We start from the raw sequence: 144179 nt of genomic DNA, 5'->3' as shown, positions 1-144179 counted from the left end.
CATGAGGATCAAAAATTATACAAGGTGTTACAAATGCAGAGTAGCTGCACCTCTGATCCCTTCTCCAGTCTCTCTGACTGTACCCCCTCAAGTATGAGGCCTCATACTTTTACCTTCCTGAAGTGAAATCACGTTTCTCCCACTCTTAGACTGGGTCCCTGGCTACAAACTTGTGGATCAATCATGTTTATCCCAGAAGATCTGATTGGGTTCAGGTACCTGTGATTTTTCCCCTTGGGAGTTTGCAACCAACTATATATACATTCACCCAAACCAGTCATCTCAAGGCTAAGTATTGTTTAATCTTAATAGCAGGAACAACACATAAGTGAAAAGAATGTTTAAAACAGTAAAGAGTCCACACTCAGCTGTATCTTACCCCTACCCCATTGCAAAGGAAGTTTAGGACATTGTAGATTCTTTATACACCCCCCTACTCCATGGGTGTGAGTTCATGTCTTTTCAATGTTTTATGGTCCTTTTGAGCAGTTGGTTTTCACCACTGGCAGAACAAGTTTTATAACTTGGCTGGAGCCAAGGAAGTGGGCGCTTTCTCTGTTTACTCATTGTCTCTTAAGCCCCCTGAAGATTTTACCTGGAGATGTTTTACTGGAAGCCATTATCTTCCCTTCCTGCTCGAATTAGAGCCCCACATAGGTTAGCAGACTGACACACTCTGAATGCTTACAACGGAACCAAATGGGCCTCCCCAACATGGCATTGTCCAAGCTACTTCGGGACTGAGGGTCCGTTGCAGGAGAATCAGGCTGTAACATGGGAGAGACAGCTGGAGCCAATGGTCTTCCAGCCATGATGGAGATGAGTCGCTCGTTCTTTCTGTTGAGCTCTGTCCTCCTCCCTTAGCCGCCTTTCCTGTTCCAGAAACTGTGTTGCAAGTGCCTGCTCCTTTGCTGAACCCATGCCCTCCAGCTGTCTGGCGAGCCGCAGCATTTCTTCCTGCCTCTTGATGTGCTGGGATTGGGCTGAGAAACCATGAGGGAATTACCAGGATGCTGCATTAGCTTACACATGGCTTACCCCATTATGGCTGCATGCAAACATGCAGAACTCCACAGCCTTCCTCCACCCCGCTCACAGCACATTTCTGGGCAAAAATAGACACCACAGTCATACCTGGGAAAAATGATTTTGTCACCTGCAGACTGCATAGACTACTTCTAACTGAAATGGACTAGATTTTAAAATAGAATAGTGTCAGACTCACACTGACTTCACTGTTTCCAGGTGGCTCCATAGACCACTGAGTGATTACAGAGTGGCAAACTTAAAGCCTTTATTACTTTAAGGAAAACAGGAATGATCCTAGCAGACATCTGTGCCTTTCCAGTAAAAATACTCTTTGAAGTTGCTGTTTACTATTTGCATTTCCCAGTCACCATTTTGAATTCCACATGATGGAGGGAAGAGACAGTGAAGGGTTGCCAATGTGCTGGGATACAGTCCGCCATTAGCGGATATGCACTGATAGCTGAGGCGTCTCATAATTTTTGCAGTGGTTCCTAGAGCAGAAATCCCTCCCATTACTGTAGTAATAAACTTTAAATTGGAGGCAGAAACTTACCAGGTTCATGGGCAGCTTCTGTCTCCTCCGGGTTTGTTGCAGGTTCAGCAGCGGGGTGTTTCCTGGGGGCACATCAAACAGCTCCTCCAAGCATGGACCCAGAATTTGCCATTGATCCTGTTCCATGGCCTGGTCTGGAACAGGTTTCAGCAACAGAGTCATTTCATGGTCCCCTTGCAGAATGTGCTACTGGCTCCCATCAGTCCCCATACTGGGTTCTGGGGCCAGCAGGCTACCATACTTGCTGACCAGATTATCATGCACCATGATGGAGTTTGACCAGGTGGGTGCAGAGCCCAATACCAGGTCAAACGCCTCATAAAATAGACATGAAGTCAATGAGTTGCCTGTGGTGCAGTTCTGGTCTATGGTCTTCCAGCACTTGCTCTTCAGCCTCTTAATCCACTCCCTGCAATAATCATCAGTCTGGAAAATGTGCTATGTTGCCAACTTTTTAGCTATTGCTGGTATGTGTGGTCATTCTTGGTACTTTTGCTAAAGTCCCCAGTTTTACTGGCCTCGCACAAGAGATTTGCCTGTGCTCCATGATCATGAAGCAGCATGCTTTGCAAAAGGCTTGTTCTGTTTGGTCTCCATTGCAAACACAGACACTCTCTAAAGGTGTGTTTGCAGCTCAGTAGTCAGAAGACACTGGAAGGGTTAATGCTGACTCACTGCAGTGCCACTGTATGCTGACGGGGGGTGGCTTTTGTTTTCAGCTGAGTCGAATGGAGATTGTTGGGATAGAGAGGACAAAGGAAGTTGGCCCATGGGATTGTGGGATACTTTTGGTGGACTCCCAGGACATGAGTCAAGTGGGGCTGCGCCTACACTGCAAAGCAATAGGGCTCGAATGTGGGTCATGGCTTGACCTGTTCTTGAACCCTCCAGCCCTCCAGTGTCCTACAACCCCAAGTCTGAGAGAGTTGTGTTTCGGGGGTTGGAGCTCGAGCCTGGGCTTACACTACAATGTAGACATACCCTAAGCCTCTAATCAGATTGATTAGCTCAGCATTAATTTCAAATAGCTTTTGGCAGTCCTCTTATTTATTCTCCTTTGTGCTCTATGACTGAGCGTTCTAGTGCAAGGAAAGGCATTTTGCATGGCTAGCAATCAACCTCCAATCTTTCTGTTCAGATTCAGATCTGAACTTTGCAACAAGAGATACAACGTCCTCTAAGGTCTGATAAGCAGGGCAGTAAACAGAATCCTAAAATAACTCCTATGTGTATGAAGAAAGTGATTTTGTTTAGATATATACAGTATGCTTCCATCCAAGGGCTAATGGCTAGTCCAAAGGTAAGTGAGCAGAAAATATTTCCAACCATATTGGTGCTTGAGAACAAGTAGATAAGGCTGATAACATGGTAAGTGAAATTCTTGTGCAAAATACTACTGTCAAAGGTTGGTCAGTTATAGCAAACATATTTGTTAATTTGTTGATTATTATTATGTGTATTACAGTAACACCAACAGGCCCCAACTAAAATCAAAGCCTCATTGTGCTAGAATAGATATTGTACAAACACCTAATAAAAAACAGCCCTTGCCCCAAAAAGCTTAGGTTCAGTTATTCAAAGGTATTTAGGCTCCTAAAGATCTGACCTTTGAGGATCTAGGCCTTATCGTTTAAATCAATGGTGGGCAACCTGCAGCCCATAGGCCAGACGCGGCCTATCAGGGTAATCCGCTGGCAGGCCGTGAGACAGTTTGTTTACATTGACCGTCCGCAGGCCCAGCTGCCCGCAGGTCCCAGTGGCTTGGTTCATCATTCCCGGCCAATGGGAGCTGCGGGAAGCAACAGTCAGTACGTCCCTACGGCCCGCACCATTTCCCACAGCTCCCATTGGCTGGGAATGGCAAACTGCAGCCACTGGGAGCTGCGGGCGGCTGGGCCTGTGGACGATCACTGTAAACAAACTGTCTCACAGCCCTCCAGCGGGTTACCCTGATGGGCTGCAGGCTGCCCACCACTGGTCTAAATGGATCAGAGAGACAAAGGGTGGGATGGAAGATTGAGAGATGCCCAAGGTCACTGAGCATAGAGGTGACACAGCTAGACTTGGAACACAGGTCTCTTGACTCCCAGTCCAGTGCACTATGATCCAGAGCCAGCCTTTGGGGTGGGCTGACCAGGCCCCCATCCAGGGTGACCCACCAAAGAGGGCGCTGTGCACAGAGTTTGGATTCTCATCTGGCCTGCTGAGAGCCAGCTGGCATGACGGAGGCATCAGGCAGGCAGATGAACTGGGAAAGAATTGAACTCCCTTGTTTCAACATTTGTAATTTTAAATAATTATCCACAAGAATTAAAAACAACAAAACAAAACAAGACTAAGGAAATGAAGTGATATAATTCCATCAATCCACAGCAATGGTTCCCAAACTGGGGTTCATGAACCTGAGGGGTTGCAAAATGTTACAGGGGGTTCTCAGGAAAAAAACTTCCTAATGGAGGACAGAACTGTCCCGAGGGCTCTTGGGCAGCACAGGGCCAGCAGCCCGGAGCTCCTGGACTTCCAAGAGCTATGCAGATCAAAGCAAGCATATCTATCACACTGAGGAGATTTAAACTTCAAGACTCCTTTTAAGAAACGGAAAGGGAGGTGGATATTTTTTGCTGTTTTTAAAATTAAATAGGCAGCTAGTATTGTTTTTAAAATTATTATGAAGAACAAGTTTAAGCTTTGTTGTACCGTGCGTTGTTTGCCTGGACTGCTCAAGAGCTGAATGCTTGTGTAGGAAGAACTCTTTGAGTTGGCTTCTTAAATACCTTCCTGCTGTTTCACATCTGATACTCCGTGACGAAACATAGGAGCCTTGTCTTATAACAGGCTTATTCAAAGTGATACAAGCTACGAAAGTGAGATCTTGGAAGAGTGTTGCCATTTTCTTAATGTAATAAAAATACTGTAATGATAAATAATAATTAATAATGAATAGAGTGTAATAAATAGTGTCTCATATAAACAAATGTTATATTCCCAAGATCACTGCTTTTATAATTTATACTCAGGTAAAGGAGAAAATTCCTGGAAATATTCATTTTTTTAGGAGGGGGTTCTTGAGACTTGACATTTTAGTGAAAGGGGTTCACAGGTTGTTAAAGTTTGGGAACCACTAATCCACAGGAATAGCCCTGATGAGCTGGCCCTGCAAGCAGAATTTCTGAAAGAGAATCTCCCTCAGCCCTTTTAGACAAAGATTCATTAATAACTGTAGAATTTAATAAGAACAACTGTAAAGGCCTTATTATTAAATTGCTCTGACTCAAGTTCCTTAATGTTCTTTCTTTATTCAATTAAATTTTTTCCCTATTAATTCCCCCCCCCCCCTTTTTTTTTTTTTTTTACACCTCTGGGACCTTAACAAATTGTCTGATTTGGATTAAATAGGACAAAATGGGAATCAAGTCCTGGTAGGGCCAAAACATTACTTTCCAATGAAACAATAGCTTAGAGTAGGGAACTACCTCATCAGCCATTCATACAGCCTTCAAAGCAGTGACTGCCCAGGGAGACTGTGGAGGGCTTAGACTGCCCCACCTTTGACATCTGAAAAAACACGGAGAAAGTATATTAAAATCAGGGACAAAGTTTGATTTTTAGTGGTGTTGACCACATTCACTAAACTTGGAATTGTGGGTAAGTCACACGTTTTAAAAATGTTTTAGAAGGGATAGAAATCCTCATGCTTCAGAGCATAAATCAGGCTCTGAGTGGTCAGGAGGAAACTTCCTCTACAGGCAGTTTATTCCATAATAATATACTACTACAGGATTTCTTGCACCTTTCCCTAATGCATCTGGTACTGGTTACTGTCAGAGACAGGATATTGAACTTCATCCAGTATGGCCATTCTTCTGTTCCTCTGCATTATAGAAGCATAATTAATTATTGAAATGGGAGTGCTAGGAGTCAGCCTCCCATTCATTTTTCCATTGTGTTCCATGCTGTCTTGCCTGTTCCTCTGTTTCTTTTGGGGATATGTCAGCTTAGCACAAACACCCAGGGAAACAGTTACAGTTCCTTCTTGATGGTTTAACATGTTTGTTCACTTACTTGTCAGATTCCTGTTTGCAGTTGGCTGTATTAGCTGCTCGGCTGTACTTTGGCCCAAGATCATTTCATCTGAATGTATGAACGTATTCCCCTATTAACCAGAGTAAATATTTTATTTTCAGCAAGGAACACACATAGCTTTGTTAAATAAGCTAATATAATGTATTGACTTTATTTGTATTCAGCCTTTTCAGCAAATTCACACTATTCAGTGAATCCTCATAGCAAACTGTATCTGTTTCATAGAACGGATGACCTACTTACTAGCCAGAAGACTTTGATGGGACCAGAGGAGAGGAGAGCTGCTGTGTGGGAACTGGGACAGCTGGTGCTTCACCTTTCCCAGCATCCAGCTCCTGCTGTCCCTGGGTGGATGGAGTTACTCTTTCATAAGGGAAGGAGATATATGTGAGTGGGGAGATAGCACATGCTGCAGGCTCCCGTCTGGTCTCCCTCCTCCCCCAGGTCTATCAGACATTTCAGGGGATGCAGAGACCTGAGTGGCTACTTGCCCTTCCTGATAGGATATGTCTATTTCCTCTAGGTCTGGGCAGCCTCCATTGGTGCCCAAACTTTCTGCCCCACCCTTTGTCCCATTAGATAAGTGCACTGAATCTTCTGGTCTGCTGGAAGCTCAGCAGATCCCCTTTTGCAGGACCTGGAAGGGCGCCACATGGCAAAATTGGCAAACCACTTTGTGGGTGTTTTTCACCTTGCCCTTGGCATCCTGGAAGTCTGGCTGTGGGCTACAGATTGTGCTTGTGACTGATGAATGTTTCCAGGGTGGATTTCAGACTAACACAGGCCAACTGTGGTTCCTTAACCCTAGCTGTGAGTCTATGAGGCATTGACTTGGCATATTGGTGATGACTGCTTTAAGCTTCCCCTTCATAATACCTTTCCTCATGTGAGCAGGGCACATGGGCACTGGTACCCCGACCCAGTCCCCTTACATGGCAGTTATCTGGGGTACGGCCCTATATCATTCTGGTTCGGTTGCACTGGCAGCTATTGGAATCTGCACTGGGACACCCTTGCCAGGCAGTGGTTATGGGGCTGTTTCCCCAACATCGAGTTATAAGATACCTGAATAATGTTGCAGCCCTCTGCCTTTAACCCATATTGCTGCATTACTTTCTCATTGCATCCTTGTCCAGTTCAAATCAGACAATGCCATTCAATTCCTATCTGAGGCTCAGCACTTGAAGCTCTCAGCTTTCAGCAACCACAAAATTATGCCATTGTGCCAGGCGCTGTACAGACACAGAACATGTGCATTTTTAATGGGTTGATCCCTCTTCAGAGCTTTTGCTTCTCTAAAGCTGAGTGTCTCCCCTTCTAGAAATATTTCTCACTGGAGCTCTTAGGAGTGGCTACCACAAAGCTTTGGTTTTGACTCCCTTTCCAGACCCCTGCTTTGGCATCTAGTTTGTCAACAGAGGTGGAGCAGGATTGCCTCATCTCTGGCCCAAAAGCAAGACCAACATTGTCCCCAACATGTAGGCTCTTTTGAAAATTCCAACCTAATGCTCTATGAGCCTGGAATTGGGATAGGTGGTTAAGATTTATAAAAATGCCCTGAAAAAAAAATTCCCATCTTGTCATGCCTCAAATCTCCCAGCAGCCCTGGGAGTTTCCTTGTACTGCACAGCTCTGCCCACTTGGCAAGCTAACCCTCTGATATAAGGCAGTTCAGTCCCCAAGGCCTGTTTAGTCTTTACTCTCTCTGCCAAGATGGCCAAGGGGGTGTAAATTTGACAAGGACCTCTGACTAATGGGAACTGGATTCAAGTCCCAACTCTTTTCACATAAGCCACTGAACAGCCATCAAATGGGTGCAATGTTCTGGCTACTGCGTGGACTCCCACTGACGACCTAAAGGTTCTGTTTCACATAACCTCCCTCCTTCCAGCCAATCCCCAACCCCGCCACAATTTTACTTGGCTCATAATAGTTTATGATGCAGGAAGTGGCATCTGCTGAGTGAATATGATCTAAATATACTTTCATTATAACAATATAATGACTATGACACTACTAATGTTTAACCTAAATGACTTAAAAAGACAACGGCCAGGTACTTAACACTTGGGGACAAGAGAAAGAGCTTGGAGTAAGCTAGAGCAAATGTCACGCTGTGTGAGAAGCAGGACTGCAGTTAGCAATTTACACACAGAAGTTAACATCTCTCTTCCCACCCTCAGATTATATGTCCACAGCACCGCAAAGCATTCTATATTCTTTGATCACTAACATACTGAGGACAGTTGACAGAGAGATCTTAGCAGCATGTTATGAAGAGATTGACCCAGGATAAAAAAAAAAAAAGTATCGTCCAATAATGAGCCAGTATTATGCATCAGGAAATTTTAAAAATTATGCACTCTAGAGTGCTGCATGTTGTACCTACCAACTCATGTCAGCTGGTCTGAAAGTGCAGCACTAGTTGACAGGCATCAGCAGTTGGTATATTAGACAACTAATTTCTATTACAAAATGGCTGCCATAACCTCTGTCCTTTGTTTCTATAGGCAGTAAAGTAATTACTGTCATTCTGAAATGTAAGGAGCCTTTACTATATATTAGCTTTAGCACCAGAATTCAGTTCTGCCAGTCATGGTGCTTACTACAATCTTCTACTTGTTTTTCACACCAAAGTGACCAGCAGATATGGAGCCAAACGTGTCTTTGAATCAATAGGACTGCTTGGGTGTGACTTGTAGCAGAATCTGGACCCACTGACTGTAAATGCCAGAGGAAATATCCAATTTTTAAATCATAGGCATTTTATTATTTATGCAGACTGCATTTCTGATAAATGCTCCAGAGAAGAGGGTTGCCCCATAGCACTTCATTTCCATCCAGAATGGTAGCAGCATCAGAAAGCCATAAGGGATTGATTGTATTGTTGTTCCTTCTTCCATCACTAGTGTTCCATTTTGACACCACTGTTGCACCTCTGCCCACTGATGTCCAAGATCTGGCAGGTTGGCCAGTGAAGGAGAAATCAGTGATGTGGAGTACAGTCTAAGTGTAATTGTTTTATTTATATGAATATGCCAGTCCTGGAACAGAGGGACTCAAACAGTTCCATCTCCTAGGAATCTCAGTGCAACACTAATGCCCAGTTCCCAGGGATTAACTCTGCCTCAAGACATGAATCTCATCAGAGCCCAAAGGCAGAGAGCAAACTCTTCTGCTGATTGCACAGCCCCTTTTCCAGAAACTGCTTCTGCACAGAACCTTGCATAATAAAAACCAATAGCAACACTGCATCTCCTCAACATTAGCTCGCACACTAAAAAAAATAAAATAAAAAGCAACTTGGAAGACTATTAACATCTCCATCTGGTCATGGCTCCCATAACAATATTTTCTTGAGACAGCTCCATTTGACACCAAAGAGATAATTGGCCTGTGGTATAAACTTCAGCAATACACATGTGGTCTGTGTGTGCCAAGTATGGAAAATTCTGTGGGTCTCCAAACTGCTTCAGCTAGAATGAAATGAAATTGGGTCATATACCCACACAAATACACCCCAGTAGTTGCCTGAATGCATTTACCTGATTTGCATACAGGTTTATTAACTTCATGTTTATTAACTTGTTTGAAAATTTGGCCCTTGATGCTCTCAATTGTTTTTTGCCATTGTCTTTCACTATTTTGTTAGGGGATGAAGGGGATTACAGTAGGACATGCAGGCAGAAGAGGCAAGTGGCAAGCATTTCAATTACCCATGCCTCTCCAAAGGCACACAAAATATTTATGCAGCAGGCATTTTCATTGGCACTAATGTGACATATGTTCTGTACCTTACTCCATACTCCGTGCAGTTAAGTAAATGAGAATCCTAATATTCAGATAATATAAGGATACAGTTAAACACACTCAGGCCCACCCATGTTGCCCTCCTAATATTCACTCAGGTAACTGCATGCATGCACCAGATTTGCATCTTTGGTCTTGTTAAACATGCACAAATTGGACCCAAAGGATCTAAACACTTTCTAATACACACTTTTCATGGAAAATCACCATGTGCTACTAGGTTAGTGCCCCTGTTGGTTTGTCAAAGCTTTTAACTGTGTAGACCCTGACTATATTAGAGCCCTCATCCTCAAGACTCAGGGTGATGGGTGTCTGCCCACACTCACCAATCCCACATTGCCTTTTAAGTCAGCGGGCAATGGTGGTTTTGCTCTGATGGAACTGTGCTTAGATACATCATCAAACATACAAGACAACAACAACTTAACACTGATAAAGATACAGCACCATCTATTGGTGGAAGGGCTGGCTACACTGACCAGTGCAGAACTCATTCTGAAATCCATCTCAGACCATCTCTTTCTACTTTGAAAAACACTAGCATTTTCTTATTCTAAATGTGGGTTGGGAGTTTTGGTTCTTTTTAGTCTGACTCCTGTTGGTCCCATATTTTTTCCCCTTCCACTTCCTTTGTTCTTCCCTATAATTAAAAACAAACAAACAAAAAAAACCAAACCCCACCAAAACTTACCGTGGAACCACAATGTGAAAGTTCAGTGATTTCACTTGCATGTAAAGAGATTACTTAGATTGCCATCTTGTGGTCTTTGAATGAATTGTTTCAAATACTTTACATTTTGGGGGATTCAGTAGATGAATCATAGGGATTTCTCTTTGCCCTTTGTTGGATCCCACACATAAACACCCTAACAAGGTGAACTTAGTGTTCTCTAAGTTTTAAGTTGAATTTTCATTTTCTTTCTAACGAATGAAAAATAAATGGGCCCCAGAGTTTGTGCAATGAACTAAAATGAAAATTGTTCTTTAAATAACAATAAAAAATAGAAAATCAGGAATTCTCCTTCCACAAAGACCTCACTTATGGTGGCGATTTTGTTGATCACAGCACCCTAAACTGAAAGAAATTAGCCTTATTTTTGTGAACATAGGCCAGGTGAAGTAGAAAGCCAGTCCTGTGGGTGGATGATGGGGTGGTATTAGGGTGACCAGACAGCAAATGTGAAAAATTGGGACAGGGCTGGGTAGGTAATAGGTGCCTATTTAAGAAAAAGACCCTAAAAATTGAGACTATCCCTATAAAATTGGGACATCTGGTCACCCTAGGTGGTATTTGTCTTCAATTTACATCAGAGCATTGTTGGATTGAAGCTTTCTAGAAGAAAATGGGCCAAATTTCCTTCTTAGTTACCCAAGTGTGTATTAACTCCAGTGAAGTCAGTAGATTTACACCAATGTAATTGAAAGAATTTGGCTTATTGCCTGCAGTTTTCCTTTGCAGATGAGTTTACATTTAGGGCTCAATTCTGCTCCATGTATTTCACTGACTTCAATGGGAGATAGAACTGGGAGATTAATATGATTAGACTGATGACGTGTTAGCCATGCAGAGATTTCATACTCTGGAATCTTGTAAAGAATTTTAAAACCCAATTAAGCTGACTGCGGGCACATTTCCTTCAATGTGTTGAAAGGGGAAGGCAGCCACTGGCCTTGGGAACATAAAGAGTTCTTGAAAATCAAACTAAAAGAAAGCCTCACATGTTACAGCATGTGGATACAAAACTCCAGGGTATGTTGTGGAAATTAACTTCCCATCCACAAGTTATGGGACCAGGTCTCCAGCTGTGGCTTTGGGCGCTCAATCCAGCCACCCAGAGGGGTGTGCAAAGGGGTTTAAAGGTCATCTGTGCTCCCACAGTCCTGGGGCCTCTATGCACTATGCTGAGCCCCCAGTGTAAGTTAGAGCAGTCTGAAGGCTGTCTTAACATACAATGATCCCAAGGCCATGCATGAGCAAGGCATAGTGGGCCCTCAGCCACATCCCCAGTGCCAGCTATAGGGAGGAAGAGGTTGGTGTCACAGAAGCTGCTATTGCATCTGTATGCTATCCATGGATCCCATTACACAGGAAGAATCCTCCAACATTGGTTTCAGGACAGCTTTGCACTGGTGGAGCAATGTACTGGACAATCTGCCACAAGCCTGTCAAAGTGAAACATCCCTTATAACTTATTCATTCAACTCTGTCAAGAGAGAATCAGATTTTGGCTCTCCTGCCTGGAGAAATGGGACTGATCCCAGAACCCCTTGCTCCTTGCTGACAGCTGGAGAGCACTTCTGTGGGAAGTCAGAGGGAGCTCATCTGGAGCGACAGTCTGGCCCCCTTTTCCTGGATAGCGTGGGCTGGGGGTCGCGTTTAATATGTTTCAGCTGAGGAGGGAAAGCCAGACTCCCCAGGACTTACCAATGCCGCACACACACTGAAGCTGCAGGAGTAGCCGAATGGTTTTCATTAGAGCTACAAAGGGAAATGAGGCTAGAGCAGAACTGATGCCTTAGAAGCTCTTTCAGGACTGGATACCAAAGCAGTACATTCTGCAGCCCGCCCCCTTGGGCAGAGTCCTGGCTGGGACTCCTGTGCAGGCACTCACCTCCCTCCAGCCTCCCTTTGTATCCTCCCCTTTGTGGAACAATCCAAATCCTCTCTAGATTCTCCCTTGTCCTTTCTTCCCCACCCCCCTCTCATTTGAGACGAACATCACAAAGGGAGCCGTCTCTTTTCCTCCGCCCTGTCTGGCAGGTTTGTGTTATTATTAAGACACTTGAGATTATAGTTGTCTGAGAATCGAAGAATGACAGCAAAGGACCAGATGCTGTAGACTGATAAATTACAAGGACATTATGCAGAGCCAGCTGTACCATATAAAAGCCTAGTTTTTATACCACACCATGATTTTCCATGTGGCGTCATATGGTTCCAGCATCTGGGCATCGCCATCAATGTCTCTCGTATATTTTGCTGAGCACTGTCATTATGATAATGAAGAAATTGCAGCAGACGATAATTGCAGTTCCCCCCAGCTATTGCAAGAACTGGGAGGCATCAAAACAGACTGGCTGGGCCTGTGTGATCTTACAATTGGTTTCTTCTCTTTTTCCTTTGTTAAAGATAAGAATGTGGGGGACAGGATGGCTCAAGGCATTGATGATGTGATACATAGCCCCTCACTTCCAGGTTGCCTGTATCCAGCCCGGTTCAGCAGTGACCAGAAGTTGTTCCCTATATGAGGGCTGTTCAGTCATCTGTCTGAGGTGAACTTGGTGGATCTCAGTCCCTCACTTCCAGGTTGCCTGTATCCAGCCCGGTTCAGCAGTGACCAGAAGTTGTTCCCTATATGAGGGCTGTTCAGTCATCTGTCTGAGGTGAACTTGGTGGATCTCAGTCTATCTCCCTATGAACAGGTGTCTGCTTCATGTAAATTCACTACCCATAATTGTCATTCTCATTGGCCATCTTAGGTGAGAGAGATCAAGGCCGGAAGCTTGGAAACAAAACTCCCTTCTGGCTCAGGGCAGAGGCATATCATTAACGCAGTTTAGTAATGCTGGGCTGTGGAATACATGGCTTTGTGAATATTCTCCAGGGTTGTCAATTCAGTACAGAATGCAGCACTGCAGGGTCTGTAGTAAGAAACAATTCCAAAGACTGGGGGAGAGATGGAAGAGATCTGTTAGGTCATTCTGTCCATATCTTACATCCCATGAATGCTAAGTCCGTGGTCTTTGCTACTGGCACAGAAAGATCATGATTCTGGCAGAACCAAAGGATCTACTCTGCACAAAGAGATGTTACGGTGGCACCACAGAAACTCTATGCCACCTCTCACTCGTAGCTACCAAAACAGGGAGCAGGGCCAGAAAGAAGAAATTCAAGCCATGGGATCTCTGAACTACACTGATATCTAGCTGCTGTCATGTTCCCTTGAGTCAATGGTGCACGTTTGAACAGCTCGGTTGTGCTAAACCGGGGAGACTGGCCTAATGCTGGGGGTCAAGGGAGTGCAAGCAGCAGCTGTGCACCTCCAAACTCTTAGCCACAGCAGAGGCCTTGGCTCCAAAGTTTCTCTCTGAAGTGTATTTACTGCATGTGGGTGTTTGCTGGCAAATACACTGGCGGGGTAAGGGGAGGAGCTGCTCTCTGCTGTGTGTCTTGGAGGCTGAGCTTTTCCTGCTGCTGGCTCCTCTCGGTTCCCTCCTGCTTCTCTGGGGCCTACAACTTAGTTTTCTGATCATTTTAAATTTGCTGGTGATGGGCTAATTGTCAACACCTGGCCCCTTATTTGTCAGGATCCAGTTCCTGACAGATGTTGGGAACCTTAACAGGAAATGGTGAAAAACAGGAGGGGTAAACTATTAACCACAGGGAGGGAGCAAGTGAAGCTGTTGCAATGAATCTATGGAATTGTAACCCCTTGTCTAGTTCTGGCATAGCCTGTGAGTGCTAGTCCAACCTACTAAACCTCCTAACAAATGTGCCTTCAGCTTGGGCACTGTGTGAGCAGGATGCACTGTACCTCTGCCACTGGCCCCAAAGAGCGTTTCTGGGTGTGATGAACCTCATGCAGTTAGCAGAGCAGATCTGGGAGGATACCTGGAGGGAGCTGGTTGGGTATTTCTGCAGAGATAGGCCCAAGCTACATCCCTGAATTTAAAAGATCCCCACACTTTTGGGGGTACTGGAAATCTGGACCCAATCCCAGATCACCCTCTCTGTGAAGAGTCAAATTAGAAACCGCAGTCTAAACAATCCTAAATTTGGGAGCATTCAAAATCTGATCCTATTTCAATCTGAAGTTTGCAGCCCACCTCTGTATTTCCATCTTTCCTAAACAACCTACAGTTCAGCAGCAGGATCCACCACAGCTGATGTAATTAAACAATATGCTTAAAGAGGTACTGAAAGAGCAGCATGAGCCAAACTTGATATTTTCCCATCCGGCCATTCTAAGTGGCACAGATGGAAACGTGAGTAGAGGGCAGAAAACATTCCTCTGGCTTATCGGGCTAGGCCCAATAGGCTTCTTAGTCCAAGATGCCCAATATTGTCAGTGTAATGCCTCTGATCTTAGTAGATTTACTCCTCTTGTACACTGGTGTAAGGGAAAGGAGAATCAGGTAACTTCCAGATCATGGATTCTAATCCTGCTCCAGATAGGAGCACTAGAATCCTTCCCATCAGATGGCTCCATGAAATGAGCTGGTTCTCAGCCCAGTTCTTAGTGGACTAGTATCCACAGCATAACTGCTTTCATGAGTGACACTAAAAGCCCCTTAACTGGCAGTCGAAGAAGAGAGACCAAGGACCTAATGGGCCATGAAGATTGAACCCCTTCCTATCCTTCCAGAAGAGGGCTGAGATGCAGGAAGGAGAAGCCTTCAGTGCTGTACCATACCTGTCTGCAGAGCTGCCAGTCAGGCCTCTTCCATCTGCACTAGATGCACAAAAACTTCAAAACCCCACCTGCCGCTGTATCATGCAGTAAAGTGACTGCAGTCAGCAGCAGTCCTGCTTCGTGAGAATCTTTTACAGGAAGATGCACATGGAGAATTTCTCAGTCTCAGGTCTCTTATCAGCTGTTTTCCCCAGCCAATGAAAACACCACGACACTTGTGATTTCTGCATCCCCTGATACCTACAGTGTGGGCACAGATCTCTTTATTCTTGCTAACAGGCTGGCGGCTACAGAAAAAAGGAACCAGATTCTCAAGCTCCCAGAACTCAGCCTCCTCCTTCACCAGCAGCCCATGGAATTAGAACATGATCCGTCTCTTTTTTCTTCTACCTGGGAACATACGTAACTCTTAGATATTAAGCTCTTCAGGGCAAGATCTTTTAGTTCTGAGTTTGTGCAGCACCAAAGCACACAGGAGCTCTGGTCCATGAGTAACAATAATACTAATATTCATTCTCCTATTAGAAATGGATTTTCAAAGCCTTTTCTCAGCAGTCAGTCTTCATAGCTGTGCCCCACAGGTCCAATGCAGGGCTGCCCAAAGCCTCCAGGAGACAATGTGGGCAAGGTAACATCTTTTTATTGGACCAACTTCTGTTGGTGAGAGAGACAAGCTTTTGAGCTCACACAGAACTGGAGAAGATATTACCTCACCCACCTTGTTTCTCTAATATCCTGGGATCAACAGGGCTACAACAACACTGCATACAAAGCCTTCAAAACAGGGTCACTGACTGGCTGAAAAGTTACAGAGAAATGAGGGTTTATGTGTTTGACCAATTATCCAACATGTCCTTTCCTCCCTTTCTATTTTACAGACTTGCTGTAATTGTATGGGCAGTTGGCGGGAGCCAGTTCAGTGAACTCATAATCAGTGCTGGAACCAGCCTCCAAGCCTGCTCCACAGATGATATACTCTAAACAGTACAGCACAGCTTGAGGCAAGTCAGGGAGTGCAGACATAGCCAGTGACTTATGTTTATTCTCACATTATCCGTCATTCACATACCCATCCCATTAATTCTCCACAAACGCACAGATCACATTGAAGAAGGATGCCAAAACAGGACACTAACAAATGGCACTTAAGCATTAACATAACCCTTCCAAGCACTTTCCCAAATTCTGCTGCTTCTACGGCAGCATTAGCCCTCACAGCATCCTGGCCAACAACAGCAATTTATGAACATAAGAACGGCCATACTGGGTCAGACCAAAGATCCATCTAGCCCAGTATCCTTTGTTCCAATAGTGGGCAGCGTCCAGGTGCTTCAGAGGGAGTGAACAGAACAGATAATCCTCGAGTCATCCATCCCATCATCCATTGCCAGCCTTTGGCAAACAGAGGCTAGGGACACCATCCGTACCCATCCTGGTTAATAGCCATTGTTGGACCTATCCTACATGAACTGATCTAATTCTTTTCTGAACCCTTTTATAGTCTTTCAGTTATGAAATTTGTCAGCTCCCACCTCCAAAGGCCTAATGATTCTGCCTTTATTATCCCCTTGGTAAATTTTGAAACAAGTACCGTCATTCTTTCTTCTACACTGCCCCACACGCTTGAGAGAAGTTCCCCGAAAACATTTGCAAGGCTCCAAAGGCCTCCTCAGAACTCTCTTTTGACAACAGGGAGGCTACTGGGGAACCGAGTCTACTGCCTACTATGCTGACCAATATGGTCTCGTCGTTTGCTTGTGCTCCCCCATCTGTCTGTATATGCCTGTCGTCTTTTGTCTTGACTAACGGTGTGACTACACTGCCATCAAAGGTTCGATTAGGTAGACATATCTGTGTAGATTTAACCTGGCTAGCACAGCTAAAAACAGAAATGAAGCTGCAGCGGCACGGGCTTCAGCATGGGCTAGTTTTGCAAATACGCACTCAGAGTTCTAGGCTGCCTTGTCCAGCCCATGCCGCAGCAGCTTCCCTGATACTTTTAGCTGTGCTAGCTAAAGTAATGGTAGTGCAGGTGTGTTTACACACATAGGCACCGACTCTGTGGGTGCTCTGAGACTGGAGCACCCACAGGGGAAAAGTGGTGGGTGCTGAGCACCCAACGGCAACCCTCCTCATCTCCCCGCTTCCCCCCATGCCCAACAATCAGTGCTTCCCCCTCTCTCCCCATGTCTCCCGCCTGACATGATCAGCTGTTTTGCAGCCTGCAGGAGGCTGTGCAGGGAAACAGGGGAGGACCAAGGGTGCTGCACACTTGGGGGAGGGGCGGAATATGGTGAGACGAGGCAGGGTGGGGATGGAGAGTGGGTGGGAAGAGGCTGGGGCTTGGGAGAAGGGGTGGGGTGGGGGCATGGCCTGGGATAGATCCAGGGGTCGAGCATCCCCCTGGCACATTGGAAAGTCGGCGCCTGTGTCTACACATGCTGCAATCACACTTTTGATTGCGGTGTAGACATACCCTTAGATTGTAAGCAGCAGGGATCTTGCACTTCAGGGCCGGAACCTTCTTTTTGTTCTGTGTTGGTATAGAGCCTAGCACAATGGGGTCCTGGTCCATAACAGGCACCTAAGCTCTATGCTCATGCAAATAAATCAGGGTTTCTCAAACTGGGGTTGCCACTTGTGTACAGAAAGCCTCTGGCAGGCCGGGCCGGTTTGTTTACCTGCCCCGTCCGCAGGTCCAGCTGATTGCAGTTCCCACTGGCTGCAGTTCACTGCTCTGGGCCAATGGAAGCTGCTGGAAGTGGCGCGGGCCGAGGGACTTACTGGCTGCCGCTTCCAGCAGCTCCCATTGGCCTGCAGCTGCGAACCGCGGCCCGTGAGAGCCATGATTGGCCAGATCTGCGGACAGTGCAGGTAAACAAACAGGCCCAGCCTGCCAGGGGCTCTCTCTACACAAGCGGTGACCCCGGTTTGAGAAACACTGAAATAAATCATAATAAGATGCCTTTGTTTTGGATGTCTGTAAGCTCTGCCTGTGTGCAGACAGACCGACCACGTCTTTGAGAGTTGCTACAACCTGTTACCGAGGAGCCATGCTCACTGGCCTTTCTCCTGGAGACTCTACTTCAGCTTTTTCTTCTTGGTTTTGCTTTGCTTTTAAATCTAAAAGAAGATCTTTGTGTTTGGAGAAATATAACACCAAGGAAGAGAGTGGATAGAAAAAGCACCAGTTGAGCTCCTCCTACGTTACAGATTCCAGTCAATAATCCAACAAAGCAAGTTCTCCAGTGAGCGTCCTTCAAAGCTTCTAGGAACCCAGGGTCAGCATAAGATGAACTCTTTGAGGTTCAGGCATTATAAGTTGGGATTTATGAATTTCACCATCTAAATCAAACAAGCTGAGGGTGTTCTTGATAAAAATAGAAACGGAGGTGAATTGTGATCTTCCCCCAAACAGTGCTTGGAATTTGTCATCTGCTTTGCTAATAGCATGCTGTGGCTCAAAGACCACTCTTCTTATGTGCTGGCCCAGACTGATTTAGAAGTGAAGTATCTGTGATACTGAATGCTAAGGGTAACTAGATGACTGTTGAATGTGCTCTGATCTGATGCCAGTGATATCATACACGAAATGTCTGGACAATGATTTCTACATTATCTTTGGGTGTAGGTCCCATTAAGGTTGGCATTCCTGGTGATGGATAAAGCTTCTGGAACTCACCCATTGGTATTTCTTCGCTTCCTTAACAGCTGCGGTGAGCATCGACAGAATTGCTGTCCTATGAGTCAGCCTTCTCAATAAGTATTTTAAAACATATAACTTTACAGTCCAGCTTTTGGCTTGCTTCTTCACCCAGTAAAGGGTGGTGCTTGTGATAAAGGTATGACTCATGGGGATGCTGGCAAGAGACTGGTCTTTTATTTCCTGGCCTAACTCACATGACATGGATTGGGGTTACAAAAAGTTACACGCCTGTCACATGACAGGCCTCAGAATCCTCAGATACCAGTAGCTACCCTTACATCTGCTCTTTTGAACGTCAAATGCCAGTAAAATATATCAACCAAAAATAGTAACCACAGCAAATCAGTGACCCAGCCCCATACAGCCCACCCCCATGCTAACAATGCATAAATCATTGGATCAGATAAGGACAGGCCCAAAAACTTTGCCTAGCACTTGTACCAAAATCCCTTTTGAGGTTCATAAAACCCACAAGTAACTCTTGTTTTCCCTTCCCTCTCCCCCAACACACCTAGTTATTTTACATCCATCTGCTTTTCTGGGTCCCAACTAGAGCTGACACACTGCTGGATAGGTTGCTATTATAATACTGATGGTCTGACCAGAAGCGAGAAAAGACCAGAAAATTCTCAAGCATTTCCATTCAGAGTTTTCTGACCCATTTTTGCAGGCCCAAGAATAAACATTTAAAAAGTGGGATTTTCCCAGGTGCTTAGTGTCAGCCCAATTCTCTGTCCATTGTAGTCAATAGGAAAATTCCCAATCACCTCAATGGAAGCAGAGTTAGGCAAACACTGAGCACTTTTGAACATCTTGCTCTAAAAATTCACAGCTTTTAAGGCTAAAAGAGGCCATCAGATCACCTAGTCTGACCTCCCAGTACACAGACCATAGAGTGTCACCTGCTTTATTTTGGTTACTTACCCAAACTGCCCTCCCAAATCTGTCAGAGGCTCCCCATCACTATTCCCACCTGTTCTTCCAGCATTTCTGCCAATCTGGAAGCCACTGTGCTTCTACCACATTGGCAGTAGAAGTTCTGTTTCATTGCACATAACTATGAGCATTAAATTGTTCAGCCAACCCAACACGCTGTTGACTGAACGGTGCGGTCGCTGTGGGTTCTGCAACCCAAGAATTAACTTGTGAAATGAATGCATTGCCTTTGTCATCATGATATAGCTGCAGATATTCAGCACCTTTTACAACATCACCTGTGCACTAAGGATACAATCTGAAGTCAGCAGGAGCTTTGCCATTGACTTAAGGAGGAAAAGTGTTATATATAAGCTAAAGCAGCAAAGAATCCTGTGGCACCTTACAGACTAACAGACGTTTTGGAGCATGAGCTTTCGTGGGTGAATACCCACTTTGTCAGATGCATGAAGTGGGTATTCACCCACGAAAGCTCATGCTCCAAAATGTCTGTTAGTCTATAAGGTGCCACAGGATTCTTTGCTGCTTTTACAGATCCAGACTAACACGGCTACCCCTCTGATATATAAGCTAGGTGTTAGCCTAAAGACTCTGCAATCAACAGATCCTTGAATGGGTATACATAGGAGGCATGCATTGTAAGAAGACTTAACTTTAAGGTAGGTGAGCTAACCACTGCTGGGTGGTTACTGAGCATTAAATCTCTCTCTCAATCCAGTCTGAAGGTGGTACCTGTAGTTGTAACGCCAATCTTTGTTCAAATAAGCAATGGAAAATATGGCATGTATTTGGTTTATAGTTTCAATGGAAAACTACTTAAGATATCTCCCTGTCTGTTAGGTGAGCTATCCCATGAACTGTAGCATGCCAGACACTAGTATAAACAAAGATCCCTGGAAACGACTCACCCAGGTTACAAACAGGAATTAATTTTTCCTTAGAAAGTGGATGCACAAGCCATTTATCAACTAGTGTCTTTGGGTGTGTCAGTGAAGCCTCAGTCACTATTTATATCCTGTTCCCTAGACCACTTTTGTCTGAGCCTGGCCAGATTTTGCCAGACAGTCTTTCCTCTCCTTTCCATGGCTGGCAGTTCAGGACGTGGGGTATGTTTTAATAGAGGGACCTGGGGAGAAGATGAATATTTTTCACTTCTTTATTGGCAATGGGATGGGACACTGTCCCACAATACTGTTGACTGAAGGACAAAAAATGTCCTGTAGAAGAAACAGTGCCTGGATCTTCACAACAGTGCAAGGGAACCAGCCAGAGACCTTCCATTCACTTTGCTGTGTGACTAAATCTCTTGCACAGCTTTGAAAAGTTCAACCCAGGTCTCCCGAGGGTTGAGCGTTAGGTGGCACAGTTATGGCTTTGCTATCCCCACTGTGTGCCTACCCTCCTACAAATCACGCCCATGCGTACTTTACCAACCTCCTAATTATTTATAAATAATTGAATCCAAATCCAAACTACAGCATCTTGGTGACTTTACCAGCTGTTTTAACCATAGGCCTCCTTCTGAATGCAAGGGATGAAATATATGCATTTGTTGGCAATTTAAAGTTTGCCACATCCAATTAATGTACCTCTTTGACTTATCTAAAATAATGAACCATTGTTTTCAACTTTAATTTTTTCCGATCACTGGGTAGCCTGGGGAGCTGTTCTGGAAAGCACAGAACTGCAGGAAGAATCAATGCATTGTAGCAAGCCTGACAGGAAAAGGACTTTGGGATTCTGTTACTTGCTAAAGTTAGAGAAAGACAGACAATAAAATGGGAGAAGAATATCCAGGACAGCTGAACTTTGTTAGCTTTAGGAGGGCACTTTTCCCATTATTTTTACAGACACACGTGCGTTTTAAATCACAGTGCAAAAAAAAGTTCAAGTAGCTTTTCATCAGGTAGCATTTTAACCACCTATTTTCAAAGGCCTTCTTGTTGCAAAACAAAACACACTTGTAAGTAGCAGTGAGCCCACTAGGAGACTATGAAGGGCAAGTCTACACTACTGCTCAACTTAATCTAACTTACATTGCTCAGGTGTGAAAGACACCCTTCCCTCCCACACACCCCCGAGAGACAAAAGTTACAGCAACCTAAACCAGGGTTTCTCAAACTGGGGTCGCCGCTTGTGTAGGGAAAGCCTCTGGCAGGCCGGGCCAGTTTGTTTACCTGCCCCATCCGCAGGTCCGGCCGATCGCGGCTTCCATTGGCCTGCAACAGCGAACCATGGCCAGTGGGAGCCGCGATTGGCCAGACCTGTGGAGGGGCAGGTAAACAAACCAGCCCGGCCCGCCAGGGGCTTTCCCTACACAAGCGGCGACCCCAGTTTGAGAAACACTGACCTAAACACTGTTCACACTGGCACTATGTGCAGCTGCGCCAATGTAGCATTTCTAGTGTAGACCTGCCTTAAGTTGGATGAACAGACAGAATAAGGTGCAGCAGTGCTCACACCAGGTCCTTCCTGGAGCAGCTCCATACTACCACCTTCTTGGACCAATACCTCTGAGGTACCACTAGCCCTTCACACAATGCTTATTTCTGTTCCAACTGTGTTTAGAGACCACATCTGAGTTTGGAGCAATGTTGTGCTAGGAGCTGTACAAACACAAGTAAGGGCCCTTCTCTGAAGAGTTTACAGTTTACAGACAAGGCAGAAAAGAGTGTGAAAGGAAATAGTCTTATCTCCATTTTACAGAGATGGCCCATTCAAAGCACCTGTTGCTGAAAAAAAGAAAGAGAAAAACAACAAAACACAGCTTGTAAATGGCAGCGAATCCCTCAGGAGACTTAACCAGGCCACAGATTTTGGCAGAGTTCCTCAAATTGAAGATGCAAGAGTCACTTAGTGAATTACTCTTTTATCAAGTGCCGGTAATTGAATTAACTCACTGGTCAGGTATCATAGATTCACACACGTTTTCCTTCAGCTGCTGTGGAGCTGCAGGAGTTATAATTAATGGCAATGCAGCAGCAAGCAAATGTCTGTTTGGTTCATGTCTTGTTGAGGTGAGAGAGAGAACTTCTCTCACGTGGAGTCTATGGCACAAGGGAGCTACAGAAGTAGCCGTTCCAGATCAGAACTCAACTTTGTGTGGGAGTTCCCTATATGCCCCATCCCAGAGACCATTGCCAAGTTTCCCAGGCAAGCAGTTGGGAGAAGCCACTATATTGATTTTAAAAGACTCATTCCATCTTACTGATATGGACTTTCAAACATTTGAGAAATTGATACTGTCCTGGAAAACATCCAGAGTTCTGCACAAAAATCAGTGCACGCTGGGGCAGGACTTTGAATGTGACTAATTACTTTCAGATAGATGTCGAGCCAGATGGGATTCAAAAGCAGACAGATACTATGATAATGGGCACAATATAAAAACCTAAGTAGATCTTTATCTGGCTATATAGTTTCACTGATACTGAATAGAACAGGGCAATTTTTTTTTAATTGTAAACATTTGCAAAATTGTTTTCATTTTGCAGGATTTACTTTTTCAAAAATTTTCCTGCTTATTATCATTGCAATCTAAATTGTATCAGAACGTTCGGTTTGCTGCATACCATATGTTAAATAAATGAAAATTTTAAATTATGGTGTCAATAAAAGTGTTGATTACAAAAGTCACAAAAACAAAACACAAAATTGAAAAAAAATCTGCAGTTTTTCATTCAATTTTCTCTTGACACACAAAAACATGTCATTGGGGAAATTTTGACAGCCCTTAATGCTGACATACTGTAATTCCAAGTTCCCACGGACCAGGGACACAGCACTCAAAGGTAATGTGCAGTCTGTATCTAAATGCTGGCTCTCAAATTCAGAGGGTGCACTGTCTAGTGGTTGACATACAGAAATGGGGTTCAGCAGTTCTGGGTTCTGCTACTGATTTGCTGATGACAAACCATAAAAAGATTGTTGGGGTTTCATTCATTAGATGTGGGTAAGTGTTAGAAGAGTGTAGCATATTATGCACTCTAGTGAGATATGCAGCATGATTCAAGTAAGGAAAGAGTTACTGAGACTAGAATAGCTTATAGGGAAGTGATGGTGTATTCAGTAAAGCAATCAACAAGCAGGAGTTGAAATATCTGCTGCTCTGCTATTCTCTCCAGGCCGAACGTGTCTAGGCATGTTGTATGACCTATTTTCTCTGCTCTGCCCATCATTCACGGTACTCACAGCTGGATGGGATATTTCTTAGGCCGGGGGGCAGGGGGGAGAGGTTTAAAATGCCCTCCTTTCTTTTGCCCTCTATGAAGGGGCAGGGCTGGGTCTGGTTGTCAGTTGAAGTTTGGCCTTTTTCGTTTCTGCAAAAGATTGCGCTATGTAGCAGATTCTCAGCTGGTGTAACTCGGCATAGATCTGTCTTCGAGGGAGCAGTGCCAATGGATAGCTCATGTATTTTGAGCTCTGTTAGAACCATTGCTGGATGCAAGGCAGACTGTGTGTTTGGTTCACTCCCATCCCAACAGCCTGCCGGCTTCCTGGTACACGTGGAGCACTGCGCTTCCTGGAACTGTCTCCACCTAATCCCATGAGTCTGCCTCTGCCATACAGTCAGACTTCAGCAGTGCACTGCGTGACACTCCCAGGAGGCTTTTCACTTTCCTCTCCTGTTCTCAGTAGATGTCAGCAGGGGAGGAGAAAGGCCCATGGAAGAGAGAAGAGGTTTTCCTGCAGAAAAAGAGGATCCTTGCAGGCTTCCCCTCTCAGTTTATTATTGCCGGGCACCTGTGTCCGGGGGCATAGGTCCAAGCAAGTTGCGAGCAGGCACAATGCCATCACAACAGATGGGCATGAGCATAGGCAGTCATGAGACTGTGATCCTGCATCAGCTCAGGGCATTGACTGTTTAGGGCAAATTTCCCAGTGGAGAATATCAAAACAGCTGCCAGTCTGGAGCTTATACACCTATAATTACGGGGCTATGTGATTTCTAATCCAGCTGGATTAATTGGCAAGCTAAATATAGCATCCAGGCCCATGTAAGGCAAGTTTTTGTGTGTGGTTTATATCAGGAAATAGGGCTAAGGCTGGCACGAGCAGGCAAAGAATAATGCCTCCAGCCCTAGTCTCAAGCTCTGCAGTCATTGCAGACCTGAGCCCACTGAGGACCCTTTGTTTCCATTCATTAGTAACGGCATCACAACAGCACACAGAGGCTTTAACCAAGAGCTAAACCCCATTGTGCTAGACAAATACATAACAAGCAATAGACCCTGCCCCAAAGCCCTTACATTGTAAATAGATAAGACTGAAGAGGGCTGGGAGGAAGGGAGCATTATCATGCTCATCAGTACTGGAAGGAAGGATTAAGGGATGAAGTCTGATATCACACAGAAAGTCTGTGGCAGAGACTGGAATGGAACTTAGATCTTCTGAGGGAGCTGGTTGGATTCATCAGGAAGGTTTCTTAGAGACACCCTCTCCCAACCCCCTAGGCCAATAGGCTGGGGAGCAAGGGTTAAGGCACTTCACTGGAATGTGGGACACCCAGAATTAAATTTCCACTTAGATCAGGAGCAGGGACTGGAACCTGGGTTTACCCACATCCCTGGTGAGTGCGCTAACCACTGGGCTATTGACTAGCCTGGCATTAGGTGTTATTTTTTCATGAAAAGTGTTGAAAGGTCTCATTGTCCTTCCACCTTAGAATGAAAACTAATGTCAAAAACTCAGGATATATCATGAAATGGAATTGTTGTCTTTCAGACAGCCCATTTCTGAGTTCCAGTCCCCCAGCTTAGCTACAAGACCATCCCTCCTCTTGAGTGGAAGCTAAGCCTTGCAGGAGCAAGTCCTCTGAAAGATAAGATAGTTCCCTGGATCTTGTAAGCCAAGGGACAAACTGTGCTCTTAGCTGACATGTGCAATCCCACTGCTGTCACACTGGGTTCATGTGCATAACTGAGCAGAATTGGGACCCAAATGTCTTTCTTTCTGGTGCAGCTTTCTGGGCCTTAAACTCGAGTGGTATTATGATAAGCACCACCCTCTTTTTGTAGTCTTTCAAGGTGTCGATAGAACTGTGCTTTGGGAGGCCTTGATGGTGGCAGGACCAGTGGGGGGAAAAGAAGAAAATTTTCTTCTCCCCAAACTTCACCTGTTCTTCAAACGATCCCAACCTTTTAGTAAAGCTTCTGAATTATGATTTTTGTGGTACTTTCTTTCTATTTGCTGCTGCCTTTAAGCTTCCAGTAACTTGCAGGTAAGGTGGGAAGTTCAGCAATAGCGTGAGAAAAGGTTCTTCTCGGGGTATTCTCAACCAGGAACAAAAACAGAAGTGATCATAGGCTCTTGTAAGATTCCTAGCCTCTAACAACCTGGTGCATTCACATATACCAGTGAAATGAAGTCTGAAAGAATCTCATTCTCACAGGGTAGCATTTTATCTCCGCACAGGTGTGATGCACAAGTTACAAGACAGTGCAGAATCAAGCTCTGTGGCTGCTCCAAGACTTATTTTACAGAGATGTAATTGCCCATGCAAATTCCAGATTGCCCTTATCTATTCCATGCAGCCACCAACCAGCCTGGGAACACAGGGCCCTACCCTGTCCTACTTCAACTCCCAATGACTTCAATGGGATTTCTCCTGTATAAAGAAAGGCAGAATTAGGCCCACAGCATTGGGCTAATTGAGCCACTCCCAGTCTTTGAATATCCATCTATCCCAAGCCAGATTAATACCACACTGTGAATATCTGCAAGGTTAAATTGCTTTTAATTTTTGTTTAATTATCTGCAATGGCACAAATAAGTAACAGCATTGATTTGAACTTGGCACCGACGGCAGGTTCCAAATGGCGAAGCATATTAAGAGATCGAACTATTAAACATCGCTAATGAGCAAAATAATTATGTAGCGCTAAGCCATAAAAGGTTAGGCTTTAAAGGTGTCACAGTTCATAAGCAAGAAAGATTTAATCATATTTTAAATCAAATATTTATATGATAATGTGTTTTAATCAAAATAGTAGCAATTAATTTGGGGGTGGGGACATAGTGTATGCTTCCTGTCTTCGCTTTCCAGAGGGTTTTGTGCAGAGTTCACACTTTCTTGCTGAATAATGTATTGGTCCCAGTCGTGAGCTCATAAAACAGTGTGTAAGCTGGATAAACTAGTGCAGCAATAAATTGCAGTACAGTACAGAGACCATGTCAGATTCTCCACTGCCAAACACTCAGTATCATCACACCTGTAAAGCAGGTATGTTACCATTCGGAATTGGTGGCATTTTATACCCAATTTGTACAGTGTAAATGATAGCACGAGGTGCAAGGCAGTGGAGAATATAGCATATGGAGCGCTCCTGCTGTGTTGCCATTCCAGGAACTACCATCACTGGAAACAGGTACCCTGTACTTCCAAGGCAAACACTGCAGTGTCCAGTAAACAGCCTTTCCAATAACCTGTCATTCCTGGAACCACACTGCCTCTGGGAAATCTATCAAAAATATCATGACAGTTTCAAAATACTTGCCCCACCTCTGGGCGCACATCTGCACATTTAGACTATCCAATATTTTTCCCTTAATCTATTTAGCTTCTTGTGCTAGATATGTATATAATTTTTGCCATCTGCCATTTTAAACACTTCATCAGCAAGTGTTATTTTTTCGCTAACTGCTAAGTTGGAGTCATGATGAAAAGCTTTCAATGAACCACCTTTGCCTGAAATGACTTCTTTTGCCTTCAATTTGGCCAGATGTTTCCTAATTACTTATCTGTCAAAGATTTCTTTCTCTCTCTCTTTTTTTTTTTTTAACATGTATAGACATTTTCTCTAAATGAAAAGTAACATAAGGTTCTTGTTGAGTATTTTTGCCTGGGTGAAATAGGCTGGGCTCAGCATAATCAAGGCTGGATTTTATGCTTGAAGATGCAACTTAACATCAAAAGCTCCATCTTTTTTATTATTTAGCATAGCCCTTTTGGATCAATTTTGACAAAAGCCAAATGGTACTTTATGGCTTGAGATTTATTTTTTAAAGCTAGAACTGAGTCATGCAGTTTTCTCCTGAGCCTAAGATCATTTCATGTAATGACTTAGCCTAGAGTCTGCCTCCATTACTCACATCAGATAGGACTTATTTACATGACGAATCTCCCATTGAAACAGTGCCACACGGCATCACTAAGGGTTTCAAACTCAGGCCCATATTAAGCTTGATATTTGTCCCATGGAAGTCAATGGCAAAAAAATTCTCATTGACTTAAATAGGCCAATTACTGGGTTTTCTGAAGGATCTTCTGCCCTTTACTCATATGGCAATTCCTTAAAGCCACAGAATGAATAATTTAAGCCTTTAATTATGGGAATTGACCATTGTGGAGTTAGGTATAAACTTGTAGAGCTACTAGTCAGGGTGGCCATTGGGGGGCATATAGCGAGGAGATAAGGCTCTGTGTAAACAGGAGATAACCCTGACCATGGTGTCCTGGATCTCTAATCTCTACAACCACTGCTGAAGTGGAATACCAGACATCACGGGACAATGGTCTGACTTTGGTATAGTGAGGCATATGCTTACACTTCGATCACTTCTGACATTCAGCATTGATTTGCTATTTAGCTATGATCAGAGAGCTCTCTTTTCTTTTTTGGTCTGTTTTTTCCAGTGTCCCTAATTTTAGAGCTACCTCCACACAGGAAAACAAAACAATCACATTGCAGTCAAAATAAGCTTAACATGCATCTCTGCTGCTTTGACTGGGGGTGGGGGTGGGATCTGTCAGGTGCTTGTCATCCACTGACTATAAATACAGTATGCTCTTAGCTTTACACACACAAATCCTGACACCAATCCTCTTGAGTTTGTTGCTATGTTTTGAAAGGAACTCAGAGGTAGTTCTGATGCCATCTTGAGTCACTTTGGCTGGATAGATATTACAATTGCACATGCAGATTGATGTCCCTGGTTCTATTCACCCCTGAGTTAAGCAATTTGAAATAGTCATTATTAGGTGGAATGGTATACCTCTTGGTCTTTACAGGCATGGAGTTAAAAGGATATTTTCAACACTGTGACTCCACTGATTTGCAGGGAGTATCTATCAATATTGTTACTAATTCCTTAACATTTTTATGCTCTACTGAAGTAGTTTTGATTTCGTTTACTACTTAGTTACGGAGGTAAATTAACTCTGGGGTCATAATTTTTTCACTAACTAGTCCTACTTTGCCTTGAAAAATCAAGGTGCCAACGGATCAATGTCTGACTCAACAGGAAATGCAGCAGTGACATGAAAAAGTGGTGGAGAAATCCCACTGGCTCAATGCTCCATCGGGCCCCTTCATGCCAGTCTGACAGCACAAAGGGGCTATGAGGCTGGTAGTTTTGGCATAGGGGAATTACACCATCTCCTTTCACAGTGCCTGGGTGTGCTGGAGACATGGCCAAGAGAAGCAGAATGCCACTGCTGGAATGGCCCCAGGGGTACCGTACATTGGGGCTGGGTCCAGAATACAGGGGAAGGAAACCCATTTATCTCCCTCTCCACTTTCTCCCTCAGCTTCTGGGGAGCTCAAACAGAAAGGAGACTTGAGCTGCATATTTGTAAATAGAAGCGATCCCCTTTCCAGGATTCAAACCAGCTACTTTAGCTCACCTTGTGTGCTGGTTTGTAGGGATTTGCATGAACCTTGTTTTTGGTTTCTGGTATTTGAGCTTCAGAGCTGAGCCGGTATGTCAGCCCATAGTGTAGCTATAAAAGGCTACTATGCTGTAGATGGGTCCATACCTTCCTGACCCGGAGAGTGATCAGCTTAAAGTCTGCAGCAGGGAATCCATTTACCTTCAATTTGTCTCTGTGACTACAAATAAAATCATTCAGCCCTTTCAAAAACCCAGCTGCAGCATTAATTTAATTTGTCATATTTATACAATGTGCCCATCACTTGCTTTCTTGTCACATAAACAATCAAAACATTGACAAAAACATTGACAATAATTATCTAAATTAGCATAATGTTGAGAGAGAGAAAAAAACTAAAATAATCCCTCTAGGAAAGACCTGTGATGAAGACGCAGGCCTTGGAAAGTACCTGGGAAGCCAACACAGTGTGGAACTGTTGAGCTGAGGGGAAAGCAAATTCCAGAGTCCCTCATTCTCCTCTAACGATTCCTTGTGTCTGGAGCCCAGCTGTACAATACCCGGTCCATACCACAATGTTAGAAGAGTTTGTAACCAGTTACTGGCATGGTCGTGTCCAAGCACCACGTGATTAATATGGGCAGTATTGGCAACCCCAAGCATTCAGATATTATGAATCAGGCCCCAAAATCATGAGAGCAGTTTAAAAAATCATGAGATTTTAAATATCTACACATTTGGAGGTTCTTTTTATTTGACTTTTTGGTTTCCGAGCCTGGAGATTGTGCTTTGTTCACATTTTCAGCCTTATTTTCTTTTAAGAACAAGCAGAGAGGTTCTGAGTTGTAGGAGCTGGAGCTTTAAGAAAGTCAGTGAACATTGCAAGACTCATGACAACTTAATGAGAGGTGGAAACATTGAACACTGTTAGTAACAGACGCCTGTTAGCTTTTGGCAACCAGGCTAGCTCAGCTGTTCTTGCAATACACACTGGACCCCCTAAATGTGTCTGTGCAGCTGGTTTGAACAGGCCTCCCCTTTCCCAGCTCTGAGGTAGGACATCCCAGTATCCACTGTCCCAAGGACAATTCTCTATTAGGATGGAGAAGTCTCTGTAGGGTGGCTCAGCTTTGGCTCCACAACCTTGGTTCCCACTTTGGGCTGGGTCCCAGAAGAGGTTCAGAATCTTAAACTGACAAGAACAATACGCATTGCATTCTTCCTTCTCACCCCCGCTCCCCACCCTTAGCTCATCTCCTCCAAAAAGGCAGAATTTTAAAACTCTCTCCATCCAATTGAGTCATAGTTCATGCTGGGCCATCGCCTCCAGTTAGCAGCTTGCCTGGGAGCCTACCAGCAGAACGATGGTGCAAACTAGTGGAGAGTTTTACAGCAGCTGCCATTTGAAATTTGTGACTTGCCAGAGCACAAGATTTCCAAGTCCTGGGTGGATTCAAGGTTTATGATGGTGCAAGGGTTCTGAAAGTTCACAGTGAGCATAAAATTGATTCACTCCCTGTTACTTTTCTTTCTCTTGCAGAAGAACTCCCTAAGGAAAGATATAGGGATCCTGTTTGCTTTTCAACACTTTGAGCAGGCAGAGAACAGTGTGTCCTGTTCCATTTACTGTCTGTAAATCACAGAAAATATCTTCCTTCTCCCTGCCAAAAATAATTAGAATTAGCAAGTTTCTTTACCTCTACCTGCTCACATTTGTGAATTTCTGCACGGGCCTCAGAAGCAAGCTCTTCGCTTTCCCCATATATCTATTAAATGTCTTCATCTCCTTCACCACTCTCGGTATCTGCAGTTTCTTCTACATTCATATAGTTGTTGTTCCCAATGATTACATCTTGCAACTTTCCACAAAGGATGGAAATGTCTCTTGACTGATCCAGGCTGCTATCATCACAGGATGTCCGTTCGCTTTGCTCTGATATCAAGTTGGAATCTAGTGGAATTATTAAGCAAGAGGAGAAGTGAGAGAGCATTTAAGTGACTGGAGCAGAGCAGAGCAGAGCTGTGCATGCTATAAATGCAACTGAATTGTGCAATCCTTAAGTTTAAATTAATACATCGTGATTACTGACACTGGTAGCTACCCTTTTCCTCTATCTCTGTATATTTCATTTACAATTTAACAAACATGCATGATAAACGATTAAGATACGAAAATAAGAAATACTGATGTGAAAAAGTACAGCATGCAGCGAAAGAGGAATCAAGGTCCTTGCAAAGTAATTACAGTTTAGAATGATGGGGGAAGAACCCTAATAAATAAAATCAACCCTTGGGGTTGAATTCTCCAGTCCACTAAGGCCACTATGCACTGCATGGTGTAAATCACAGCCACTCCCATCCCTTCGCTGGCTCCCTCGAGGGGACATGTCATAGTATTCGCTACTGGTGTAAGATCACTAAGGGATATTATGCTAGTGATGTAAATTAGGGCTCCCCCTGTGCAAAGTACCAATCTACCCCAGCATTAGGAAGGATGCCAGGATCTGGCCCAAAGGGGGAGGTGGATGGACCCAGTGACAATGATGCTTCTAGAATCTGATCCAAAGCCCATTGAAGCCAATGGAAAGATTCCCATTGACCTAAAGAGGCTTTGGATTGGGCCCATAGTGCAGAATTTTCAGAACCAGCCACCTGCCCAAATTTGGCAAGTATGACCTAGGTGTCAGTCTTCAGGTGTCTGGCACACACCATGGAGCCAGCTCATACACATCAGGCACTGTTTACATGCAAGAGAAGCCTACACGTGTCAACGTGGCATTCACTATCTTCACCTGAAGCATCGTCTTTTTCATTTGTCTCCTCATCTGCGAGGCTGGCAGAACCACATTGCTCATGAACACTCATTTGGTTGTTGTTTCCGATCATGACGTTCTCCATCTCCGACTTGACAATGCTGACGCTTTGCGATGGAGCTCTCCCTTCCCCGGGGAGGGGCGTGTTAACAATTTTCAGTGATGATCCAGGGCTGGCAGAAAGAATGTCACCAAATGGATCTAGAGTTTAAAAAAAAAAAGGGTAGGGAGCATTTATCATAAAAATGAGAGCGTAAGAAATCAGAAAGACAGAATCAGTGAATGTCAAAAAGGTGACACACTCATTTCCCAAGGCTCCGGTGGGACTAAGATTTGCATAATAGTAGCAGAAATCTCAGCATTTCAGCACATTAGTTTGTTGCACAGAAATAAATGGACACAGAGAGGAGGGTACATGGTACAGATCTAAAAAGTTCTTGGCACTTGTGCAGCGTGTTCCATGGAGGAGTTCAAAGCAACATACAAAATATTGGCATCTTCATTTTCCAGATGATGTTAAGCAGTTTGCCATAGGCCACTCTGCAAGTCAGTGGCATAGTCAAGAATACCCAGCTCTCCTACTTGCAGTCCCTCACTCTAACCACTTGGGAATACTTCCCCTTTATCTAGTTGCCTCATCCTACATCCCTCTGAAGTTGGTGGGAATCAGAGGCAGATGACAGGTGCTGAGTCAATAGGACCCATTTTCTGGGATGCACTCTGTCATAAAGTTGGTCCTGCCTAGCTGGGATGCAGGCTTTCTGTGAGGGTGTCCTACCATAAATAGCGGAGCCACATGGAAAGCTTGCACGGTTAAGGAGGTTTTTGTTATAGGAGTGGGTCATAAATATGCGCTAGTCGGATGTCAGAGGAAAGTTTTCCTGCCCCAGTTGTGAAAGAGGACAGATATACATGGACAGGGCCAGAGCACAATAACCACACATTGTACCTACTCTTTTCTGGAGTGCCATATTGGTCCAGATGCTCCTCTTGACTATCAGCGAAGTCCTTCGTAATGATATTCATTTGATTATCATTACCAATGACAGTATTCTTGAGTGTGGACTGAGTGACATCAATTTCCTGACCACCCTGGAGGGTTGCTTTAGCTTCTGCCTCACAGTGCAACACATCAGCATTCTCTGATGCAGCCCTAAGACTTGGAACAGTTGGTCTAGAATCTAAAGCATAAGTGTAAAGGGAAAGAATAATAACTATATTAATAAAATAATAATAGTGAAATTATGTATGGGAGAGTGTCAAAATGAATCATTTTGGCAATCTCATTTTGATAAGGTCTATATTAGGTGTATATTGCAATAGTAATTTTAATATTATGTTATATTTATATATTATATATTTAATACATTTATATTATAGTTTCAGTTATTGACATGAAATGATTTGGTGTTTCCTAATAGAATTTTTTCAGAATTTCTGTTCTGCAGTAACTTAACTTTTAATTCCGTTTGGCACAAAAGCAAATTTCAAAATGCTGGCATATCCTGCAGGACAGAAATTCCATTCTCCAACCAGCTGTAGTAAAATATGAAATCTTTTTTCTATTATTAATTATGACAGCTGTTGTTCACGTCTGTTCTTAAAGAGGATAACCAGGATAGCACCCATAAACCTGTGCAGACAGATGATTACCATCTTTTTTATCCACTAGATTCAGCGAGTTGTAGTTTCCAATTTGAGTAGCTCTGGAATCAGCTATGGAGATGGTGTTTTGCACTCCTCCCTGATAGATAATGTTTGTTGGATTATTCTGAATAAAAACTGGCCCGGCTTCCTTATTTGCTCCAGGATTTGTTAGTTTGTAACCTGGAAAAGAACAAAACAAAAAAAGACACATTAGTCACCAGTACAAAAGACAAACATTTTCCTGGGAGAAAAGCAATTTTTGCCCTGTGACAAAACCCATCCCCTCTCTAGGCTTCAAAGTCTGCACAGCCATTGATAGCCCTGTAATGTGCATCCCATGAGCTCGAGCCTGTAAACCTAGCTCAGAGATGCTCCACAGCGTGCTGCTGGTTCACTGGGTAGATGCACTCCAGCAGAATCCTAGGACCAGGGTCCCATCTGCTTGCTGACCCAAGACAGACTGATTTGTGTGTGGATCAAAGTGGGGCTTGGGCTCAAACCTGAGTCAGAGCCCAGACTTAGCGTGCAGTATAGACATACCTAAGTCTGTGTATTTAGAGGGAGTAAGGGCTGTTTAGGTATCCTGTTTTCACAGTGACACTGACTAGTAGCAGTTATCTCTGTTGTCTCGTTATCTCAGAATGGAGGGTTGTGGCCAGGAAGACGTTAGGAGAAGCTATGGAAGTAAGGAAGCTTGAAGTTACACATCACTTCTGTGCGTGTATGTCGAATGGTGCCAGTGGTGAGGGCTGATCTCAGTCATCCAGCAGTACCCAAAAAAGATGTACAACTAACAACAATGGAAAGGGTGCATATCCCAGGGCAGGATTTGATCTTTAGAAAAGAATGATCGAAATGGGACTGATCAAGCCCAGGGCATAGAAGTAGTGAGATGACATGATTTTAGTCAGAGAATGATAGACAACATCTTTTTTCTTATATATATCAGCGTAGGCAAAACAATAACTTGTGGCTACACAATGCTAATCATTTCCGGAACTCAGAGCCCTTTACAAGGTGGACAAGTGCTCTCCTCATTTTACAGATGGGGAAATGGGAGCACAGGGAAGTTAAATGAACCCCCTTTTCCCTAGGAGGGCATACAGTGAGTAGGGCAGTGTCTGGCTGAATCAAGACTCAAGTCTCCCAGCCCCACGTTCTGAGCAGTTTACCAGAACTTCTGATTAAAGATCGATCAAACTGTGAGCATTAGTGCAGATATGCAAATAGAAGAAAAGCCCACGTTCTCGAAGCCAAAAAGAAGTGGCCTGGGGAAGGACCATTTAGTCGTCTAGCTGAAAGTGTTTACAGCCAAAAAGAAAACAAAGCCACTTTTTGTAACGCTACTCAGAATGCGGTGTTCTGAAAAGTGCAACTCAACACAATACCTGCACCCTGTCCGTAAACCGACCAAAGCTTTGTGTCTTCGTCCTGGCTGAGGACATGTTTTTTCTGCAGCGCGTATAAATCTGCATTGACTTCCTTTCGGGTCTTCTTTCCCATATGTCTGGCAATGGCCAATGCACTGCTAGGTCCATTTTCTAACAGAAACTGGTAAATCTTTTCCTCTGGGAAACAAAAGGTAGGTTTATTGCGTCACAGCCAGAAATGGAAGATAACGCAGCTAAATTTGTATCCTGCGCCCTGGGACCACTGGGCTGATAATCTATGGGCCCAAGGCCACGCATCATCTACCAAATTTCCCTTTGAATCTTACCAAGTTATCAGCTCACATGACTTCCTGGGATTGCTAGTAATGAGTTCTGTGCTATCCAGCTTAGGCCCACCATTACACCCGCTGCAAAGGGAATGGGAAGGAGGTGGAGCCATAGTTCTGTCTCTATACACCAACTACCAGAGCTGGTGGGCTGCATGGAGTAGATAGGACAGTATGCTGTGCCATTTAAAGGAGTGTAGCAGTTCATGTGCTCCCCTGTGCACTAAGGTGCCTGAGGTGGGGCTCTGCCTCCTTGAGACAGAGGGTTTCTGGAGGTGCGCCTGGGATGATGAGGCTTTACTATGGCCTGTGTGCTTTTAGCACAAGGTATTCTTAGCAGGGATATGATTTATGACTCCTAGAACCATGCAAGACTTCTACACATACAATAGTGCAATGCTAGCATTAATAGCATTCTATTGTGGCTGCCAAAAATCATTAAATGTAGATTTCTAAAGTTAGTCTGTTCAGTCTTAGGCGGGTGGCAAATATCTTACGTTTTTCTGACAGTTTGCAGTCATCTTTCACAGGAGTCACAGCATTCGCAGGCTGGCGCAGTGGGACTAGGGTGGTGTCATCTACAACAGAGATGTCATTGTCAGGCACTGTAATTTGGGGGGGGCTGAATTTGTGAAAAGTTCTGCTACTTAGCTAGGAAGAGAGACTGATTCCTCATTTTCCTTTCTTGTACCAATCTCCTAAGCCAGACTCCCAGGGGAGCAGACATTCTTGCTGCATACCCTCAGTACTGATCTTCACCCACCTCCAGAGAATGTGGGGCTTTAGAAGAGCTAGGATATTGGCAGGTGGCTGGTTTGTTTCATAGCTTTGAGTTGATCAGGGAGAGGGAAGGGCACTTCTCTGCCTTTATGTAGAGTTTGTCCTCTCTCTCTAGTTTTCTTAAAACTATCCCCAGTGCCGCCCAGAGGATTCAGGAGGCCTGAGGTCTTCGGCAGCGGGGGGTCTCTGCCGTCAAATTGCCACCAAAGACCCGGCACTTTGGTAGCAGGTCCCGGGGCGGAAGGACACCCCGCCACTGAATTGCCACTGAAGACCTGGAGCGGAGGAGGCTTCGGGGCCCCGTGCCCCGTGAGAGTTTTCTGGGGCTGCCAGAGCAAGTGAAGGGCCCCGCTCCGGGGCCCCGAAAAACTCTCGTGGGGGCCCCATCAGGGCCCGGGGCAAATTGCCCCTCTTGCCCCCACCCTCTGGGCAGCCCTGACTATCCCAGCCAAAGATCCCTGGCTAATAAAGGGCCCCATGAAGAGGAAGGGACACTGGATCAAAGCCCATGGGGGGTTCATGCAGAGATTTTCATTGTGAGGTTCAGGGAGTGATTCACCCTCCTGTGGAAGAAGTTGGGGATCCCATGAGATCCACAGGATCATTCTTCTGCAGAAGCTGTACTTACAGGGCCTATGCCTTCCAGAGGCCTCCTGGAGGGATGAAGGTCTCCAGTGCAAAGGGTGTGGAAGTGCCACGTTCCCCTGCCTGGGAACCTGGTTCCTCACCACAGTCCTGTGAAGCTGGAGACATGGAGAGGCTTTTACAGGATGGGTAGATTATTCTGTAGAGGATTAACTATCCCCTTTCCTGGGTGCAGACCCCCTGCATCTGAGCAAGGAGAGGAGCCTAACACTCAAAAGAATGGCCCTACTGGGTCAGACCAAAGGTCCATCTAGCCCTTATCCTGTCTTCTGACAGTGGCCAATGTCAGGTGCCCCAGAGGGAATAAACAGAACAGGTAATCATCAAGTATCAGAGGGGTAGCCATGTTAGTCTGGATCTGTAAAAAGCAACAAGGAGTCCTGTGGCACCTTATAGACTAACAGACGTATTGGAGTATAAGCTTTCGTGGATGAATTTCGTGGGTCAGACGAAGTGGGTATTCACCCACAAAAGCTTACGCTCCAATACGTCTGTTAGTCTATAAGGTGCCACAGGACTCTTTGTAGGAAATCATCAAGTGATCTGTCCCTTGTTGCTCATTCCCAGCTTGTGGCAAAAGATATTTAAAAAATATTTCTGAAGAGCCAACCTTTGTCTGCTTCTGGAATGCACCAAGATTGCAGGTATTACAAAAAAGTGTCCTAGGGCAGGGTACCCTCAGAGAACACTACATGGGGTTAATCTGCCTTCCCTATCTACCACCCTGGACAAGGTTCAGTGCAAAAACTGCCTAGGAATGAATGCACCTTCTGCTTTAGTCAAGTTTCAGTTCTGTACAAAAGAGAAAAACACAGCCGACTGACTTGCAACTCAGTGTACTGAGTAAAAATGGACTCAAAGTAATTGGGGTCAAAGGCTCATGAATCTCCGAAGCAGTTAGGCAGCAATGTAGTTACAGACTTGAAAACAAACTCTGCTCCCAAATGCCCTCAGCATCAGAGGTTGCAGACATAGTTTTAAAAGGGTTTTCAAAACATTTACCGATTTTCAACTCGGCGGTTTTCTGATGACATTCCACCTCTGCATCCGCATGGACAACCCATTTGTTATCGTCACTCTGCTTCTCAACCTTTCCCTCCTTACACAGCTTGTACAGCACTTTGTTGGCTTCCTGTTTTGTAACTGAACATGCACAGGCAATCTCATAGGCCTTCTTTGGAGTGGCAGCTGTCCTTAAGTGGTCAAAGATGAGTTGCTCCACTTGCGAAGCTAAATGTAAGCACAAAAAGCCATCTACAGACAATTCTAAGCAATTCAGACAATACCCCCACCTCTTTTTTTTTTTTTTGGCAACCAGACTTTACTTGCATGCCCCTGATCTTCAGTCTGAATTTTGTGTTTATAACTTTGGATATAATATTCATGCAATAATGATCACAGAAGCCAAATGGGGAAGTGTGACCAGACACAAACAGTGGAGGCATGGAATGAATTGAAATTACAGGCTGGCGTGGCTTTGCACTGCAGTTGTCCATCATATAAACAGGTGCAGTTATATATTTAGGCTTTAATGAATACATATTTACCCACCCAAAATGACATCCTCAGAGCAGTCACTGTTATTGGCTTAAGGACTTATTTTAAAAAGTAATACTCACATTATTTTCCCATACTGGACTGATGAATACAAGAGGGTAATTTCTGTCCCCCAACTTACAGGCTAATTTAGATGCCACTTCACAAGCCTAGAAGCACTGATTAAGTCTGGGAGGAATGTGAGGATCTAGCTTCTGAAGGCCACAAATAGACAATTTAAAAGAGACGCCATTTGGAAAAATGCTGCCCATATCCAGGGTTGAAGTCAGAGGCACTGGTCCTGCATTCACCTAAGCATTAACTTCCCCTCCTCACAAACCCAAAAAGAGCCCCCTGTCTCTGAGGCATAACTAAAATTCCCAGTGACTTCCCCTTCCTTCAGGTCATGTGGTTTCAGGAGTGGTAGGTTAGTACCCCATCTCTGAAGAGGCAGGGTACATCTCTGCATCTCTGGGTATTCTTGTGAGAGGCAGCAGTCCCTTCTGTAACTGCTTCATCCAGAGTAAGAACTGAAGAGATGTTAGGGTGAATGGGCTAAATTGGCCTGTGAGTTGGGGGACAGAAATTACCCTCTTGTATTCATCACCACTGAGTCTTATCCTTTCCCTGCCACAAGGGATGCTACATATTATGTGCTGCCAGCAGTCAGGCAAAAAGAATCAGCAGGGTGGTGCAAGGTCTCCTGCTTGCTAAGAGACTGATCTTGTACCACTGAAGTGAGGGGCGTTTTGTCACAGCTTTCAATGGCCTTTGGATCAAAGCCTCTCATGGGTTCAGTGTGACGTCCACTATAAGGATCTCAGTCCCAAGGATCCTGGTTGCACCCAAATGCTGCATGTTTTACTCATGGTCTTCTATCTCCACCAGTGCCTGTCATGAGATATTTTTTATTTCTTTTCATGAAGACCAGGAAAGAAGGGGAGTAAGGTGGAGCACTGAAACTAACAAAGAACAGAAAAAGCATCTCTGACTGGAAATACATTGGCACATCTAACCAAAAACCACTTTTATTTCCCCCAAAATGCTACAGCTGCGAAACATGGTTTGCCCTTGCATAGAAACTAATTTAATCAGGAAATAGGAAATCCAAGGCAAGAGGCTTAGCTGTCATTTTACAAAAACAATTAAATGCATGAAATGTATAAGACGGTTACTCACCTTTGTAACTGTTGTTCTTCGAGATGTGTTGCTCATATCCATTCCAGTTAGGTGTACGCGCCGCGCGTGCACATTCGTCGGAAAACTTTTACCCTAGCAACTCAGTGGGCCGGCAGGTCGCCCCCTAGAGTGGCGCCACCATGGCGCTCCATATATACTCCTGCCGGCCCACCCGCTCCTCAGTTCCTTCTTGCCGGCTACTCCGACAGTGGGGAAGGAGGGCGGGTGCGGAATGGATATGAGCAACACATCTCGAAGAACAACAGTTACAAAGGTGAGTAACCGTCTTTTCTTCTTCGAGTGATTGCTCATATCCATTCCAGTTAGGTGAATCCCAAGCCTTACAAAGGCGGTGGGGTCGGAGTGAAATGTGGCAGAATAAAACTGCCGAGCCAGAGGCTACAGCCTCTCTTGAACCAGGCATACTGCGAAGCAAAGGTAAGGACCGAGGACCAATGGAGCTTCGCGACAGGTCTCGTGGGTAGAAACACGAGCCAGCAAGGCGGCAGATGAAGCCTGAGCCCTGGTAGAATGCACGGTGATGTGGCTTGGGGAAACATGAGCCAAATCATAACAAGTGGGGATGTCCGCCATCACCCAAGATGAGATCCTCTGAGAGGAAAACAAGCAAGCCCTCCCTTTGGCCCGCTACCGGGGCAGAGCTGGGGCACCTTAGGAAATGATTCTGTCAGCACAACATAATGCGAGCACTCCACAGATGTCCAAGGAGTGCAACGGTTATGCCCATTGCGTTGAGCTGTGGGTAACATGAAAGGCCAAAACACCTTAGGGAGGAAAGCCGGGTGCGGTCATAACTGCACCTTGTCTTTGTGGAACCTTCGTAAGAGCTCTGATCTCAGAGACCCGTCTGGCCAAGACTAGGTTGAGGCCTCAGGGCGGGGCTGGGCGGCGCACCCGAGGGTGCAAGCGCTCCAAGCCCTTGAGGGACCTCGAACCCATAGTGGGACACTGAACGTCCATCTTAGCCTGCTGGAAGGTAGGGATGGCTGCTGAGAGTATCCTCAGCGATGATACCGCCAGATCCTGCCGCTGAAGGCCAGAGGCAGGCCAAATAGAGGGGATCGAGACCTCAGCAGGAGCAAGATCGAGCGTACTGCAGCTGTAAAGGAAACGCTTCCACCTGGCTCGGTACGTTGACCAGGCGGAAGGCTGCCTGTCACCCCGACTCAGGTACGTGAGGCGAAGAGGCTGCAGGTCCAAGTGACGAAGCCTGTCATTGCCCTGAGTGATGCGGTCTGGGCTGACAGGCCGAGCAACGTGGTATGTCAGTGCTGCCTGGACCACTCTGGAGTGATCATGATGATGATGCACGCTCCGCCCCTGCGGAATTTGAGCAGGACGTAACGAACCAGTGGGAACAGCGGGAAGGCATAATGCAGTTGGCCGTTCCACGGCATCAGGAATGCGACCAAGATCGATTCCGAGGAGAGACCTTGGAAGGAGCAGAACACCTGGCATTTCCTGCACTCGCGGTGAGCGAACAGGTCTGTGTGAGGAACCATTTCCACTTCCGGAAAGCGGGACGCCTCACATGGGGCAGAGTGATGACCCGTAAGACAGGAAAGACCTGCTGAGTCAAAGAGATAAGAAGTTCCGAACGCCCGGGAGAAAGGACGTCGCCAGCTCCATCGAGTGGGCCATGCAAAAGACCCGGAAATGGATGGCCTCCTGACAAAAAAGGGGGGAGGACTATGTCCCCCCTGAATGCTTATGAAGCACCTGGCCATTGTGTTGGCTGTAAACACCGAGATACAACGGCCTCGCAGCTGCCGATGGAACCCCTGGCATGCCAGGCGGACTACTCTCATTTTTGGGGCATTAATGAGGAATGCCAGCTCCCTAGAAGACCGAAGGCCTTAAGCTCGGAGGTGACCATGAGCACTCGAGCAGAGAGATGATGCGTCCGCCGTCAGGGGCAGTGAGGGCTGGGGCGATTGAAACCGCATCCTGTCCACACCAAGGAGGGAGTTAGCCACCACTCTAGGGAGCCTAAGGCGTTCGAGGGAACGGTGACTACCATGACCATTGGCTCCCTGTCCAAGCGGTACGCCGAGGTGGGCCGGACTTGGAGAGGACGGAGGCGGAGCTTGGCGCGTTTGGTTACAAACTTGCGGGCAACCATGGACCCAGGAGACTGAGACAAGAACGAGCTGAGGTCGTTGGGAAAGCCTTCAGACCTCAGATGATTGATGCCATCGCCTAAAACCGCAGTTGCGATAAGCAGGCTCCGGCTAGGTAGGAGACCAAGATAGCCCCTAGGAAGCCCAACCTCTGCGTGGGAACCAGAGCGGATTGCTCTATTAGTAATCATCAGGCCTTGATCTGTGAATAAGACCGTGACGATGCCCACGGGCTGAGTGGTTTGTGTGTCAGAGTCTCCTCGGATAAGCGAATCGTCCCAATACGGAAAAACGCATATCCGACATAGCTACGGTAGGCGGCGACTATGGCCGTAAACCGGGAGTATTCACCGCTGGCTATAAAGCGGAGGCATCTCCCATGCGGAGGGAAGATGGCATTGCAAAAGTACGCGTCCTTCCTATCCAGGGCGGCATAGTAGCCCCCCGGAGGCAAGGATGGAATAATGGTTCCCAGGGATACCATGCAGAACTTCAACCTTATCCCAAACCGGTTGAGTCCATGCGGGACCAGGGAGGTCTGACCTGTGGTCGAGTGGGGGACTAGGGCATAACGGGAGTAAAACCCCTAGCCCCTTTCGTCCGCTGAAGGGGGACAGGGCTGGAGCAATTTTAAGGTGGTACCTATGCTCCATCGTGCGCAGGACCCAGCGATCTAAAAGTAACTGGGGCCATGCCAGGAGAAAGCGGGATCAGAATCCCGTCCTGCGACTGGTACACCGCCCTCCGGCGAACCTCGGAAGGTCCGTCTTTGGTCCCAGTGGTAATTGCGAGGGACCTTGACTTTGGCTTTTTAGGGGGCCTGACGTTTGTCTGCGACCACCTTGGCCTTGCCGTTTTCCAGAGTTCTGCCTCTGGCTAGGCACAGAGTATGGCGGCTGGGGCCATAAAGGCCTGCGTTTGGTCGCAGGCGTATACATGCTGAGACGCATTAGGACCCTATTGTCCAGCAGGCTTCGCAGTCTGGGGCTGTCTCTGCCGCGAAGATGCCTTTACCAACAAAGGGTAAATTCTTTCCCCCGTCTTCCAAGACGGCAGCGAACTCCAGGTGGGAGGTTCGAGGGAGAAACTCCTCCACCCAGGTGCTATAATTATCGCAGCTAAGCAAGGCTTGTTGCTTTGCTACCCAGAGGTGCAGGGCCCCTGCAGAGTACACCTTGCATTCGCCAAGGCTCTTTCCGCTTCGGGGCTGGCGCCCGCTGGCCATGATATCAGGATCGTGGTCCTGAGCATAAAATCCGCGCATATGGGGTGACACGGATGCGTGTCCGGACGGCCATGGAGGTACTAAAAGAGGGCACGGGCCGAGTCCCTGACTCACTCGGACCTTGCCCAACTCGGCACCGGGGACCGGCATCGGGAGGCGTATCGGTACCTGGAACGAGATCCAGACCCGCAACCAGAACGGTGTCGGGAGGTCGACCGAGATCTCGAGGCTCGGAGAAGAGCTACAGGAGTCAAGGTACCTGCCCCGGTGCCAGATGTCGGAACGGTGCCGATAGCGGGTCGGCGAACGGGATACCGACCGGTGCAGTGAGTGTGACCAGTACCGAGGAAAACAGTACCGGGACTGCCAGTGGTGTCCGGCGTGCCGACAGGACTTGGAGCGTCTGCGGGACCGTGATCATAGACGGTGCCGCTCTGCTGTACTGACAGGGGACAGTCCCTTGAAGAGACTGTATTACCCGTACCGGCGGTGCCCGGGTCAGGCAGCACTGACTCCGTCATGGCACTGAGAGCCCTCGCCGTTGGTAACATCTCCGGCGCGCAGGGAACAGCAGGCTCAACCACAGTGCGTACTGGGGAGCTGTCAGGCACCGGATTCGACGGCCCTCGTGGGGCCGGGATCCATGGTACCGAGGTCATCAGAGCTTCGGTAGGTGCCGGTGCCGGGAGAACCGAGTTAGATAAGCCGTCTGGCTGGGGTGCCGTCAGCACTGAAGCAGCGGGAGTAATACGCTCAACCACGGCGCGTGCCGGGGAGCCGTCGGGCACCGGATTCTACGGCCCTTGCGGGACCGGGATCGACGGTGCCGACGTCATCGGTGCCGCAGCAGGTGTCGGTGCCGGGCGATCCGACTTAGACTAGCCCTCTGGCCGCGGTGCCGTGGGCACGGAAGCAGCCGGAGAATTAGCTCGACCACGGCGCGTGCCGGGGAGCCGTCAGGCACCGGATACTATGGCCCTTGCGGGACCGGGATCGACGGTGCCGACGTCATCGGTGCCGCAGCAGGTGTCGGTGCCGGGCGATCCGACGTAGACGAGCTCTCTGGCTGCGGTGCCGTTGGCACGGAAGCAGCCGGAGCAATACGCTCAACCACGGCGCGTGCCGGGGAGCCGTCAGGCACCGGATTCTACGGCCCGTGTGGGACCGGGATCGACGGTGCCGACGCCATCGGTGCCGCAGCAGGTGTCGGTGCCGGGCGATCCGACGTAGACGAGCCCTCTGGCTGCGGTGCCGTTGGCACGGAAGCAGCCGGAGCAATACGCTCAACCACGGCGCGTGCCGGGGAGCCGTCAGGCACCGGATTCTACGGCCCGTGTGGGACCGGGATCGACGGTGCCGACGCATCGGTGCCGCAGCAGGTGTCGGTGCCGGGCGATCCGACGTAGACGAGCCCTCTGGCTGCGGTGCCGCTGGCACGGAAGCAGCAGGAGCAATACGCTCAACCACGGTGCGTGCCGGGGAGCCGTCAGGCACCGGATTCTACGGCCCTTATGGGACCGGGATCGACGGTGACGACGTCATCGGTGCCGTAGTAGGTGTCAGCGCCGGGCGATCCGACTAGACGAGCTCTCTGGCTGCGGTGCCGCTGGCACGGAAGCAGCAGGAGCAATACGCTCAACCACGGCGCGTGCCGGGGAGCCGTCAGGCACCGGATTCTACGGCCCTCGTGGGACCGGGATCGACGGTGCCGACGTCGTCGGCGCCGGGCGAGCCATCTTAGACGAGCTGTCTAGCTGTGGTGCAGCTGGCACAGAAGCAGCAGGAGCAGTAAGCTCTACCACGGCGCGAGCCGGGGAGCTGCCAGGCACCGGATTCCCTGGTCCTGGGGGACTGGAATCGACGGAGCCGAAGTCATCGGTGCCTCTGCAGGCCGGATAACGCAACTGAGGAGAGCTCTCTGGCTGCGATGCAGGTGGCACGGAAGTAGCGGGAGCAGGGGGCTCAACCACGGCGCGTGCCGGGGAGCCGCCAGGCACCAGCAGGAATCGTAGACTCTCTCGACCTCGGAACGGTGCCGAGTCGACATCGGTGCCGGCGACGGTCGGTGCCGGAAGGCCTTGGTGGTACCGGCGGGGTCCGGTGCCGAGGAGGCGCTTCTGCCCGCCGCTTGAACATCGCTCCGCGCCCAAGGTGGAGGGCAAGTGAAAGTCCCGCACCTTTTTGTTCTCGGCTTAAAAGCCTTGCAAATGGGGCACTTATCTGTCAAGTGTGATTCTTCAAACAGGAGTCATGTAGATCTCTCTTCGGCCGCGGCTTCTGGCAAGCCGGGCCCCTTTTGAAAACCCGGTGAGCCATGCATGGCTCCGGCACTGGGCTCATGGAAGGGGCTACTTCCTGAACCCCGCTAACTAAACTAACCATGTTAGCAAGGAAAACACGTATAACCATACAAATATATATATAAAAGTGTTATAACTGCATAATTATATACGAGAAAACGAGTAGCTAGGGAAGTGGAGGTCAGCTAAGCCGCGCTCCACTGTTCCAACGACCGACACGGGCGGTAAGAAGGAACTGAGGAGCGGGTGGGCCGGCAGGAGTATATATGGAGCGCCATGGTGGCGCCACTCTAGGGGGCGACCTGCCGGCCCACTGAGTTGCTAGGGTAAAAGTTTTCCGACGAATGTGCACGCGCGGTGCGTACACCTAACTGGAATGGATATGAGCAATCACTCGAAGAAGAACCTAATGATATTATTAAAGAGAAATTCCAATCATCCATTAGCAGCGGCTTTAATTATTGCAAGCACATTACAGTCAATATCATTAAAATGAGGAAATCATTTGCTATGCAGACTTTAAAAAAATAAAATAAACACAGATTTGCTCCTCCAGAGAAACTCCAAGAAGCTACTTTTGAATGCAACCTTGATTACATTTGTTTATTGAAGCTGATAGTAAGAGAGACTGCAGACACTGCTCAAAAGTGACAGCATCATTGTAAAAAATTCAAAGGCTGAGTGAAGCAGTCCTGTGCCATTCTTATATATTTATGAATGTGTTTAGGAAGCTGCAGATAGTCAGCTCTGACTAATACTTAAACTAATACTTTAACACTAAACTGACAATGGGCTGTTGACATGCATATACGGACAGCAGAGTTTCAGCACTGAAATTAAATAGTCATGAATGGAAAAAACCTGAGCCGGGTATATCGATGAGCTAGCAAATGAGTAAAGGCCTTTCTGACTCCTGCTCTTTGAGGTTCTGATACAACTCCCATCAAAGTCTATGGAAGTACTTGTATGGACTTCAGTAGAGGACAATTCAAGACCTGAAGTTATGGCTTGGAAAGGCCGTCATCTTCCATTGATTTCAGCACCACTCAAGATTGGATCCTAGAGAATGGGCTTTCAGCCACAGAGAAACTATCCCAAACCGTCTTCCTAATGCAGGCCAAATCCTATGCTCTGATATTCATGCATGAAACTCACATGGATATCTGAAGACAAAATTTGACCCTCTAGTGAAGGATATGACTTGGCAAAATGTCTAGAGTGAGGAATTATACCCTTTCCACTGCATTTCACATCTCCAGCTGCTTTTATTTTTTGAATTTCAGTGTCATTCATAGCACGTTTTGTGAATTTTCCCAGCCATATTGTAAAGTTTTCACTGTATGTATAGTTAAATTCAGCTAATTTTGGTGAGAGTTGCCTCCTTAGATATGAGAAGCACTGCTTCCTAAGTTGCATTGCCAAGTGCCATTTGGTTTGCACTTCTCCCAAATCCTTTGAAGAGCCAGACCTTTCAGGAAAGATGTTCTGTACCTGGGCCTGACCTGAAACCCATTGAAATCAATAGATATCAACCCTGTATGAGCCAGTGCTGTATGCATGTTTAGGCAAATTTATGAAAACGAAGAATAGCTAACAGTGACTACAGCCAGGAGATATGCCCCACGCAGTCCTGCCCATGTATGTTGAGTGTGAGTTTCAGCAGCACTGCTGTTTCAGTCCTGGCTTCTGTTACTCAAGATGGACCAGTTGTAGAGTTGGTTTTTTTGGTCAATAAACCACAATTAGTTATGTTGAACTCCTGGGCTTTTGCACACCTCAACAGCTAAAGTAATTTACCTTCAGATATCTGAAAAAATGCACCAGTGGCCCAAGAGTACTTTGTACTTGTAATAAATAAAGCCACATAAATATGCTTAAAATGACAAAATACGGTTAGGAAATTTTACAATGGGCGTTGAAATCTGAATAAATGAGACGTAAGGTACTTACAGGGCTTTCTTTTACCCTATCAAGGCAATTGAGATCAGCTGAATATCCTGAGATCTGCTCTGAATCAGGGCAAGGCCTCATTTGTAGACCACCCTTCACGAGTGGGAAACCAGTTTATGTTTTTCAAATTCTGACTCTTACTTTTATGTGCTGCCACCTCTCAAATTGCTTTGCAGTGATGGTGCTTTATGGATTAAATAACTCAAAAAAACCCCAGAAAAAATAGTTCAGAAAGAAAGAGCAAGAACTGTGTGGAGTTTCTTTTTCAAGTCGTGTTTTGTTTAGCTTTTGCAGAAGGAAGAACCATCAATGAGCTGTTAAAAGGGTCCTTGGATGTTGCTCAAAACATCTTTACAAATTGGGATTGTCACTGGAATTACTGATTGATCTCAAGGATCTGAAGACATCATAAATACCTACTCTGTGAGAAAGTCATCAATAAAGATCTCAGTCAGGGGACATCTATTCAGAGCCCTGAGCAAACTATTATACACTATAGGCTGCTTGTAGTGGCATTTTAAATCCAAATTCAGCTGCACAGCACATTTAAAAAATACATCCCAGCTAAAAATTTAGCTCCTGCAAATGCCCATGCAGCTATTCAATGATAACTGTGTGAGAACAAGCAAATGCATTGGCTGAGTAATTGTGTGATACCTGTTGAAAGAAGAGGATTTGCAATTATCCATGGGTGATTTTCTACACATACATGTCCCTTTATATCATAAAATCAATTACAGACAGTCATTTGTTTCTGAACACATTGGCTGGAAAGAACTATTAGTTCAGAGACATTAATTTCTGGACAAATGTTTACAATTAAAATGTAATTTTGATTCCATTCAATTCCTGTATCACCACATTGCATCTCAGCCAATTCTGGAGAATAAATTAATGACTTCAGAAGATACAGTTCAGGCTGAAGCATGATGGGAAATGACTCCCAGATGATTTGCTTTATGAGGTTTCGCCATGACCAATAGGGACGACTTGTCAGATTAATCCTGCCAACCCGAACCTTTGTTCCTCTTGAGAGTCAAGCTCTAATGAAATCTTTTCCAGAGATTCAGAAATGTTTGGACTTGGGAAAAGGACCGAGAAAAGGACCAGGGAAAACATCACAGGGAAGCTACGTCATTCCCATCTCTGCAAGCAGTAAAGGTTCAGAGAACTCAAATAAACCTTTCAGAAGGATGTGAACTACTGGGAGCTCCTACAGATGGCAGGCAAATGCTAACCCTTCTCCACTCTAAGGTTTTAGAAGAAAAGTGAAAATGAAAGCATGTATGTTCCCTCTTTTATCTCCCTTCCCCACCTCACCGCCACGTTCTCCAAACAGCTATACAAAGTCAAAGCAGTTTCTCAGTTTACCCTGTAACCAAGATCAAAATGTGACCCAGTCACTGGCTTGATTGCTAAGCATTACCACGGGAAATTCTAATCTAATGGACAATGCAAAGAGGGGTGAGGAAAGACACAAAGAAAGAGAAGAGAAGAGAGTAAACACACATTCCGTGATTGGAAAGATGGTCAACCTTTCCAGTCAAGACGAAAAGAAAGGGGAAAAGAGGACTGAATTTTCCTTACCTCGCTGCAAATAAGACCCCATCTACATTGGTCTTACAACCATGTAATGTGGTTCACGTCCAGTTTGGAAGTGGGCAAAGCTGGTGTCTGATCTTGAAAGGTGCTGAGCCCTAGAGAGCACCTCTACTCCCATTCTGCTAAGTGAGAACTCAGTGTACCCAGGATTGGGCCCAGAGTAGAACAGTGCTGCATGTTTAGAAGGTTCACTATTGCTATGTTGACAAAGCATTAATAATTAGAGGCAAGCTCCCTCTCTCACCTCTTATCTAGTCAGGACAAGCCCAGTCTGGCTCTACAAGTTGATCTCTTCCACGTACGAATGCAGAGCAGTAAAACAGCCTGGGAAAGCTGGTGCTCTCGTTGTTGCCAGGTGCTAGCTGTGAGGGCTCTCATCAAACCAATTGTTTTTTGTGGCCATTTAATTGTTTTCTTTAATTATTATTTATTATTATTTGTCCATAAAGATTTAGTAGCTCAGCCACCAAAGCTAGCTCAGTGAACAAGTTTACACCTAATTAAAACTGAATGGCACAGCCACCCAGAGCCTCAGGCAGTGCACAACTGGTGGCTCTTGGACCGGGAGATCCTCTGGCTAAGGCTATGCTGCAGTACCATGGGCCACAAGTGTGGATTACATACAACTAACCATATGGGAGTGATTCTCATGGGCATACCGTTTTCCAGCTTGGGGGGGCTGAACCTGAAAACAACTAATGGACTCAGATGAAGAAATTGCCAGATCTGACTCACTCTTTTAACCCTTCAGTCCCTTCCTGTCAGATGTCTTCATGATAACTGCTTCATAGCTTGCTCCTCCCACCTGCCAGCTTTGGGGTGGGTAGGGGTCAGTAGGGAAACCCATTTCTCCCCCAGTTCTCATGGCTAGGATAGTCAAAAATGTCCCATCAAAGCTTGTTTTCCTATGGAAAACTGGGGGTTTGGCTGAAAGTCTCTGCTATCATTGGTAATATTAATTTTTCCCAAAACTTTAGCCTGTAAAACAGGAAATTTTCTGCTTTCATTTTAGGGGTGGGGGTGGAGGGTGGGACTGGACAGTTTGGGGCTGAAAATATATGGTTTTCAGAAACTGAAAACCAAAAAGGTTTTGGCTTTCAAAATTTTCTGCTGAAAATAATCTTGTTTTGGTTGAAAGTTTTCCACAGAAAGACATTCCATTTTCTGGCCAGCTCTATTCATGGCATTTGCAGGGACATTTCCGATCACTCTTCCAAGGCAGAAGATTGATGACAAGACAAGGACACAACCCATAATTTCGATTGTGAAGCCCCCTTCCCCTACCTTCCTGTTGCTGGGACACATAATGCCACTCGTATCACACCAGTTACACCTATGTGCTGAACATCAGCAGTAATAAAAAGAGCAAGGAGTATAAATGGGCCCCTAGAAAAGTCAGCCAATTGTTCACTAAAAACTTAGCATGTCTTTAAAAGGAAATCTTACCTGCACTAGGTGGTGCGTTTGCCATTTATCCGAGTCCCAAAGCAGATTGAGAGTCAATTACAGAACTTGCCAGAAAACAACTGACTCCAATGTATGAACATGTATCAGCGAGCACCAAATATCCAGTCAGAACTAAAAGAAAAGAATAACTTGGGGCTGGGTTTCTGACAAAGGACACACAACTATGTGGTGAAGCTGGAAGTGGAAAGTGAAACTTACATATCTCGTAAACTGAAATCGCAGCGGGCTGACAAGACAGAGTCCACTGTACAAATGTTTGTCTGGGGAATAAAGCGTTACACATGACTCAGACAGTTCTTGGCCATTTTAATTTGCAGCAGGTTTAATATACATCACTAAGCAAGAGCAGGGAACTTCCTGATAGAAGCAGTGAGGATATTAATAGAAAATCAGGAGGTCTGAATAGGTATTCCACTCCCCACAGCTTATCTTTACGTGTTCCCTTCTTTTACGTAAGTGTCCTTCGCTCAGTGTCATCCATTTAGGCACATCTCAGACTTGCTGATCTCAAAGATCCTTCATTGAAATCTCTCTGAACTTCAGGGAGCAGAGTCACATGGATCTGCATCCTCATACTTTCATAAAGGACAACATGCTGTGTACTCTGTTGCATTAGGATCCATTGTGTATGAGCCATTCTTTGTGTTTCTTTTTGCAGAGATCATTATTCTTTTTTAAATAAAAGTTTCTCTTCCACTTCCAAAGCTCTTGGTCATGTCAAAATTCTGAACAACAAGGCCTAACTATTTATACACTGTATGCATGCCATTGTGTGCATGCAGGAACAGCAATTGTGTGCACAGTTTCACTAGTTATTTATGCAAATAGTTGATATGAGGCTTTTGTATGCACAGTTACTGCAGCTGTGGTAACTACAATTGCAAATAATGCATGCAAAACTCTGGGTCTGGGAGAGTTACAAATAAGGAATAAGCTCTGATGACCCTAGTGTTACCAATTCTCAATTTGCAATGGGAAATCTTGCAATATTTAATGTTTCATGTTTTTTTTCTTAAAGTGCCAGCTTCCAAAGTCAAGTGATTACAGGAAAATCTCAGCTTTCATTAAAAAAAAAGGAAAAAAAAAGATTCAAGTTTCTAATTCTCATGGTAACAGAAGAAAAACTTGAAAAGCCTCCAAGACAGGAAGGCAAATAAAAATAACTCCACATTATTATTTTTAAAGAGTCCATATATTTTTTAAGCTAATCTCATGATATTGGGGGGCCTGACTCCTGATTTTTGAACATTTTGGTTTGGTTATGCAGTGAATCCTAGAGCTACACCCTCCTGTCACACACTGTGAGATGATCAGCTGTGGGTGGAGCAAAGAATGAGTAACTCCGTTCAAACCACCTTGTAAATCTGTAAATGGTAAACGAAACTTACATTTTTCTCTGAAAACAAAACCAATGAAAAACTCTGGCTGTCATGGAGACAGCAGCTCTCAAATAAGAAAAATCAGACAAGGGAAACGAGCTACATGTCCTTATTTTTAAATATTTTTGTGTATTTAAACATTTTTAAATTCATTTTCTTTGCTCCATGTTTATCATGGCTTCATGTTAACATGTAATCTTTGGGTGGGCTAGTGTTTACTTCACTGCCTTTCTCCAGTGCCTAAAAAAATCCAACACCCATAGAAAAGCAACTGGAGACCCAGAGTTACGTCACTGAGGATTTTCAGCAAGAATTACACGGAGTCAACCTGCCCGTAATCAAGATCAAAAGAATAAAAGGAATGAACTTAATTCTTAAACGCTAACTTTATAAAATCTTATGATAAAGAAAATTAAATAATAATAACAAGTTAATTTTTATAAGATAACGTGACTATTGTGGAAGCCACATACATGATCTTTACAGTTACACATGAACATAAAAAAAAATTAATCTAAACATGTCAGTCCCCACACAAACACAGTGAGAAGAAAATCCCAAAACATTAGACTGAATTCACCTGAGTCTCAGAGTCTTTGGACACCAAATCTATATAGTCTGCTGAGTCAAAAGCAACATTCTCCCTCCATTTGCATGTAGAAATTTTCAGTTGGAATCCATGCAGACTCTTCCTCTTCTGAAACGAATCAGTTAAACAATTAACCAACCACTTAGTTAAGCATATAGATTTTTAAAAAGCCCTGTTACAAGACAAATACAAAACTGAGAACAGCAAAATAAATGACTTTTTCCCCATCATCACATTTAAATAAGAGAAAAGTTGGTGACTAATACTAGCTGAGACAATTTAACTAAAACAAACAACATTCGGAGTATACAATTAGAATAAAAAATTGTCTTCCCTTTCAATTTCCCCTTTCTATAATTAACATCGCCAGAGCTTCCCTGTTGGAGGGTTAACAATATCACGAACCATAACTATTTCAGAGTTAAGGACAACAGCCTGCTTTCTGCTCCTGGGCTCAGCTTCTCCCAACCCACACGGGGCATATGGCCTTTCGTAATGCAGCCGCCTTGACTATTTGCCCTCATGGAGTCTGAGTCCAGCAACAGGGAACCTACTGAGCATACCCAAAACTACCACATCCAATTCCAGAAACTCCTGTGTGTGGAGAGGTAATTGTGCATCTACCTAGCAGCAATGACCCAGACATAATTCATTCCTACCCATCCACCCGCAATAGATTTCTTAAAGAGACATCTCCCTGTTAGGCACGTGGATTACAAACGCACACAGTGAAAATCTGTCTAAGGTGGTTGTAAGTCAGGAGGACTGATGGTGATTCATTGTTGCATCCATTGCCTAAATGCCATCACTTTGAAATATTACAGTGGTCTTTCCAATGACTCTGGACCGCCTCCCGCAGAGTGTAACACACAAGTGGATACAACTAAGAACATATTGGCATCATTCTCAGTTATCTCTCATTAGAGGGGACATGCCCCAGTTTAGCACCCAATTTACCTTTCCCGTTCTCCCCTATACAGCTTTGAAGTTCTAGCTTTTATAATTGTAGACGATCTGTAGAGGAGATGTTGGATCGTGAAGCAGATTCTAGCTATTAGTTGAGATTTTCCAAGCTGTCAAAGGGAGTTGGATGCCTAATTCCTATTTGTTTTAATGGGAAACGAGGATCAAACCCTCCAGGTAGCTTTGAAAGATCCCACTCACTGCTCTTGATGTTAAAATAATTAGCACCATGTTCCGTATAGGTCCTTATAATGTGCTCATTGTTGAAGTATTTGATCACCTCCTGGTAGCGCTTTAGCATTGTGACGAACATCTCTCACATGCTGGGTTCTCCCATCTTCCCCTAGGAGTGGGCAGTGCAGCGTTTTGGTAGGGTTTTGTTTACACACACACACACACACACACACACACACACACACACACACACACACACACACACACACACACACACACACACACACACCCCTTTATGCTTATGTTACAGAAGGCCAGGTCAAAGAAATGCATCATGCACTTGACCTGGAAGTTTAGGGCTAATTCATTTAATTTTAAGTGTCCTGAACCCTTTTTTCCCTTGTGGCCCTAATCTGGAGCCATTGGCTCCCAGATTCCTCCCATATTTGGACCTCAGGAATGCTAGCTGCCTGCACCACAGCTGTGGTTTCAATGGAGTTATAAGATCACCCCTCCTTTTCCTCTACAAACCTCTCTTTATGGCCTTCCGACACTGCCAGGGTTCTACTAGCAATGGCATGGCAGGGGGTGCTGTACCTGAACTGACCGGCAGCAGGCGAGGTGCCAAGAAACCTAGACCAAAAAGAGAGGGTGAGAGACGCTGGGGAAAGGCAGTGACCAGAGATGGAGGGAGAAAGAAGTGAACTCTTCTGAACCATGCTTTGGTATCAGTTTCAGAGTAAACTAGTGAGAGGTGTTAGCTTATCAGTGGCGTCAGCTCTCACGCTTTGCTTGCCATTCTCATGATATTTGGTGTTTTTCTTAAAGCCTCAGTTGCTGAGGTCAAGGGAATCCCAGCTCTTATTTAAAAAAGACAGGACATTTCCAGCCCTCGTGGTTGCAGAGAAAAGCTCAGGACCATGAAGCAGGTGCACTGTAAAGGTTCAGAAACCAAAAAGCAAATAAAAAGCAACCCTAAACGATTAATATAAAAAAATCATTATTTTCTGTCAATCTCATGATTTTTGTGGGGCCTAACTCATGGTGTTTGACCTCTTGGGACGGACAATACTGGTCAGCTGATGCGTTTCTTTACTCCGGGCACCCTGTAAAGCATGAAGGGACTCCTCAGTCAGTCAGTCTTTCCTGCCCAACTCCCGGCTGACCTCGCCTTTTCCTCCCTCGGAGAGGTCTGATACTCTTGGTTACATAGACCCCAAATCAGCACCTGGCCAGGAGCTCTGGGCCATATCGCACCCTCCACCCAGAGGACAAGATACTTGAAATGGGAAACTATGTCAGGATTCCTCCATGGAGACTCATTTTGCCACATCCCTCAGATTAAGTAGCAGGGCTCAGACTCAGACATTACAAATACCATCACGGGGAGTGGGGGGGAGAGAGGGAGCACAGCTCCAGGTAGGAGGGAATGAAGGGAGAATAGTGCAAAAGATTATTTACATTTGCCATCTATACCCTAACTCCACTGAGCCTGCATTGGTAAAAAGGAAGAGGGATCGGAGTGGTGCAAAGCCAGTTCTACCTGCACATTTCATTTCTTTAGAGCGGTTTGTTTTGGTACCTTGACACGTAGTTCTCCTCCTGCTTATTAGCAACACACACCACCACTAAGATTGCCCACCCCTGCCCTTCAGCACTACACTCTTAATCAAATCCCATTCAACAGAGCCAAGCTGATCTAATTGTTCAACATCCAGGTTCTCTGTATTTGCGAGGGACAAATACTCCAAGGAGGCACTTTTTGACTGGCCTTCAAAATCCACCATTAGATGCTGTGATTGTGATTTACGGCTTCTGCTAACAATCAATCTCAAGCCAACATGTGTATTCAAATGAGGAGCTTGAACTACAGAGGGAAAAAATATGAATAGCCACTGAGAGCTGACAAATAATTAATCCTGACTGATAGTCAATGCTCCCCCAGATTTCTGCTTTTCAGAATCCACTCTGACCGCTGCAGGTTGAATGTTTAAAGCTACTTCACCTTCCCACAGTCTGGTGCCATTGGTTTATTTAGTTAGGGTTGTAAATTTCATTAGTGTGTCTTTTAATCTTCTCTGACAATATGCTTTCAACAGGCTGAAAAACCCAAACCACTTGTCAGTCCATTTTCCCTGTTGTTCGTCAAGACTGAGCCAGATGAAGCCCTGAGGCAGGCACTGTGCGGTCTCTGCCTGCAGTGATCCTAACCCGTGCAGTGACCCAAACAGGTCTCACCCCCTAATTAGGACAGGAGGGAGCATCTCACTGCCAGGACATGGTGCTAGTTATTCATGGGGCGCATCCTTCTTTCTGAGCCAGTTCTGAACTAAAGCATCAGCATGACTGTACATGGAACTGACTGAGTTCTGACCATGTGGGGTCATTAAAGATCCTGAAGCACATTAGGGGGCTTTGTTCTTGTGCACCCTACAAGAACACTCAGACTGACCCTGACAAACCCCTCAAATAAGACAGGCATAGCAGGCTGCCATTCCACAGCTTCTACCTTGTTCTTCCAGAGCCCACAGCATCCCCAGATAAGTGAAAGGCACATCTGGTCCGTTCTTGAGACATTTGCAGATCAGCTGAAATAAAAGTTACTACATATCTGTGAAACTTCCTGGAGCCCCAGGGCTGTGAGACAGCTCCCTACCACCTGCCCTTAGCATCAGAAAGCCTTGGCTGTGCCTGCCAAGGGTTAAATCCCCACCTCCACCTGCCACGGGCATCACAAGTGCACCTTATCTAGGCCTTTCAGGCCCCACAGTCACTCTGTAGGCTAGCAATCAGCACACTGCAACCTTCAAGCCCTCCGAGCATCTCTCTGGGATTTCCAGCCCCTGTTCCACTGGACACTCTCCGTATTCACAGATTCACTGCTTCCAAAGAAGCAGGACAACACAGTTTACCAGTTCCACCTTGGAGCACCAGTCTGCTGAACACACAGCACTGAGATATGTTTATAGTGAAACCCATTGTATGTTTATTGAACAAAGAACAGAGATTCAAATAGTTGAAGTAGTAGTACTGGAAATAAATGGTTACCTATAAAATAAAATCATAACACACATTGTAGAAGCTAGACTTAATAACAAGAGACTCATGTCTGGTAGAATATTGCTCACTCAAAATCTTTGCTGCTTTTTACAGCCAGGCTGGCCAGGACCCTCCTTTCATGAGACAAGCACACTGTCAGTTTGCCTCCTAAGTGAAGGATTCAGTGTGTTGCTTTGCGCTGTAAGACATACCTGAACGATCCTTTGTCTTTATTCATAAATGGGACACACACACACCCCACTGCATTTCTTCCTGTAGATTTACTCTCTTATAGATTTTGCAATCTCTCAGTCCACACCTGACTCAGTATGCAAACAGGCACACATTGTGAGGCATATAACACAAAAATGGCAGGACAGAGAGATAGGTGTCTATCTCCTGCCTGAAGGAAGATTTACGAGGTACCTTACCTCCTGGTGACCTGCCTTAACTCCAAGATCTTAAGAAAATAATTTTCACTGTAGATATATAGCTCTTAAATATTATCCACACATACTGTTTGCAATGATTATGATGACCAGTGGGTGACTGGCTCTTGGTAGAGACCTCACATGCCACCCTTCAGTGAACTATTAGACAGATATCCAACCCAGGGGATCCCTATAAAATCCCATACAACTCTTGTATCTTCTGCCAGTTGGCATCAAGGTTCCATAGATCACAACATCTCATTCAACTTCAGGGGCACCCGGAGGGAAAGGGGGGACACTGCATTTGTTCTGCTTCTGTGTTACTATTTTTTGCTTACAGGGCTATGCACTTGGACCTCACATTGCTTGATGTGTATGGGTTGGGTGGCACAGAAGAAATGGAAATGAAAAGGAATTCTTTGGTAAATTGTTACCTATTCACTTTCAAAAGAATCACATCAATGTTTTTTCCATCTCTATAAAAACAACCCCAGCATTTCACTGGGACCAATTTCAAGGGGAAGCCACCAAAGGCATCTTGACCCTCTAAGAATTTTTGCCAGTTTTTTCCCCACCCCTAACCACGAGGACACAATGCAACGCACAATGGCAGTGCTCCCTGAAACCTACACTAAGCATTTCCTTCACAAAGCACCGAACCTTCCAGTTCTTCAAAAGAAATTACTGATGTCACAGTTCAGGGCAACTGCACCTGTATTCACACATGGTGGTCCAGCAAGGGTGCCCTCTCTAGGATCCAGGCTCCGCAGTTATCACCAATCTTGGGCAGACACCAGCGTGTCTCTCCTTCCTGACCGGGGTATTTCCAGGCTACATTGTTTCCAGACTATACTGTGAAATCCCCAGCAAAAAACAGTCTGCCTAAGGAGGCCTGCTTTGCTTCTTTCCTCAGAGACGGTATACAGTGAAATCATCACAGTTAGATTTCCGTACAGTTTTGTCTCAGCAAGAAAGGTAAAAGCATTACAGAGAAAACATTAACAACAATAAAAGAACCTACATGCATGCTAATGAGCTTACCAGAGATCAGCCCTCACTCCACAAGGGCTCTGGCTGTTGAACAGCATCTCCAACCCTAAGCATGGGTTTTCTGTGGCTACTAGTTCATAATCTTTTGGCTGAGAGCAAGAACTCACTCCGAGCGGGTATGTTTCTAGTGGAGGTCTTGCAGGGATTAGTTCTTTGCCCTACGCTATTGAACATTTTTATCAATGACCTGGAAGAAACCATAAAATCATCAATGATAAAGTTTCCAGGTGATACAAAAACTGGGGGAGAGTAAGTGGTGAAGAGGACAGGTCACTGATGGAGAGTGATCTGGCTCACTTGGTAAACTGAGTGCAAGCATACAATATGCATGTAAATGTACACATCTAGGAACAAAGGATGTAGGCCATACTTACAGGATGTGGGACGCTATCCTGAGAATTGATGAGTCTGAAAGAGATTTGGGGGTTGTGAGAAATAATTAGCTGACACTGTGACCAAAAGAACTAAGGCAATGCTTTGATGCATAAACAGGAATCTCAAGTAGGAGCAGAAAGACTATTTTACCCCCGGATTTGGCACTGGTGCACCAGCTGCTGGACTACTGATTCCAGTTCTGGTGCTCACAATACAAGAAGGATATTGTTACATTGGAGAGGGTTCTGAAAAGAGCCACAAGAATGATTAAAGGATTAGAAAACATGCCTTATAGTGATAAACTCTAATTGCTATATCTGTTTAGCTTAATAAAAAGAAAGTTAAGGGGTGACTTGATTACAGTCTATAAGTATCTACATAGTGAACAAATATTTAATAACAGGCTTTTCAATCTAGCAGACAAAGGTATAACAAGATACAATGGCTGGAAGCTGAAGCTAGGCAAATTCAGACTGGAAATAAGGCTTAACATTTTAACAAGGGTACTTAACTATTGGAACAATTGGATTCTCCATCTCTGACCACTTTTAAATCAAGAGGAGATGTTTTTCTAAAAGATCTTCTCTAGGAATAATTTTGGGGAAGTTCTATGACCTATGTTATACCGGAGGTCAGATTAGATCACCATGTTCCCTTCTGGATTTAGAATCTATGAGTCTTATAAGGCACCTGTAGGTCAAAATCCTGACAACCCATTCCAACCGATTGGGGCCCCTCTTGAACCAGAGGCCCTATCCATTTGATGGATCAAAGAGAAAGCTCTGAGTCAGTTTTAACTCAGGCTATTTATCCAAAAGTCCTTTCTGCATCTGCTCGTCCCTGGCGAATCCATTTTGAACCAGTAGATGTGGTGGTAGCTCTCTGGAGATGGTACAACCTGAGGCAATTTGTCTAACCATCCCCCTAACATTCTAGTTCCTGGGGATCTGTGCTCCCCCTCCCCATGGAAATATATATAATCCCTCAATAGTTCCTAAACATTTTAATGTTTAATGTTAAAATACTTAAACTTAATTCAATAAGGTCTGTCCAGGTTATGGTCATATCTGTCACTGCTGAATTCTCGGCTCTCAGGCTGGAAAAAAGAAAGCTTCAAAAACTGGTCCAACTCTGCCTGGAATGAGATTGTCTCCCCCCTCCAACCCCCAGTTTGGTTTCCATACATCTATTCATTTTCTCATACCCCAGGACTATCAGATCTCTGGACAAGTCCAGTTTGAATCTCAGCTAGCTTGGGGGACCCCTGCTTCTTAATTGGAGCCTCTACACATCACTGTGATGGAAATAATAGTGACGTTCACTTAGGCTTGATGGCGGTCACTGTGCCGCAGCACACAGCCAGTCAGACCGTCACAGTGATGTTTGAAATGGGGCCCATCCACTGCCAAAGCACAGGCTGTGCTGATTGGGGTGAAGATGGATCTCCATACTCATGGAGAAGTATAATTTAGCATTAGGGATAGTTGATATTTTTCAGTTGAAAACATTTTTTCTGAATGGAAAATGCCCCACCCCCTACCCTGGTCTCTGCCTAAGATCACTATTTTTCAGTGAAAAATTAGAATTTTTTTCAGTGATTTTCAGTTTATGAAAATGGATTTTTTTTTACTTTTTATTATTAAAAAAGGCAAAATTCTGAGGAAAAAAACCTGAAAACATGTCCAAATCTTTTTTTAATTTATTTTCCATAAAAAGTTTTGGGGGAAATACATTTTTCAGCCCGCTCTAGTAGATACATCGGAGTATTTCCAATTCTATCCAGTAGAGGGCAGATGAGCCAGTGTGTTATATACCCTTATCCACAGCCCACCACAGCGACTCTGTGGCCTTCATAGTTGCACTGTTCTATTGCCTGATTACTGAGCCACTTAGGAAACATTTCCTACCTAACCTGCAGCTTTTTCTTTTTTGAGTTCAAATCCTTTGTTGGTCTCCAAACACTCCTCCACGAAGCCAGCCCTGGAAGCAGCCATTATTGTAAGCATACATTCACCAACCATCTTGCACTAAGAGCCTCCAAGATACCACCAGTATCTCTTATAGGAGGAAAAAATTAGTGGCAAGTGTATAATTGAATCCCTATCACCAGAAAGGGTGTCTACCTGAGAGTATGTTATTAATAGAACCATAGGATCATCAAGTCTAACTCCCTGCCAAGATGCAGGATTTGTTCCATCTAAACCATCTATCCAGCCTCTTTTTGAAACCTTCAGTGAAGGACCTTCCACAACTTCCCTAGGCAGTCTGTTCCATTGTCCTACTTGTCTTACAGTTCGGAAGTTTTTCCTGAGATTTAAACTAAATCTGCTTTCCCATAGTTTGAACCCATTGCCTCGTGTCCTGCCCTCTGTGGCAAAGGAGAACATTTTTTCTTCCTCTTTTTTTTATGGCAGCCTTTCAAGTATTTACAGAGTGCTATAATGCTCCCCTCCTCCCCAAAATCTCCTCTTTCCCAAATTAAACATACCCACTTCCTTCAGCCTTTGCTCATATGGCTGGCATTCCATCCTTTTGATCATCTTCGTTGTTTGCCTCTGGATCCTTTCCAGTTTCTCTACATCCTGTCTATATAGCGGTGAACAAAATTGGACACAGTACTTCAGCTGAGGCCCAACTAGTGCCAAGTAGAGTGGTACTATCACCTCATGGGACTTACATGTGCTATTTCTATTAATTCAAGCCAAAATTGTGTCTGCTTTTTTTTTGCAACAGCATCGCATTGCTGACTCCTATTGACGTTGTGATCCACCATAGCTCCTAGATCCTTCTCAGCAGTGCTGCTGCCAAGCCAGTAATCTCCCACTCTGTATTTGCACAGTTGGTTTTTCTTCCCTAAGTATAGCACCTTACATTTGTATTTGTTGAATTTAATTTTATTGTCTATAGCTGAGTTCTCCAATTTATCAAGATCCCTTTGAATTTTAGTTCTATCTTCCAAAGTGTTTGCAAACCCTCCTAACTTTGTGTCATTTGCAAATTTGATCAATATACTCTCTATTCTGACATCCAGGTCATTAATAAAGATATTAAATAACACCTGACCCAGAACAAATTCCTGTGGAATTCCACTTGAGACCTCTGAAAACTATTGCATCTGTCCACCAAAACTGGACGGGAAATCATATGCTATGCATTTTCACTTCCTAAATAGAACAGATATTCTACTTCCTAATAGGAAGAGGCACTGCATGGAACCAACAGCTACTATTTATTCTAAGCTGCTCTACAGTAATCACTTTGATTGGAGTCAGTTTTTGGTTAGGGTTAGATGGAGTAATTTATTAGGGGATAACAAATTGAGTGATCAGGCCCAATCAAAATTACACTAAAGAGCTGCAAGTCTGGGATTACTTTTTCGGCCTGTACTCCAAAATCTTGCTACCATACAGCTTCTGAATCTAAGCACAAAAACTACAGACATGTATCTGCGCTAAATTGTAAAACAAAAATAAAAACATACCTTTTTTCAGTCGATACTTATCGCTTGCATAGTGCTCTTCAGCTGCAAGGCAGTTTTAGCTGAACTAGATTAACAAGATAGGACATCCATGGGAGACAAGAACAAACAGTATTATTTCAATTTTACAGATGGGAAAACTGAGGCAGAGAGGTTAAGTGACTCACCCAAAGGGAGAGAAGTCAAGGGCTGAGAGTAGAACTCAGTCTAGTGATCTAAATGGGCAAATGAGAGCCAGGAACTCCTAAGAGCCAGCTCCTCAGGTGGAATAAATGGGAGCAGCTCCACTGACTTCAATCAGAGCTGCAGCCAGCTGGGGAATCTGGCTGGGTGTCGTTTTTTCCAGTCAAACACCATTGCTTTAAACAAAAGTTAATTTCTGAGTATAAATTTGTATGTCACATGCAATAACCCTCCCAGGACTACAGCATCCTTTCGCTTGCAAATCAGGAGCGACTACACTGCAATCCACGTAGTTGCAGTGGTGTAAGCAAGAGGAGAAGCAGGCCCTCTTTCATGATGGCTTTACTGCTCTTCGGCAGTAAACACAAAACCATTTCAAAACCAGACTTATATTATTGGCCAAGGCTGGGTTTTCAAAAGCAGCTCAAGCTCCCACTGAATTTGGGCACCTAACTCCCTTAGTTTCCTTTGGAAAAATCTTAGCCGAAGGCCTCTGGGTGATAATTCCAGGTGGCACTTGTGTTTTGGGTTTCTGGCCCAGCCTCCATATCAAATGTCCTAGCTACTGTTTATGGCATCTGAGAATATAACAAACAGCAGATGAAATCAAGGACAAGCGAATGCTATCATCCAAGTGTCTAGGAGTCTTATCTTTGGACCTTTTCATCCCCTGCCAGAGTTTTGTTAGTTTGGCCATGATTAAAAAGAACTTTCCTTTGGATCCAAAACACTCTCCCCCACTCTCTGTGCCACACACACTGAGAAAAAGAAAAGTAAAGAAACTGGATAAAACGGGCACTCTTTCCCACTGCTCTCAGCAAAGAGTCCCTATGGATTCTCTTCAAAGAAACAATCCTCTAATGCATGTTACATTGTTAGCTGAGATCCCAATTTCAGAAGAACCCTGCAGGTGACAAAACACATTTATTATTTCTCAGTCAGATACAAGGAGAGGAAGGCAATTGCGACAGTCCACAGAATGCCAGACAAGCAAGCAGCATAGCTGCCGTGATTTTAAAAAAGCAAAACCAAAACAAAACCAAAAACCCACACATAACTGAGAGCTGTGGCCAGATATGCTGACTGAAATCCAGGGAGGGATCAACTCTAGGTTTCTCCCTTTCTTTCCCTTCTAGTCTTAAGGCTCTATCATCCCATCCCCAGGCTATTTTGCTCAGAGGAATGTATAATAACCTCCACCAATGATCATCAATATGGAGAGAACCCATGATCTTCCCCACACACAGTCATTTGGGCTGAACAAATACTTCTGTTAGCTGGTAGCAGCAGTAGGCTATTATCCTCTGTAGACCAGCTGCTGGAGGGTGACACATTTAATGTACAGGTTATACAGGCATGTGAAGTGTGTGGATACATGGGACACCCAAGCAACATCAATCTCACTTTTCTCCAGATCTAAAGAAGTCCCCACCCTTTAACTGCAAGGTGGTGAGCTCTATGGGTTTTGTGGGATGGAGGGTGAAGCAGGGCTGTGGGCATGTGGGGAAAGCAGAGTTGTTCTAACTCTCTGACTTTGCAGAAGTTAAGCCATAGTGTGTATAAGACCTCTTCAAACACATCAGGTGTTCTCCCCTCCTCTCCAAAATAATAATAAAAAATACAACCTCTTTGCATGTTGGTAGCCAGGAACCTATAACGTAGGCTATGCTACTAGAGGACTCAGAATAGCTCCTAAAGCTGGGTATGAAAACTTCCCCTTTGCATGAAATTGAGCTGCCTCCAGGAACACAAAATTATTAAATGCAGTCAGAGGCAGCAACATGGCTAGAACTGCCGACGCTACGTGAGAAGTGAATCATCTGTCAATGGGAACAAGGATTAACTCAATGCCTGAGGAAGAAGATCTCAGCTTGGAAGCTCTAACAAACAACAGTGGAGAAAAGTCTGGGTTATGATGAGAAAGAAAATGTTGAGGTTAAAAATTAATTAGGGGGGAAAAAAAAAGAAAGACGCTGTGAAGTTCTGATGCTTTCCAGTTGGTACAGACACCTTCCAGCAAGCAAAGCCAGGAGGAGACGCAGAAATGTAACAAAAATAGCCTCAGTGCTGGAAGTTCTGGGCAAGGCTGAATCGATTTTTTTAAAGGTCTTTTTACGTTTAAAACCAAGGCCCTTGCCATTTGTGGTTTCTAAGAGTCACAATTAAAAATTGTTTCCGCCACTGAGAAAATAAGTTAGAAATAATCTCTCCCCTCTCAAATATGCGGTAGCCTCCTTTGTTGTCTGAGAAGAGAAGTAGTTTAGTTACAATAATTCTCTCCCCCACACACGAGGGTTGCTAATTTTGGTGGACATATTCCTGAAGGTTTCATCACATGATATAATCTTTAATTAAAGATTGTTCTTTAATTCCTGGAGACTCCAGAACAATTCTTCCCCACACCCAGTAGTAGAGCTGGCTGGATTTTTATTTTGTATTTTGCTGGAAATTTTCAATCTTTGATTGGGAGAACTGAAATGAAAAAGATCATTGGGAGATGTTGATTCAAAACAAAAAACCCCAGTGTTGCTTAGTTTCCATTGAAAATGTAGACTTTTCTCATTTTGCCAGTTCTGATTTGAAACATTTCAGAATATTCAATTTTGCACGAATTTGTTATTTTAATTTTTCATTCTTATTGGGAACGGAAAGCAACTTTGAAATGTCAGTTTCCCACATATGGAAAATTCCTCTCAAACAGCTCTACCCAGTAGCTGTATCAGCCTTGTTCCTGGACCATTTTATATAGTAAAAAATTGCATTTAGCCTCGCATCAAGGTGTGAGTGAGTAACAAACTTTGGTACTGTGGTGAATAGAGCATTACAAATGCATCAGACAAAGATGTACCAGATCTGCACTATCTACTTAAGAAACCATCTCCATGCACTGTCCTTAATAAGCAGCTGGTTGCTCCTCTTTACATGCTTTAAATACTTTAAGACAATGACTTCAGCTGCAGAACTTGCTTCTTTCCGTTAAAATATCAGTTTGCTCCCATACTACAGTGTATTTTAATGTCCTTTTACATTAAAGAAGGAGTATGTAGTGGATAGGAATTGAACAATATCCCTAAAATACACCCCAGCACAAAGACCCTAAAACAAACAAGCCACCCCATTACCAAACTGCATATAAAACATGCCATAAATCAGCCATTCAAAATAAAATCAATGTAACGGTATAGGAAAGCTAGGCACAGCATTGGAGAAATGCATATGAAACTAGCACCCGAGAAACAGTAAAAGGTTCAGGCAAACATCCAGAATTTTAAATGCTGATTCCATCCTACAGAAGTCCCCACAAGGCCCACAGTCCTCCATTCCTTATAACCCCCTTAATCCTCTTCCCAACAGACCTCTCCTCCAACAAAATGAACCAAGAGTAAACTGAGGATGAGATGTCTACTTTAGTTTGGAGCCAACCAGATATCCCCTATGACATAGCTACTTGGTGGTTCATTCTTGGTTAAGGAAGACAGGTCTCCTATTAGCCCTGCCCAGTTTCCTTTTTGGGGCCAGGTCCACTCTTCTCTGGCAAAATTAAGGGGCCTATCCCTCCCCACACAGATCTAAAAACACAAGTCAAATTAGCATCAGCTGACCCCCTCAAACATGTTAATTATGCTCAGCCAATCAGGGATCATTAGGAAATAAAATGGGGCTTCAGCCTTCTGACTAAACCCAAGCAACTGACTTAACACTCAAAAAGGCAACCCCAGAAAAGCTGTTCTGAGATCTTTTTGGTGGCGGTGGGATAGCAAAGGAAAAATGTGACCCAACTTGGTGGGGGTGAGGAGTAGGGGAAGCTCTCAGGATGAAAATATCCCCTCCACCATTTGGTTTCATTGTAGTGCTAGTGATTTGAAAAGGGCTACATTTCAATTGTTTCCACATTTTGCCACAGCTATTTTGCATGGGCTGGTTGGCAGCGCTGCGTGGGTTTAGACTCTTTGAAGGGTATCGCAGTCCGACAGAGTTCTCAGACTTAACTGGGCAGGTTAATTGTTCGCAAGAGCCAAAAGGTTCATCATTTCTCTGATGGGGTGTGTGTTTTTTTAATTTGCAAGTTAGATGGCACTTCTAAAAGGTGGTCAAGAGTTACAAGTATCCCAATCGCTTTGGAGCAGGAATCCGTGGTCTTGAAGTAACACACCAAAGGGCAATAAAGCACTGCAGTCATGTAAACGTGGGAGGGGGAGATGCTGCCTGGCAATGGAGCACGTCAGAGTAAGGAAGCAGATAATAGCACCACCTCCTAGCACATGTTCTACCCTGTCATGCCCAATAGGCATTTTGTTGGGAGAGAACTTGTTATCCTTGCTTTGGCCTCATAACCCTGGGGCTTTGGATCTGGTCTTACATCCTACCCCCATTTTGGATGTCCACCATCACACCTGAAGGCAACAGGAAACTGCATTTTAGTTGTGGACCTCATTCACTCCTGAAACCTCTATTTTATTCCCTCATCCTTTTAAAATAATATTATTTATGTTAAAGGTGATCCTAGATGCCAAGTGAAACCCCCTCCTCAAAGGTGCCTAGTGATCTGGCTATTACCAGATTGCTAACACCTTCCTTTCCAGTTGCTTATATTAAAATTGCCTACGTCCATTTGTTATCTGCCTGTACTCTAGGCAGGCAGTACTTTACCAAGTCCCCCCAGACTCCGGTTTTTCACCTGGACTCCTTGGCAGTGGATGCTCTGTAAATAAATTACTGCTTTTGATCTGAGAAATAATTTGTAAATAACTCTTGGACAAGCATATGCAATTCCACAGTTGTGGCTAAGAAGAAACATTGCCAAGGGGATGTGCAGCATGAAACATACGCTACAGTAAGTGCATAGTTGATATCCATATACTTATATTATCGTAGTGCGTGGACCAGGACCCCATTATGCTAGGTACTGTATGAACACACAAACAAGAAATCCCTCTGCACACCACTGTAAACATTAGCAGCAGCTCAGGAATAGTGACCCCTATTTGTAGCCGTGGTTAGGTATGGTATTGGATTCTGGCTTTTGCTGCCTAGTACCTGAGTTAATTGTCAATACTCGGGCATTGTGCGACAGCTGCCATACTCCATTATTGCACCATTAGAGCTGAGCACCTAATTCATTCAGTGCTTTTTCAGCCTTGTTGGGTTGTGGTTGTTTTGGGCCTTGATCCCGCAGAGACTTACTCACAGACTTAACTTAAACACACAGTGTTTAATCCAGCTGACATTAACTGTCTGGGAGTGCACAATAGCTGAGATATGGAACGGGGTTGGTGAATTTCAAAGAAGGTGATGCGGTGATGTTTTCATTTCCTGTTTACAGATGCGTAACTCTCAGACTCACTTTTCTGCTGCACATACTCGCACTGGAGTTTTACTTTTGTTTCCTAAGATTATCCCCTAATATACACTTAAAATGTCCTGTTTCATCAATTTGCCTGCTAGTAAAATGTGTTAGACTACTTGGCATAAGCAAAGAGGAGAAAAAACCCAAGACTGCCCAGTTTCTGAAGGTAATTACTTTGTTCCAGTAACAAGCTGCCAATCTGATTTCAAAAAAAAAAAGTGTTAGATTCTGCTGAATCAAGTTTTGCAAGGAGTGCCTGACCAACAGTTGCTCTAAATATGTGATAGACGAAAGACTTTGTGACTGTTTGATGTTTGGTGTATCAATGTTCCATGATCCTCAGGAGTTTAGTATTGTTTGAATAAAGAAAGGATTTCACATTCTGGAGGACCATGCTTTCACAACTGGGTCATTTGCACATACACACCCAGCTCCGAGCTCACACTCCCCAGGATAGTGTTTTGTGCATCCAAAAACTGAAAGGACAATTTAATACAGAGACAGTACTTACAAGTGCTTTGGCTCTCACAGGTATTTAACTCTTCTAAAGCATCAATCCTTTATCTGATCTGTCTTTGATAACTTAATAAGACTGCATCAGGTGGAAATGACTGGTCAGGTCTCAACTTTCAAACACACATTTTCAGACACTTTGAGATGAGGTGGATGCACTTTCTGAAATGTAGTTTTATTCTAGAATTGGGCCAATTTATTTTGAAAGGTCTATATGAGATTCAAATAGCTCAGAAGGATAGCAGTGTAGTACACCAGATCCTACGATTAGATAGATAGATACTTGGGAGGGGTGGAGTGGAAGGAGGTTTACTAGCATAATAGCTTCCCTCCATGTTTGTATTCCCCAGCAGGAAAGACTACTGAATGCTAAAAACACTTTAAGGAGATGATAAACAAAGTAGTCTAGGGGGTTGGATTTGGGAATCTTGGGTTCTCTTCCCAAAGCCATCCAGGCTGATGTCTTCAAAAGCAGTCAGTGATTTTGTGCGCCCACCTTCGACAGTTTGATCTGAAGTGTGGAACAACCAGAACTCCAGTTGAAGTCAATGGGAGCTACAGGTTCTCAGCACCTCTGAAGAATAGAGAGTCACGTTGTCCCTAGTTGGGCACCCAAAAACCTGAGGTGCCTGTGACCAGTGGCCACTTTTGAAATGCTGCTCTTACCTTCTATGGTGCAGTTTAGCCATCTAGAACATGTCGAAAGCACCACCAACAGAGCAGGGCTGGTGGGAGGGTTAATTAATATTGGTAAAGTACCTGAGACACTCAGATGAGTGGTGTTATGGAAGTGCAGTGTTACTAGGCGCTTCATGCTTTTAAGAGGAAAAATAGACTCTATGGCACATCCTGCGAAGCTGAACCCAGCTATTAGAACCCTTAAGAAGTGAAAGAAAACCCTGCAAACTGTTAGGTTTTTAACTTGTGATCTCTGCAAACTGACCACAGCCTCCAAGTAAACGAGTCACACAAGTTATCTGTGTTAAGACTTAAGTCAATTTAGACAGTTCTCCGTTGATTGATGACTACTCAAGTTAAGAACTTCTCACCATCAACCATGCTCTTGTTGCAAAGGCAGGATTACAAGGGTGAAATATATTGGTGTCATGATGCAAAACTGGAATGCTGCTTCTGCAATTAAGCTGCACATTCCAAAAACAGTACCTAGTTGTGCACACAGACACACACATGCACATGCAAACACACAAAACAAAAACATTTAGCATGCAAACACACCAGGAGCAGACTACAGCTTCATCTGAAAACCACAGCGTCTACACATATACTGGCTTGGCATTTTAGCCCGTTAAGAACGTTAGTTAGTGATTAACTCTCCTACACACAAACACAGAGTTGAGGATATACTTTTTTCCAATGTTTTCAAAAATTGGGGAAGTGCATTTAAAAATACATTATGTTGGCAAACTCTGAATTTGGCTAAGAAAGCAAAAGGTGAAAACAAACATTCCAAAGTATTGTAAAATTTATTGTATAAGTATTGCAGCTTTTAGAATGACATATAATTGCCACTATTGGTTACTGTTACACAATAAGCGTTTACAACAGATTCTTGTAAATTGGCATCAAAGTACATACTCATACTAAAACAGCAAAATATAGATAAGTACTGCATTGCATGTGCTGTCAATAGTTTACATAAGTTTAAACTTGAACAGAATTCAGGATACAGGACTGCCTATAACAAACTTCAAAGCCAAAGCAATGCAACTGGAAATTTAAGAAAATATCAATACAATGAAATGTGACTATAAGGCAGGCAAATTAGGACTTTAATGTCGTCCTTCATGAGCTTCTATAGTACAGCAAAAATTTGAAGCACAGTTTCTGGAAAACTTTTTTTTTTTTTTGTAGCTTTGTGTTGTACATAGAAAATCTGAGCTGACAGAAAAGAATAAAAATCCGTTCTGTTCTTGACTAACATTGTTTATGCCATACATCCAGATTCAGTCGTTTTTCAACCCTTAATAAAAACGTTGGGCTTTTATTTTTTTCAGTATAGCAGTTAGTGCAATTTCATAGATTCATATGCATACAAAAGGGGTCATTTCCCAAGAAAGCAATCAGTTCTCCTTACTCCCCCACTTAAGATAGAATGAATTTTAAAGTACTTAAGGAAACAATGCACTAGATCAGTAAAGCTGATATTCCAACTGTTGAAATCAAGGGTTGTGAAGGGAACTTAGTTTTACCAGTGTTAGAATCAAATAAAACCCATTCTTCCTTGCCATCTGTATTTAAAAATCCTTGTTCACATTGCAGTTCACTAAGTTTTGGTGGCACTTTATTGAAGAATGCTGTTTGCCCTACTAGAAGATATGAAGAAAAAAAGGTAACATGACTTTAAAGCTAACGTGTCAAACTTCTAGCAAACAGGCAGATTGGGACAAGAGGTTGCTAAGCACAAGCAATGTCTTGTTTCTTCTGCTTTTGTTAAATTCAAACACAATGGAAAGGGTGCTCTTTCTTAAAGGGCTTCAAACTCTTCCCCTCCCACCCCCATTAACATCAACAGCAAATCTCCCATTATGGTCCTACACTACAGAAGTCAATCAAGTTCAAGTACAATTCTCTCATCTGCAGAAAGGCAGGGAGAAACCAAGGGCAAAGATACATCAGCTGTTGTGCGGCACAGCTGTTTTTCAGTAACGTGGTGGTAATATGGGATATCAGTATTCAGTAGAAATGGACCCTGAGCCAAAAAAAATTAGACCATGATTCCGAAAACCCTGTTAGGATCTTGGGGTTGGTTTGGGCCCTATCTTGAATATTTGGGTAACAAATACATAGATTACACAAAGCAGAAAGAGGACTTGGGGGGTAGGGGGATGACTGGGTGTAAATCCTGGCTCCAGTGAAGTCAACTGAAGTTTTGTCATTGACTTTGGAAGAACTCAGATTTCACCTCAAAGGGTTAAGTGCTGTTGGAAATCTAGATTGGTTGGAATCTATGGTTTCCCTTTCCATATATGCCCATATCTAAATCTCGGTTAGTGGATGTTAAGGACACCTTGCTGGAAGAAAAGATAGATCCTTTTTGTCTTTGTGCAATAGATGGGTTGAAAGGGGAATTCCTTTGCAATGAAAATTCCATGTTTTGAGCCTTCCTACTTATACAGACATATCTTCTGCATACAAGAAAAACAAATGAAAATACTCTTCCTGGGAATTGGTTGGGGTTGGGGAGGGAAAGGTGGACATCTTTCTTAAAAAAAGGTGAAAATTAGACTCTCCGTATGTTGACCAGCTCTATTTCACGATTCATTTCAGAATTCTCTCCTGCCAACCCCCATTAGACAGTGTGTTCAGGAGAGCCAAATATCTTTCTGATTGATTTTACAGGTTTTTTGGGCATGTTAATTTCCCCCCCTCCCAATGACAAGACAGTTCAGTTACTTAACAACCTCCAGTCCGGATAATGCTTCCATATTTACTATACAGTTTTAGATGTGATGCACACTCCACCCAAAACCTGCTGAGGTAACCATTTTTGTAGCAAACAAACTAGTTAGACTACAGAAAAAACAAAAACAAACAAACAAAAAAAGAAAACCCAACAATACTATTCACGCATTTTGGCTCAAGAGGGCAGTAGATATTATATTTCAGTTTGTCTTTTGGTTGGTATCTCATTTACAATATCCACCACAGTTTCCTACCCACTGGAGTAGGAGATGTGCATAAATGTATTCAAGTTACCTTACAAACAGTCCATGAAAACAAATGGCAGAAAGGGAGCACTTTACATGGCTAGACACATCAAACTGGGTCTAGTGGGTGAAAGGGAGCATTTAAAGAAGCAATACCCCTTTTAAATACATAATGGGAAAATTTAATGCAAGGATCTAAAGGTCAGAAGACCAGACCCTGGTAACTCACAACACTAGCAAAGATTTGTTTCTCCCTCTGTAAGGGGAGGATTACTGTTTCTTTAATAAGGCACTAAATAGACATGTTACATAAAGGAAAGATAAATTTTAAAAACTTGTATAAATTTATCAGTTTTGTACCTTTCGTGACAAACTAGATTTATTCCTTTGCATGACTTTTTTTATTTTGTTTTTGTTTTCTCGTTTTGAAGGTCAACAGAATTTAGGTGACATGACTTGTAAAGTTACGATGATTTCAAGAAGTTGTGGAAAAGCAGGCAGTGATACTGCGAAGGTACAGGACTACTACCAGGCAAAAACAAAACAAAACAAATAAACTCCAAACAAAACAAAACAAAAAACCCACAAGCAAAAACAAAGTAATGATCAAACTTCAAGTTCATCTATTCATTATCTCCTTTAAAATATATATATAAATATTGTTCAAATGGTCAAAACTTCAAAACTGTTCTCATGGTTTGTTTGTTTTCAAGTAATAGGAAAAGTTGCTTAACAACAATAGTTTATAGTTATTGCCTTTATATCTTTCATTTATGTTACTCTACTAGTTAGCATCTTGCAGAAAAAGAAGTTACATCTCCTTGTAAAATCTTCACTCTTTGTGGTTCCCCCATCTGACCCTTCCTCACATTTGTAGATATCCTCTCCCAGCAAATGGAGAGGTGTAGCTCAGCTAATAATATCTGCACACAAGGTAGCAAGAACAATTATTCCCTTATGTGTTTCTCTCTCTCTCTCTAATATTTCACTCTGTCACATACAAATTCACCACAAGGGTAAAACGTCTATCAGATATCCACACAATAGAAAAAATGTAAACAATAGCATAGTAAGACAAAATGCTTATGAAACAAAGATAAATTAAAAACACATCCAATGATTTTGAGGAGGTGCTTGGAAGGGGGGAGGGAGAAGCTGGAACCTTGACATTGGGGAACAAGGGATGGTGATTGTTTTGAATGAAGAAATATTTAGAAGAGGTAAAGGGTTTTGCTTCTAAAGCATTAAACATGGTTTCGTTAGCCTTTATTTAATACATCACAGGAGCAGATTCATTTCCATCTATTGTTTTTTACGCCTCTTTCTCTAGAGTAATAAAAGAAAAACTAATAACCAGAGGCAGTGTACAAGGATTGCAGATATTTATGCAAGACAACTGCACTCCGTTTTATTCCAAATAAAAGTTTTGCAGTTTAACATCTATGAAAATGACGTGAACAAACTACAGACTGTAAAGCTTGTTTCGGTGTCCCATTTAAAAACCTATCCAAAAAGCCAGACTTCAGTTATGTTACCGTTTACTCACATTAACCTCAATAACCACCGCTTTCTCTCAAAACAGAGCCTTTCAGTTTAATATTTAAAGAAAAGCAAAACAAAAAACAAAAAACCCATTGTTTTCCTTCAGACTAAAGCTTATCCCTCACCCCTGCCCCACCCCTCAAAAAAATTAAAAAAAAAAAAAAGGTAATTTGTTTGCTTCTGTTGTTTTTAATTCACAGAAGTATTGAGAGCTTTTTTCTTTTTAACTCCAATAATCCTAACTGGCAACATATATGCAAACACACAAACTCCTCTTGTTCTATAGGGAATGTACAAAGCAGTGACTATCATTAAACTACCCAGTAGCAGACTGTATTGTATGGGTAACATTCAGGTGACCATGAAAATTAAAGATTTGCATAAGATGCAGTCTCTCTTGCAATGTTCCTTCCAAGGCTGTCACTTAAACTTTAGGATTTTTCCACTCCCTTCCAGCTAGTTTGTTCTTCACTTTGAAATGTATCCCTTAACAGTTTTGTGGTAGACATGATAGAGGCTTTGACCAACACAAGCACTGACATATTTATATTAAAAAATAGTGCAAAATTTCAACATTTATATAAATAACTCTAAACCCCTGCTTTTGATTTTTTCTGTTTTTTTTCTGTTTTGTTTTTTGTTTTTGTTTCTTTTTTTTTTTTTACAATGTAATACATACTTTTTGAGTTGGCACTCAAAAAATTGCCATTTTTTTTCTCCTAGTTCAGAAAACAACAAAACTTTTTTTTTTTTTAACTAGGCCTCTTCTAATACAAAAATACTCCTGCTCCTCACACATACAGTTTCTCTTATTTTTTAATATATATTTATATATATTGCAGATCTTTAAACAAAACGTTTTTGTGCAAATATTTTTTTTAAAGTTAAGTGAAATAAAAAAAAGCATCCACACACACAGCTCAACTAGAAACAACAACAACAACAACAACAACAAAAAAATGAAGGACTACGGTTGATTCTTTTTTTTTTTCTCCTTTTTAAACTTCTAGATGCAGCTCAATAAATGTTTTTGCAAGCTTTCTTGGCTTGTGCATTCAGACCAGACATAACAAGTAAATATAATACACAGAGTGGTGGGAAAGGGCTTCTTATTTTTTGCTCGTCTTCCCCAACTCTCTCTATTTTTCTTTTAATGAGAAGTGCAGAGTGTTCTTACTTTCGTGTTTGATGTTTTTCGTTTTTAAAAGGGGTGCCCTTTTTGTTTCTCTTTCTCTTTGTTCCACGCGGTTGTGCTCTCAAGGCCATTGATTTGCGAATGGTGGAGTCTGCTGCCCTCCAGTATCGAGGACATGCCATTGTTGTTCTGCTGGTGCTGGAAAAACGTAGATCCTGGATAGTGACCTATCACCTCACTGTAGGTCGGCGGCGGTCCTTCCATTCTGCCATTGCTTCCATAGCAGGTTGCGCTGATGCCAGAGTTACTGCTGGGTGGGCAAGGCCCTCCGAACACTGAGTTATCTATCAAGTCACTATCGAAGATGGTTCTATTGGGAGGGGCCCGGACCGATTCTCTGTTTAGTTCCATTTGCTGCTCTGGATCTCGGAGTTGTAGTGTGCAGGGTCCCTGGTAAGGAGGCGGCTCCTCTCCATCTGACAGGGAGATAGTGGGTGGGAGGTCAATCTCATGTTGCATGTAGGGGTATGTTGGTTGGAATCTATTAAAACGGTCCCTCTGCAAAAACGATGGAACTGATAGTCTGTCTGTGGGTCTTGGAGCATAGATTTGCTGCTGAAGACAAGGGAGAGAGAGTGAGTTTGGGAACATTTCAGCCTGTATCATAGCCCGCATGTAAACAGATGAGGTTATTATGCAATACTAGCCTTGTCCTCACCTCTGTTACTCCATTTCCTGACACTGTGCTTTCTGAAGGCCACAGACTTCCTTCCTACATTGGAAAGAATAAGAGGAGAATTGAGAATCATTCCTGTCCAGCCAGAATCTAAACAGCCAAATATTTTCAAAGGAATTTTACCAAATTACATTCTGGGCCAGAACATCAGCTGGTGTAAATCGATGTAGCTCCAGTCAGTGGAGCCACATAATTTATAAAAGCGAAGTATATAGTCACAGGTCTTAAAAACAGTCAATATTCTTACCTGCATTATTAAGAGCATTAGATTATTAACACCGAAAGAATTCTCAAAATCTAATCTTCATCATTTATGCTTTCTATTTTTTTTTAATCTCACTTACAACTTGAATTGGACAGTGAAAACAACAGCAGTGTTACTCTCTCTTTCATTAGAGTTGTTTTTTAATTTTACTTTTTAGGTCAGTTTCACTTTTTGATGCTCAGGCATGAGTAGTCTTATCTGTGTTCAAACATTGCCCCCAGTCCTGCAATTAGATTTCAGTATCACCAACCTCAGGCACTCATTCAGGAGCCAAGCCCAAAATCCACCAAGATTAGCTTAAAATTATTATTATTATTATTATTATTTAAAAAGGTTCCTTATTTGCTTCTGCTATTAGAGCCTTTATAGTTCACATTTTCAAACTTTTCTCTGCAACTATAAGGGCTAGAAATGTACCTTTTCTTTTAATAGGAAATGTGTATATAGTAACAACTATACTCCAGCATCTGGGGACTTAAGAAAAAAAATCACCAAATATAGAAAGACTCATGATAAAATTGCAGTAGTGGCAACACTGAGATCCACGTGTGTGAACTCTGGTGCCAAAGTTGCTCTAATTTTGTGGGTTTTTAAATAATGAAAACATATCAGTTAATATTAGGTAGGAGGAAAATTAACTTATCCAACAGTGCATTCTGAATTAGAGGACTCCCATCCACTTGCACAACCTTTGTCTCTCTCTCTCTATATATATATATATTTCCCCCAATTTTAGAAAAATATATTTTGTGGCACTGCATGTGATGTCAGATACTTCAAGAATCCAGTCAAGTACTTGCTTCTGAAGCTCATTTTCTGCACACAAATCTCAAGGCAGTTCTGTTATCAGTGGAAGAAAAACAGGGATTTATATGGAAAAGAGATGTCCCAGATTCTTTTCACTTCTCTGTGGTTTTTAGGGAGTCTCTCCTTGAAATGCAAGAGGTTAAGTATTATGACAACCACATACTTTGGAGTTAAAGATAATGGATCTATAATTTTAGTTTCATACCATATATCTATGCAGCCGAAATGTTTGATAGTTGTGAATTTTTTATAGGGAGTTTTGAGACTTTAATATGTAACTGTCTACACAGGCACTGATTGTTTAGTCTATTTAATTGCATGTGGCTTCCTTTGCCTACATGAAGTGATGTTCTGTAAGGATATTCTATGGTAAAATTCCCTCAATATCCAAAACCACAAAGGGCACTTGCACCCATCACAGACTGAAATCCTGTCTGGAGACAAAACAAAAACACAGCCTCCCTATCCCCCCGCAAAAGAGACTCAAAATAATGAATACCAAAGAACTTTGAATCACTGGAAACATCTAGTGTAAATCAATGGAACCACTGAAATGGAAGAAGCTATGCCAATTTACACCAGTTAAGGATCTGGCTCTTTGTACCGAATGCAGACCTCTCTAAAGGAGGCGCGAGATTATGTTGTATGGCTGGGCAAGGAATGCAATGGAAGAGATACTGCGATATGAGGATACTACACAGAAGTGAATACAGAGCCAATATGAATTCACTCAGAAGTGAATGGCTTTGAGACATTCACTATGGCTGTACGCACGGATTAAAACTCTGCTGGCTTGGAGGTATCTTTGATTACTGTTTGTTACCTCGATTAAAAGGAAGCTGAACCAAAGGGCAGCAGAGGGAATCACTTTGAAACATTTAAGTGTTTACTTTGCAATGTCCTCATGGCAAACTTCCTGAGCAGCTAGTGCCTCCCTGCCTTCTGCTAGATGTTTTATATTTAACTTAGCAGTGGGCAGTGCCACGGCAATATCCCATCTGCTTCTCCATTTCCCCTGCAGTGATGACAAGGTGTTTCCACATGGGAGGCTGCTATGCAGCAGGAACGCCAGTGCTTTCCCCAGGGCAGAGGGAATAACGCCATGCCACTAGATAGGGTTCTCGCTTTTGCACTGTATAAGGCAGCTCTCAAAAGGGGAGGTGAAATATTGTCAAGTGAATTAAGTTACTTTCAAAGCTTCTCTCCCCCCGGAATCCTCACCTCCCATCCCCCTGCTGCATCGGCCAGTAAACTCTTTGGGGCAGGGACTATCTCTTAGTTCCATGTTCTGTAGCAGTCACTGTACAATGGGGTCTATGACCAGGGCTCCCAGGTGCTACCAAGATACAAAAAATAATCACAAGTGGATGGTGCCCAAGAGGAACTAGAACAGCATTAAAATGGAATTACCAGAAATAAAAGCTGTGAAGGAGTGGGAGGTTGGGAAGTTCAGATCTACATCCAAAGTCTGAAGTGGTCTGATCTAGGATTTTGGTTCTAATTCATTCTATTTAGGCTTTTTTTAGGGCCTGATCCTGCAAACAACTGACTTACCTCAATGAAATTAAGGATGTGCTAAAATGTTGCAGGACTGGGGCCTTGTACAGCACCCGTCATTATGGTGCCTGAGCAGCAGCTAATGTCTCATCTCTAAATATAGAGAGGAAAATAAAATGCAGCCCAGGAAAGCAGCAGCCAGAGGTGTGCAAAGTTTGCAGGCTGAAATATTAATCACGATTTTCTTTTCTTCCTCTTTTTTTTTTTTAAAAGGACATCAGTCTCCTGGCCATAGGAGTGCTATAATGCCAATCCTAAGCATTCCAAAATCACGAGGAAGGCCACCCCTCCACCCTCCCACCAAAATCAAAACCAAAAACACACCAACCATGAGATTGGGAGTTATTATTTGGCTTTCTAACTTTTGAGCACTTAGGGATCATGAGTTTTCAAGCCTTCCTCTGCATGTATGATGCCTAGAAACCTACTTTTTATTTCTTAAAAAACTGAGATTGTGGTGTTTATACATAACTCCACAGTCTAGGGCTTAAAGAACAAAACTGCAAGACTCTCCACGCAATTGTGAGAGCCTGTAACAATCTGAAAGTTATTTATTTAAGAATTCTATCCGTCTATTTACATGGCTGCCCATCAGTGTAGTAATATATGAGTACCTTCCTTGTAAAATCAAATAGTAATAGCAATAGTGACGCTTTTTGGGAGTAAACACCGTGCTTGCAGAGGGGGTTTCTGATTTTGATTTCCTTTTCCAGGGAGTCAAAAGGGCTTTAGTAATAGAACAGGTGTCAGTATTTTGAGTATCATTCTTATGGTGGAAAAGGCTGTTTCGAAAGGAAGGTTTTGCTGTGTTTCCTAGAGACAGTCAGACTCTGGAGAAACGAAGGTATCTGTGACAGGCAGAGAAGGCAACAGAGAAACATGGTGCCAGCAGTAGTCACATTAAAAACATTTTGGGGACAATTGTAAGGCTTTCTTCTTTTAATTGCAAATGTTAAGAAGTAAAACAGTGTGGGCTCTAATGCAGATCTTGAATATTAAAAAAAAACCTAACCCAAGCAATAGGCCGCTTGAGTACTTCAGTAGATGGAAAGTACATGTCTCAATGGGCTCCTCTGGGCATGAAAAAGTTTACCTTTAAAAAAACAACAACAACAACAACTTCTCAGTGTGTTCTGTGGATTGGCAAACCACTATCTAGTTCAATACCAAGAATGTGAGGGGATGACAGGCAGCAACTGATGTTGGAACATTGTTTTCTACAGAAAAAAAATTCATACTGTGTTGAATCTTAAATAGGCCACTTTTAAAATCTTTATTATGATTGATCCTTGTGTAATGAGCTTCCTGTTCAGCACACTAGGGGGCTTTTCTGTCCTTAAAGGAGTGCTCACAGCATGCCAGTAACTAAAGTACTGTGTGGCTGTAAGTTAATTACACTGTATGGGGTGAGGGTGAAGCTTTCCTCTGGGGGATGGGGAGGAAGGGAAACAAGGCATGATTCATAATTAAAAATAAAAGATAATGTAGCTTTTGATCTATGGAGCTAATTTGTGTTACAAAAGTATTCCTTCGGTGGTAAATTCAAACAGGCTCTGAAAGTATTGTACACAATGCAAGCGGCATTGAACTGGTATAGTGTAAACCTGCCAGATTACCTTGGTTTTGCACTGCTTCCCTCCTTCCCCAAGCCCATGAGGTTCCACTACCAAAGAGCCCTCAAAGACCACAGAGAACTGCACCAACTTTCTGTCCTGTGGCAGGTTTTAGCAGCTTGCTTTAGGCATAACACAAGAATGAATCAGAACCTTGCACACCTCGGCACGTAAGCCTCTAAATGTAGCCTGGTTTATCAACAGCAGGCGCCTTAGACCAGAGACAGAATCTGTGGGCTCACCACATCTTTGGAGGTCTAGTTTATAACACAGTGCATTGCAGGTGAGCTTTTTTTGCATAGCTCTCTTTATTCCTGACATGTGAACATCAACTAACCCCTTACTGGGAGCAGAAAGATGCCAGGGTTATTCCCCAATTGTCCATGATGGGGTGTCTTGCATGCCTGAAGCATTTTGGATGAGCCATTGTCAGAGAGCCACAATACCAGACTAGATGGAACGCTGGTCTGATTTATTAATGAAATCCCTATGTAGCTCGCGGTGGGCTAGGAATCTTGCAAGAATGGATTCTCTCTTGAACTTTCAGCTCCTGTTGGCTGTTGGCTGGATGCTGGACTGGAAGCATTATAAAAACAGCCTCTCTTCTGGTATTTTGTTACTGGCAGAAACCAGATGCGTGAGAATTTAGGAAGAATGGCAGCAAAAGTTTTTGACACTACCTACTGGCATCTGAATTCAGGTTAGAATTTCAGCTCTGATCCCCTGGCTTGTTCACTCCAAATAGGGGCAGATGCTTTTGTAATATGCCTCATCTGCAAGTCAACATAGTTAAAGAGAGTTCACATACCACCCCTTGCAGTTCATTCCTCTTGCCTGGTTTAAACAACAACTTGTTCATTCCCTCACTCCTTGGAGACACATTCCATCCACATCAGACTAAACGAAGGGTCCTTTGACTGAATGAACTGCATGATTTCACAGTTGAGGGTGTCTCTCACTTTGGCAAGAAGCCCTTGTCAAGGGGCCTCAGCTACCTCTGAGTATTTCATGTGAAAGTGAGAGGGCATCTGTGGGATGAGGATGGTTTGCATTTGTCAGGACATTAAACGGATACTGGACAGTGTTGCCAGATGCCATGTTACTACATGCTTTTGGCACTTCAATAGGTGCCATAGGGAGGACTTACTAGAACTCACTCTTTTGAATGTCAAGTTTCCTGTTTTCAAAGGGATAGCATTATTTGATTCTATGTTATAGGAAACACGGGATGCACGGGTATGGTGCACCAGACATGACAAACTAAACATCTGTCGGTGCTTTTGATTTATAGTGGAAACCTGTAAATTGGGAAAAAGTGACTTGTATTTTGGGACATTCATTTTTATTTTCTGCCTATGGAAACTCCTGAACAGTTTCAAATGGATGAAGTATTCTTCCTCACTTCCTGTCCCAAACCATTGAGCAGGGCTGCTATGTACTGCCTTCTACACCAGCAGTAGTTTGAAAGGTTCTTATTGTTAAAGAACTTTGGGATCCTTCAGGATGCAATGAAATATATGAATGCAAGTTATTGCTGCACTAAATGGTAGATCAAACAAAGAGTAGTGGAAAAAAATCACACGCTCAGCCACCAAGAAAAATAAAGATTCTATTTCTTTTTTATGTAGGTTTTTATAATGTGCTCATCACCATAGTGTTTGAACATCTTCCAGTTGTGCATTAAGCAACATGACTAATATCTTCATGATATTGGAATGGATTTTGATTGAATTCGTCTCAACACTACAATTAAAAGAATTTTGTTTCCTCTTTGTTCGAAAGAGGCAGGAAGCTTAAATTGCACCATGAACTTTTCAGGCATTATTTCAGGGAGAATTCACTTTGTTAGACTGACCAAGTTTTCTGTGTTCTACACTACAATAATGGGACAACAAAAACGCAACAACACTGCACTTCTAATGGTAATAATGCAGCTTTTGGACCACTATTACAGAACACCCTAGTAAATTCTGTATGATATTTGCACTCTCATCTCTAAACAACAGTATAGTTTAGGACTCCCTGGCCAATGAAACACCCAAAGGACCGCTGTATTTTGGGATTATGAGAGTCAATAACGTGAATCCCATCCAGGTATTTTTTATAACTGGTGTTTTCAGATTCAGGGGGATACAAGAATACCCGCCCCCCGCATGCCATGCTGTGGTTCTCCCTTTGAATAACATCAGGCCAGTTAGCTGGCATTGGCATACACATTCACAGCTGCATGTCTGGAGGTTACAGAGCATAAAAAGACTCCTGTGTTTGCCCTCATGAAAGTGCCCAACTTCCCACATGTTGTGGTTTTGTTCTCAAGGCACAGGATGCTAACCTGAAGTTTCTACACACAATCCTGCAAGACCCCAACCACTTGAAAGATTCAGCTGCTTGGAAAGTGCCTGTTTGTAGGGTTCTAAACAGCACGTGCACTTTACTAGATAGGCAAATGCAATCAAACTGGACTTCTTCCACCTTTAACATTTCACAAGCTTCTGACCATCTGGCCAGCAATCTGCACACAGAGATGGCGCAGTAACTTACTGAAGATAGATTATCATCTCTCCTTCTCCCCTGACTGTGCCGGTTGATGAAGGATCGTGCAGAGAGTTTGTAGTGGTTCAGCAGACATGTGATAACGACCACCATCACCATCATCACCACCACGATTATGATTATCTGTACAAACTCCAGCTCCGCTGCAAGAGACACAGACATGCATTTTGAGCCACCTTAGAAAGCAGCATGAAATACAGCACAAGAAATCCTAGGCTGAGTTCGGCCATACAGCTAGTGGAGTTTCATAGCTAAATTGTTTCCATGGGTGTTTCAAGCTCTCAGACACAAAAGTTCTCTGCACGCTTCCAGTCAAGCAACATAGAAAAGGGAAATGACCGGCACCAAGGAATAACAGCCCTCATCCATAATAGACAAGGGACTGTCTTTAAATGTGATCTGCAAATTCTATATCATACCTAGATGGCTTTATCGGCTTGAGTTGCAAGGCTAGAGTCCAGAGATAAGTTTCTCAAAATCTCCCAGGGGGCTGGATTCAGGCCTATCTCTACCAGAAATGCTTGCTAGATGCCTCCACTAATCAGTCTGTCAAAGTTTTATTTTTGTGCTGAATGCCCCGTCATCCTATTTAATGAAGGGATGCCTCAAATACTTCTGGTCTTAATTAAACAATATTAAAAACTGAGTTCGGTTTTGCAGTACACTTAACATTTACATAGCCATATTCAGCTGAGGATCTTGTATTAAATTAGGCCTTAACAGCTGTGTGAGCTGGGTGAGTATTACCCCCGGTTTGTAAATGGAGACCTGCTCAAGGGGTCACAGCAAGCCTGCAACATCTAGGAATTGATTCCCAGTCCCAGCCACACTACAAGTCCCCCTCTCTAGGTTTAGTTAATCTGCCAAAAAACCCATAGTGAATCAGAATTGGTGCTTTTCATGAGAGGACAAACCTTGAATCTACACTGACAGCACCTCTCCCCACTACATCTATATACCAGATCTCCAGATAACATTCAGTTCTGTGCCCAGCACAGCCAGCTGACAGTGGGGGCTTGAATGGTGTGAACTGGCATAAAGAGCTTCAGTGGGTTACCAGTTAACTTCAGTGTGTCTAGACAGCAACTGGTGTGGAATAGCTCCTAACGTCAAAGGAAATCGTTCCTCACTTGGACTGTAGCATGCATTGGCTGGAACTAGATATCGGAAATATCTGTCAGACTGTTCTGTGCTATTTCCATGCAAACCTAGTTCTGAGAAGATGTATTCAGCATCCAGGAGAGCCTGGAAGCCACCCTGAGCAACTCAGCTCCCTGACAGCTGGCCAAGAAGTTACTCTAACCGTCTGCCGCACACAGATGCTCACCTGTTCTCTGGCCTGAAGCGAGGGCACGGTGCTTTTCTATCTGTGCTATCCTGGCAAAGGGAATCTCAGGAAAGTTTCCTCCCCCTCCCGCCACCCCCCTCCCATGATATTTATAAAGATAGGGGCCATTTCAAGGGAAAGAAGGGAGGAAAAGCAAAGCCAACAGTGCTGACAACTTAGATATAACCTGTTCCTCTGCGAGAAAAGCCACAGAAACCACTTTTTCAAAAACAGTGCCCTCCACTATCACAGATACTGTAATTTGCATTAAAATGTAAGAGTGCCTAAACAGGACAGCTCACAGTAACATCTGTATCTGATGGGATGGGGTGTGCTGACTCAGGCAGATATTTTTTATGGAGCATTTTCCTTCTGGCAGCAGTGAAGTAAAAGCAAATAAAATGTCAAGCAAAACAGTCCAGTGGCAATTCTGGCCAGTTACCTTGGAATTAACTTTGCTCAGCAGCGGCCATATCTGCCACCAGACTAGTCTTCATATTACATTTCCCGTAGCATCTTTCATCCCAAAGGACCCCAAAACAGTACTGATTGTGCCCACAACCGTCAAAGACTTGGGCATATCTTCAAGTCAATGGAAATACTTGGGCGCTTAAATTTAAGCGTGAGAGCATGTCTGTCTTTTCAGGATTGGAGCCCAGCTATCTATAGCACTACTGAAAGTGCAGCTACCTCTGTGGTGGAAGGAAGCAACTGAGTGGAACAATCAGTTCACAGGACCCTGCACAAACAGTAATGGAAGGGAATTTTAGCTAAGGTCCCAGGGACAAACTCTACTCTCTTAAAAAGGAAGCCATGGAATCTTCAACAGTAAAGCAGACCAGGTGCCCATATGTCATGGTGATGGGCGCAGCATGCCAGCTACATAGAACCTCTCTCTTTTAAGGTTTAATCTGACACTCCCACAGGCAGCATGCTTTGTGGGAGAATGAAGGGCTATCTGACCCTGCTAGGATTGAGATGTGTGGTTCTAGAGAGAGAAAGATGCTTAAAGTCAGTTAATCATAGGGTGACCAGATAGCAAGTGTGAAAAATCGGGATGGGGGTGGGGGACAATAGGAGCCCATATAAAAAATAGCCCCAAATGTCAGGACTGTCCCTATAAAATTGGGACATCTGGTCACCCTAGTTAATCATCTCTTCCAGGCCCAACCCCCACATGATTAATTCCAATAGTTTTTTTTTGGGGGGGGGGGCGGGGGCGGGAATCTATTAAGAACTCTTATAAATCGCCTTACTTTTTCTAATGCAGTGGCATAGGGAAAACTTCAGGTAAGGCTTCCCTGGAGAAAAATGTGTGTATTATATTGGTAGATTCTCCCCACCCCCAACATTCCCGTCTCAAACTTTTACAAAGCTACAGCTTCCAAGTATGAGCCTCTTGGATATCATTTTTTAATGGGAGGAAAAGGGCTGGAAAGGAGATGGGGGGAGAAATTTACCCAGCAACAGCGAAGAGTTCGCTCTCCCCTCTAGAGCCTTTCAAAGTCTCTTGACTCTAGATGTAATGCTCTCCACCGAACGGGTAACATACAGGACGCATATTGTCCCCTGACACCCACATTCACAGCTGCAGCCTGTCGCTGGGGCTTGTTTTGGGGCCCGTAATAAACAGAGGTCTTTAAATCCACTCCAGAGAAAAGGCAGCTCTGCACTTTCTACCTCAATGAGATACATGTCAAAAAGCCACACAATGCCATGAAGGGAAACAGTCACACAGGCCCTCTGCCTCATTTAAATATCTGCCATTAAAATTCAAGGGCCCTTTGTAGAAAGTCTCCCTGCATGACCAAAAGGATGAGAGGCTTTAAACCATTACCCGGAGCCCCTTTGTTTCCTTCCAACCATGAGAGGTTAAAGGTAACAGGAACCCTGACAGGGAGACAATCCCCTTGTCCTTGTGTTAACTGCTATCGCCCTGGGCATGCTTGGTTGCTTCCTAGACAGCTCTAAGCAGTTGGCAGACAGGCAGGCTGCCTTGAGGGTGGAGTTAGGGCAGACTGCATTTGGCAGTTCTATCACGCACTGCACAGGCCTCAGCCTTGCCTGACAAGGAGGAGGTTCAAATAGGAGCAAGGGATTTTTTTTTTATTTTGTTTTACTAATCAGATTTATGGCTGCCTGTCTGCAGGATGGAGGGGGTTCCCACAGCTGCCATCTACCTCTTCCGGGCAGCAGGAGACCTGCATTTTTGGGCTAGTCTGCATTTCTTTAGAGAGACGAGAGTACCAGAATTGCAGAACGCCAGACTTAACTGGGAGGAGTGATTCTGTTTCCTATTGGGGCTATTATGGTCCTCGGCCCACTGGGAAACACCAAGCCCCCTTTAAAAAAAAGAAGGTTCCTTTGAGATGTTTATTCAGAGCCAAAGGCTCTGGATGGATGCCGTTGGGGGAGGGGGCAGAGAGTCCCAGTTCACTTTCCTTTGGGGGTGGCTAGACTACAAGAGTTGGCAGCATATTGCAACAACCCCTTTCAAACTCAGGTAACTTTCTAAACTCCCATATTCCATCAGTTCCAATTAGAAACTCACCATGTCCAGCTACTGTACAATATACTTTCCAGCAAATATCCTCATCACGCCCCCCTACTTTTCCAATCATGTGAAATCTGGAGAGGAACACCATTTAATTATTCAAGAAGAAAAATGGAGGTCACATAAGATGACTGGGTACTGTAGCAATATGGTGTTCAGAATGCACCTGGGATTATACATGCACTTGGATTCACAAGAGTTTGTCAGACACTCCTTTCAAAGTACAGATAGCAACTAAAACTGTAGCAGATACAAAGACTGCCTGCTACTCAGGCTGCAGTTCTGGTCTGCCACTCCGGTCTGAACTCTTTATGCTCTCTCTGAGCTATCCCAGCAAAGGTCCTATGCGTTTTCTGTAACTAAGCTTGGCACAAAGTCTAGACAGTGCGCTGCTGAAGAACATTCCACTTCTAATGACCCTGCCCTTCTCAAAATGCCCAAGTTACTCAGTGACTCCATTTCAGCATATTGCAACAATCCCTTTCAAATTCAGGTAACTTTTTAAATTCCCATATTCCATCAGTTCTAATTAGAAACTCTCCATGTCCAGCTACTGTACAAAACAGAAGGGCATAGACAATGTCACACCTTTTCAGGGCTGGCTCCAGGCACCAGCCCAGCAAGCAGGTGCCTGGGGCGGACAATGAAGAGTGGGGAGGCACGTCTGGCCGTTCAGCGGTAATTCAGCGGCGGGGCCATCACTCTCTGTCGGAGTGAAGGACCTGTCGCCGAATAGCCATTGATCACGATCGCGGCTTTTTTTTTTTTGGTGCTTGGGATGGCAAAAATGCTAGAGCCGGCCCTGCATGTTTATAGTGATGAGCCCTCTTTTCCCTCCTACATATTTGTGACAGAGACCATCAGCTGGATAAACAACCATCCCACATGATGGAATGTGTTGCTTGCTGCATTATTTACACAAAGCTGGATTTTAAGGAGGCAAGTCAACTTTGCCGGTGATAAAGTGTGACATATGTTTTGGCCACTTTAAAGAAAGAAAGAAAGAAAGAAAGAGATATCGGTGACCAAATGGCTCATAAAACCTAAAAAAGGACATGGTTCTATTCCAAAAGATTCTGAAGATTCTTAAAAAAAAAAAAATCAAGACTAGCTGGTTCTAAAGAAAAAGTTCTCACACGATGGGTGTGAGACACATCAATTAGCCAGGTCTTGCTAAACTGCTTAAGGAATTTTGTTGGTATAAGTAAAGCTAAAGCCATCTGGGAGTGTTTTTCATATCCCGCCCACCTGCAAAACTCTTAGGGTATGTCTACATCTAAAATTTTGCAGCGCTGGTTGTTACAGCTGTATTAGTACAGCTGTATACGGCCAGCGCTGCAGAGTGGCCACACTTACAGCAACCAGCGCTGCAAGTGGTGTTAGATGTGGCCATACTGCAGCACTGTTGGGCGGCTTCAAGGGGGGTTTGGGGAACGCGAGAGCAAACCGGGGAAGGAGACCAGCTTCGCCGCGGTTTGCTCTCGCGTTCCCCGAACCCCCCTGCAAACCGCAGGGAAGGAGACCTGCTTGCACTGGGGTTCGGGGAACGCGAGAGCAAACCGGGGAAGGAGACCAGCTTGATTACCAGAGGCTTCCTCAGGTATGCTGGGATACCTGCTTATTCCACGGAGGTCAAGAAAAGCGCTGGTAAGTGTCTACACTTGATTACCAGCGCTGGATCCTCTACACCCGAGACAAAACGGGAGTACGGCCAGCGCTGCAAACAGGGAGTTGCAGCGCTGGTGATGCCCTGCAGATGTGTACACTTCCTAAGTTGCAGCGCTGTAACCCCCTCACCAGCGCTGCAACTTTGTGATGTAGACAAGCCCTCAGTTACCATGAGTCCAACCTCAAATTTTATGGTCCTCTAAAAGTCGCATAAAACAGCTTTTCCATACACAAAAGTATCATGACTGGAGAGTCTGCAGTTGAACAAAGGATGTTTTCCCCATGGGGAAGGTGAAGGTTGGTGTAAGGGTTAGGGACATAGGTTAAAAGTCTGATACTCTAGCCCCGGTCCAGTACCAAACCTTGCCTACTTTGCCACTAATTTGATTGGCTGATTACAACAAAGGTGCCAAAAGCTATTATTTTAACATGATATGATTATTAGAGAAGAGGAAATATTTCTTTCTGGCAAGGTTTTTTTTACTTTTCTTTTAAAGGCAGCTGTTTCGAATATTAGAAGCGAATACTCAAATGAGGTAGATTAGTGGGCAGAGTGCAGGTGAGATGATGAAATTTATGGTTCTGCGGTGTATCACATAGCACTCACTACGTTCGATTATGAGTCAGGCTGTTTAAATTTATAATTTAGTTTAACAATATGTGCTGTGTGGGAAAATTAACATTATAAACAGGATCAGAACTTTACAAAAGTAATTTCCCCTCCAATTAAGAAATTTAATCTCAGCATCCTACAAGCATATTTTTTGCAATATCATAGGTCCACTCCTCTCATTTCAGCTATTCTCTCTTCATATCCTATAGGTCCCGACTTCGTGGGTGCTCCGGGGCTGCAGCACCCACAGGAAAAACAAAACAGTGCATGCTCAGCCTCCCCTTCCTTGCCAGCACTTCCCACCTGCTGTGGATCAACTGTTCTACGGCATGCAGGAGGCGGGGGGGGGGGGGCGTGAGGGGAAGGAAGAGGTGGGAGAAGGAAGCGGGGTGAGGGCGGGATGAAGCAGGGCGGGGGCTTGGAGGAGGGAGTTAGTGGGGGCAGGGTCTAGGGTGAAGCGGGAGGTCAAGCACCCCTAGCAACTCAGTAAGTCAGTGCCTACATCTATGCCCAGGTCCTTGATCATTTATCTTCATCTGCATGGGGAAGCAAATGGCTCCTACGCACCTAAAGATCACTATCAGAGGGACTCTACATTTTTACTGGACTAGAGATCAGAATCTGAATTTAGCACCTGGCTGAGATATACAAAGGGATGAGGGATACCCCAAGTTTTATAAATAAAGATTTCTCACCATCGTATTGCCATCAATGTGCTTCTCGTGCGGACAATGCATCAGCAACTCTCAGAGCACGTCTAGATGACAGGGTGATAGAGACACCAGCAGCTCCAGGTATCTGGACATTATTGCTCCCACCACAACTGCTACCTATGGGGATTGCATCAGTGAGATGCCTGTAAGTCTCATTCTGGCCCCAAACTCTAGCCTGCAGTGAGCAGCACAGCATGTGAGCCTGTGGCTAAGTTAGATGTTTTGAGATGTGCTGTATCCCTATAGGAAGAACATTCATGCCCCCAAATCTGGCCTTTTGAAAAAAAAATCCCCCCCCCCCAAAATAAATAAAAAATAATTCCACACAATTTGCTCATTTCAAGCTTCAAAAGGGCCAGATCTACTTGAAGGATCAAAGTTTATGCCAACTCCTCCTTCTGTTTTAACTTGTATTCATGTGCTTCATTTTCAAACCATTGAAAACTCCCTGGAAAGCTGGATCCACACAGTAAAATTTCATCCAAATGGCTAGAGTCAAACTAATTAATAAACCCTAAAGTATATTAAAACCAAGCAATTCAGCCACTGTGCAAATAAAATGGGGTGTGGGGGGGGGGAGAGGGAAGGGAGACTGCAAAGAATATAATTTATAATTCTATAGGTGTCTTAAGAAAAAAATAAGAAAGAAAAAATCCCCACTCCTTTTGTATTTGCCTTCCTAATCATCGTCATTTTTCAATTAGAAGAGACCTCATTCCATTTCTGTCTGTAATTTTCCCCCAGGGAGGTGTTATGAATGCAACAGGCTTTATGAGATGGACAAATTTGGCTTCCAAATACAAAGTAAGGTCACTCTAATTTAATTTAGCATAATTTTCACTCCTGAATACATTTCAAACTAACAGGTTCAGACACCACATTTAAGTGACAACCTGCTTCTCTATATTTTCTGTCTAGGCAGACACTGCCGCTTTTGGGATCAGTGCGTGATCTCTCTCTCTTTCTATATATATATATAGATAGATAGATATAGTTAGAGATTAACAAATTTCTGGAAATTGATATTTAGGGTCAAGTGCAATCACTTATCAAGTGCTGCATTCAAGTTTCTATCACTAGTCTGTCCTTGAATAACAGTTTCATAATGGATCATAGTGTTACATTAAATCAAACATGGAAGCCCAAAGTGCTTCCCAAAGCTTGTGGACAACGAAAAACACAGCCTATTCAGTTTACCCCAGATGACAGAAGTGCACAGAGTTATAGCTTCACACACAGCTATTTTGACTTTTTGTCTAAATTTGTGAACAAGAGCAAATGGTCATTACGTGTATTACATACAATGCAAGAGAAGGGGTGACGGTGGAGAAGGCCAAATTATTTTGAAGATGGTAATGCAACTACATTTTCTTGTTTTACCAATTGGTAAAAAATACACAGGTCATACATGCTATGGTAAACTGGGCTGAAACTAAAGAACATTTTTAGCAAGACTTAAAGTTAAGCATATTAATTCAGAGTCAAAGGAAGTCTTGGTGAAATGGATTCCTCTAATGCTTTCTTTTACTTTGGACAATCATTTCATCTAAATACTCTTGATACTGTAATTTGAATTCTTTGTTTAAATCGGTTTCTGGGGCAGTTCAGATGATACAGAGAACTGATCTAGACCACAATTTAGATCCTGAACCATACCCCACATGTGTGTTCCTGATGAATTTTGTAAACTTCTCTTCAGAAAATTTCATGCACTCTTAAGTATTTGCCAGGATTAGAGGTGACTCAATCACAGTATCAGAAGAAAGGCGGTCCATGCACCACATCCAATCCTGAAATACCAGGCACCTTGTAAGAAAACCTCACTTTTTAAAGGTTCACAGCTCACTTTCCAACCCAGAAGGTTTGGGATGTGCACCTGAACTTTTGGATGCTACCTACCTAGACTGGCATCAAAACCAGTGGCGGATCACTCATCACCACTGGTTTTAATGAAGCACACTCTGAAGAGAGCATCTGAAACTATATTTTATGATTGCTCTAGGAGCAGCGAGATCATGAGGCATCAGAGGCAGGCAAGCCCTTATGAGCATGGTATATTCCCTTAGGGCCAAGTTTTCAGCCAGGCTCAGGTCAGCCTCCAGTTTTGCAAGAACACTTTTATGTAAACAACTGTGTGTTTCATTTTGTACATACAAAAAGCTCACATGTGTGCAAAAGCTCTTGGTGAAATCCTGACCTCACTGCAGTCAATGAGAGTTTTGCTATTGACTTAAATAAGGCCATACTTTCACTCTCATAAACATTTCAAATAGATCCTTCCAAGGACAGCAGGGAGCTTTAAAACTTTAATACATAGGCCTTATTTTCCTTCTGAGGCAGATTAGTATTATTATCCTCACTTTACAGACAAGGAAAGCGGAGGTTAAAGGGCTTGGACAAGACCACGCAGTGAGTCAGAATGAAGATTCTTCTGTCCGTTGCTCTGACTTATCACAGTCATTTTCAAGACAAACTTTACACATTAGAGCAACAGTAAAGATTATATAGATTATATAGATACGAGATTACTCTTCTGAGACGTTAATTCCTTGTGTTAACAAATTAAAGTAAAAAGGGAGTAACAGTTTGATGAGTTTTGTCACTGAAAGAAAGAAAAATTTCCATTCTATTTCCTGCTAAAACCATGTGGCTAATTCTCTCTCTTGAATCTGATCACGGGTGACAGGGCAGTTTTCCATTTATAATAATTGTTCAGGCAGTATTTGCCCACATACTCCACAGGTCTGCACTTCTTTTGCTGTGAACCCTAACAAATGCCGAAATAATAGCAGATGCCTCACATCCTCTGTGCCCATGCACTATGAGTTGGCTGGACACTAGAGACCTCTGTGAAAGGAAGCATCAAAGCAGTGGCATTTTGAATTATTTTAGCAAGTCACTGTTCACACATGATAAGTGCTGAGCCAGGACTAAGAGAAGATCAGGGTGTGTACCTGTGTGTAATCCATTTCCTATCCACCTGTGCACCAGATTTACTGCAGGAGGGTCAAAGATGCTGCTTTGGGGAAGTAAATCTCCATTAGGCTCAACCCATATCATACCATTGGAAAGGTTTTCCATAGACTTTGGAAGGAGTGTCAAATATGTTTCAGCCTACTCCCAAACCCGCTCCTCAGGGATCCATGGTGGGCCCCTCTGCATCTGTACCACCTTCCCCAGCACCTCCATGTTCCCAGGGTAGCATAGGTCCAGTGGAGGTGTCCTAAATGTTGAACCTCCTGGCCTGTGGGGCGCCCAAGGAGGGGGCTATGCAGAAGAACATCATTCTATTTTCCTCAGGTAAGGTCTGTCAGGCTAGAATAGTATGAATCCCCCCAGGCTCTCCACTCCTTACTTTCCTCTAGCACAGAACTCAGAAAAGGGAAAAGCAGGACTGACCCCATGGGAGGGGACAGAGACAGCCCTAGAGGTAACTGAGCTCCTTGTCCAGGTGGAAATGGGGTGATCCACATACAGGGAGTCCCTCCAGGTACAGAGAGAGGAGCCACAAACTGGACCAGTAAAAAGTCTTGATTGTTTCTGTACAAAGTCAATTCTTTTCAACGTCTTTCTTCCACTGCCTCCTCAGTCAAGTTCCTGCGCCTCTCTGACCCTCAGACAGTTCCAGGCGACCAACATAAAAAGCGGCTGTTGAGAAATATGCAAAGTGGGTCGAAAGTCCTGGCGAATACAGGCATAAGGTATAACAAGAAAAGCCCTGTCTATACCAGGGAAAGTTTTGAAAATTTCCCAGTGTTATTAACACCAGGTTATAGAGAGGGGGCCAAAAACGGGTTTATAATGGAAACTCAGCTGCAGCTTTCATTCAGTAGCATCTCCTGCTAATCTCTATATATCAAGGCTAATTAAATTAGTAGGGAAAAAAAGAAACAGGAAGTGAGTAAGAATTCCTGGGACTGTAAAGAAGAAAACAGAAAGGAACACAGATTTTATTATATTACACGTTTTAGAGTCCACTGGAAACAACGTTTCTCTCAGAATCACAGCCGCCTTCTTGCACTGCCAATGTCACTATCAGCACTGCTCAGGAGAAGTACTAAGTAGGTTTTCTTTCACCTAGCCTGGTTCTGCTTAAGGGAAAATTTGGTTTTATCTTGACTTTGGTCGTGTTCTGCATAAGTGATAAGGGATTGTCCTGCTGAGTACTAAGGGGAAAGAAAGAGTGTACAGAGATGGAACTTGACTCAGAGTTACAGGAGGGATAAATTGGTAGGTGTTCCTGGACCTGGGCTGTTTGCAAATCAACACCTCTCAAACAGGCCAGTTTCCTGTGTAAATAGGGTATCATTTTTTTAATTAAGAAGCTCAAGAAACGTGACAAATTTTTCAGAGAAATGGGCCCCAAGAAGTTAACAGAATGGCCAAAGAACTATTTCCGGCACTGAACATTTATTTGCCTTTGATTCTGAATTTGTCTAAGATATTTCAAATAACTTGTGTAGCTAGCTACCCTGGGATATTTAACACGGTATTTTTTGTACAAAAAAGATTCCTATTGCCTGACTACCAGTGCTCAGTAAATGCTATTAACAGATTTAAAATTTGCTTCTTGAAAATGAACTGAAGTGCAACTTGAGTAACATCCTCCTGAGTATCAGAACAGTTTTCAGAAGATAGGGGACTGAGGACTTCTTTTAACAGTGGGTAGTTTGAGGATGTTCATCTTTAAAGGTGTTGATAGAATTTAATTCTAGTCAGTTTCAGCATCCTTTTCCCTTAGCCACAGCACTGCTGGAGATAACGTGGGCAGGCGGCCGTGCCTGTGGACGGTCAATGTAAACAAACTGTCTCACGGCCTGGCAGGCCAGTGGATTACCCTGATGGGCCTAATGCGGTCCACGGGCCGCAGGTTGCCCACCACTGGTCTAAGATGTATAAAAAGGGTTATGTGAATTCATGAAACAGACACTGTTGATAGTGGGAGGGGAGAGAGGAGCGAACAATCCTTTAGAGACTTAACTGACTCTAAGTTAGGTTAGCAGCTAGAGTGTAACCTGTCATGGGAGACACCGCTGTCAGCCACACTGGGATGACTCCCTGTGACTGAGGTGAGCAGCCTTTGGAGCCCTTAAAATCTCACCCAGTGGCTCAAGAAAATGGAATCCTGCTCAAAGATGCAAGCATAATGCAGAAATGCTGAATGGAGAAGTCTTACTTCTGTGCACTGAACTTTTTGCCCTTACATAGTGCATTGCATATGAGGGTCTTGTTGAACTTTAAATACCGATCTAACTTTGCAGACCCTTTTTTGCAGAACTGGGAAATGAGGCACAGAGAGGTTAAGGGACTTGCCCAAGGTCACATAAGGAGACAGTAGCAGAGTTGGGAACAGACTCTAGGGTTCCTTTGTTACTCCTCCATAAAGCATTTGCAGCTATTTGTGAAGTCTCACTTTATGAATTTGACTCAGGCCAGTGAAGAGACAGAATAGGGAAGGACTTCTAGCAGAGTTTAGACAAGTTGGTGTGAAATGTCATCTCACATCAGGAGGAGAATTCACTTAAAACAATAACATTCTGATTGGGTAATGTCTTTTCAATTCAACCAAAATACACTGTCCTCTCCTACATCTAAAATTGCTTTGAGTGAAACAATGAGGTTGAGGAGTGTGTTCTGAAGTTTATACAATCTGAAGTGAATTGCTGACTATAATAAAGCTGCAGTCTACCATTATTTTCTAAAAGCGGTGGCATTGTGATACATTTGGCCACACGCTTCAACTTCCTCTACAATCTCTGGCAACTAAACATCAACTTATATGGGTTTAAAAAGGTCCCACTGTCCCAAATGGTCTTTTAACGCGCACACTCTCTCTCTCTCTCTCTCTCTCTCTCTCTCTCTCTCCCCCTCCCTCCAAGCAAGAGAGAAGTATCTGGAGGAATTAATAAAAAGAGGTTCAGAAATCCATGATGAGTACTTTTGATCATGTGCTGTTTTCTGATTTTCCATTAACACCTCCAACAGCCAAACGGCTGCCCTAACAATGTGACTCTCAAAGCAAAATGTAACAGTTATGTGCACAACCTTAGTTTCTATTTTCATCCTGATTTTCTAATTCTTTCACGTTCTCCCCTCCCCCTCTCACCCTGGGCGTCTTTTGCTTGAGCAGATTCCTTGCAGTCCCTGATGGCAGTGCCATTTTGTAGAACCAGCTGTAAAGAAAATACAGAGACAGCGCAAGATTTTAACTTTAAGACAGGTTCAGGTGTTAACGATATAAGACAAGTAGCGGGAAGGAGAGAGAGAGAGAGAAGTTGCCTAAATCAGGCGGTGTTCACCATTGTGTTCTGCACCCCTATTTGGGATTTTGGGCCAATAGGTCTCCATGCACCCCTCCCCCCTTTCTAGCTTCCATAATTCTGTACCTGACAGGCTTGATGGGGGAAGGGAGGGAGACACAGTAGGATGCTGGACATACAGAACACTGGACTGCCATCAATTACAGGAGAGTCAACTCAAGCCTGCGTGGTGACTTGTAGGACTTTAGAACAAGATGCCCCACAGGACCTGCGGGAGAAAACAAAAAGGAGCTCTTGGAAACGAGGGAAGAGCAGGAGCCCTGTGTACCCAGTTTCGGTAGGAAAATTCTTTTCACTATTCAAGACTTTGGATTGCTTTAATAGTATCAGGGCCGCCCAGAGGCGGGGGCAAGTGAGGCAATTTGCCCCAGGCCCTGCGAGCCCTGGCCCAGCGGCGGTCCAGGTCTTTGGTAGCATTTCGATGGCGGGGCGCCCTTCAGTCGCTCCGGGTCTTTGGTGGTATTTCAGCAGCGGGGGGCCCTTCAGTGCTGCTGAAGACACGGAGCAACTGAAGGGCGTCCCGCTGCCAAAATGTCGCCGATGACCCGAACAGCCGCCGGGTGAGTACAGGTGCCACAGCTCCCCCGCTTTGCCCGAGGCCCCCTGAATCCTGTGGGTAACCCTGAATAATATTGTAACTTTCTGTACCACAGCCTCCCTTTGGGCCAGCTGCCCGGAGGACCCCACTCATCACCTGCACTTGAAGGGAGACCTGCTGCATGTGCAGCTTCCCAAAGAACAGGCCAATTAAGGTTAGGCATTGCAGTCTCAGGCCCACAATCTATTGCTGCCAGGCAAGCAGAGATGCTGCCTTTCACCAGACCTTATGGACCTGATCTTCAGCAGGGCTCAGCACCCAAACCTCAAGTGGGAGTCAGCAGGAGATATGGGTGCTCGGAAGCCATGAAAATTAAGTGCTGGTTCTTGAAAAGGAGAATGGGAGAAGGAGAAGAAGATACCCCGTCATATCTGTCAGATGTTGACGAGCATGGCCAGATACAGTCAGACAACTTCCTTCCTCTATTATCAAGTTCCAAAGCATGCCTATTATTTGTACTGCAGTAATGCCCAGAGACCCCAGTCTGGACCACAGCCCTGTTTTGCAAGGTGTTGTACAAAGATAAACAGTTCTTGTCATGAAGAGTTTACAGCCTCCCAGTACTTGGCATGCCCCGAAAATCAGGATCTGCCCAAATAGAGACTTAATCACTTCAGTAAAAAACAAACAAACAAAACAAAGCATTCCCTCCCTGTACCTCATGCTCTAAAGCCAGATACTCACACTGTGAGCGAACAGTAAGGTCTACACTGGCCAAAGTCTTGTCGCTAATATCAGACAATGCTCTATTGGCTTTTGAGAGGCAGTGCCTAAATCATGGAATGGCTAGAGCTCCTGGGAGATAACATAAGAACAGCCGTACTGGGTCAGACCAAAGGTCCATCTAGCCCAGTATCCTCTCTACCGACAGTGGCCAATGCCAGGTGCCCCAGAGGGAGTGAACCTAACATCTAATGATCAAGTGATCTCTCTCCTGCCATCCATCTCAATCCTCTGACAAACAGAGACTAGGGACACCATTCCTTACGCATCATGGCTTTGGAGCTGTGCTCCGGCTCCGCTCCAGCTCCAGGCAAAAAGCTGCAGCTCCAATGCTCCGTGCTCCAGCTCCGGGCTCTGTTCCAAAGCTCTGAATACAGCTTTGAACTGGTGTGTAACGCATGCCTTTTGGGCTACCTGCGATGCCTTGATTATCCAAAGGAGAATGTAGGGGCCAATTCCCACTCCTCCACTCACATAGGAACACAAGGAGAGGGGAGAATTCCGCTGGTCAGAGGGGCAGCATTGAGCTGACATGAACAGCCTTGTGCTCTCCCAATGTAAGAAGCCTACTGTCCTTGGAGCATCTCTAACTTATGTTGGGAGCTGTTTCAGCCCTTACAAGAGCCAGAACTCAGCAGCTGCCCAAAGGTGGCGCAGCAGAGAATCCAGCTCCTGATTTATAGCTACTGCGCCCACCAGATCCCAAATAACACATACGAGGACCAAAGCTGGAGAAGATGAGAAGGAAGGGCAAACACTAAGAAGGTGGATTTCACTAGTTTATCACTTCCACATCAGGAGGATGGTCATTGTGAGAAAATATGGACCAAACAAGGCATCTGGTTGTTACTGCACATATTTGTCTGTTTACTTTCCAAATAACATCAGCTCAGTTTAAACCAGAAATGAAAAGACCCATCAGATCAACAAGTACATCTGTCAACAATGCATGATAGAAAATACTGAAGAAAAAGAATATAGGATCCCATCCTGATCTCACATACATTGCAGGAGTTACTATCTCAAAGTCAGCGGAGTTATACAGGCGAAAAACATGGACATAAATGAGCCTGAAATCAGGCCCATAATAACCAGCACCGTAGAACTAGGTACATAACTATGGAAGAGTGAGCTTGATTCAGTTCTGCTTCATGCATCCTCAGCACACCTAATAGCTAAATTATATTTCCCAAGTCAACATGGTCAATTGTGTTGTACAAAGCAGAAATACCACCGCACGATATACATACTGATCCCAGCTTGAGAACTGTAGCAGTGGGGGTAAGGAGTAACAAATTACACCGTGATTCAGAAAGGGAGCTAGCTTGCAAGAGAAATCATTGCTCAAGAAAGATGAAACACCAAGATGTCACCCTCCATGTCAATTCTCAGACCATAACTGCACTTTAATACAGCTTAGTTTTTCATTCATCAGACTGGATAATCAAGCGTCATCAGTTATCTGAGTCACAGACTAACTATGGCCATGAGTTCTTAGGACCTAACCTTCTGGGACAAAATCACCCTCATTTCATGATTGCCAGTGACAGCAACAGTGGCATCAGCATAGATGAGGCTTGGACATTTTTGCCACAGCATCATCTAGACCTGCTCTGACGATTGCCCTAAAACACAAGTGTGTCACACTTCTGCTAGTTATAGTGCTAGGATGGGAGTTTACCTCAGCTAGCACAGACACAGCCTTAAGGAATAAGAGTCCATCAAGTTCAAAGCCAAAACTCCCAGGAATGGAAGAGAAGGATCTATCTGACAATCCTTAGCACTTACTTGAAGCTTTATGCTCATTAATGTTAAAAATCAGCAGATTTTTCAGTTGGGTCACCTTTTTGTTTTAAAGTAATTGTTAAAAAAACGAAAACAAAAAACAGAACAGCAAGTTGGCAATAAGTGAGTCCAGCACCGTGTTGGAAGAGGTTACATTTGGGGGTGGCAGGAAGGAATGAGGGACAGGGAAGGGACTAACCAGTGTTATAGGAGTTTTGGAGAGAGTTTATGAACACACTGGCTATCCCTTAGGACAGTGAGACACTTTTAAAGATTAACTCCCTTTTTTGCCCAGTTTCCCCCACAAAGTCTTTTGAACCAACATATTTTATGCATAGAGAGACAGTTCCAAAGCCCACTGGAGTTTAGGGACAGTCCACAGTTTGTATACCACTTTGGAAACTATTTCCAAGAGCACGGATGGTCACTTTACTTTTTAAATTCAGAATCTGATTTTATACTTACAGACCGACTACACTTTATAAAAACTTAAAAACCCCTCCTCTAGCCATCACTGACCAAAGAGTAAGCAAAAACAGCTACTTCACCATCCCTTGTCAACTCTACAAAGCTACCACAGCTAGATGACTGCTCAAATACCAGAAACAAAGCCCCCCAATCACTCTCTGAAGTCCCCCTTTCATTCTCCTTAGCAACAGCAATAATTAACAGCTGAAACTTTATGGCATGATCTCTCAGCACCACCCACCTCTCCTGCTGAAAGAGAGAAAAGTCAGACCCCAACTCTATCCTCGACCAAAACACAACAATAACCCCCAGACTTCCAGTTCTGCATGAGGCCTTGTACAGAGGAAAGTAAGAGAGACTGTGGACCTCAATTTCCAATCACACTGGCATCAATCAAGAGCAACTCCACAGAAATCAATGGCTTTACGGTGGTATAAATATCAGAATCAAGCCCTGTATATATGCTCTGAAAGACAAAAGATGCTTTGGTTAGCCAGGAGTGCTTTAAACTTCTATTAAAACAAGACCGAATAGCCCCATGTACACTGGAAACACTCTGGATCAATATGTGGTTTGCTGCTGGATAGGTTTTTTTCCCCAGCCATCAGAAACTCATGACAAAAGAGTATGTCTCATTTAAGAACTTGCTATAAATACTTTACTAACTGCCATTTAGGAATTTCATTTCCTGCTTGAGCAAGTCCTGTTGAAAGAGGCAATTACCAAATTTGTTTCTAGTTATAGAAATAGATGTTTGTTGCTGCCCACATCTGTTTTGATCAAATTGTCAGCTAGGGACTCTCTAAGGAGAGTGAACCTCTTCCAGGGAGAGCTTTGCCACCTCCCCAGAAAACTAACAGCAATTAGATGGAGTGGGTTTCCACTCCCATCTTCTTTTAAGCTCTGTTTGTCACCATACTGGAGAGCTGGCTGGTGTTCGTAGGACTTTTTGCATGCAGCTCCACACTTACTTGTGAAAGTCTAGATCCCCTCTGGTAGAGGCACAATAGATTGTTTTCTGTAGGTTAGTAACTGGCTCTGCTTCCTGCTGCTATTGAAATGCTACTGCAGAACATACATTTGAGCCATTGTCAGAAATATCACACCAAAGCCCATTAAATTATGTAAGTTCTGCAGTTTTGAATCTGGACAAGGAATAGTGAAATAAAGGGAAAATTACATGTGTATTCTATATACCAGTGGTCCCCAACGCGGTGCCCGCAGGTGCCATCTTAATGCGCCCGCGTCCTGGACCCCGGGAGAGCACCCACCGAAATGCCATCAAATTTCAGTGGCATTTCGGCAGGGAAGCCTCTCGATGATGACGCTTGTCGCCAACAAGTGATGTCATTGAGAGGCATCGTCCCCAAATTTCGGCGGGGATGCCTCTCGATGACGCCACTTGCTGTCGACAAGCGACGTCATCGAGAGGCATCGCTCCCGAATTTTGGCGGGGATGCCTCTCAATGATGCCGCTTGTTGATGGCAAGCATCGTCATCGAGAGGCGTTGCCACTGGAATGCCGCCAAAATGCCACTCCACCACCGCAAGTGGTCCTTCGTCTGGCACCTGTCAGACGAAAAGGTTGGTGAACACTGCTATATACCTACATACACCCCAGCCCCAAGGAATGAGTGTCTTGTGGGTCAGGCTGTGGCCTGGGCATCTGAAGAACTGGGTTCAGTTCCTGGCATCCTGTGTGACCACTGACAAATCAGTTAATCTCTTTTTGCCACTCCCTCCCTCCCTCTAGCCAGCCCTTTGTTTGACTTGTCTACTTAGGATTCGTGGACTATTCAGGATCTTACCTGCAATAGTCAGTAGTTACTGTACATGAGGCACCAGTGAGATTACTTTTGTGAGTAACTTCACCAATGTGCATAGGAGAGTCACAACCTGTCTAAGGCCTTGTCTACACATAATTTTGTCAACAAAAGTCAGCTTTTGTCAACAAAACAGCAGAGATGTACACACTGAAATGCTCCTTCGCCAGTGTAACTCCCCTGATATGCCGACATAATAAAACCACCTCAACGAGAGGAGTAGGGCTTCTGTCAGCGTAGTTAGGGCAACGCAGTGTCTGCGTAGACATTGCATTCCTTACAGCGATTGTTGGCTGTCATTCTTGTCAATTTCACGGCTTGGCTGGAGCTGTGAAATTGACAAGAAAGCTGGCTACCGAGCCAGGCAGTGCTGCCTGTTCTGCTCCAAACCGGGCTGCCACCGGGAGCATGGCAGCCAACTGCACTCTGGACGTGGATTTCCCTGCCCCCTGCTCCCAGCTGAGTATAGCTGTAAGCCCTGACTCTCAGTCCCCTCCCTGCCCCTCCACAGTCAGTGGAAGCACTCCTTGTGAAGACGTGTACCATTGACAGAAAGAGGGTAATGTGGACATCAGCCACCGTAGTACTTAATGTAGCAGCTGTAAGTTGACCTAACACTGGTCGATTTATCTTTGTAGTGTAGACATAGCCTTAGATTATAAACTCTTTGGGGCAGGGATGATCTCTCACTATGTGCAGGTACAGCACCAAGCACAATCGGACCCTAGTCTCAGCTGGGCTCTGTAATACAAATAAATAAATGATCCCTGCACAGATACACAGTTACACTGCTAGTCTGAGAAGGTAATATTTGAGAACATCTCACTCTGACTGGTGCTTTGCTTCACCACCTGACAGCTCAGAACTTGGGACCAGATGCACTACAAGGCCAGTTTTGCAACATTTTGTCTGCTGTGACCAAAGAAGAGGTTTTTCACGTGACAGTCTGCTGATCATCTCTTTCCCTATATGAATCATCAGCCCCTTCTAACTTTCATTATTTAGACAACAGTTCCATTACAGCCCAGGTTATATTATTATTTGTATTACAGAAGCACCAAGAAGCCCTGACTGAAATTGTGCCAGGAACCATGAACACACCAAAAATACAGTCCCTGCCTTGAAGATATTACAGGTGAATGTCCCAGTCTTGCAATCACTTAGGCACATGTGTAACCTTACTCAGGTGGGTCATCTTACTGACTCTAATACTTCATTGGGTTCTATGGACTCTAATGGGACTCCTTGGGAAGCAAAATGTTTGCAGGACAGGGGACTATGTAGGCAAGTTAAAGGGTGGGAGAGACCCTTTACTCCATTTTACACATAGGGAAGCGAGGCACAGAGAGACAAAAGTGACTTGCCTAGAGTCACGCATAAGGATGTGGTTGGATTTGAAGCTAGATCTTCTCCTAATCCAATGCAGTAACCAAAAGACTATCTTTACATTTTCATATTTCCTCTACTTTTGTGCCCCTTGCCTGGTTTGGTAACTTTTGTTTATATGGGAGAGACACATCACAAGGCAGTTGCTTCTGTGAAGTAAGGAAAATGTCAATTGTAGCCATAAAATTTACCAGAAGAAAAAAAAAATCCAAAATACTCACAAAAATCTCAAATTGATCTGCATTTCACCATTTCAGTATTTTAGTTCTAGTATCAAATTGGCTTGAGTGCCTGAGGCGGGGGAGTAGACGAGGAGGAATATCATGGGCCTGGTAAAATTACAGAGGGGAGGGTAATAAACTTATTTCCATTACAATTGTGGCTACAGCCCGAAGGCTAACTAACTTCTGGAGCAAGCATTGGTGTTTGCATTTTTTTTTTGAAGAAGAAGAATTCTGTTTTTAACTCATTTAAAGACCATTCCCCTGTTCCTTTTCCAGCCACAAGGATTATTTTATAAAATCAGAAATCTATTTCTGTTTACTATATGCACTGGTCACTACAGCAGAAGCGGGACTAGTCTGGAATTCCCATGAGACATCTGCTCCCCGCCCCCTTCCAGCGGAGACCTCTCCCAATCTGCACATAGGAACCAGAAGGTAGATGGATGACTAGGGGTTGCGGTGGAAAATTTACAGCTATTCAGTAAGGTCAACACCAACAATAGGTTTTCACGAGGGCAAGGGGATGGGGAAGAGACCCTCTTTCATTCTCTCCCCTCCCCTCCCTCTGCTCCCTTCCCCACTTTTCCTAGATGTGATTTCAGCTTGGCTTCTAACCAGCTTTATAGGGACCTAAATATCCTGATGTGCTTTTGGCTCTCGTGGTTTTTTAAGTCTGGTTGCAGCAGCAGATGGCTAGCTCTGCTCCCTCGCCTTCCACCTTGGGCAAGCCTGTGGTGTAGGTAAACACAGGGACCCTGAGAATTTCAGGGGAGTGCAGGGAATAGCAGTTTACATTGCAGTTTGGCTCTGGTGGGGGTGAAGAGTTTGATGGGGGTGGGCAGAGGCGAGGATTATCCATGGACACAGCTTGTCCCTTTTCCACTGTTTAACAATAAAGTAGTAGCTATAGCAACTGGTTAATTAATGCACCTAATTTGCATAACTAAAACCACAAACCCATTCAAACCGTGCTGATATTTTCATTCTTAAACCTGGCCTACCGAGCTGTATTCTTCTTACCGCAATGTGAATGCACACAAATAATATATATCAAATATAATCATGGCTTTTGTAATGTGATCTGCCTATGCAACTCCCAAGAGATACTCGTCCTACCTACCTGTATTTTCCCAGAAACTGTTAGCACTTGCAAGGTAACATATTATAAAGGCAGAAAACAAAAAGGAGACTCAAGTGCCCCTTAAAAAAGAAAAAAAGAAAGTAAAATGATTTGGGGAGTGGATGGGGGAAAAACAGTACATTCCAGGATTGGAGAGTAAAAAGATAGTGAATGTAAAGGTTTCAGACTATCATATAACCAGAGGGGGAAGTGTCTTCTCACCACAAACATGCATCTGCATGATGTCTAGACAGTTATAAAAACGGCAATTAAAGTACTGCATGCTGCAGTAAGCTAATGTCTCCTCTCCAAGTCTAAGCAGTTTAACGCACTGTACTAACTTCTCAAAAAAAATAAAAATAAAGGAAAACAAAGAAGACTGCAGGGGAAAATATTTTGAAATTCAGTTTTAAATAAATGGTAAATTTATTCAACCTTGTCAAATCTTTGCCTTATAAGTTATACATATCAAATATTCTGCCTGCATCCTGTCTAGACTGTGATAACAAAGGGCATTTAAAGTCCTGTGAGATGCGCAGACAGAGTAGCCATTTAAAGATGCAGTATTGCTTTCTGCATCTGAAACCATTTATCAGATGGAATTAAAATGAAAATGGTTCATAATCACTTGAGTTCATAACCAACATTTAAAAAGCAAAAACAAAAAAAACAAAAAAAAAACCCCAAACCAAAAAACACCCACAGCTCTTTGATCTATATTCTGTCAAAACCATTCAATAGATTTTTCCAATGGAATTTGGCTGGCATGTGTTTTTAAGTAGAGATGTGCGTATCTTTATCTGGCAAAATAATCTTTAATATGGATGTTTAGGTACTTAAAGCCCAGCTCCAAGTGTGTTAGATGATGCACAAGAACATAAGAGTGATTTAGAATGGGAAACCTTTCTATATAAAGGGTTAACTACAAAATGCATCACCATATATAAATAAAAAAGAAAACCTGACTGTTGCCTTCAAAGCTGCAGGCTTAAAAATACATAAATTACACCTCATGTAATAGCAACTGGTCTACCTTCACCGATATGCAACCTGAATGGACATCATCCTCTCCTCTTAGGGGCATACGGCAACTTAATGCAAACCGAATGGGCGTCTAAACCATTTTTACTAACAAAAGGACCATTTTCTGGGAGAAGCACAGAAAGTTAAAAGCTTAGCCAACACAAGAACCATCTTACCCCTTGACCCAGTTTTATCAGCTGTTTGAGAGCCGAAATATTTATAAAGAATATGCAAAATATCTGATTTGGTTTAACTGAATTAGATTTACAACACCTGTGAGGCAGTACAGATTAGCGAATGTTCTTGACAGAGAACGCTACAGGGCAACAATTTCAGCAAAACCCAAGTGTAAGGCTATGACTTTTAAAGATTTCATTTTATTGTAAGATAGAGTAAAATTGGCCAGCCATTACAAAGGGCATCAAAAGCATGTTCTGAAGAGGAGGCAGTTATGCACACACAGTTTCTTTTCTAGCTGCATCATGTGGCAGTTATGAGTGGAACGTGGGATTGGGTATGGGGGGGTTGTTTTTTAAATTCAAAATCGAATTATCTGTTTATTGCACCATAACATTCCCTTTACCCCATTTGCGTGTCTCCCGCCCCCCACTCATTGCTTAATTATTATTTTAATAAGACTGTTCCCAACTTCACAGCTTATTCTGCAATAGCCCAAGGGCTACAACTGTTCATTAGACAGAATTTCTGTTTTAATTGCACTGACACAGATGTGTTGGTTATCTGGAAGAAATTACTAAACTGAGCAGTAAAGAATGGAGCTGGATACTTTTCTTCCCTTATGAAAAGTTTAATATTTTCCCCTATACGAATAGCAGTGTTAAATGCATTGTAGGTTTTGCAGGCCAAAGATGCAATTAGCCCTTAATTGCTTCCTGTGCCATATTCTGTCAAGTGTTACAGAATCCTCACCAGACAAAAGTATTGCATTTATTGTAGCATATGCACCTTAGAAGCCATTTATAAGAATGTTTTAGCACTGGTCAACATGCATCTCAAAAATTATCCATCTAGATTTGTGCTAAGCATTCGCTGGTTGGAATTGAACCCACGGCCAAAAGGGTATTTTATTTTACTCAATGTGAGATGATTTCTACAAGGGTTAAAACAAGCAGTTTTAAATTTGGTGGGCTGTGGGTGCTTAGAGATCATCTCTCTATCTTGACTGGAGCTACTCTTTTAAAGTGAGAAGTCACAAAGATTTTTGGTGCCGCTCTGATGATGAGCCAATATGTATGCGCAGGGGGCCAATCAGACTCACATTACACTCAGTTACCTCTTTCCATTGATGTTAAAGGGACTAGGCCCAGAGTATGTATGCACAACATGTGTACTAGCCAGAAGGAACTGTAGAAGTATCAAGATGCCAAATCCTGCTTGCATCCCGAAGTCAATTGGTTAATTTTTAGTGCAAGGTGAGCCAGACTGGGGCATGGGCTACAGGGTTTGAGAAGGAATGCAAATCGCTTCACTAACCTAATGCAATCACTGGCAAGGGTTGCCAACTTTCTAATGGCACAAAACCCAAACAGCCTTGCCCTGCCCCACCTCTTCCTCGAGACCCTGACCCTTGTCTGAGGCCCAGTTCCTTACTCACTCCATCCCGCCTTCCTCTCCCCCACCCTCACTCACTTTCACTGGGCTGGGGCAGGGGGTCAGGGTGTGGGAGGGGGTGAGGGCTCCAACTGGGGGCTTGGGCTCTGAGATGGAGCCAGAAGAGAGGGGTTCAGGGTGCATGCGGGGGCTCTGGGCTGGAGATAAGGGGTCTGGAGTGCAGGAGTGGGCGCTGGGCTGGGGCAGCAGATTGGGGTGCAGGACAGACGGTGGGGTGCAGGCTTTGGAAGGAAGTTTGGGTGCAGGAGGGGATGCAGGTTCCAGGAGGGAGTTTGGTTGTAAGAGGGGGCTCAGGGCTGGGGGTTAGGATGTGAGAGGGAGTGCAGGCTCCAGAAGCGGGGGGAGTCAGGGCTGAGGTAGGGGATTGGGATGTCGGCTCTGGGAGGCAGTTAGGGTGAGGGAGGGAGTTCCAACCGGGGGCTGGGGGTTGAGGTGCGGGAGGGGGTTAAGGGTGGAAGCTCCAGGTGGGAGGTGCCTACCTCAGGCAGCTCCTGGTCAGCAGCACAGTGGGGCTAAGGCAGGCTCCCTGCCTGCCCTGGCTCTGCAAGGCTCCCAGAAGCGGCCGGCATGTCCAATTCCTAGGTACAGGGGCAGCCAGGTGGCACCGTGCTGCAGAGCTGCGGAGCCGGTGCTCAGGGCAGGAGCACAGCACGGAGCTTCCCTGATTGCCCCTGCGCCTAAGAGCCACAGGGACATGTCAGCCACTTCTGGGAGCCACGCGGAGCCAGGACAGGCAGGGAGCCTCCCTTAGCCCTGCTGCACCGCTGTGGACTTTTAATGCCACCGTCAGCGGTGCTGACCAGAGCTGCCAGGGTCCCTTTTCGACCGGGCGTTCCGGTGCCTGGCAACCCTACCACTGGCTCAAGATATTTGGCCTATTTATAAAAAAAAGAGTTGCTCTGGCAAAAGCTCCATTTTGAATGACCATGTGTGTTTGTGTCTTCATGGGTAATTGGTGGCACATGGCCTCACATAGGCCATGGCTACACTGGCGCTTTACAGCGCTGCAACTTTCACGCTCAGGGGTGTGAAAAAAACACACCCCTGAGCGCTGCAAGATACAGCGCTGTAAAGCCTCAGTGTAAACAGTGCTGCAGCGCTGGGAGCGCGGCTCCCAGCGTTGCAAGCTACACCCGTAGAGGATGTGGAGTACGTGCAGCACTGGGAGAGCTCTCTCCCAAAGCTGGTGCTGCAACCACACTCGAAACTTCAAAGCGCTGCCGTGCAAGTGTAGCCATACCCATAGTTGCCAAACACTGGAATGGAGAAATTCAGAGAGTCACTCTTGGGCACAACACTGAAAAACCCTCTGGTTTTTTTTAAAATGGCTCTCCCCAGTTCCAAAGCCAGCTTTGCAGAACCGAGGCTTCTACTTCCAGCCTAGTTAAAGTAGCTGGGTTTTCGGGCTGGGGTGGGGAAAATAGGTTTATTGGATTTTGTTCCCACTCCAACCTCTCCCAAGATGTAAATTACCAGACAGATTTGCTCTGTAAAAATTACATCACTTCTGCTTAACAAGCAGGCTTCAAACCTGCCACAATTCCACAGCTGTCAAATCAGCCCTGGAGTTTATATAGAATTCTTCCTTGACTCATTTTGGCAAAACCAGAGATAATAGCCTTAGCTATCTGGAGAAATAGCCATCGGTTGTATTCTTTTTAAAACCTCTCTTGGAGTTTATCGTGTCAAATAAACTGAAAAAAACCCAAACCTCCCCCCACAAAACGCTCATAATTTCATTGTCCCCAGAATCCTGATGAATATTCCTGTATATACTATCATACATATGCTCATTCTACACATCTGATACGCACATACACACATATAGATACAGAAGCGGGGCAAATCTTGAATCATTTTACTTCATGGAGAGTTTTGCCTAAATAAGCACTTCAGGATTTGACAGCCCCCTGTTACTATTAAATAGTTTTTAATTAAATGAAAAGAAGTACTAGCCTGCCAAATGTTTTATCTTCTTTCCATGGGATTGTGATAAACGTGCTTCCAACTTATTTATCTGACAGTTCCAGATATCAGGCCAATGGGCCAAACACAGACTTTAGGAGCAGGGACACAACTGAACCCAAACTGTTCAACGACAGGTAAAGCTAGATATGAGCGAAGTTTAGGGGAAGCTGGGCGGTAGGGGGCAGGGGAGGAGAGAAAGGTAGGATGTGCACTGAATAAAGCTGAAATTGCAGGTTAACAATTCTCCTTCAACCAAAACCATCTGCGATTTAAAGAAATAAAAATTAACAAATATTTCATCACAAATCTGCATAAAAGAATCAACTGCTTTGTTGCTGGGAGTTTATTTGCTTTGTATCTGCCGAAAACCTTTGCAGTTCCACTATTACATTCAATAAATCCCTACAGACTGAACCATCTTGTATGCGGTCTTCAAAAGACAGAGGCAGGTCAGCTGCCTCCTTTATATATAAAGTCCTCTACTGAGACCTGACTTTGTCTTGTATCTTGGTCCTAGATGCTTTTTGGCAGTTTGCTCTAGACTTATTGGCATAGGCTAAAAGGTTTTTATTTAGACGGTGTCAGCTGAGCATCTGTGCATGTAAGAACTGGAGTGGGAGTAATCTTGACTGTATTTCAAAAGCACATTTCTCTTTGGGAGCTGCCTTGATAATTATAAATCTGAGCATGTTTAAATAGCGGGGTTACTCCCACTGGCAGAGTCCCCGTTTCCTTTCCCAAGCACAGCTCCGTATTCTGGGATGCGTTCCCTGATCAGTTGAGAGAAGACTGGCTGGGAACACTCCCTAACCTCTGACCCCTACTAACAAAAGGTAGAGAAAGCGTCTAGACCTTCAGTCTGAATGTGAGAGAAGGCAAGTATTGTACTGCGGAGATACAGGCTTTGCCTTAGAGAACAGAGGCTGGTATAGACATTGAAGGAGCCGCATATAGAACTAGACAGGAAGGGAAGGGGAAAGCCAAAAGTAATGCAAGCTCCAGCCCTAATATTTAGTAAATAAAACTCAGAACTACATCCCATCACAGTGAAAGAACCAGACGACATTTGTCCCTTCTTAGCCAATTGATGCTTTGGGATAGGCTTCCACAGCACGGGGTCCCTCTGGTCAGTGTTGCAACACTCTAGGGAGTCTAGGCAAACAGCGTCGCATCCTGGCATCAAGTCTGCCAAACCCCTGGGAGCTGGAATTTGCTTGTCTGACTTAATATGTTCCGTTTAAATGGGCTTGGATTCCCTTAGCCTCTTTGTATTCTGCAGATCTCTGACACCTCCACTAATGCAACCAATTTGTGTTCAATTCAGCGCACAGTGTTACCAGAGAGAGAGCATACACTATGCTCTCTTTCATGGAGTCTCTACTTTTGTCTTGCTCTTAGTCTAAAATAAAACATTTTTGGGAAGTCTCTTCTGATCCTGTGGTTAGGATGCTGGCTTAAGAGTCAGGACACCTGTGTTCAAGTCCAAGCTAACCTTGAGTATAAGTCACTAAGTTTGTGTCTCCATTCCCCATCTGTAAACAAAGATAATAGTACTTTTCTACCTCACAGAGGTGTTGTGAAACACTCAGATACTACAATAATGGGAAATGTACAAGTACTGTACAAGTAGAAACAGAACTCACCAAACACCCCCAAAAGTTCTTCCCCCAGCCTTAAGGAAATTGGGTTGTTACCAAATACCTCGAGTGTATTTTAGTATAGTTTTAAAAAGTATTTGAAAACATTACAGATGAGCAAAATTTGGAATTTCCATCTTGTGGGAAATTCTGACATTTCAACAGTTTTTTTTTTAACCTGAATAAGGACGAAAAGTTGAAATTTCAAAATTTTTCATGGAATGGGAATTCCAAAACATTTTGATTCAGATATGTCAAAACATTTCATTTCACCATTTTTGATCAATACAAAAGTTTGACATTCCCAAAACTGAAATGTTTTATTTTGGTTTCTTGAAAGAACCTGAAATGCTTTGTTTCAAATCAGTTTAACATTAAAACTGCATTTTCCATCTCGGATGCGTAGTATGGAAGCCGGATGCTCCTATTCTCCCCTATGGGCCAGGCTCCCTGGTCAGACTACATTCTCCATGACATACTTTGGGTCATGTGCCTCCCATGATGCACCACAAAGAGCTTTTTCAGAAGGAAATCTGCATTGCATTATAGAAGTTCGTCCCATAGGAGAGAATGGAGGCCAAAACGTCAACTCCTCTAAGGCAATGTGCCATAGGGAAAGGCAGTTTAATGTTTCATTTCAAATCAGTCCAATAAAACTTTTTGGGTCAGTGCAACAAAATTAAATAGTCTGATTCAGCCCAAACCAGCATGAAACTAAAAATAGTTAATTTAGATTTTCCTGATGAAAAATTGCAACTTTCTGAAAACTGCACTTTCCATCTGAAAATCTTTCTGATGGAAAATTCCCAATCACCACAAATAAATAAAAAGCAATTTATGCATGGGGAGCCAATGCTGTTTTCTGTGATACCACCTGGGAATTACTGCTGTATCCAAACATAAGTGATATTTTCTGGATCACGAAAGCCAGTCAGCATGGCGCTTACAGAGCAATGGCAGTGAAAGAAGAGGACTTACACTGACTTATCCAAAAGTTTCCTTTCTTTCAGCACAGTGAAATCCACAGATCTTATAATGGGTCTTCAGAGCCCACTTGCAGCCCAGTCACTAAACTCAGAGACAGGGCTAACAAAGAACCAGACAAATAAGACAGTTTCCACAGCTGCAATAGAAATTGTGTCCTTGTAACCGAACATATTCTGATAAGTAAATCATTAACTACTGACTATGCATACGCTTACTGCAGAGTGTAAGAGCTTTGTTATTCACTTAGCTACCAAATGGTCAACCTTTATCTATAGGCCTTACTATCTGAAGAAAAGAAATGTTGGGGTAATTGCAAGTACATTTTTCTGTACTTCAACACAGAAAAATCCATAGATCCTACAAAAAGGTTTTATCAATAGGTTTTATCAATAATGTTTAGTTATGAAGAGTGTAGACTAATATAACCAAATACTGAAAGAACAGAGTAAAATAAAGAAATAAGGACATAGGCCATTTACCAACTGACTGAGGCATTACAGGATTCAATTCCAGGCTTCTGAAAACAGTGACAGATGAGGCTTGGATTTCACAGGGCTGCCTAAGGGGAGGGGGAGAGGGGCAAGTGGGGCAATTTGCCCCAGGCCCCGGGCCTTGCAGGGGCCTCCACAAGAATATAGTATTATAACCTTTTTTTATGGAAGGAGCCCCTGAAATTGCTTTGCCCCAGGCCCCCTGAATCCTCTGGGCAGCCGTGAGATTTCAAGCATTTTGATCCAAAGCCCAAAGAAGTCAATGGAAAGTACATTTTTGCCTAGATTAGCACTGTGCAAACACCAATGTGGTTTCCAGCTCTTATGAGGGACGGTAGATGCTAGGAGGAGGAAGACTGTAATTTGGTCACCTGTGATGCATGAGACACGGACTTGACTGTGGAGCAGAATGAACCACTTCATTAGAACAAGCAATGCAATTCCAGTGTCCACTTGGACACAGCTTCCAATTAAGATACTCGTCTGGTGGGTAGTTTTGTTGTAATGTTTACTAGGTCTAGTAATCACCAACTCTATAGACCATATGGAGCCACCACAATCATAACCCACTGCTGACACACCCATTAATACCAGCCAGATCACTCTTGAAATATTACCAGGAAACTGCAGGTGAAATACGCAAATGCCTAAACTGAGTAACCAAGCACCTTACGACTGTAAGGTTTGTCCCCTCACCCCATTCCTTTCCCTTCCATTTTATTGCGCATACTGACTGTACTTCATTCAAAATAGGACTACAAGCTCTTTGGGAAAGGAATCATCTCAAGTTCTCATGTTATAAAGCAACAAACGTTTTTTGAGAGGCCACCATGAAGACAATAAGAGCTGCTTAGTTTTTTGTTGCCATATATTTTGATGGAAGGAATTCCCAAGTGCCTCAGTTTAGCATTCAGCTTCCTGGTTCTCTTTTGGAAGTGGAAGTTCTTTAGCGCTCTATCCATTGTCCCTCATCCTTTAAAAGGTTAGAGTCGGAGATACTGGGTATGGCTACACTTGAAACTTCAAAGCGCTGCCGGGACAGCGCTGCAGCAGCACTGCCGTGGCAGCACTTTGAAGTGTGAGTGTGGTCGCAGCGCCAGTGCTGGGAGAGAGCTCTCCCAGCGCTGCACGTAAACCACATCCTCTACGGGTGTAGCTTGCAGCGCTGGGAGCCGCGCTGATTACACTGAGCCTTTACAGCGCTGTATCTTGCAGCGCTCAGGGGGTGTTTTTTCACACCCCTGAGCGCGAAAGTTGCAGCGCTGTAAAGCGCCAGTGTAGCCATGGCCTCAAACATCAACTGCATTTTTGAGAAAAAGCCTCACAACCAAACTAGAAATTTGCACTAGGTATTCAGGAGTCAGCAGGCAAAAGTGGGAAGGGGAAAAAAAGCAGTTAACCATAAAACTCTCTCAGATCAGTCTTACTTGAAATAGTATTCCCCGCCTGGGGCTTGTGTTTTGACCCCTTGCATGAAGAGTTTTAAGAGATTTATCTCAAATCCAAAGAGAGATGTAGTTAGGGATTATCCAGTGAACCCAGCACAGATCTTGGCTAATGCTGCCACTGGCGCTATTGTGGTTGTGCAAACTAACAAGTGTTTTAATGCCAGGTTGTCACAGCTAAAGGGCACGTCATTAAATGCAAAGAAGGTTCCATTAAAAAAATTCCCCTTTATTTGAGTGCAACATCGGGCTTGAATAGAAGAGAGAGATTCTTCTCCCTCTTACCCCTGCTCTGTCAAGCATAGTGTTTAGTGCATCCTCTCTTAGAAATGAAAACTTGTTATTCCCTAGAAATGCAGCTCCAGATGCCCAAGAATGCCAAAAGAGGCTTGTAGGCATCTCTGTGTGGATTCTCAGGGGAGGCTTTCTGTGCAAGCTACAGAATAAATCATTTTTTGGATTTGGAGGTTTTTGCAATATAGGCACAATCTGTAGCTGCAGTCAGGGTCCCAGACAAAGCCTCTGAGAATAACCATCTGACAGAGGGAGTTTTCTGTTGCAGACTACAGCTTTTAAGTGCCTTACAAGTCTTCTCTTGTTTTTTTTTTTCCTGTGTTCTGCAGTCTCCCCTTTTTGTGTAACATTTAAGTAGAAGGTTCTTGAATGGGGTTTAAAAAACAAACAAAAACCCTGGTCAGCCATTGGTCTGAATTTGAGTGAAATTAGGTTCATGGTAAGATTATTAGAATGTCTTATGTTGTATTCCAAACAACCCTTTTTAGGATAAATCAAGTGAATGTTAGGGAAAGAAGCCAAGATGTAGTGACTCCACAGAATAATTGTCATTAAAAAAAACTCACATTTAATCCTCTTCTACCCCTACTATAGAAAGACTAATTCTCAGCAGAATCTTTTTTCAAAAAAAATAATAAAAAATAAGGAGAGTGTGTGTGTGTGTGTGATGCCAATAATGAAAAACAACACAAACAAAAACAACAACCCAAACTAGAACAAGGCTTTGCTCACATGCTACAGGAGCAAGATAACTGGTGCAAGTATAACAAAATTAAAACCGTGGGTGCTTCCTACCAGTGTAACCATACTGATCAGAGCAGCCAGTTGCATACTTGGGCTTTCTGGGCTGGTCCAACATATTTACAGAAAACTTCTAAACAGCAGAAGATGTGGGAGTATTTGGTGCTGAAGCACTAAAAAAAAAATCATTCCCCCCCCCCAAAAAACAAATCCCTATCAGATTTTACTAAGTCTTTTCCTCACCAGACACATTGATTACATCTGTTCTTGACACTCCTCCAAACACCACCTATTCCCATCCTGGGGCTCCATTCTCTGAAGTCCAGCTCCTTGAGTCATTATTTCCACCAATGCAAAGTGAGTGCAAAGCCTTATTAAGAATGGTGGCATTTCACAGCCACTTGGCACTGGTGAAAGTGATTACTTTGCCCTGCACCTTGTAGAATCTGGACTTTTTTAGAATCATGCACAAAGCTTTTGGTTACAGCTTTTGACTGAGGATCCATTTATAAATGGTTTCTAAAGGACTAACAAGTGATTTATAGGGTTTAAAAGCATGTTACAAACATGCAGTAGAGTGTGTTATAGATGATTGATTATGAGCCAAGGTTATAAACAACCTACTGACTTGTCAGGCGATATGCCAATTGATTAATAGATGATTTAATAAATAAATTTCCTAACACTGTAAACTCTTTATCAATGGAACCTCAATATAAAGGATTACCTTTTCAATATACTGATTTCTGCAAGTTATGTTTTAATCAAAGAAGAAAAGGTGTTTTATATTTAGAGTGAATTAATGTAAAAATCAGTGCCCAAATTTAGGTCCATGAACCCCATAAATGTAATTATAACATATTCTTAAGAAAGCAAAGAGCATTTTGCAAGCAGCTTCAGATTGAATCAGAGAGTCTGGTCTAGTAGGCACTTAGGACCAAATTTTCCTGGGTGCTAAATACATACAGCTCCTACCAACTTCAACTGGAGTTGTGGCTTCCCAGCACTTACAAAAAATCAGGTCACTGAAGTGCACACACGTCTGCCTTCACAGAATGCACAGAAGTGTTTCCTCATTAACCAAAGTCTAAGTTTAGAACAGGAGCAACAAACAGAAAAGTGATCAAGACTTTAAGGAGAACAGAAAAATTAGTACTTTAACAGCTGTTTCCACACTAGACAACAGTGGAAGTTGCAGGCTACACATGACAGCTCCTAGGTCTGTCGAACAATGGGAGGGAAAAAAGAACAAACTATGCAGGTTTGTAGAATTAAATAGATCAGCTGGTACAGATGGTTCCTCATGATATTGCAGCCCTCTTGCCCCATACCCAATATGGCAAATATCTACTGTCATAAACATACTATTTTATTAATAGAATGACAATGGGATTTACAACCTATTTCCATTGAGTGAACTATGAAAGCTGTTTGTAGTCCAGCAACATACAGATAAGCTTCATAATCAGGACCTGCGCTACCATTTAGGCAGCCTAGGGCAATCAGAATAATTGGTGTGCGCCGTTTTGCCAGGGGGGCGGCAGACGGCTCCGGTGGAGCTGCCGCAGTCGTGCCTGCGGATGGTCGGCTCCTCACGCAGCTCCGGTGGACCGCCCGCAGGCACGACTGCGGCAGCTCCACTGGAGCCGCGGGACAGCGAAATTGCCGTCCGCATAGGGCACTCAAACCCCTAGCGCTGGTCCTGTTCATAATTAGATCTCATTGCTCTTGAAATATTTAACTTGCCCAGTTTACCTGGAAAGGTGCGAGACCAGGATTTGGGGCCTGGATACATTTGAAAAACAAACAAACAAAAACTCACAAAGAACCACAGAAATGTAGGGCTGGAATGGACCTTGAGAAGTAACTGGGTCCATCCTCCTGCACTGAGGCAGGACCAAATAAACCTAGACCATCCCTGACAGGTTTTTTTCCAGCCTGTTCTTAAACATCTCCAATGGTAGAGATTCCATAACCTCCCTTTGAAGCCTAGTTCAGCGCTTAAGAACCCTTATAGTTAGAGAGCTTTTCCTAACATCTAACCCAAATCTCCCTTGCTGCAGATCAAGCCCATTTCTTCTTATCCCACCTTCAGTGGACTCTGCATACCCAAGGGGTTAACATATTTAAAGACTGTTATTAGGGCACGCCTCAGTCATCTTCTCGCAAGATTAAACATACCCAGCTTTTTTTTAACATTTCCTCAAAGGTCAGGTTTTCTAAACCTTATATCATTTTTGTTGCTCTCCTGTGGACTCACATCTCTCCTAAAGTGTTGCACCCAGAACTGGACACAATACTCCAACTAAGGCCACACCAGTGCTGAGTAGAGCAGGACAATTACTTCCCATGTCTTATATATTATACTCCGGTATATACAACCCAGAATATTAGTCTTTTTTGCAACTGTATCACACTGTTGATTCATTCAATTTGTGATCAACTATAATGCCCAGATCCTTTTCAGCAGTTCTACCACCAACCCCATTTATTCCCCATTTTGTAGTTGTGCTTTTGCACTTTAATCTCGCCGATTTCAGACCAATTCTCCAATTTGTCAAGGTTGTTTTGAATTCTAATCTTGTCCTCCAAAGCACTTGCAAAAATACTGATGCCATCTGCAAATTTTACAAGAATATTCACCACTCTACTATCCAGGTTATTAATGAAATATTAATTAGTACCAGACATAGGACTGACCCCTGTGGGACCCCACTAGATATGCCCTCCCAGTTAGACAGTGAACCACTGATAGCTACTCTAGAAGTATGGTCTTTCAACCACTTGCACTCCCACTTTATAGTAATCCATCTGTACGCCTATCACCTTAGCAGCCTCATCAGTATTCATTGTAACTCCCATACAAGTAGCTATTTGCTACAACATTTTTGGGCCTGAGTTTCAAAAGACCTAACGACATTTGAGAACATGAAATATCTCTAACCCTTAATGCCATTACCCCCGCAATCCTCAGGGATACTCATTTTTTTTAAAAAAAAAATTAGTTTGGGCCATTTCTGTTTAAAAAAAAAAGGACTGAAAAAACCTCTTTCCAAATTAGCTGAAGTTATAGTGAATTAAAAGGGGAAGTAATTCACTGTTATACCAGTACGACTGCTTACCCAGTAGCACTTACATCCAACACTAACAGTCATGACTCATGGCTTAACCTTGGAAGGCTTAGATAAAATATACAAACTTTTCAGGCCTTATCTAACACCTTGGAGGTCACAGTCACCCTTCTCCTTCTCTTCCAACCTATCAGAGCCTTCCCTATCATCTCCGGTAACAGCAACACTCTTACCTTTTACATTTTGTTATACAATATTGGTGGCCTCAGGTGGGAGACTCTTATGGGCTGTCTGTCTATCTCGGAGTATCATGTCTTCCAGGGCCAGCTTTAAGCCAATTCCCCTGATTCCTGTGAATTGGGCCCCGCGCCTAAGAAGGCCCCACAGCATCCGGAAGAGGGGCCCTGCAAGGTAAGGCCCTGGAAGACAACTGCTACCAAGGAAGGACTCTCCGCCAAAGTGCCGCCGGAAACAGCAGCAACCGATTGAGCTGCCACTGAATTGCCGCCACTATCTTCGGCAGCAGCTCAATCGCTACCGCTGTCTTCGGCGGCAGCTCTTTCGAATCGGGCCCCGCATGTCCTAAAGCTGGCCCTGATGTCTTCTGTACAAAGGCCTCCGCTGCACCTGTTCTAACCCGGGGAGAAACCCCAGGAATCTTCACATACCAGACTTTGAGACAGCTAGCATTTCAGAAAGGACAGAGGTCTCCTAAGACTCTCACGTAGTGGTGGATACTTATCACAATCTGAAGAAGACTTTAGCTTTGGGTGGAACATAAAAATGTGCACTAATGATTTGTAATAACAATAACTGAATGCTGTCACTGAAAACATGTGACCTTCAGCTGGGCCAAGAATAATCTAGGCACTAGATCAAAGACCAAAACTTCAGCAGGTCACCCAATCCTGTCATGAATTCAACAGAAGGTAATGCTACAAATATCCATTTCTAGGCTAACCAATTGATTAAACAGCTAAATGGTCTCAGATACCTGATCTAGAGCTCAGGTAAGGTATATTATTTAGGTGATCATCCTTGGATCATGGCCATGATGCTGCATGTGGATATAATGTCGTGCCCCCTTAAATATAACGTAGCATATTACATGAGACAGAGTTGTGGGGTTCTCCTATATAGGATGCTGCAGATTCATAAATTTGTGTTTGACACAGCCCGAGAACACTACTTGGACTTCCATTAGAAATTAGCACTTTGTTAAACCCTACCTCACAAACCAAGCAGGAAGAAATCCTAGAAAAGCAATAAATACAAAAATACAAGCAAAAGTTTTATACAGAACATGCCAATGACTCAAACGGTGGTTTCCCTAGAAAGTTATTTATTAGTGATCAATACAAACCTGCTAGATCAGTGTTTCTCAAACTGGGGCAGCCACTTGCGTAGCGAAAGTCCCTGGCGGGCCGGGCTGGTTTGTTTACCTGCCCTATCTGCAGTTCCAGCCGATCGCGGCTCCCACTGGCCACGGTTCGCCACTGCAGGCCAATGGGAGCTGCTGGAAGTGGCACAGCTGAGGGACATTCTGGCCGCCAGTTTCAGCAGCTCCGATTGGCCTGCAGTTTGAGAAACACTGTGCTAGATGATAGATAACAGGCATTGAATTGCTTATTTTCTTTATGTATTTTAATGCAATATTATTTAGTCTCAACTCCTAGTTAATGGTACCATAACCAGTTTGAGCATCTGCTTCCAATTATTAGCGCAGGTAAACAATTTGCACACCACTGTGATATACACTGAGCTCTTTCACTCACGTAGCCACAATTCACAGAGAGGGGAAAGAAAAGAGGAGTAATGTCCTGCCAGTGAGTGTTATTTGGCATATACCGCTAAAGACTACCAGACTTGCATAGGAGATTTTCTGTATTAGTCTAAATTTGATGCATAAAACAGGAGGGCAACATGTGCCAGAGACATCAAACACCAAAACTAGAAAGCCAAAGGCTGCATTGCACCTCTCTCTCCTCCCAGCCTTTCCATTGTAAGATGGCAAGTGAGAAGCATAGGAAAGCAGTCTAGAAAGCAATTTAAAAGGTTATGTTAACACAGCCTTTCTCCTGAAAGACCTTTGCAATTACTTTCAGTGCTCCTGAGAGGACAGAGATAGGAAACTTTTTCACCCTAGAAAGAGATTAAGGGTCAGAGTGTCAGTGTAAATTACCGCAGTAGCTAAATAACTTGGGATTTCTAGGCTCAGAGTCTACTCATTGATTTTAAGTCACTCTGTTTTACAAGAACAAGTTTAGCTACACTGCAAATCAATTCCTTGTTCACAGAAGGAAGTAGGAAAAGTTATCTTGTAAAATGTAAACCGTACCCTCCATTTCCTTTGGGCAGATGGGATTCACTGGGCAGTGTGCAATTGTAGCACATGTGCATGCAATAAAGTTTTGATTGGAAGCAGCATCTCATACATTTATCATGAATGGAGGGAAAAAGAAAAGAAATCTACCAAGCTCAACACCCACTTGTGGTGAAAAGTTCTATCCGCCTCCTTGATCTTTCACAGCCTTTTAGGTGAAGTGAAGATACCCAACTGCTTTCAATTTCTAAACCTTACAAAAATAGCTAGATATAGGATCAGTCACACTTGGAATAGGTTACATGGGGTAAGAAAGCAGCCATTGGCTACTTTCCTCCCACACCACTTCAAATTCAGCTACAGGTGCATATGTAGCCCACTGCTGAGTGTGTTACCAGTCCCCTAGCCCCTCCCCGCCCCCATGCCAATCCACGGAGGATGAGTTGTTACAGCCGGTAGCGACAGAGGCTGGTTCTTTAGCTCAAGCTGTAGCAGCTCGTGTTTTTAGCTCTAGAGGTCTCTGGTTCAATCACTGATGTGTCAGCCAAGAGGGTGGCCATCACTCATATGCCACACAGTATACACACACGTTATCTGCCCATATGACTTACCCAAGAGGTTTTGGGACTGGCCTTGGTTGTGTGGGAGATGCTAGTCTGGAGTTTGTGTCATCATGCAGGGTTTTAGGAAGTTACGCCCTGCCTTTCTCCCCCGCCTCGTCTGGCTATCCTATGCTCATATTTGTCCATTAATCTGTATAACCCATTTTACATAGTGTTAAATATAAATGAGGCTTTCAAGGAGCAATGTTCAAAGTGAGTTCTTGCAAAGGACTTGAGCCATCACCTCTTTCCTCTCCTTTCATCACTTCTAGACTCCTCCTCATTGTTAGAGGAAAGATCTGAGATCTGGAACATTCAGTGAACTGTCGCCATGGATCAGTGCCCAACCACTTCTGTGGCTGCAATACTACTGAATGACCTTCTAAACCAGTGGCCCAATCAGCACCCAGGCCATGTGACATCCTCAGGGCCATATAGGTAGTATGTATATTGTATGGATGCAACCCACATAACAGAGAGAGAGCTGCATATGCAGCCCACAATAGTAATTAAGTTGAGAACCACTGTTCTAAATGGTGGCCCACAAAGTCCATCTACAAGCACGAACAAAGAACAGGTAGTTATATTAGTTTGGCCAACACCTGCTGCTGCAAGTGGTTTCATCTTACACAGTTTGTACAACTGAGTGGACTGCCTACAAAACAGAGGTGTGCACAGCTTAAGTGCATTTAAAAAAAATAAAAGTCTATGTAGGGGGCAACCATGTTTCAAGGTCCAAAATACATTTGGCACAAGATGCATCTGTATAATCTCTGTCTGGATAAGTTCTTTTATTTTAGTCAATAAGGGGAGTTCAAAACAAGCAAACCCTTAATATTCAAAGGCTATGAAGTGACAATCTCTGTGGCTGGCGAGGAACTCTGGATCAACCACCACCTGGGTTCTTACTCCCTGGAAGTAGCAGCCTCCTTTCTTCTAGAGTGCTGGCTCACTTCTTCCCTACGTTGTAAAGGCACAGTCACCTACTGATGTAGAGAAATTCCTTACAGGGAAGTCTGTTGGTTTAACAACGAGTATTCTCAGATCTCAAGATTAAGAGCCTTTCAGAAATCTCTCTCTTTCTCATAAGGTAGAGTGTGGACTTACTGCAAGATAGCTATTCCAGAACAACCCCCTGTGTAGACATGCCCTAAGATGGATAATGATTAGAAGAGAAAAGAATTGTCAATAGTCACACAACAGGTCCACGGCCAAGCTGGGAACCAGGGCTTCATGCTGTCTTCAAGGTGGATGGCCATCCTAAAAGGTGTATTAAGTTTCAAGAAGAGCACTTTTCAGAAATGGCCAAAATCCAGAGATTTCAGTGACAAGGTTGGGGGGAGATTATGCTCTCTAAAGATTGCTCATATGAGCATCAGTCTTCAGCTTTCATCAATGTTTGTAACCAGCATGGCCTTTGAAAAGCAAAGCCAATACGCACTGATCTACTGCAATCAATTCCCTGCCTTGTTGTATCTCCCCATGATAGCCAACAGAGGCTGGGTCAGCAAATGACTTATAATACCATTGGAAATGCAAGGACAGCTTTTAAATTGCACAAACCAATACCCCAAGTGTGCTCATTCATTTGCAGCTGGAACTTTTAATTTATTTTTAAATGAATCTTCATGGACTAAAGCAATGTCAGCCATACCTTTTGCAGCATATTCCACTGAAGCAACTGAATGCTAGGTAGAGGGTTTTCTCCAGCAATATTAGGAATCCATCCTTCCTCTCCTAAATAATCATATCCTTTCTTCATAAGAAAGGAAAAGTGATTGAAAAATATATACTGTATGTATATATATTCCTCTCCTGTTGGGAGTGGGAGAACCCTGTTTGAGAGATTAAACGGACAAGTGCAGAATAGTGATCAAGTCTCCCTTTACATCTCAACTTCCTTTTTTCCCCTTCCTAGGAGTCACTATTGCTGCATTTCTTCTATTGGTTAAAATGCTGCTCAGAAAAGAAACATGGTTTCCCCCCTTGAGAGGCCTGTACATCCTAGGAAGATGATCTGTCATAGTCTCACCCAGCTACTCCTTAGCCAAAGCTGAAGACAGGCCAAACAAACTCCCAAGACAGAGAAAAATTGTTAAACAACTGGTTGAATAAAGGGAAAGAGTGCTCATCCCACTAGTTAACAGCTGTATGGATGGAAGCTTTGCCCTGAATACCTAGTAACTAGTTTCATGGGCAATACCTGGTAAGCAAGCCCAATTTTAAAAAAAAGAAAAAAAGAAAAGAAGATGCTTTGGATGAAGGGCGAATGTTATGCCCCTCCAGAAAGGGGAGTGAAAGGCTTTATATGGCAACAGGAAAGCTTATCTAGCTCAGGGATAGGCAACCTATGGCACAGGTGCCGAAGGCAGCACGCGAACTGATTTTCAGTGGCACTCACACTGCACGGATCCTGGCTACCGGTCCAGAGAGCTCTGCATTTTAATTCAATTTTAAATGAAGTTTCTTAAACATTTTGAAACCTTATTAACTTTACATACAACAATAGTTTAGTTATATATTATAGACTTCTAGAAAGAGACCTTCTAAAAACATTAAAATGTATTATCGGCATGCAAAACCTTAAATCAGAGTGAATAAATGAAGACTCAGCACAGCACTTCTGAAAGGTTGCCGACCCCTGATCTAGCTTAATGTGAGGCTGCAAAGTCAAAGCATCATATCCACGGTTTCCTTTGTCCCGCAGTTCCAAAAGGGTTGGGTATCGGCCACAGAAAGTGTCAGCTGACAGTTGTTTGAGGCAAGGGAAACCTTGTATTCAAGTATCAGAGGGGTAGCCGTGTTAGTCTGGATCTGTAAAAGCAGCAAAGAATCCTGTGGCACCTTATAGACTAACAGACGTTTTGGAGCATGAGCTTTCGTGGGTGAATACCCACTTCTTCAGATGCATGTGGTGGAAATTTCCAGGGGCAGGTATATATATGCTAGCAAGCAAGCTAGAGATAACGAGGTCAGTTCAATCAGGGAGGATGAGGCCCTGTTCTAGCAGTTGAGGTGTGAAAACCAAGAGAGGAAAACCTGGTTCTGTAGTTGGCAAGCCATTCACAGTCTTGTATTCAAAGGGAAGTTCCCTCCTCTCCTTCCCAAGAGGAGGCAAACAAAGCAATCCAGGCTCACACTAGTCAGATAAAAGTGCCTAGAGCTACTAAATTATCCAACTTCTTAAACTAACAGCATTGATCAAGCTAGAAAACTGAGCTGCAGCTCTTGGCATCAGTACAATTAGAGACTACAGCTGCAAGAGAGTTTGCATTTTTCATCTTCCAGTAACAACAATTAACAAAAAATGTCTTTACACTCTGCCCACCACCAAATACTAAGAGAATGAACATTACAGATATCGTTTGGCTTGCAAATACAACGAAGAGTAATGTCATCTCCCAGCCTTCTTAAAAAAAAAAAAAAAAAAAAAAATATTACAGATGTGTTTAGTTTGGCAAACAGGAATTTTTTTCCCTATAACTTTATTCCTATTACCTTAGGTTTTGGGGGTTTTTTGTTTTGTTTTCCTTATGATGCCCCTCATATTTTCAGTTCAATCAGAGTGATCTGGATACAGGATTTTATTATGATGTTAACATTAGAAGCCATAAAAACCATTGTGCAACAGACCTACTGTACCTATTTTTGTAACAGCTAATTTCAAATTTTGCTTAATTTGTTGTTCTGTTTTTGTTCTTTTGGGGGGGGGGTTCCTCTTCATTTAAGTGGACCTATGTCTTACACCTGAGATCTTTTTTTGGAAAAGACTGTGTCTTGGTCTAATGCAAAACTAATATAAGGCTGCAGTAAAAAAATTCCTAGACATATAGTCAGGGAAGACGCGCACACACACACACAGAGCACATTCTGATCCTACCTATGCCAAGTGAATAAAAAAGAATATAGGATGATGCAAGATTTCGTCAAAGCCATAGGCTCTTTGAGACTGAAGCACACTTGTCATTTGGAGTACAACAGAGCTTGATGGTCAAGTGAATAAAGAAGTTCCTTAATGTTCGGGTACAACTGCTACTCTTATTCAAGAACAGCTAGTTCTTTACTCATTATTCCTACTTAAGGGCTCATTCCCCTCTGGCTCCATAACTGACTGACTAAATTAGACCTATTCACGCAGGTTTCCTTCAAATTTGAAATACCTTCTTTCAAAAAACTTAAATATCAATGAATGCAGCTTCTTTTAAAAAAACCCAACCGACTACTAATAAAAGGATATAGTGAATTTATCCAATTCAGTTTGACCATTATGTTTATTTTTCCTCACAACTCAGTCCTGTGGCAATGACCTACATATGTTTGATGAGCACACTATTTTCAGTGACACGGCCCTAGAATTCTGCATGATTAAAGTTCTCGGCAAGACATGATGGCAAAAGCTGCAGCAAGAGCAATTCATATACACTGCAAAGCGTCAGTCATTCCAGAGTTGGAGAATGAGGCTTCATCGCTTCATATGCAACCAGCTAAAATCATTAAAAATATTACACTAAACTTGGAGCATGAGAGACAAAACAAGAATATTTTAGTCTTTGAAGTTTCTATATACCAACAAGGTATAAAGTACCACATAGGAAAAGTACTTTTCCTTAAAAGTCTCCACTACAGGTCTAAGACAAGTACAAAGGAGATACCGTATCCTAAACTGGGAACAATTAAAACCTAAACTAATTTTCACTCTGGAATGAGTAAAACAGAACAATGTGACATATGGTTAAGTATTATAAAGGGGGAACTTTACTGGCAAATGTTCCCTCAGTGCTGAGCTCAGTTTTGAAGGGACCGATGTTGTATATGCTGGGGGGAAGTGGGGGAGGAGGGGCTATTGGAGCCAGCGAAGCACACAGGCCAATTGAAACCCTGAGTAGAGGCGGAGGGGAGGCTGTTTGCTCCCTCTCAGACATGGGAAGGAGGAGAGGGGGAACCACAGTATTTCCTACACCTGTACAAAAGGTTTAGGACTTGGTTTTCAGAGGAGCTAAGCCCCTGCAGCTCCCATTGACTTCCCTGGAGTTTGAGGTCATTGGTTCCTCTGATAATTGGGCCTATAATGTGCACGTTTCACATCACTGCCTTCTCAAAGCACTAGCAGGTGTAATGCGGCATCAAGCCTACCATGCACCAACAGGACAGAGTGAGCACAGAGACACCAGAAAACTTGGCCCCACTGAAGCCAATGACAAAACTCCCAGTTGCTTAGAGGGCCAGGATTTCACCCCAAATGCTTTACTGAGAACCAGAGAACATTCTCCTGCTCAGAAATCCTTCCCCCCACAATGTGCAAACTGGACAGCCAAGACCTCTGAATTCATCTCAGCTCCACAAGGCCCTAGATCCAACCTCTTCCCACTCAGCCACCCTCTTTGTGCACATGATTAACGAAAGCACAGCTACTGTATTGTGGGTGTTCCTGCACATGTGATGGCAGCAGGGGCCTTTGTATTTTAAACCACTAACTCCATCCAAGGGACCCGACTCCACCCTAAGCCACACACACCAAAGGAATGTTCAGATTAGCCAAGTCTGTGTGAGTAACTCCATTAGACATTAGTGTGTGTCTAGGATCAGCAACAGCAGCATGTGGAATGCAGAACAGGTGAGGTGTGTGGAGAGCAGGAGAGGTTTGGGATATGACTTCATTATGTTTTCCATTTGAAGGTTTTTTAAAAAATAAAATAAAATAAAAAAAAGCCCAACCCAACACATTAAAAGTTGGATTTTCAAACTCTTTCAACACAGAGTTAGGCCAATGCTGAGCACTTACAAAAAAAAATCTCATTGTAAGAGTGCAATCCTAGCCCTTGGGATTGAGAACAGTCAAGCATTTTCAGAGGTTGCAAGAACCTGCAGCTCCCATTCAAGTCAATGGAAGCCACAGGTGTCCAGCACATCTGAGAATCAGGCTATGCTTACTTAGGATCCTAATTATGGATTTAGAAGCATTAATTTAAGTACTCAGGTTTGAAAATTTTGGCCCCAATGTTCAATAGCTAGAAGTCTCATGAGACTTGATCCAAAAGGCATGGCTCCCTGCCCACACCCTGCAGGTAAGTCTAGCACGTGATTACCCAGTCTGTTAGTTTAAATAAAGTGAGAGTGGGAGAGGAATACAATTCAGACATCAGAAGAGATTCATCAGTGTTTGAGCAAAAGTCCACATCAGTTCTCTTCCTGGAGTCTACTTCCTCTTTGGGCCATTTGTGGGTGCACACACAGCAAATATACAAAAGAGCCATGATGGTCAGGGACACAACCCTATGCTCTGCGTGTCCCTAAACCTCTGACTGCCAGAAGCTGGGACCGGGTGACAGGGGATGGATCACTCGATAATTGCCCTGTTCTGTTCATTCCCTCTGAAGCATCTGGCAATGGCCACTACTGAAAAACAGGCTACTGGGCTAGATGGACCACTGGTCTGACCCAGTAAGATCGTTCTTATGTCTAGCTAGTCAAAGTGTTTAAAATTTCAATTTCAAAAATTGATGAAGTTTGTGCCAAATTATTCCCATTTCTCAGCCAGCCCTAGTGCACATGTTCAGTTCACTGAGTAATCAAGCCACTGAGCTCTGGGCTTCAATTTACTCTTCTGTAAGCTAAGTGCACCACAGATGTGACCAACTCAGCCCCTCGTGGAAAGGGGTACCCTTGAACTTGGGCATGTTGCAAATTTCATGAACTACATTTAATGTTGCCACTCACACCCATCTCCAGTATAATGCTTACCCACGTCCCCTGAGAGGTATTTATAAAGCACTTTGAGATCTGTACGCTGCAAGTGTTAAGTCTTGTATAACACCACATTTATTTCATGGGTGAAGCATTTCAGTTTTAGACCAAAGGGCTACATACGACCCTACACCTGCAGCAGAACTCATTGGCTTCATGGGTGCATGAAGATTAAAGATGATTCTGTGGTCCAAAATGGACCTCTTAGTCCTTCTCACATTGGTATGGTTGTAGTTGACAGACAGCAAGAGGACGGATGGTCCAGTGGTTAGGGCACTAGTTTAGGAGTTAGGGCTCAATTCCCTGCTCCACCCTGTGTGACCTCGGGCAAGTCCCTTAGCCTCTCTGTGCCTCAGTTTCCCAATCAGTAAAAGTGGTAATGATACCAGGACCTCACAGGGCTCTTGTGAGGATAAATACATTTAAGATTGTGAAAAGCACTTTGAGATCTATAGAGGAGACGCACTATAAGAGCTAGGTATTATTATTACTACTACAACAGCTGTCCCTTGATACTCTTGTTAGGACTTTCCCTTCTCTTCCACCCGCCGCAAACCCCCTTCTTGCTTTTGGCAGCACAGACAACAAGTGCCACGGCGGTGCCCGTGTTTGGCTTTACTACACGGCTAAGCAATGCTGGGGCAACTTTGAATCCCCCAAACAGAAGACAGACCACAGGAGTTTCTATCTGAGCAGAGCACGGTTTGAATATTTGGTGCACTTAGTACTGATGCATTCATTCACTTGAGCGCAGAGTGAAATTAATTCTCACCACTAGTCAAAGGCAAAGGAGAAAAAGTCACTCCAGAATAGAGGTCCTGACTAGAACCAGCTCTCCACTCAGACAGGATAACACCAAGGAAGCCAACGGAGCTGCATCTGAGAGGAGAATCAACCCACTTGCCCACTGTGTTTACTTTTCTAAGCTGTTCCATGGAAGTTTTGTTGGGATATGTGAAAATGGAATGCTATCTCTGCTCATGAACATGCAGGTATTGGGCCAAATTCTGAGTGCAATGGAATAATGGCATATACCAGTGCAACCCTGGATAACAGAGAGCAAGGGTTAAGCCAATATCTACAAAGACAATTAATATCAGCCTCTAGATTTTGAGGTTGGTTGAAGGGAACTATCACTGTAGTTATGTTTAAAAAAAAAATCACTATCTCAGTACACTTGGGTCACTAAGTGGAAATGACATCATTTAAATGTAATCTATTGTAATGAGCCTTAGCAACAAGTAGAAAGTGGTTTTTAAGTAATGGTTAGTGTTGTCTAACTGGTTACATTCACCAGTGTAATTGACACCTATTCCATCATCCTTAATACACCCACTTCTTTCTCTGATGCCATAAATAGATTAGAAAAGTTTCTGCAGATGGCCATGACCCCATTTGTTTGTGCACTTAGCCATGTATGAATCACTCTTGGCTTGCAGCACTACTTTGGAATTACTGAAAGATAACTAGTCGACACAGACACCAATAAATGAATCATGCTTTCCACAAGACCAAACCTTTGGGCTTTTACAGACACCAATTACAAAGTAAAATGAAAAGAACAAAGAAATTACTCAGTCAGTTTGCACAGTGTCTTGCAAAGTTGATTAATAGTTTTACAGAATTATTACTGACAATGTTTGCAGGAGCTTACAGTAACAAAGTGTCTACTTGACATTTTGGACAGCATGTGAAGAAGTGATACAAGACCAAAGAAACCCCAAAAAACAAAACAATTCCTGCATATATCCTTGCAAATGTATATAGATTTTTGTAATTAAATATTTTCACTTTTAGTAACTTTAAAACTGTTGGTTAATCATCAGCTTGCATGTGCGTATTTAATTATCAAGCTAAATTCTACTTGTTGGCTTGCACGAGTTGAGTTTGCAAATGTGGGCAATTAAGTTGCACCTGCTGAAGGGCAATTCCATATTACATGCCCAAATATTCAAGCTGCAGATGCAAACAAACAGCACTAATAGCCTGGCATCCGCAAATATGTTTGCACATGTAAATGCTTTTGTGCATGTATTTTAAGTGCTAAATTAGCCATACATAATTGAGAATCGTGGATAATTTTGTTAAATGATTTGTGCAGCATTGTACGTATATTGTGCACGCCTGCGCGCACACACAATTTGACGGCATTACAGATATACACCAATAAACACAGAATAATTTCAACAAGCATCTTGAGAAGTTAAAAATTCTGTGCTAATCTGAGCGTGAAAAATCTATAGTCCAACTCACATTAAAATGCATCTCAAAAAAGAAAACTCTTCTAAATACAGCATAAATGCACCTTTTCAAATACAAATTCTAAAGTTCAAGGGTAGTGTTCTACTGTATAAATTATACATGAGTCTCAAAATTTTTACTACACATACTGCAAAATTATTATTAGGTCATAAAACAGAAATAAGGTTTATGAGGACCCAGTGCTAAGATCAGGCATGTGAGCATGCATCACTTGTAAATTCAGCTACCATGCTTGCAGGTTTTATAAGATACATGGCCAGGAGCACTCATAAGCCCAATATCAGCATCCAATCTCAAGGACGTGCACAGCACAATAAAGAAACTGAAGGAAGACATTTTAGTTCTAGAGAAGGGTGCAGAAAGATACAGGTTAAATATACACAAGACATTGTTTTCCCTAAGGCATCCATATGGGACTAAGTATTACGTGGATCTGGAGACCTGGGTTCACATGCTAGTTTAGATTACAAATGGAATGGAGCTGGTCTCATCCGAACACCAGTTGACCAATGCCCACAAGCAGAAAGCTACCACTCTGGGGCAGTTGGACATTTCTGCACTAGAAAGTCCTGTGACCGGAGCAGAAGAAAAGCAGCAAGTCAGTACTAGAAGGCACTGGTGAAGCTATTTGCGAAAGCCTGCTTTCTAGGTCTTCAGGACATCAGCTTCCCAACCAAAATATAAATCTTGCACAGATCAGCTTCAAGAAAGAAAGATTATGTTCAAGAAGTAAATTAAATTAAACCTTTTTAAAATGTCTTCTGTGTTTCTATCCATCTTTCTTCTAGATCAGGGATTGGCAACCTTTGGCATGCGGCCCGCCAGGGTGCCAGGCTGGTTTGTTTACCTGCTGCATCTGCAGGTTCAGCCGATCACGGCTGCGGTTCGCCATTCCAGGCCAATGGGGGCGGTGGGAAGCGACGGGGGCTGAGAGATGTGCTAGCCTCCACTTCTCACCATCCCCATTGGCCTGGAGCAGTGAACCGCAGCCAGTGGGAGCAGCAATCAGCCAAACTTGCGGACACAGCAAATAAACAAACCAGGCCACCTGCCAAAGTTTGCCGATCCCTGTTCTAGATAAACCTGGATCCACGTTACATCCATCAAACACAACAGCCATCATTTTGCATGTGTGAGAGATTATGCGGATAACAAGCACCCTAGGCTTCTTCTGGGGACCAATTGTTAATTTGGTCAGGAAGGTGAGGTGGAGGTTGTAGAAAAGATTCTGAACAGCTAGAGAAAACCAAGCAAATTATTTGTATAAAGCGTCTGAAATGTTCATTTAAGTCATTATCTTCTAATATGTGAGATACAAGACTAAGCAGATTTATTTTCTAAATAATAAAAAAGTATCTTATTTAGGGAGAAAAATCTAAATCAGAGACCCTCAGCATTAGGTAGAAGGGAGACAGTCAAGGTAAGTCCTGTATAATATACAGTGTTCAAAATGCTAGTGCCAGTTTAGGTTTCTCACTGGAGGAAATTAGTGTATTCAAAAGAAACTCAAAGCTTTGATAATAAATTAACATCATTACTAATTTCCCATTTGGCATAATCCTGTCGTTAGCAGGTATACCACTGCATGTGATGAGCTAGAATTTTTAGCTGGCTCCAAGGTAGATAATAAATAATAATTCATAGCACTTCTATGGCACTTTTCATCAGGAGATCTCGAAATCCTGTATTTTATAGATGAGGAACTAATAATAAATGGCTGGTAATATATTTTTGCTATTCTTTTTAATAAAAAACAAACCTCTGATCACAGACTTCGAAAGAAAATTATGAAAAATTTTCATTACAAAGAAACATTTAAAATGCAGATCAAAGTGCTGCCTTCTATGCTATATTCCTTGGCAAACCATCAAAGCCCCTTTTACCTGGAATAGTTTGTCATCCTTATTCAGAGGATTTGGGTAACTGATATAGCTGAAATTTATCTGAAAAGAGATACTGCCTCATCAAATTATCCAATAGCCTTCAGAAAGTCCATCGAGTTTATTTTAAGTCATCTTTGGCAGTGTTAAGCAAATTACCTTTTACCAAAGAAGTAAAAATAAAATCAACCTGTAGTCCTTTGGAATTGTTGAAAACATTTCAGAATCAACAGGTATACAAATTATATCTATCCCACTCTGTCAGGGGCGGCTCTAGGCATTTTGCCACCCCAAACATGGCAGGCAGCTTGCCTGTGGGAGGTCCCCGGTCCCGCGAATTTGGCAGCAGCCTGCGGGAGCTCTGCCGAAGCCGCAGGACCAGCGGACCTTCCACAGGCATGTCGCCGAAGGCAACCTGCGTGCCGCCCTTGCGGCGACTGGCAGAGCGCCCCCTGCGGCTTGACGCCCCAAGCACACGCTTGGCGTGCTGGTGCCTGGAGCCGTCCCCGCACCCTGTAAATGACTATGCTAGCCTTTCAAATACTACCACTATTTGTACAGTATATGTGTTTGGACAATGTAATATTCTGCACTTGTACCTTGACCACTCTTCAAGGAATTCAAACAAAGACCATTAACTGTTGCAGCAATGAAGTAGGGAAGAAGCTACAGATGGAAATGTAGGCACCATGAGATGAAGGGTCAAATCCAGGTCTCACTGAAGTTCAGTGGAGTCTTGGGATGAAATCTCAGCTCCACTCAAATCAGTGAAAAAACTCCCATTGACTTCAGTTGGGCCAGGATTTCACTTTTCATTGATATCAATACGACAGGGATTTGATTCCAAGGAACAGATCTTCAGCTGGTGTAAATGATCATTCATCTCAGTGGAGCTATCACCATTTACACCAGATGAGGATCTGCCCCAAATAACTTGACCAAGATCACCCAGCAATTTGGTCACAGAGCCATTCCCCGTAGCCCCTGACTCTAATGAACGAACTGGCACATTCTCTCTCTGGATCTTGGTCTTAGTGCTTGCATACAACTCCCATTAATATTAATAGCCCCTTTGCTGCATGTTTGTTTAAGGAGTATACCCGTGTGAACAGAGAATATACATAATGCAGCCGAGGGCCCCTTATACATCTCTACTTGTCTGCCTTCCATGCCAAGAGTTGCTAGTAACAATGCAAAATAAATACTGCTGATAACAGACATATTGTAACCATCTGAACCAAAGAATTTAAAAGTACTGGATTAGAAAGCATGCCACATATGCCATTGCTTTATACAAAGCAAATGTTCTTAATTGAAAAATGGTTTTTATTTGAAGACCATTACAGGTAAATAGCCCTTTAGCTGATCAGAGTTACTAAATTATAACTGGTAATATTAAACTGAAACAAGACCAACACCTGTGACTGTACAACTATTTACCGCATGGGCAAAATCTAGATCACCACAGCTACTGTCCGTGAGAGTCACTATATATTTATGCGGCTCCCTTGGAAAGGCCTTCTTATTCCTATCCATTAATAATGTAGGTTTTCAAATTCATTTGGGGATTCCAGTGAGCCTGCCAGCTCTCTGACCAAGAGATTCAGCAAAAGAAAAACAATAATAATTTAAAAGAAGAACTTACTTCTTTTAGGCACCTACTCCTTACATTTTCAAAGAAATCAGGAAAGTCAAGCTAAATTATTTTTTTAAAATATTGAAAAATGCAGAGAAAACCTCGGTCCCTACTTAATAGTAGCTGTTTATCAAATGCATTTCTACAACATCCATGAGGCACCCCGATCATTAGTATTCAAGAACCTGATATAATTTCAGTACACCTAAAAATAATTTAAAAAAAGATTTATTCAGTGGGTAACACACACCTCTATGCTACACAGAGTAACAAAACTTATTATCTCAAAAATTCTTCTAAATCTACCACAATACCGACCGAAAAGAAGAGTTGGCTGTATCATGTCAGTGTTTTGCATTATACACGATTTCAGGTGCCCCCCTTCCAATGCATGCCACCTGACTTTGACCCACCTTGTGGTATCAGGACATGGAGTACAGCACAGAAGAAGAAAAAACTCTGACTCTCTTTCTTTTAAATGTACTTGATACTGGTTCTTCCTCCATCTCTTTTATAATCAACACTGAATGAAGGGAATAAAGCATAAAGATTGAAGTCATTGTCCTGGGGCACATAATAAATCATCATTCTAAGACCCCTGTGATATGTAGGCACAGTAAGGAGAGAAGGTAAGTTATATCTGTGTCTTCTCTGAAAAAAAAAAAGTATGTTTTTAAAAGAGATAGATAGAGATAGCTAGCTCAAGATACCTATGTAAAATCCCAGTGGAGACAAAGCATTGGTAGTGCTTTCCTTAAAGTAGCTACAACCTGTTCCTTGTCTGCTCTTGGATTTTACAGGAGATGGCTATCTTTGTAAAAACACACTTCCCCTCCCCAATAAAGACACGACCAAAGAGAGGCAGAACTCTCCTGACTGTGGTTTGTATATATCAAATTGAGATTTCAGCAACAAAGTAAAGAGAGCAGCTTTTTTAAAAGCTGGTAGCAGACCTGTGCTGTTTATGGGCCATTCTTTGACATGTACTGGTCTTGTTTATGAAAACTTTAGTCAAAAACTATATTGTGTGACAGAAAAGTCAATATTATAGTAACTCAGATTCTTTCAGTCAACAGAGGCCAACAGGTCAAGTGCTGCCATTGACACAGGATGTCAATGATGACACATATTTGAAAAGAAATAGTTTGGGAGCGGAAAGGAGACATGATACTAGGGTGAGCCATCTGTATTTGGTTATTAAACTCAAGAATGCAAAGATTTAAAAGTTCTACCTTCAGAAAGTAATCCACTCAAATGGTCAACTCAGAATGGTTTTAAACCAGCAATCTAAGCCACTTTTAAATTTGTGTATTAGCATCTGCTTTCCAGCTGTAAGGATGTAAGGAGAATGTTCTCCTTTCCTTAGTTAAAGAATATTTTAACTACTTTAATAATAATAATAAATCTGCAGAATATTTTGGTTAACATCAGTAAAAGAAAACGGACCAGCACCTTACTCATTGTGAATAATAGCACCTAACCCCTTAAACATTCCCACCGAAGTCATTAGTGTTTTGCACCTGCGCCACGCTAGCATGCCGAAGTTCTAAGAAAGCGCAGAAGCATTCTCTGTTCCTGGGTGTCCAGCCCTACCTATGGCAGCCTAACTTCCTCAGAAAAATCCTTTATGGTCTAAAATAACCCTGCTTGGCATTCACAAGGAACTCATTACCAGTGCTAATGACTCTAGTGCTGGACAAACTGGGCAGTCACAAGACTTGTCCATGGAGAACATGGAACGGAATAAAAACAGTTTTACTGTTTTTAGCAAGCAGGAAAGAGAACTATTGAATGAAGGGTGCAGCACTGATTTGTTTATTCAGCTGAATAATTAGTTATTTACAGACTCAGCCAACACTAAAATCACCCCTGACCTCCTTCACCCAGCCAGCTGATTAGGGCTTTAGAGAAGAGGTCTGTCCGGTTTAATGTGGCACAGAGTACTGGCACTACAGCAACTCAGGCTGTCTACACTGCCACTTTCAGCGCTAAAACTTTTGTCGTTCAGAGGAGTGAAAAAAGTTCACCTGAGCAACAAAAGTTTTAGTGCTGAAAAGCACCAGTATAGACAGCGCTTTATCGCCGATAAAACTACCACTGCTCATTCGGGACGGGTTTGTTTTTTTTTAAATCGCCGGGAGAGCTCTCCCTTGGCGATAAAGCGTGTCTACACTGCCCACGTCACAGTGCTGCTGCAGCCACGCTGTAACTGGGTAGTATAGACATACTCTCAGAGGACTCGCTTTAGTCTCTACAGTAGTCAAGACTTTGAACCTGGAGTTAAAAAAAAAAATGCAAAAGAAAACCAAAACATCCCTTTACAATTCTAATCCCAGAGTGCCACCAACAGATGCCACCTGCTTTAATCTGTCTAAATACTCATGCTTGTCATATGGACTAAAGACTACACCGAAATATTGTTGAATCAATTTCACAGCTTACCTACTTATACAGAGAGGGTTAAATTAAAAAGAGCTTGCAGTTATGCTACTTTCCTGCCACATTCCTACACTATATTTACAGCTGCAAAATTGACTGCTTTTAGGGCCAGTTAAAACAGTTATTTTAAAAAGATAAAATAGACAGTGAAAAACTCTGCTAATAATCAGTCCTGTGGAGGCACAACTCTGACTTTTTTATTAAATCCAGACGAGGAGCAACCTTCGTGTAGCTAGTCCCGTTTTACATGGAAAGGTAACAACTCTAGCCTCACAGAAATTAGCTATTTGCCAGCAATTTAAAGTAACCTACTACAAAATAAACTGAAGTTAGAAGAACTAATGTTATGGGCCTGATCCAAAGCCCAATGAAGTCATTGAAAAGGCTTCCATCCACTTCAGTGGGTTTTGGATCAGGATCACAGTGCTGATTGACTGACAGCATAGGGAAAGGACGCAGTATTAGAAAGACACTGTTTGGAAGAGTTGCTAAGCAGTGTAACAGCTTGACATACAAGCTTCTAGCAAAACTGGTTCCATCTTAATGAGATTGTGCAAAAAATTGTTATTTTTTCTTAATTCTTCCTGGCGTTGCACACAAGCAGTAGCAACATCAGTGATTGGCACCTGTCTGCTGTGGAGTCTTTCAGAAACTGGAGAAAAATCTGAAAATGGACAGTATCTCTAAAAAAAGATATATCTATATCTATATCTATATCAAGGAATAAGATTCAAAAGCAGCCCCAAACAGTCCCGAAAAGAAACTCATGCCATGAGTCAGACTGCAGGAGAGACTGTTTCTTCAAAAGACAGACTGTGCAGATGCTATTTCTTTTAATAATGCTACTTTTTACATCATCACTGCCTTGATCTGACCTAGTTTTAAAAAAATAAAAAGTTTGTCAGATTCATTATGCTGTGGGACACAGAAATAATTTACATTCATTCACTGGTTGGCATAAAAGACAGCCATACCTTTATTATGTATTTATATAGTACTATTGGTATGAATACCTAACATGGTCTGTTATAGTCAAAAAAGAATAATGGTTTATTCAGTATTGGTAGTATTAATAAAATCAGGCAAATCCAGTTTAGTTTTGTCTGAACACGAATGAGATTAAATCAAGAGTAAAGGTGCATTCTGTACAAAGGGCATAGTTTATTTTAAAATTCAAGATGAACTCGTTTTAGAGCCCACTGTGTCAATGCCAACAGATTTTTCAAAATTCAAACAACCTGAGTCAGCCCAGGATGAGCAGGGAAATGCAGGAATCTGACCATCCAAAATCCTAAGGGCCCAATGCTGTCCTGAACCCTCTCTGTACAATGGGCAAAATTCCCTGCTGGCATCAATGGGCACAGCTCAATTTACTTTCACCTACTTACACCAGGAACTAATTTGGCCCAATAGGGTTGCCTGAGTGTAAGTGAGGGCAGGTATGTGCCCCAAATTTCCATTTTTCACTCAATGCACCAACACACCCAGGTTCAGATTCTGCACTGACTTCAATAGTGTTGCACAGGGTGTAAATCAGATCAGAATCTGGCCTTCTAGATGCAGAAAAGCCACACGGGCTGAAACACTTTGACAAGACTGAGTTTCCAGACAATAAATTTAAAAGTAATAGCTAAAAAAGCCAATCAACTTCTCAAACAACAATAACAAAAAACTACAAAAACACCTCTATCCCCGAAACTAAAACCCCACACACCAAACCAAAGCTCACTTTCCAGCTCAGCTCCATACGGTCCATTTTCAAAAGGCAGAATGGCAACCACAAAACTGGAGATATTTGGTCCGACAACATACTCACTGCTACTCCATTTTTATGGATTTAAAAACAAAAAACTAGTTTTCCAAATATTTGCTCCATTTCTGTCTGTAGCCCTCTAACCCCCAAATAACTACACGCATACATCTAATTTAAATGTAATGGCCAATTAAGATATCTAAAAGCAATATTTATCTGTTAAAGTGTTGACAACACTAACCTTAGGGATCAAAATCTCCTGAGCATCACTTCATCAGAAGGGAGAGAAATGTTGTCTATTTAGAACAGACAACTAAATTAACCAAACTGCCTCAGTGTCAACCCAAATATCATTATGTTTATGTTTGTATCATTAGCTGGGGGAAGGACCTAAACGAAAAATGATTATAATATGTGTGTGTGTGTGTGTGTATGCTGAGTGGGGGGAAGGTGGATAATTGTCCATTGTACAAACTACTCAACATTATATATGGAGGTAGCATTAAATGCAGTTTTGTCCTAATCAAGCAAATTCCTCGCATAGCTTTATAACAAAACCAAATTAATATGGCTTTTATTAATGTGAGGATGCTGTGACATAAATATTCTAAATCCTAAACAGCAACAGATCAGAGATCAGGGCTAGCATGGAAAAGCCATTAAAAATAGCAACAATTCTTTTTAAATTAAGGAGCTATTCTATCATTTCAATGGACTTCCTTATCTTTAATTACAAGAGGTTTTTGATAGGCAGAACAGGACACAGCTCTCCCAGCAAAAACTTTATATCATTTGGGGGGAAGTTCTGTGTCTAGGAGGTTTGTATTCTGCTCACCAAAGTCAAGACACCCAAGACTGCTTGACAGCGCCCAGAATGGAGAACGACATGGTCTTTTGTTATTTTTACCTTTTGTATGTACTTGTAATGTTTAAATACCAGGCAGAGTCTTCCTGGAGAAAACACTCAGCCCAATGTGTGGCATCAGCATATGTTAAACTGGCTAATGAGTCAAGTGTGATCAGGATCATACATGGGTGTCTACACATCAATGCATTCATGTTAAATAGTTTAGGATGTGACACATATTTGGAAATGTCTGCAGACCAAAAGAAACTGGAGCAGAAACACTAAGAAAAGGACTGAATTCTATTGCCTGATGGTTTTTTACTTCAGTCTGACCCTTTAGCAATATCTCTACAAGTTGTTTAGCCCCTGCAGTTACCCCATAGGTATTCATAGACCTTTGTGAACAGACCCAAGCTTTTCTGTATTTGGTTTCACAGTCTGTCTAACAATACAGCTTATTAGCCAGGCCCTCTTCCCCTTCAGACAGGCAGGAAAACTTTTGACTTATTTAACCACTCTGCAGGCTAGACATGGTCTTAATCTACTTCTCAGACCTAGAGATTACTATTTATAGTCACAAATTCTAGATCGCTGGATGTACATGTGTATCCCTCCCCAAACGCGTGCACACACACACCACAGTCAAGTTGATGAGACCGCTTAATGCTACTACTACACCATTGTTATCGTCTTGGGTAAGGGGAGAGAAAAGAAAGGAGAAAAATACAGACGTCTTTCTGCAACTTCACTGATTCATCATCCTAAAATCAAGATATAAAATAACAGCTGACTATACACTTCAAAGCTGGAATTAGTACAGAAGGTTAGTGGGACCCGCATAATCTCCCTATCATAGCCACATCATCTGAACTGCACCCTTTAGGAACAGGCAACGGAATAACCAAGAATGGAGTTAATGCACTCCCCAAAATCCTGTTCTTTGCAAAATCTAAATGAGGGTTGGGGAGGAGAATATAATAGTTTAATGGGTGGGGGGAAGCAGAGAAAAAGAGGGAATCACAGTGAGGGATACCTGGGATGTCAGGTTCAGGGCAATTACGGGGGAGAAGCTTTGTAATAAAACAAGAGGGATGGTGTGTGTCTGGGGGAGGAAAGGACGCCTGGAGATGCTGGATCCGCTGGGACTCTGCATATGCTTTAAATAGCCCTCGCAGTCTGTTTCCCCGTCTGCCTTGGGGGCGCAGGCAGAGACAAAGCTAAGAGAAGCAGCCAGCTGAAACTGACTAGAACTCACCCTTCCCCAGACACAGACTTCCCTCTCCCCCTGTCATCCCAGGAACACTAACCTGGCAGCAAACTCTCCCTGCAACGCAACCACATACATTGATTCTCACCTATACAGCAGCAACTTTCGAGGGTGGAGGAGAAGGTAGTAAGAGAATTGGGGGGAGGGAGGCAGGAGAGGGCTGAAATCGGATTAAACCACACACAAGTGACACACACACACACACCGCCAAGAGGTCATCACCGCGACTCGCTCCTTTGCGGTGCGTTACGAGAAAAGGTGTACGGGGGGGGGGAGTAAACAATATTTGTTTTTAACAAGAAATTAAAAACCAACTTTCTGTTCTCCGGGAGGCAGCCAGGGAAAGACAGCTGGACCCCGGAGTTCAGAGCCTGCCAGCCAGGACTGGGGAGCAGCAAAGATTCTGGACATTTTGTATTTCTAACCCCCCAAAAGCGATCCACCCGGGCGGGAGGGGGGGACACCAAAAAACACAGATACATCTGGGAAACTTGAGCGAGCGGGTCCGCGCGGGGCGGCGAGGGAAGGAGCAAGTACTTACTGATCTCCATAGTCTGGAACAAAGACCTTTTGCAGTTGCATGTGCAGGAGACATTGGGCTGTGTGGCTGCGGCTGTGCTGTTCACACCCATCAAGTGATACATTTAAAAAAGGGGGAGAGCGAAGAACGGAAAGTCAGCCCAGCTCTCCGGGCAGCACCGCATCAAGCCGGGCTCCTCCTGGCCTGGGGGGGAGAGGGAACTGCGAACCACTCCAGAGGCAGCCCCCCGACGGACAGAGAAGGAGACCCGAGCCGGCTCTGCTGGCTTCCCTCCCCTCCCCCGCCAGCCCGGGAAGTTTGCTCAGCGCTGGGTGAGACAGACTTGCTACTTTGTTTCTCTCTCGCTCCTGCCCAGGCAGGCTCCTAGCGGCTCCCCCCGCCCCGCCCCCTTCGCTCCTCCTCATTCAAGTCCAAGGAGATTCAGTTTCCTATGGAAAGGGGCGTCCGGGGCAGACAGACAGACGGGGTGACGTCAGCGCTAGACTGGGACTGCCCTTTTCCTCGCCCCGCCAGGCGGGGAGGGGGAGGAAGCAGAGGCTGGAGGCGGGGGAGTGACGGCTCTGCTGGCCAATCCCAGCTCCGCCGCTTGGCGGGAGGAGGAGCGCCCGAGCCCGGCCCCTGAGCCGGGCCCGCAGTGTGGGGTGAGCCCGGTGCGGTTCGCAGCTCGCCGGGGAGCCGCGTTGTTCCCTAGTGCCGTGCCCGGCCGGAGACGCTGAGCGGGGCCGATCCAAAGCCCCGAGGCTCCCGCTGGCTTCGGAGCGAGCCCCGGCCGGGCAGCGGGCTCTCCGGTGGCTGGTAGCGGCAGCCCCGAGCCGTGGCGGTGCAGGTGGTTCCCGGCGACGTGGGTAGTAATGGCCCGTCCCTGGGGAGCGCCGTTGAGCCCCTTGCCGTCCCGTGCACCCGAACTGAAGGGGGGAGCTCGCCACCTGCACGCGGGGACACCCACACCAGACCCCCGAGGAGGCAACTCCTGCCAGGCCTGGGGCTGCAGGCCAGCGAGAGGTGGTGACACATCGCCCCCCTCTTTCCCCCTTCCTCTGGGGTCTAGCGCAGATTACCCTCCCCCCCCAAAAAAAAAGCGAGACTGCAGCCCCGAACTCAGGCAGCCAGTCGGTGACGGTCAGAAATCGAACCCTGGGGCCAAATTCTGAGCTAAAGGATGCTGGTGTAAAGCCAGAGTAACTCCACGGTGGCTACTCCAGCTTCACAGCCGTGTAATAATGGAAATTAGGTGTCCCGGCTCCCAGCACCAGGTCAGTTCCCCAGATTCCTAGAAGATCATCCTTACTCTCCTTATACTGGGGTAGACAGCAGCACAGTTTATAATGAAGGGGGTTATAAGAATCAGGCTGTTGCAAAGCACCGCCATGTGCCAAATGTACTTCCCAATTACTGTACATCTCCTTTGATGACTGTGAAACTATTCTGAAAAAAAAAATCACTAAAACAGTTCCCACTGCATATGTTTTAACAATAAAAATAATAAATTAATTACATTTGTATTAATTTTTATTAATCATTTACATACATTTAATGACCAAATGCAGGAACGTTGCACTTCAACCTGTTACTTGAAGGTTTTCCTTCCTTTGTAAGGAAGTCTGCACGGTACAGGTTTGCTGTGCAAGTCAGCGGCCTGCTTTTCAGAGCACCACAGCGCCCCTTGACTTTAGCAGAAGTGACACTTCTCAGCACTTCTGCAAATGAGGCCCCAGAAATACTGTATTCTTGGTTAATGCTGTTGTGACCCACTGTTATGTATAGATGTGTTTAGGAAATCTGTAATGTACATTAAAATGCACATTCCAGAGAACACCCTTAAGGTAATTCTGATTTTTAACCTTCCCTGTATCAGGGGTTCTGAACTTTTTTCTTTCTGAGGCCCCTACAACATGCTATAGAAACTCCATGGCCCACCTGTCCCACAACAACTAGTTTTCTGCATATAGAAGCCAGGGCTGGCATTAGGGGGTAGCAAGCAGGGCAACTGTGTGGGGCTGCATGTCACAGGGGGTCCTGCTACATTAAATTGCTCAGGCTTCTCTGTCAGCCCCAGGGGGTGGGACTCAGGGCCCTGGGCTTCAGCCTCATGCAGTGGGGCTTTGGCTTTCTACCCTGGGCTCCAGCAAGTCTAACACTGGCCCTGCTTGTGGCCCCCCAGCGGACCCCAGACCCCTGGTTGAGAACCACTGTCCTGAATAATTTCTAATCACTTGAAGCATAGAAAATCAGTGCCCTCTTTTGAAAATTTTAGCCTTGGACTGTACAGGGCTTTATTAAGGTTGTGTAATATGGCTAAGTCCCTTCAGCAGAGACAGAAACAAAATAGGGCAGTGGTCCCCAACCTTTTTGGCTGGCGGGCACCAGCCGAAGGACCACGGCGGCAGTGGAGCACCTGCCGAAATGACACCGAATTTCGGCATCATCGAGAGGCGTCCCTGTCGAAATTTGGGAGCGACGCCTCTCAATGACGTCACTTGTTGACGGCAAGCGGCATCAGCGAGAGGCGTCCCCGCCGAAATTCGGGGGCGATGCCTCTCGATGACATCATTTGTTGGCGACAAGTATCATCATCGAGAGGCATCCCTGCCAAAATGCCGCTGCAGCATTTTGGCGGTTCTGTCCCTGGGGCCACGATGCGGGCGCATTAAGATGCCCCCACAGGTGCCATGGTGCCCGCGGGCACTGTGTTGGGGACCCCTGAAATAGGGCATTATAGTATAGCAACATCCCTGTGGCTTTGCAGATTTGGTTGTATAGACAGATCGTAAGTGAAAAGTTGGGGGAGCTTTCCAGGGAAGGGAATGTGGAAGCGTGAAAAATAAAAGCTTTGAGGAAAACACAGAATACCTGATTCTGCTGTCATTGAAGTCAGTGGGAGATTTGCCATTGATTCAGGCTCTGAAGTTATAGATCTTGAATCTGTGGTCTTTCTGCACGAAAATTTCAGTGCAAACTTTGTGTGTATGTGGAGTAGTTACAAGATTGGGCTTAATGTAAGGTCACTTTGGGGCTTGCCAAGGCATGATGGTGCCACTGGTAATTCTTATGAACAGGAGTTTCAATGACTTCAGAAATTCCATGTCACTATTTTATTTTTTATTTTTGTGAAGGCACCTAAAGCAATTAGATATTGTATAGTTTGATCACTCGTCAGCTGAACCAGCATTTGCCTTATAGGCGCAAACCTCAACAAATAGTCCAAAGAGATACAGTTCCATTGTCATTTACTTTAAAAATGTCAGTCCAATTTAATTTTTAGACAGATATAAGGGGGGAGAGGAGGAATCATCCCCACAATGAGTGTTTTGTGCCAAGTTTTAATCAGGAGTGATTTTTTTCAGTTGAGAAATAGACCTGTGAAAATTGGGGTTTATAATGAAAATGCTGATACACAATTTACTATAGTGGTGCGAATAAGGTCCCATAATACTTGGTAAATCCTGTTACTGAGAGATAACATCAGCTTCAATTATCTTCCAAGAAGGCATATTTTCCCATAATTCTTGATAGCTATGATTTAGTACTTGGAAGTAGTTAAAGGGTCTTCACTTGGGCCTATGCTCCCTAAAGATGCTATCATGAATATTGTGCCAAATAAAAAGAATACAAACTGTGAATACCAAATTAAAAACCAACATCTCTTGCAAAGCCATAGAAATCATGGAGGATGACGGGAGATGGTCTTGGAGTCAGGCATGATTTACTTATTGCCAAGTTTTAACTTCTATTTTCACCCACCGAAAATAGGATTTTTTTTCACATGATTATTTACCATGTGGTTTCAAATAATCCTTTATACTCCTTGGAGATGGCTATCATTCCATCTACCCCTCAGGAAAATGCCTGATGGAAAGAGACATGTTATTGGAAGATTGATTAGGCTTAACACTATGCCATCTGACAGTAGGTATCTCCAAGAGTATCTCCAACAATAACTAGTCCAGTATGAACAGGGGGAAGAAGTCTTGCATAACAGATAGAAAATTAGCCTTAAGAAGCTAGATTTTGGTTCCTAAAAGTGTAGTGCTAAAAGGATATGAATTTTTGTAGAGCTACAGATGGCAAAGAAAATCTATTAGGTCACTCTGCCAGTTCAACAGACTTTTCTTTCCATAGTAAAAGGCATATTTGAGTGCACGGAATACAGCTTTGACTTAAGGAACTAGGAGGAGGTAATGTCTGTGCTTAAGGCACAGAACTGAGAGTCAGTAGGTCAGAGTTATTTTTTTTGGCTGTGGAGCAAATTTCCTGTAGTCAGGCTATGCTTTTCAACCCTGGGTGGCTCCCTGAATTAGGCATGTTTGTAGGTACCTAAAATTGTGGTCTGCTTTTTCAGAAGCATTGAGCACCCCAACGTCAATGGGAGCTGGGAGAGTTCAGCAACTCTGAAAATCACAACAATTTTTAGGTGTCTAAACATGGATTGAAGTGTTTAAATGTGAGTACCCCAATTTGAAAGTTTTAGCCTAAATCACTTGCTCAGGGTTACATGAGAAATCTGTGGTAGCACTGGAAAAAAAACAGTAATCCTCTGGTTCCCAACTCTGTGCTTTAGCCAAACCACTGTCTTCTTCCAGCTCATTAAGGTGTGCCTCAGTTTCCCTGTCTGTAATCCTTATTTCCCTTATGGGTTCAATTCATTAATGGCTGCAAAGTGTGTTAAGATCCCCTTTGTTAAGTGCTATGAAAACACAAAAAATTGGTTTTGTTACTGACATGGAAATGCAAATAGAGAATTTAAATGTTGGTTTTCATATCTAAGAAAAGCCAGTTTAACTTGAAGCTCAACTAAACTAACTAGGGCCTCGATTCAGCAGTCGAAGCCTGTGCAGCAAAGTAGTAAGCATATGCTTAAAGTTAAGCACATGCTTTAATGCTTTGCTGAATTGAAACATTAAAGAGGAATGCTCTGTTTTGCCTCTGCTGCCTTAAATGACTTGACATACTTCATTGGGGCTTGGATAACTGGATCTTTTCTTCCAAAAAAGCTTTTGATGCAAACTGAATAGCAAAGACCCTATTTCAATGGACCTTGCTTGCTTGCCCAAAAAGCTCTGTAATTATGTGCGCTAAGCCTAGATCATACTACTGTACTTGCAACTAACATATGCCTTCACACTTACAGTGTGTAGCATAGTCATAAGTAAGTCAATGTTAACAATACAACCTTACTCACATTTCATGGGAAACCACTGACGTTCTTAGACTAATCTTGCAATTAATCATTCAGCCTTCTGTGTTCTGTCTTCTAATATGCGTCCATGTTCCTGTACAAGAATAAGTGACATTCTGCATCACGTTTGATAAATAATTACTGCATTTCAGGATATAGACTTTCTCATTTAGGCCTCTGCACTCTTTGCACAGCCAAAATTCCTCTTGAGGCTAGGATTAGGTAGTTATCAAGTGGAATCAATGGAGTTTGGGGTAAGCAGGATCAGGCCCAGACTTAGCTAAATGAGAGTTTTGCAACTGACTGAACTGGAAGCAGGAGCAGGCTGTAGGTGAGTAAAAAAAGAGCAGGCACAGGAGATGAAAGGACATCTTTCTTTGTGGATGGGAAAAGGTCGGGGCAAGAGTTCCTGTGAATCATCTTTCTTCTTTTAAGGGGAGATTTTACAAGTTTTGTACAGCTTTGGCAGATATAAGCTCAAGTTTCAGATATAGGCTTCTGCAAGTTCACACATTTTCTTAACCTTTCATCCAAGATAAATAATTAAATAAATAGATA

The 144179-nt window shown here is 43.7% G+C and overlaps 2 protein-coding genes across 6 annotated transcripts; both read right to left on the bottom strand.

Moving 5' to 3' along the window:
• Positions 1-29476: 29476 nt before the first annotated feature.
• ZBP1 (Z-DNA binding protein 1) lies at positions 29477-50181 on the bottom strand. Its single transcript, XM_030533388.1, has 8 exons — positions 50123-50181; positions 37746-37973; positions 35816-35896; positions 34990-35169; positions 33608-33781; positions 32908-33135; positions 31934-32155; positions 29477-31092 (listed from the first exon to the last, which is right to left on the bottom strand). The coding sequence occupies exons 1-8, from the start codon at positions 50145-50147 to the stop codon at positions 30911-30913; spliced, it is 1320 nt and encodes a 439-aa protein (XP_030389248.1). The 5' UTR covers positions 50148-50181; the 3' UTR covers positions 29477-30910.
• Positions 50182-69129: 18948 nt separating this feature from the next.
• Positions 69130-138803, bottom strand: PMEPA1 (prostate transmembrane protein, androgen induced 1). Of its 5 annotated transcripts, XM_030533463.1 has the most exons (5): positions 138446-138530; positions 132012-132121; positions 81529-81683; positions 74728-74781; positions 69130-74624 (listed from the first exon to the last, which is right to left on the bottom strand). In XM_030533463.1, exons 3-5 carry the CDS (start codon positions 81640-81642, stop codon positions 74076-74078), a joined length of 717 nt encoding a protein of 238 aa, XP_030389323.1. In that variant the 5' UTR covers positions 81643-81683; positions 132012-132121; positions 138446-138530; the 3' UTR covers positions 69130-74075. The 5 variants fall into 5 exon arrangements, with proteins under 5 accessions (XP_030389323.1, XP_030389321.1, XP_030389322.1 ...); XM_030533461.1 differs by lacking the exon at positions 132012-132121 and having other exon boundaries at positions 138446-138803; XM_030533462.1 differs by lacking the exon at positions 132012-132121 and having other exon boundaries at positions 69130-74621; positions 138446-138803.
• Positions 138804-144179: the final 5376 nt, after the last annotated feature.

Source organism: Gopherus evgoodei, chromosome 14 (genome assembly GCF_007399415.2).
Source record: "Gopherus evgoodei ecotype Sinaloan lineage chromosome 14, rGopEvg1_v1.p, whole genome shotgun sequence".
Lineage (NCBI taxonomy): Eukaryota > Metazoa > Chordata > Testudines > Testudinidae > Gopherus > Gopherus evgoodei.
Note: the sequence above shows the minus strand (reverse complement) of the source record. Positions and strands in the feature narration are given on the sequence as shown.

Bases quoted from the DNA above. Each gene is read 5' to 3' on its own strand.
- PMEPA1 (XM_030533461.1), bottom strand. From the start codon at position 138,548: ATGTATCACTTGATGGGTGTGAACAGCACAGCCGCAGCCACACAGCCC. The intron at 81,684-138,445 runs GTAAGTACTTGC...TGTCTCTTGCAG, and splicing joins GTTCCAGACTATGGAGATCA to CGGAGCTGGAGTTTGTACAG. The intron at 74,782-81,528 runs GTAAGTTACTGC...TTTCCAATGTAG, and splicing joins GAGATGATAATCTATCTTCA to GAAGGAAGTCTGTGGCCTTC.
- ZBP1 (XM_030533388.1), bottom strand. From the start codon at position 50,147: ATGGCAAACGCACCACCTAGTGCAG. The intron at 35,170-35,815 runs GTAAGATATTTG...TTTGTTTCCCAG, and splicing joins CTGCAAACTGTCAGAAAAAC to AGGAAAAGATTTACCAGTTT. The intron at 31,093-31,933 runs GTGAAGATAGTG...TAATTCCACTAG, and splicing joins TGAAAAAGACGATGCTTCAG to ATTCCAACTTGATATCAGAG.